The following is a 144,179-nucleotide window of genomic DNA, read 5'->3' on the forward strand; positions in this document are numbered from 1 at the left end:
GCTAACATCATGAGTATTAACTTATACTTTTCGCATAAAAATAACCTGGACACAACTTAAGCTAACAATAAAAAACTATTCAGAGGTAAACATTGAGGGAAGTAATACGTTTTACCATAAATAGTTTTAACACGCAAAACTGTTTTGTATTTTCTTTGTTCGTTATTTTTCCGTGTATACATACTGGGCCATGATCTTAATTCTTAAATTAAAAATTAATGTTAATAACTGTTTTTATTGTTTTTTTTTCAAATTTTTGTTAACTTTTTGCTATTCTTAGGCCCAGGTTCTATGAACAGTAAAACAGACGGCCAGTCATTGATAATTCAAAGAATGAAGATGATTAATCAACCTACAGTACCACAATAGTTATTTGTATTCCTTTTTAAAGCATCAAGCCTCCACTATGGTACTGAATAACCATTAATAGACATTGTATTTGCCAACAACTTCCATTTAGAACTCCAAAGAACTATAATTCGAATTTTTATAAATCCCTGAAATTTCAACCAGTTTTAAATTTTAATTCAAGTGGTGTACGTAATCTATAAATTCTACTTCAATATTTTGGAATATTTTTATCTGTTTCAATTATCTTAACACTTAGGCTTATAATTTATTTGGATATGGATGCAATTTATCAATAAAACTCAATTCCAATATTTTGTTCAGGGACCACGATCACTACACCTGAGCACATTTGCACCACCGAAATTCAATCAAACATATTTCACTAATAAATAACAACTTCTGCCCCCTTTTATTATTTAACCCCTAATTGTAAAATAAACTCTAAATTCTTTTAAATTTTTGGAATATTTCTTCTTAAGAAATCCTACATACTTTGTGTTAAGTGTACTTTTGTAGAAATTATTTACTAAGGAACAAGTATAGATAAATATTTCCATACAGAAAACACACAAGATTTATAGAACCAAGGGGACCAATACAAAACTCAATATTACTTTCACAAAGTTTACTAAAGTAATATAATTTATAGTACAATGCCAGTAATTATTTATTTTTTAGTTTACACACTATGCTACACAGGGAAAATTAATATTGAAATCTTATATGGCCTCAAAAACTAAAAAGTTATCAGTATTGGTTGGTGAATTTAAAAAAATAGTGATTAAATTACCAAACAGTTATATTTAAGGAGGCATTTAAGTGGAGGATTCCGAATTCGTTCCATTAGATTTATAATAGGAGGGGGGGAGCTTATTGTTGCTCAAATTAAAGCCTTTGGGGAGGAATCATGCGAATTTGGTAAACGAATTCAAGGAATAAAACTTAAAGTTTACCACAATAAGCTGTATGATTTTTTGTGAGTTTTTTCAGACGCGAATATATTTTTTACTTATCATTAGGACTATAATATGTTCTGTCAACCAAAAACAACATCTATTTTGTTCCTCGCACGTAGTTGTAGGGAAAACTGGATCGGAAACGCGTTAACATTACTTAAACCCAGTCCCTGTTTCATCTTAGGAGTGACGTCCCTTCTTTCTTACTAGGTCTCTTTCTACAATTTTTTTCTTGTAGAAGTCGCCTCGCGTAGGCTGCACTATCCTACAAGTTTTCATCTCGCTGTAACATGTGTTAAGCTAGGCTTGCCGGATTGAGAGCATTTCCTCAGATCGTCTTCCTTAGTTTTGGCATTATAGTTCTTCCATCTCTCGCATACGTGTGCTCAGCGTAGTTGGTTTTGTATGGCCAAGGCTTGCAATTCGGAGTGTGGTGTTGGCCCAAATTGTATAAGTATACGTTGAACGAAACGTGGCCCGTCAATATCTGGGTCAGGAAAAGGTTTGTTTCTAGATGGTTGATGTTCTGAATGTTGTGTTTGTGTGTGTGGGCGCGCGTTGTCGGTGAGACAAATGAAATCTCTCCAGTACCTAAACGTTTACGCTAATGTTCTGTATTCAGCAAATCAACTCTATTATTTGAGGTCCTTCCCTATATAATCGTGAATAGATTCAATAGATTTTGCATATTTACATCAATAATATTTTCAAATTATGTAGGATGCATTTAAATTAGATAAATGGTTTATCTTAAGGTATTGTATATTCTCAGGCTAATTACTCTGGAGTCCACCATATATAAATTTATTTGTAAGAACTCAACACCATACAAAGTGTTTATGTCAAAATTACTATGGGTTGAAACTTTTTAATCCACAGATGGTTACCATCATTATTCTCCAGAAATAAGATTTCCTTTCAAGCCGTACTTTGGGAGAGTCGATAACGGAGTTTTGATACTCAAGAATGTTGTCCTTGGATACATGGCTAAATTTAAGGTTGCATCAGGGAAAATGACTGAATGCAGCATCACAAAGGAGTTCACAATTTTTGTATCATACAAATCATCTCAGTTAAAATGCGTACCCGTAATAAAACTGATACATTGGTAAGTATATATTTTTATCTCTAGTATTTATTGTTTTATGTAAAAATGGTAGCTTTCTAATTCGCCAGTTTAATAGTTTAATGTATTTTATCTTCAATTCAACGTATTTAAATATTTCGTTATTATTTTACAGGCTATGATTGTGTTATAAACTAATATTATTGTAGTATATACTAAAAAGTACTTACTTTTCTATTTTCATCTATGTCATGTCTAATAAGTATATGTTTTTATATACAAACTCTTACCCTACTGTGGCACTTGTGGACATTTACAACCAAAGATATACGATAACTGCAAGGTAGGACTGCAATCAATTAAAAATCTCACCTTGGTTATCAATACAGTTTGAAAAAAAAAATGAAATGAAAAATGAGTTTATTAAAGAGGCGGAATTAGGGCTATTAAGCGCTCTCTATCACTCGACCTCAACAACAAAACAACGCACAATTTGATGTGTTTAAAAGGAATAACATAGCAAACAATGCAGTAATATGTACACAGCGATTCAACAGCTATCCAACTCTTATTCACAACTCTTTATTTTGTACCCCTTTTCAATGTTGGCAACATTACCTAGACTAACCCCATGAAATACCACACGGAATTTTTTGATGTTGGGTATTATTGAAATTGTTCAGAGGTTTTTAAATACGAATTTTTATAGATTAGATTATTTTCATCAATAAAGTAACTAGTAGTTTTAGAAATTTTCAAAACTCATCAAGTAAAATTTGAATCATGCAACAACAAAAATTTATATTAGCTATATCATGAGAAAAGCAGTCTATCTATTTCAGTATTCTCAAGTAACTGAAGATTTATTTTCCAAAATCCCGAGAGTTCTATTTTAAAGTCCAACCAACATTAAACAGTTGTTGATCTGTACCTCCATAATATAACCAATCAAGCGTATCCTATCAAAGTAAATATAAACTATGACACTAAAAACGAAGGCTATCAATTTAATAGTAATTTCTGAGAAAACAGTATGTCAGCTAAACATCGAATCTCTAACACAAAGGAGTAACTGGCCACCGATTAGATATTATCAGTAGTGTAGTTAGAAAACCTTTAGTCAGTTACCCTATAAATGGGCACAATCAAAATCATTCATAATATTGTAAAATATGAAAGGTATTAACAATTAAAATGCAAATGAAAAGGATAGGATAAATTAAAATATAAAAAGTGAAATTGCAGACCAACTAGATCTTCAAACAAAACATTCCAGATATCCTAATTTAAGATAAATCTCATATTTTCTATTTACTTAATCAAAAACTTAAATTTAATGGACCACCAGTTGTATATCCAAAACAAATCAGGTCAATGCTCTTTAAAGAAAGCCTTAAAATGAAAGTGAGGATACAAACAATAAAATCAAATATCATTATTAAATATAACAAATCAGCAGCTGGTGGTCCAAGGAGTTGACGTTTGGATTTGGAGTTAAATCAGTAAATTAACCCAAAGATTTAAATAAAATTATGCCTATTATTTCTATGTTTCATATAATAAAAAAGATTTTATTGTATCCTTGTAATAATTTCTTAATGGTTTATTATGTATTCAGTAGCTAAATAGTAGGGTATAAATTGATTTAAATAATAAAATTAGCTCTTTTTATTGAAAAATCAGAACGTAGTTTTTGACATATAAATAAAATATATCTCAGTCTCATTAGCGAGTTCGTCAATATGTTTACTAAACTTCATATTTTAGTCCAAATGTAGACGAATATGTTTCAAAATATTATTAAAAACAAGTTTTTGGCACTGAAATTGGTTGTTACCTTTTAAAAATTCGATTTTATAACAATACAATAACATTTCTCTGCGTATATTAAGATTGATTACAACTCTTGGACTTCTAAATACAATAGCCTTAGTTATTTTCCCCTTATTTATATATCATTATTAAAAAAGTATTTAAAAATTAAATTCTAATCTTCCTGCACACATCTATTGCATATCGACAACACTATAAGTCATATAAAGAATATTATCATCTGCATATTGCAAGATTGTGGCATTAAATTTCATACCAGTTAAATCATTTATATAGATGTTGAATAATGTACGGGATATCATGCTTCCCTGTATAATGCCACTATTTTGACTATAACTATCACTAGTGTACTGTCATATGACTACTTCTAGTTTTCTATCTTCAAAGTATTTTGAAAATAACCTTAACAATTTATTTCTTATTCCAATATCCTTCAAATTCTGTAACATCGTTTTATAATTAACTAGGTCAAAAGTGTTTGACAGGTTTGTTGCCACTACCATACAAAATATTTTCTCATTCAAACTTTATTTATATAATTTGTTAGAGTTTCCAGTAAATTAATTGTTGATTTCTTGCTAATAAATCCGAATTGAGCAAGATTAATCTTGCAACACATTTTTGAAGTTGCTCACAAATATATTGTTCTAATATTTTCAGCCCTAGATAGGTAATTTTAATTTTTTCTTTTATATTACCAGAGTCTAAATTTCTATGAACTAAGTGAACCAGCACATTCTTTGGGTAAGATATATTGTGTTTAACATCCTCAGGCTGAATTCTATTAGACCTGAAGAAGAGTTATTTCCATTAGCATCCCTTTACTTACTGCCTTTTTAAATCAAAATATCATTACATTTAAAAAATTTAAAACTCGTTTGTTTTCTATTAAATTATTCCCGGTTTTTATGTTTTCTGTTAGATCAAATGATTCCCCTACTATCTATTTACTAATATTTTTGATATGGTTTGTACTTATTTATCATATCAAATTGATATATATTATTTAAAATACTTTATTTATTTTTTTTAGACAGAAATTAATTGATTATTAGAATATAATTGCTGAAATAATCCAATATTTTGCTTTACCTCTCTGATCTTTAAAGTTAGTCTGTTTCTTGAACTTAGAAATGTTTCTTTTAGCCTAAAATTATATTTATCCCTTTTTAATTGCTTCCAAATGTAATTTTTTGCTCATTTCATCCCCTTAATGGTGATGGTATTTTCGATCGACAGGAGACTTTTTCGAAGTATTAAACCCTAAATTTCTACTGGGTCTTGAATGTCTGGTATAGGCCACCAATTATACCTCTGTATACCTAGGTTTACTTTGTTTGTATCTATAACCTCTTGACTAATTTTGACACTTGATGTAACATCTTTAATATTCTACTTCATTGCCGTACTTGTCCGAAAATGGTCAGCAATTTTCTTTTCTACCATAAAAGATGTATAAGTATCTTCCAAACTAGATTCATATAGCCTAATATTACGGTTCAAACATGTACATATATACCCATCTATTATTATACAATTCAACTCTAGTTGGCTCTTCTATTGATGGAACTAATCCATAAAACTGTATAAAATATTGAAATGTATGAAAAATCCGTAACCTTGTGTAATATAACAAAAATTTATGTATCCTACGATAAACAGAATTATTTCTCTTTTATCTTATCTATGTGTAAAAGATTTTATAGCTGAATAATAAAAGTTTTAATATTTTGAGATGAAAGCCTATAAATAGAGATTAAATTTAAGTGCTCGTTATTAAAGGAGAACTCGTAAGTTATAAATTGACAAGCATTAAAGCTCTAATTTAAATTAAAACTGAGGACTTTAAAATGTTTTCAATAATGGTTAAAAAAATAAGGCTTCCACCCCCTCTATTATTATTTCGGCACTTGTGTATAGTATTGAAGTTTTCCATGTTGTGTTCATTATTTATGTTTAATATTGATTTCAGTCAAAACAATAAAATCTAAGAATTTTAAAACTAAGCGTATGTTTGTCAAAAAGATATCCCAGTATTTCTTAATACTCCTAACATTTGTACCTACAATAACTAAATTCTTCTTTATCGAATTATAAACATTAAAAGAACTTAATACATCCAATACATCCTGCCACTAAGAAAAACTACGAAAATTTTCATCGAAATTCAACGCTAAATCTTCTAAATCTATTTTTAATTAATTAATTATTGCGGACTAAATTATATTAGGTGTGTTGGTGAGTTGAACGAATTCGACCTCAGCAAGACTTTTATTCATACCAATGTGTTTTTTTCCTAATGAATGACACTTATTTTCGTGTTTGGTTTTTTATGGTTTAACTGGTATTTTAACTCTTAAAAGCTACAAGTATAGTCATGATTGAAAAATAAATGCCTCGTAAAACAAAAAATTACACGAATAATGTTATGCTACTTCTAAATATTTAGACCAAAACTTAAAAATAAAAAGTGTTTCTATTAGGAGTAACGAGAGAAATATGGTCAGCCTATCTCTAGTGTGTTCCATCTTTAATGGGACGTAAAATTTATTATTTATTAAAAAAGCGCTTTTCGCATTCTACGAGGCTGAGTATCAATTACCATGTCCAATCATTTGACTGCTGAAAGGATCACTCAGTAATAAACTTGTGGAAATGTTTTTCCTACCGTATTGTAATAACATTTACGTAAAACTGCATGTAAACACTATTTTTAAACTGTTGAACAAACCCTGCAGTGTAAATAATGTTTAAGGCATATAAAGTTTTATAGTAAAAGTCTTCAGTGTATGAGATTACTAAAATGAAGCATTACACATTCTATATATTTAGTAATTTCTCAAACATTACTTGATTCAAGATTTTTTCACGATGAATGAATTGTTAACGATACAGGATTTGCCGGAAATATGCCTATTTGCCATCGTTTAGTAATACAAAATCACTAACCCTACATTTCGAGATCTGCAGTCTCTTCTTCTGGTGAACAACTAACCCAATGCATAATTACAGTCTGGGTTAAAATAATCAAAACATACCAGAGCGTTGAAACACGCATAAGTCAGGAATAACAACCACCATCTTGTGTGTTTAACTTCACTAACTCTATAAAACATGCACGTAGTATAACCAAAACACAACATTAATTATTAAAACTGAACTCAAAATACAGGTCACAAAATAGGCCTGCATTCGCTGACCAACCACCTACCAGAGGCCAACAGTAAATGGCAATCGTCGCGGCATAAACAAGATGCGGCAAAAAAGAGGGAACGGGAGTGGGCCTTTTTATTATTGGTTCATTCTAGATGAACTTCTTAAACCCATATTGTGACTTCGCACTGGTTTATTACAAATATCTAATCTGTTTGGTAAACTTTGTTTTCTTTTTAATTCATTTTTCTGATGGTTGAATGATTGATTGGTCTGCCAATTAAATATATGAAGCCCCTAATAATTTCCTTCTCCAAAAAGAAATTAAAGAGAAGAAATCAGGTTGCAGATCTAAAAAAGTAGTGTTTCTGATTTTTGTATTATTGAACAATACAAATGTCTGGAAAAATCCTGTTTCCTTCTAAAAGTGACATCCACCCCAATGATTGGGGCATTTTTAAATAAAAATAATAGCATTAAGTTCCCTGGGGTGTGTAAGTGGTAGAGGGAAAATAATTTAATATGGGTTTGTTTCAATCTATATAAGTAAATTATACATGCTGGTTTATTAAAAAATATCTGTTACAGTGGTCCATCCATAGACAATCCTGTAAAATACTATCGATCATCTAATATAGAGATCCAGAGCAGTGTAAGGTACATTTCGGATGGAAGGTACGTCTCTAAATCAGTTTACAAGTCGAGTTGTGCTAAGAGTGCTACGTATACGTGGAAGATGTGGAAAAGTAGGTAAATATCATACGAATTTAAATGTATATGACATACCTTGTTTCAATATATAATTATGTTCTACGTATAACGACATTCGTATTTTAGAATTTTAAAATTGAACCTACAACAGCATTTTCTCAGTAATATGTTATGATATAGTAAACGTTGAAACGTTTTATTTAATTAGAGTGCGATGTTCTTAGTGGTAATGTGTTACGATGGAATAAAAAAGGAAATTAAAATAATGTGAAGTATTGTTTGTAAGAACTATGAGTTATAATCATTAGGACTATTATTACTTCTAATAAATCTATAGTTAATTTTCTAAGCATAAATCCATATTTTGCTCTAATTATAATTTCGTTTTCCAATAAATATCGTCTTAGTTGTTCACACATTCTAGTAATTTTTTATTACCGAAATTGATCCAATCGCCTATTTAAATTTAATGCCTCCTTATTGCCATTTTTAAATTAGGTATGTAGTTTTCATTTCTTTGGAAAATTTTCTTGCTGTTCTAATTGTTAATTAAATTAACTATAACTCATATTAATTGAAACCAAATACACACCAATTCAATTTTTTATATCATATTTACCTACCTTTATATCGTTATTTTCAAAAGGCTTTTCTGAAATTTCTATCTTTACTTCAAATACAATTTCTGTTTAGTTTGTTAGGTTTGTTATTTAGAAATAATCTTCTACGCTTTCTAGAATAGAAGCCCCTTTTTCTTGTTAGTAAAATAATTAATTGTATCCCAAGATTTCTATGTGTATTTAATATTCTCTCTGAGTAATTTTGTAAAATATATTTCTTTGGCCTTTCTAGTACCTATACTAGTAAAATTATTTTTTGAACTTTTTAGTAAAAGGTGGAATTTGAGATTTAAAATTTTTGATATGTATTGCTAGCTTTTATAACAGGCTAAAGAAGGTTAGTATTTCCATAGTTGCAAACTGTAATAATTGTATGGTTTTGACAAGGAAATAAATCATTATCATTATCAGAGTTGCAAATATCGTAAATTGTATTAATCTCTGTATCATTGTCTCTATAAGTAGTGTTTATGATCTATTAGTACTTTTACTTCATTATTAAGTCATGGAATTTGTTTATTTTTTGTTATAGGCCTACGTTATTATAAATATCTTCAGGATCATGTAGATAGATGAGCCAGTTTGTCTCATTAATGTTTTTATTTACCTTTTTATTACTTAATACTCTTTATGTAATACCCATTGTGCTATTCTTTGGTATAGATGTATTATTAACTGTGTAATCTTTGCTTAATGGTGGGAATATCCCTGTCCAGTAATGATCAGGAAGTATATCTTCTACAATAAAAGAAGTAAAGTTATAATTAGTGGATCTTATATTATTGCAATCGAAACAAGATAGGACCAGATTATTATTATAAAACTCTAGCCTAGTTGAATTCTGTATTATACTAGCTGAACCGGCCACGCTTCGCTTTGGCTTGGTTGACGGTTGTGAGAACACGTTACTTAGTTTCACGGTCAAGTGAAGATCAAGAAAAGTTAAAACGTTTCATGTACGAACACGGCGTTTTGCAACGCACCAAAGTTTGCCCTCCGTAGAATTTGATATTTTACTGATAGGTACTATCGCGAGGGATGTTTTTCAAGAAAATCTATCAAAGAAACCCAATTTCGATCATAAAGTGTCTTCTTTCGGCTCTTTTCATTTACCTTCCATGTAACCAAATTCGATTACCTTATGTGCAAACTTTCACGGATTGTTACAATGAGGTTGTTTTCATAATAGCGTTTAATAGTATTTTCATTGCATTAGATAGTTTATTGATCATTGGTGCAATCTGAATTTAAAATTAGGCAATGACGTCTTCTATGCAACCTGCATTACACTACTGATCAAGCACTTTACAATAAACATTTTCTAAATTTTAAATGTAAACAAATGTTTCTGCCTCTTTGATGAACTTCAGCTGAAAGTATTAACAGCTGTTAAGTATCAGTTCGCTTTGTATTATGTGCCGTAGCGCAGTCTGTCGGATCCAATATAAAACACTCTAACATCAACAACGATTTATAATTAAAACATTTATTAAATAAACTATTTAAATCGGACCAAATTTACTCTAGTATGTATGCCTATATTACTTCCAGGAACGTGTAGAATCACTATACAAAATTTCTCGATGTTTCGTGCATTGGTTCCAGAGTTATAACGGAACATACAAACAAACATTCGCATTTATATATATATATATATATATATATATATATATATATATATATATATATATATATATATAGAGATGTATTTAGAATAAATTGATAATAGTTTATTTTTAGGTAATAGTAAGTAATTATTGAAAATATATTAATGTTTAGGCGAATAATTATCCTTACCTCTTTAGATCTATCTAGATCATTAGGTATTGTTATACTACGTGGTTTTGATAAGTTATTTTTTAACATAAATGTATTGCCAATGGGCCAGATATACTGATAGCCCTTTTGATCATTTACTTTTGTAGTAATTTTCATTAAATTTGGAAAAATATAGTTCAAGATGGTCAATAAATGGATCTTCAACATTTATAATATGGAAATGACTTTATAATGGCTTAGTGAATAATAGACACATGTTCACTAGTGATTAGTAAGGTCTTAGGTCTTATCTTACGAGCGGTATGTAATATATAGTTTCTAATGACCCGGGTTGAACACTAGACAATTATAAGTGCTGGAGATTTGGTAGAGGGTAGCCTATATGCAGTGATGTCTTCTTTTTCATAGCAGTTTTCATTGACTATAATAGGTCACTGATTTTTTTTGGCATATCTTTCTCTATTTGAGGGAGCTTTGTTACAATAAAGGTTCCACTCATTCCATATTATTTCTCACATTCTATTTCCAAATTCAGCACTTCCATCTCCTTATAAAATATTATCTTCCACCTCTTTGACCCTGTCTATGAAGCTTTATTGTCTCTTCCAGCTTTCCAACCATTGGTACTATGTTGTCGGCTCTCTTAGCTATCACATCTTCCTGTCTCTCAAACATTTGTCCTAAAACCCTTTTCAATGCCAGTTAGGTCAAATCATTTACTTCACTCTCTTCCTTACGTCTACACTTTGGATTCGGTATTTACCATATGAGCGTGTACAATTGATACATTCCAATTCTCTTTCTTCTTGGCCTTCCAGGTTACATTCTGTGCTCCAGTACAGTTGAAATGAGAATCGGACCCATATTTTCCTTAAGTAGCGTAATCCCAATCTTCATATATTTATAAATTGTATTTATAATTTATTTAATGGTTTTAGGAGAGTTGACCAAAATATGCTGTATTTGGATAAGTATGTCCATATACAATACTACGTGAGTTTATCAATCAAAAGAGCTTAGTGAAAACTAACCTCAAAGTTAGCATCATCAAATTACGATACGTTTCAACAATGCTACTAAAATTGTAATTTTGGGACGCGTACTGCGGCGTCTCTACATGTAAATTTCCTCTGCTGGTGATGCCCAATCCTTACTGAGACTTGTATTAGTTCATTATTATTATTATTAGCATTTGTTTGTTATTATTATTTGTATCTGTTTGTTATTTTATTTCAGCTCAGTTGAATCGCCTGGATTAAAGAAAATAAAATTAATCCCAAGTTCTATTGCTTATAATAAATACTACTGTATATTGAAGTAAAGATGTCAATGTAGCGTATATGTCAAGTAAAGATGTAGTTTAGCTTTTGATGGTTTGTGCAGGATTTTGAGATTGGTAATACTGAATTGATTGCTATTTTTTTTATTTATCATTTTCCATATGACCGCATAAGTGCGATATTTTGTATCATGCGTAAAAAGTGGACTCTGATATTAAACAATTTTTGTTTCCGTATTTATAGCCTTCATAAGGGGTTAAGAAAGGCTAGTATTTTCCATAAATATAAAAAGTTGAATTTTTAGGATATTAAGATGGAAATAGTCATTATTTCATATTATTAAATTTTGGGTGTTTAATTTTTTGAACAAAGTACTCCTTCAATATCCTGAGAGAAGACAATTGTGTCTATAAATACCATGTTCATGGGTACGAAATAACTTCATAAATATTTAATTTCCCAATGATTTATTTTAGTTTGTATAGTTGGTGTTTTAAAGGCTTTCATAAAATGAAAAAATAATTGATTTCAACTTAAGTTAATTTCTCAAGGAAAGGAAGAAGAATGTTTTGCTGAAAATTTCATAGACCTAAGTTTCCTTAAAATTAATAATTTAGCAAAAATATTCGATGTTTCTCATTATTGAGGATTTGAGGGTATTCTTTAAATACAAACAACGTCAAAAACACTGTATTTTTCATATATAAAGTGAGAAAAACATATTTAAGAGGAAGAAACGTATTTTAAATAACACAATTTCAAAATGAAAATGTCTTTCAGCAGCAGAAAAATTCCGCTTCAAAATTGCAAACACTTAATCATTCCGTCACTTAATCAGTGGTTGTTATTTAACAGTAAAATGGCTACCAAGAAATCAATTTACAATACGGCTAAAACATCTGAAGGTGTTTTAGGTGTTCTTTGCATCCTTGAGGAACGGGATTTAACTAAATACCAAGGCGCGTTTAAACTTATTCATTATAAAATAAACAAGAAAATGGGAAAATCAAGGGATGAAAGTAAATTTTCCATAAATTCTATTTCAGCACTCTGCAGCAATTTAAATTGATATTGGATGTTTACGTTGCACGTAGAACCGCTTAATTTTGCGTGTTATGAAATATAACGTACTACTACTTTATTGGTCAAACGGTACAGTAGATTGTGCAAAGGATATAAATGTAAATTAATATGGATTTTACACGGTGAAAGAAAGTTAACTAGGCACCTTGTAAAAGTCTAAGTCTCCCTTGCCAGAAACAATGATAATATCTTCTAAATGAGAACTTTGCTCAAGCAAAGTTATATCTAGAATCATGTTTATCCAACGTAGTCAGATTTCCAACGCTGCATTAAGCTGCAGGTGAAATGGATCTGAATTCAACATTGAATGAACGCTTCCCACCATACCTACGTTATGTGTAAACAAGTGTTCATATTGCCCCTGCAAAGAAAATTGTAAAGTGCGGTATGGAAAACTATGAATAATCATCTGAATTCTATGAATCATAATTTTAATATGACAGAGAAAATAATGAAAATACATCTTGTAACCATTATTATTTGGCAATGCTTTTAAATATTATAACCAATATTATATGTTATACCCGTCATTTCTCATTCGGTGATCCGTGCCAAAGAGTTCCCACTTCATGTCCTCGATCTCCAGGGAAATCGACGATAGTATTTTCTTCACCTGTGGTTTGTATAAAAATAATCAGAAATGACATTTTCTAGTAGTTCTAGTATGATAAACCCTCATAATGTGGTCTTAAAATAAAATGTACACTGGGGATGTTATGGGAGGAGGGATATTACTTATATCGCTTTTTTCCAAGAATGTGTAAATTTACTTAACATATCAGGGTGAAGGCAGTCGAGAATATTAGATAAAAATGGTTTAGTCTAGTCTGTGTTATTTTGTAAGCCATAGCCTACACGGTAACTTGAGGATATCTAACTTTGTAAAAAGTATATATGAAAATAGTTTTGAAGAGTTAGCCCTCTCATCAATTATTTGAATCTTCTTCTACATTAAATTGAAAAAATGATAATGTGTGTAAGTCTAATGTGGTTTTTCAAAAGACAATGTTATTAAATGTTACTTTATTATATTGCAGTCGGCAAAAGGCACTGTCTTTTACAAGAAGCATATTCAGATAAGAGTCAACCAATGTATGAATACACGGCAATGAAATCTTTACAATATAACGCATTTAATTTGGAATTTAACAGATATAAGATTATGCTTGAAGTCAAAAATGCTCAGATTGGAGAATCTTCAGAAAATTTTGCATATGTAAGTAAAGACATAGGTTAAAAATTTAATTCTTTGTATAATTTATAAACTTTCAATGGTGGCATAATTATTACGCAATTGTCTAGTGATGGAGTACTAGAGTACTAGCAGGACAATGTGTTTTCCTGTTGAATTGTATACACTACCTCCTTTAGGGTTTTGTTGGCACGATATTTATCTAACTGTAAAATACTAGGTGGTGCAGAATTTAGGAAAAATAAATATTGGAGTGCTACAATATATTATTTACTAAACTTCATTAATTTATTAGTTTAGTAATGTGCCTCTTGTTTACACACAAAGTATGAAAAGAACACGGTACACTGATCACTGACTATTAGTTGTCCCCGAATAAACGCACAAATATAGAATGTACGAAGTACAAACAAAACATTATTTTTAAATCACTATAATTTTGTTTAATTAGTCACATGAGCCACCTTAAAGGATATGTTCAGAAGTTATCCGCTATTGATACTGCGATGTAATAGTGGAGATGTCCTTCAACATCTCGTAAATAATTTTATATATGAATGCATACAATATTAGCTTAAAAATATAAAAATAGTAAGTCTTTTACGGAATTTTATGAGCTGCAAAATTACGCCTGCAAAATTCAATTTTTGTATAATCTTTGAATAGAAGAAGGTTTATAAAAAGAAAAGATAAATGATATTGAAGTGGCTACACTGTTTGAGGAGGTTAATTTTGTTTCCCTAATATAAAGCAATCACTTTTCCGTGCTTTTTCGTCCTCTTTAAAATCATCTTTAATTTGCCTTAGAGGTACCTGGCTCAGAACCTCTAACCCGTGATGTGTGTGTGTGTTTGTGTTTGAAACTGCTTTTTCGTAATTCTAACACATAACACTAGTTACTTAATTTATAAATGATTTATATCTGAATATGATAATCTAAAGTTGATAAAATTTAGATTCAAGAAATTTTGTATGAAAACCATTAGTAATTTAGAGCTAATTTTTTAATTTTCATTCTTTTAAGCGTATTTAAGAAATTATAATTAATATGAAGTTGAAAAACAGACCTAAACGTCAACAAGACAGGTAAGAAAGAAATGTTTTGTATTTTAAAACATAAAGAAATACAAAAAAACATACATTTACAAATATATTTGTTTTGCTCAGGTTTCCGCAACTTATTTCATTACGAGGATTACCTAAGTTACACCACATAAAACATTATTAATTCAGTTAAATCTTGAGATAGTTATAATATTTAAATAACATATAATCTTTAGATCTACTCAGAAATTTGTTACATCGTGCTCAAAAAATAATAAAAAAATGTTCAGTAAATGTGTTGAATCTAATCAGTTGGGGATCTGAACTAGCGCAATGTTTAATGCAAATTTGGGGAAAAAATACAAAAGCAATCCAACCAATATAATATGGTACTGCAAGTATAAAAGTTTGACAAAAAATGTGTTTAAATTTATTTCAGATTATTTTTACTGTATTTATAGAAATATATGTTGGCCCAAGGATACGAGTTGGTAGAAACATTCGTATTTTACACTATCGTAATTTTTCTAGGAAATAGCCATAGATATGCTATAGGTTAACCACTTGATAAGGCGTTAGTTTATTTATTTTGAGCTCTATTCTTACAATCCCAAAGTGTATATTCAAGTATCCAAGTGGTGGTTTTAAAATAACTGTAAAATTGTATTCAATAAAAGCGTAAATACTGGTAAAATTTATGGTAATAGTATTAGACTAAAACTTTCAAAATATTGGATGGTTAATATTAATACTGACATCCAAAAATAAAAATACTAAGTAGAAAAAAAGTTACTGAGAATGAAACTTACCTCTAATCATGGCGGCGAAGGCAAAAAAAAAATTTCGATGTCTCCATAGTGAAATTAACAAACAACTAAACACAAAATCGTCACAATGCGCATGTGCAAAAGAACGTTGCATTGTGAGGTTTAATAAGATACATTTGGGTAACATTTGATAGGCTATTTATATGATACTACACTAGTGTCGTAATGGGACTATCATAGTCTGCGTTTAATATATGAAATCTACTTATTTATATGTAGTATGGGTGTTACAAGGAACTAAACTAGTATCGTAATGGGACTATCATAGTCTGAGTTTAATATATGAAATCTACTTATTTATATGTAGTATGGGTGTTAGAAGGAAACTAAACTATTGTCTTAATGGGGCTATCATAGTCTGAGTTTAATATATGAAATCTACTTATTTATATGTTGTATGGGTGTTACAAGGAAACTAAACTAGTGTCTTAATAGGGCTATCATAGTCTGAGTTTAATATATGAAATCTACTTATTTATTTGTAGTATGGGTGTTACAAGGAAAATAAACTAGTGTCGTAATTGGGCTATCATAGTCTGAGTTTAATATATGAAATCTACTTATTTATATGTTGTATGTGTGTTACAAGGAAACTAAACTAGTGTCTTAATGGGGCTATCATAGTCTGCGTTTCATATATGAAATCTACTTATTTATATGTTGTATGTGTGTTACAAGGAAACTAAACTAGTGTCTTAATAGGGCGATCATAGTCTGAGTTTAATATATGAAATCTACTTATTTATTTGTAGTATGGGTGTTACAAGGAAAATAAACTAGTGTCGTAATTGGGCTATCATAGTCTGAGTTTAATATATGAAATCTACTTATTTATATGTTGTATGTGTGTTACAAGGAAACTAAACTAGTGTCTTAATGGGGCTATCATAGTCTGCGTTTCATATATGAAATCTACTTATTTATATGTAGTATGGGTGTTAGAAGCAAACTAAACTAGTGTCGTAATGGGGACTATCATAGTCTGCGTTTCATATATGAAATCTACTTATTTATATGTAGTATGGGTGTTAGAAGCAAACTAAACTAGTGTCGTAATGGGACTATCATAGTCTGAGTTTAATATATGAAATCTACTTATTTATATGTATATATTTATATTTATATCTACTTATATTATTTATATCGGTGTTACAAGGAAACTAAACTAGTGTCGTAATGGGACTATCATAGTCTGAGTTTAATATATAAAATCTACTTATTTATATGTATATATGTATATTTATATCTACTTATATTATTTATATCGGTGTTACAAGGAAACTAAACTAGTGTCGTAATGGGACTATCATAGTCTGAGTTTAATATATGAAATCTACTTATTTATATGGTGTATGGGTGTTACAAGGAAACTAAACTAGTGTCGTAAAGGGGACTATCATAGTTTGCGTTTAATATATGAAATCTACTTATTTATATGTTGTATGTGTGTTACAAGGAAACTAAACTAGTGTCGTAATGGGACTATCATAGTCTGCGTTTCATATATGAAATCTACTTATTTATATGTATTATGGGTGTTACAAGGAAATATATCTGATACGTGTCGTATACTTCGGTTGTTATGTGGGGCATCAAATCTATAAGAGAGTGCAGGTGGATATTTTTTTCAACATAGCCATTTTTAAACCACAATTACAACAAATTGTGCTGTTAACGAAGTCGGTATGCAATCAATATACAAACCTAACACTGCATCACTACGTTTGAGTTCTGTCTTGTTCAATGAAGAAATTATGACGCAAACATTATGGAATGATTGTGCTGAACGTTTTTGTTTTTAGAACAATAAATATTTCTGTTGAAAGTCAGTACGTGTTATTATTTACAATATGCAAACTTCCTGACTTTAAGGTTTAGCAGAAGAGAGTGAAGATGAGTAGTAATTGTTTTAATACGAGAAATAGTGAAGTGGTTCGAGCATACTTTTGTAATATCTATTGTAAAACTAACTTAAAGTTAACTATTATTAGTCGATATAATTTTGTGTTACATGATTTAAAAATACAGTGGGTAAATCAAACTTAAAACTATGTTTTTATTTATTTCTAGTTCCAGGAGAGTTACGAAATTTACTTTTATTTAAAAAAATGTTATTTTTTAAGTTAAACGTGTTATTCATACACTATGACCAAGATTTATAATTTTATTATAGTTACGGAAATTGTATGAAATTGATCGGATAGCGTCCAGCTGCAAATGGCTGTGCAGTGTCCAGCGGCGGATCCATTGTACCGATGATTAACGGATATTTAAATAACAAAAATTGGATTTTACAATAACCTAGTCGAGTGACAGCAAAGACATTAAGCAAATAACAACTCAGATGGACTTTCACAATGTTGAAATATAATTTCACTCTAAATTGAAAACAAAGTTTTTACACAGTTACTATATATCACGTACTACACTAAATTTAATTCTGATAAATAACCAAAACATTAATTTTGAAAGATAAAAAATAAAAACATATTAATTAAAACGTTTTGCAAACTTAAGAATAAAAAAAATTGTTTTAATACCAATAAAAAAAAACTTTTTCAATTAAGCACAAAATTAACCCTCACTTAAAAGTAAAAAATAAATCTTGGAAACCATAAGAAATTTAAAACTTTTCATATTGAAGCTATAATATTCTTCAAATATATCTTCAATGACTATATACAAATTTAATTTTAAAAATGTTTACTAAAACAAAATTTACACTTTAATATAAACTCTTATGTAAAGTCACTCTAATTGTAACATGCAAAGAACATTCAATAACGTCCGCATGTAATTTAAGGGTAACACTCTAAAAAAGATTTATTTTTACGTATATTTCCTTTAAAATTGAAAAGAAATTAAACAGAAAAAAGAGGATAGGACACGAGTTCCAATTGGCTATAAAAACTTCGGCTAGATCAAAGTGCACTAAAACGCTGATATTTAACGGTTGGTCAAATCTCACATAAAAAATTTAGAAAGGAGAAAGGAATAAGTAGGTTTAGGACACATCAAGTAGGTAAGGCAATGGGTTACATGTTTAAGAATTGTGTTTACAGTCATACAGAACAGCTGGAACCCTAAGTGAAAGAATTAACGTATAATGATATAGCCTGATAACATATGTATCAGACAAAAAATAAGATCACGAAGAACGTTTAAAATAACATTGGTTAACTAAACCCAAGGTCATCTAGGATTACTGCGATCTCTTATACCGCATCGCGCCTCGCGCCTGCTCGACACACAAGTGTAACAACAGATTTCATAAGTAGAATGGTAACGAATTCACGATAGCCGTGGAGAGGATATGTTTGAATCCAACGTGACTTATTTAAAATATATACCCGATAACACTCAACGGTTAAAATTTTAAAGCATTAACATATGAAATAAATTTAATAATATTTATTTAGTTTTGTTTGTATTTAATATTGCAAACTACTCCAAATATTGTACAATAAAAAATACAGTTGTTTGATTAAAAACAAAATAATGTAGAAAAGCCGCTAAACAATTACTAAATTAGAATTGATATTACAGATAAAAAACTATGAGTATTTAAACATTGTTAGTGATAACGAAAGTGACCTAGAAGAATAACCTCCGGCGTTAATACAAAGGGGTGAGTGTACAAACGCAGGTATAACATATATATCCTATCTAGACTTTAGACTATCTAGTTATAGTGTCACGGTTATATCATCCTAACAGCAATAACAGTAGCTTTGTCGTAACAGTTCCACTAGGAACCACCGACCTCTAGTCATGACGCTCCTGTTCGTTGAGAAGGTCCCATTGTCACGACAGCTCATATGGAACCTGTTACTTTCTATTTTTTCGATGTCGCAGTTCCGTAACCGTTCTATTTACGGAGGGTCGTTCGCCTCAATGCAGTTCTAATATCTTACCTCTAGCACGATATGCAACCTTCAACACCGTAAGTTTTCCGTGAAATTTGAACAGAAGCCTAATGAAGACCCCTCCTTACAAATTCCTAGTAGCCTACTTTCCTTTGGAATATCCTTTTCTCAGCAACCTACTGATTCTATTTTTAAGTCTGCACTCTACAATCCGTTTACTAGATATTTTATATTCTTAGTGTGAATACAGATTTAATAAAATTCATATGAATTAATCTAAAAATGTATATAATTTAAGAAACACATAGGAAAATTTATAATATAATAAAGATGGCTTACTTACTCATAAAAATGAAGACAGTTTAAAGCGTGTTTTCCATCATTTAGTTGGTTTATAGTCTGAGATTTTTTCATGAAGTGAGTCAATCCTCCAGGAGTAACAGTTGCTTTCACTGCCATTATTTGAAATGTTTCCTAAAGGGTAGCTTCCTGATACTTTAAACAATTTTTAATAATACAACTGTTTTAAAAAGAAGATACAAATAAAGATCAAAACAATAGAAAATTTAGGGCTTCTTGAATGCTATAACGAAGGAACACTCTCTATAAGTCTCACGATAAGGAAAATTGAATAACCGCGAAGGTGGAAAGTTTTCTCATCACTAAGATATTCTGTTGAAAAATAATGCAGATGCCATACTGATAGGAGTATGATGACGGTGAGTGCTAAGATGGGGATTAGGAAGAGCATGTTTTGTTTCTAAACCAATAGTGACAAATAAACTTTTTTCCGTAGTATTACACCAGTTTTACAGAAATAACTAAATTATTATTAAAAAATTATACTTTTACTTAATTTTAATTTACTTTTTTTACTTTTACTTAAAAAATTATAAAATTAATTTATGAACACTACTTTTAACATCCAGTATTAATAAACAAATTGCGTACAGTTTTTATTTATATTTTAATTTTTATTTATTATGATTATAACGTAAATATCTGTTCTATATTTCAGTGCTACATAGAAGTAGCAGATTTGCCCTTAGTTGCTGTTATAGATGGAAGCAACAAAAGAAAGATTTTCCGGCAACATGGTTTATATTTGAGTGCAAGAAGGTCATACGATCCAAATACGCCAGCCAATAAGCAATCACACTTATTAGTTACGTGGACATGTGTCAGTTCCAATGACCCAGAAGGAGTGAGTGAAGTCTGTAAGCCCAAACAACTCACACGTAAGAATTTTAACAGTCTAAAGTTCTGAATTGAAAAAAAATTAATTATAAATTTACGGTCATATCCAAGAACGAACATACATACATACATATAACTTAATTTAAATTGTATTTTAATTTTAAGTATATAAGGAATATTATAGCGACTGACAGTTCCAAAATATTATTCCGGTTAATCTGTACGAGTCTTAATTTTCGAGAAAGCGGCTTCCAGCTACTCTTTATTGTTTCGATTTAGATTGTCTTCTTTTAAAAGTTATTGTTAATTATTGGAATTTTCTTTAAAATGAAATAGCGAAAAGATTTGGAGAATAACAAAATTCATCAATTACCTAGGGTTCATCTTTTTTTATTCAAATGGCCTATAAAGGTAAACACCATGTTGTAACCTTCTTAAATAAAAAAATTTTCAGAATTCAGTGTCAATATACATATTCCAGGATATGTTATAATTTCAATTTCAATGTTATAATGTCGATGTTAATGTAAGACACAATGCTGTCTTGATTTTCAACGTTGATGCAGGACACAGTGCCACCTTCCCTTGTCAAAGTTGGTACAAGAGACAGTGTCAAATTCTCTTGTCAAATTTGATAAAAAACACACTGTTATCTTCTCATGTCGAAGTTAATGTAAGACACAATGCTATCTTTATTGTCAAATGCAGAACACTTCCCTTCCTTCCCTTGTCAAAGTTGGTAAAGAAAAAAAAACACTTCTTTATTGAGGCGAAATTAGGACCACATGGTCCTTTCTTACATTTAACCTCTTAAAAAATTAATCTTAATAATGCAAATTAAGGCTAATTAACTATAGCTTACACTTACAGTATTTCATTCACTCTTCCATTCACACAGTCATGATTCAAAGAGTAGCCCCGCCGCCCGCCACGATCATCCGGTCCAGGTATTTTCGTCTCAGCTCCGCCACAAACCGTTTTCGGCTCTCAATTTGTTTGACAGGATCTGGTAAGGAGTTCCATAATCTACATGCGGTAACGGTGAAGGATCGGTTATAGGTTTTGGTTCTGTGTATTGGAATTCTGAGACTTAGTGCACCAGACCGAGTTTCTCTTGCGCCACTCCCCGCCAAAAACTGAAAGTTGGTACAAGAGACAGTGTCAAATTCTCTTGTCAAATTTGATACAAAACACACTGTTATCTTCTCATGTCGAAGTTAATCTAAGACACACAATGCTATTTTGATTGCCAACGTTGATGCAGGACACAGTGTCACCTTCCCTTGTCAAAGTTGATGCAAGAGACAGTGTCAACTTCCCTTGTCAAATTTTATACAAAACACACTGTTATCTTCTCATGTCGAAGTTAATGTAAGACACACAATGCTATCTTGATTGCCAACGTTGATGCAGGACACAGTGTCACCTTCCCTTGTCAAAATTGATGCAAGAGACAGTGTCAACTTCCCTTGTCAAATTTGATACAAAACACACTGTTATCTTCCTCATGTCGAAGTTAATCTAAGACACACAATGCTATCTTGATTGCCATCGTTGATGCAGGACACAGTGTCACCTTCCCTTGTCAAAGTTGATGCAAGAGAAAGTGTCAACTTCCCTTGTCAAATTTGATACAAAATACACTCTTTTCTTCTCATGTCGAAGTTAATGTTAGACACATTGCTATCTTGATTGCCAACGTTGATGCAGGACACAGTGTCACCTTCCCTTGTCAAAGTTGGTGCAAGAGACAGTGTCAACTTCCTTGTCAAATTTTATACAAAACACACTGTTATCTTCTCATGTCGATGTTAATGTAAGACACAATGCTGTCTTGATTTTCAACGTTGATGCAGGACACAGTGCCACCTTCCCTTGTCAAAATAGGTGCAAGAGACAGTGTCAACTTCCCTTGTCAAATTTGATACAAAATACACTCTTATCTTCTCATGTCGAAGTTAATGTAAGACACAATGCTATCTTGATTTTCAACGGTGATGCAGGACGCAGTGTCATCTTGCCTTGGCATTGTTGGTCCAAAGCACAATGACGAAGAGATTATTTTACTGACAGCCAAATCAGATCTAACACTATTCGTTGTGTTAAAGATAGAGATGGTTATTAAATATGTGTGATTTTGAAAGCAAGGTTACTTGTATCGAGCAGTGTCAACAATCTGTTCCTTACATGATATTGTCAATGTGAAGTTTACTGTTACAAATTAATCTTATCGGCGTGAGTAAAGCTCAATTATATATTATGCGTTAAACTAATATAATATAAATGTATGTACATTTAAATCCATTATTAATAACACTATTTTGGTATGTTATGTTCTAATCGTTAATGCATATAATTTTTCATGTTTCAGCTTCAGCCATATATTATATACCTCCTCACATGTTGACGTATGACACCAAGTACAATTTCACTCTAAAGGTGTGGACAAATCTTTATGATGAATATAAATATAGTTCTATGACAGAACTATCGAAATTCACAAATGTAGAGATAGAAGTGTCTGGGGAAAATGAAATGGTGCCGTACGACATTGACATTATGTACGTTAAATGTAATGTGGAAATTGAACAGCATATAAAATTAATTTATATAACGTAGTTTACATTTGTCTATACAAGTTTTGAATATGTTATTATCTGGATTATAGTGTATGAAATAATTTTATTTTTTTAAGATATCAGGTTTTAATATTTTGGAATTCTTAATATAAATTTGGTAAGACCGTTCCACACTTTAAAATGTAGAAATATTGCACAGATTTACTTTTGACAGTGAGTAATTTTTATTCATTTACATGATTATTGACAAAATTATTATTGCCTCTGTTTTTGGAATTTAAATATACTTTCATAATTTGTTTAGTACTTTATATCTTTGAGTGACACGTGGCTGGGTGGGAGAAGTACCACTACAAAGGGTATATTATTCAAAATGTACTTACTTTGTATGATATTACACTATGATGGATTAGTACCTCTGGATTAGCAAAATCTGTTACGTGACTTGTACTCTGGAGTCCTCTTGCCTTGTATATTAAATTAATTATACTATTGAAAGAATTATTATTTTAGTACAAAAATATTTGCGTACAATTGTAGAATAGGGGATTTCGTCAAACCTTGTAGGACCAATTTTAGAATTATTTAGTTTTTGAATTAGTAAAAATCCAGGAAGTGAAATATGTTTTACTCCGTAATCTCGGTACCGATTTGTCTTTAACTTTAATATCACTTAAGTAATTCTATTATCATTCCTTATTTGATTCTTGTTGAAGTTTATCGTAGCTTATTAGTATTCAAGACAGCAAAGGCTGTCAGTTGATGATAACGTGTCTTTTAAATGAAAATCCATCAATTGAAGTTTCTGCTAAAGAATCATTTATGTATATGTTTAATTTTATTTAAAATATAAACTCTTCCAAATCAACTCTATTGACGTAATTAATAATTTTAGATGTGTTACAAACTGTGATGTAAAGGTGTTACCAAATACGATACTATTTTTGAAGGCGAAAGAAGAGAATAATTTATACGAGGACTTGGAATTCACGTGGACTTATTCTAAGAACAATGATGATGCTATGTCACTTGATCCCATAAAAGAACACAATTTACCTGATTTTATGTTAATAATCAAAGAAAATAGTTTAGACGAAGAGGTTGTGTACAATATATTGCTTGAAGGTAAGAAGAGAATGTTATTTTATTTTTATATTATTCGTAGATGTAAGAAGCACGCGATACTTTAACATGTTAATTATTTACTTAGTAATATATTTAATATTGCATCGTATTACCTTACGTTCATATCTCCATGTTTATTGAGTGAGACCTTCCGTCATCACATACTACAGACAAACACGTGCATCTTAACATACCTCTTCATAGGAAACTAATCTTCTGATCACGCACTTCCCACTTGCATTAAGTACCTTTGATCTTGAAGTATCAAAAATTTACAGACTAGTTAATCCCAGGTAAATTAAAATCGACGCGCATGATTCTTACCAAACATAAAAAATGTATTAGCATTTTCACACCTTCTAGGCTACCTCTAGACATATATTGTTATCAACCAATCATATAGATGAGTTAAATCATCCACCAGTAAGAGTTTTGGTTCTGGCAGCTTTTATCCATGGGATATTCCACTTTCCATTTTCCAAACGTTTAATTAAAAGAAGATAGGAAGTAAAATAAATGATTTTTTTGTTGCATTTCAAAAACGTGTTGATTATGTTATTGCAGAAACTGTCACAAATATGTAATAATTTATTATGATTTTAATATTATCTTATTTCTTGCAAGAACACATAACTGCATATTATGAACTTTACATAGTTATTTAAAGTTATAATAACGTTTTTAACCTACAAGGATAACCAAACTACTTTAATTTGCATTAGCAATAAAAGTACAAACCTTGTACCACAATGCATGGTCTTAGAATTACGTTCCTTGTAACTCAACACAGATTTCATGTGATACGAGTAACACATGGCACTAACTACTAATCACCAAATAAATAAATTTCACACTACATTTAAATTTATTAAAAACTAAAACTTCCTTATAGTTTGATAATTTATATTCTATAATATGGTTCTTTGAAATGTATCGGAAATAAATGCTCAGTTTGTCAAGACGGTAAAATTAAAAAACGAATAGTTAGAGTTATTTGTTGGCTGTTTTTAAACAGTCTTGTAGTCCTCATTTGATTCAAAATATAATTCTTCCCCTCCCAGCGTCGTTAATACTGTATTATAGGCTGCTAAATAACTTTTATAATGTTCGAAAATTGATAGAAAGAAATCAGATTTTCTCTAAAGCATCGCCTCCTAATAAACCAGGCATATTATTCTGTGGAAGAAGTTTTTATTAAGGCAAACTTAGCACTTTCGTTGTAAAATTATTTTGGTTTAGATTTATTGTTTTGTATTAGTTTCTATCTTGTTTAATATTTGAGTTAGGTTTAGTCGATTATATAAGCAGTAATTTTAACTTTATGAATTTTTGAAAATGTATTTGACAATTCATATGTTTAATAAGCTAAGCAGCATTTATAAACCTATGTGGTACTGAATAATTACAACAAATGAGATTTTGAGAGTACGCTGGAAAATGGCAAAAGATCAATCAAACAAGAACTCTTAAAAAGTGCGGGTTGTATCCGAAGGGGCTCCGCCGCGACGTGTGATTCAGGAGGTTAAATTTGATATAACAATCAGATTTAAACTATGTGAGCTAGAATTGTAATAATGCGATAGTTTAGTACTTAATAATACATCATTAAATAAATCAAATTGCTCATTATTTTCTTTATAAACAATTAGTAATATTTTATAAATATCTTGTTTGCAAAATCATCTAATTGACAATTCAAATCTTATACACGGTTTACTTTTCTCAAAATTTAACTAAACATCTTGCAATTAAAAACGTAACTATTAATATGTTAAAAATTGATATATAACTCAAAATAATATATTGTATTACATAGCTTATAAAGCAGTTGTGATTTGTATTTTTGTTATGTAAATCATTAAATCTTTAATATTATACCGTAGAAAATTGTATCTTCACTTCCAATTGTTCATTTGTGTTTGATAAGTACCTCTCATAGATTTGTAACACGTAACTTATTTTAGATATGAACTCTTATTTTATGATCTATCCGAGATTTACAAAATTTAAAAACTATGCTAGCTTCGGGATTATTAGTTAATTTATTACTGTAAATATTTGCATATAACATTCTCTAGGGGTTGGTTAGCTTATAAAAATATTTAAACTGGACCCAGTTTGAATTATATCAACATTGTTCGCATTATAAATAGGTATTAAAGGCAAAGTGGGGGTACTGACAGCAGGCTGCATTGTTGGTTGTTGAAGAGAAATATAGCCTATTTGTCTTCCCCTCTGGGGTGAGCTGCCCTGAATCTTACTATCTGCTTTCTCCGAAGCCTCGTCTTGTTTTAATGAGTCATTTAAACTATCTTCTAACACACGTTTTAAATCTACATTAGATAGCAATTTATAGTTAACTTTCCTCAGCACTCTATAGACTACACTTTAAAGCAGATAGCGTTTTACTATGTACTGCACTTATTTTTTGCTAGCTGTTTAAACATAAAAGGATCTTTAAGTAGTTACATTTTTCAAACAATGTGGTGGTCTATATACGGAAACTGTTATTATTTTAAGCACTGGAACCATGTTCTAATGAAATAACTTTTTCATTCAGGAATTTTACTTTCTCATTCAGGAATTTTACTTTCTCACTGTAAATAGGCTATCTGCAGTAGATAAAATACTTTATCTTAAACATTTTTAAAACATAGTCTTAGCAACTTTCGAAGTTGATTTACTGTGCAAATTTTACTTAGTATGACACCTCTAGTTATCAGTTCTATTACAAGTACTTCTTTTGATAAATACTCTAACGTAATAACAGGCATTGTGGCTTTTTCACTCACTTTCTCCCTGTCCTGTTACTTTAGAATTATTTATGGCAGAGTTGCGTAATTTTAATCACCGAATGGAAGAAAGACATGTGGTAGTTATATCTCAAGTAGTAGTAATACATATTAGAAATTGAAAATTTTAGATGATAATTTAATTATGATAAGAAATTACACGCACCACTTCTAGATATAATTTATTATTCTTTATTTTACTATTTACCTTGCTGCCAAAGTAGAATAAGAATCAATTCAAAAGTTATCAGAGGATGTGCCTAGTGGTTCCAATGTTCCTTAGAATATTGCCTACGAGACTTTAATCATTAATCATTCTAAAATTGGTTTCCCTTAAACGTTGATGTCGAATGACAAACTACGAAGTTTGTGGACTTGGCTATAAATTTACTTTAGACGTCGAAGCTCAGTAGTCCAAAATAAAATGAAATGAACTCAAATTCCAAGAACAGATGAGGTGAACTCAGAAACTTACCTAAACCTAATCGCGACGGAATTACCCATTTATCGAGATAACATATAATCACTTCAAAGTGGTCTCGTCAGAAGGATATCACAACAACTTATATCCATTCAAATATGGCAAATAAAAGGTTATCATAGGTAATTTTACTTTCATATTTAAATTAGCTGTAGAAAATATTTAAATCAGACGTCTCACATGACATTTTACTTACATACATTGCGAGCGAGGTCCTTCTCGGTAAGAAGGTTGTTGGCTACACAATTTAACAGAGAATGTGTAACTATGCGACTAATAATGTTATTATTCCATCAAGGATGTAGTTATAATAACAGTAGAAAAATAGTAATAATAAACATTAACGAGTATCAGGGTTGTGAATATACATATATAAGCCCCCATACACATATACATATGCATACATACATACATATATTATATATTTATTTTGTTTATATAATATAAATAAATAACTGTACAATATTTCATATAACGAACATTTTAATAAAGGAGATTCCATTACTAACGGTTAGAATATACATTTATGAAATATTTCTTTAAAACATAACATATAAAATAAATAAAATAATCAATAAAAAATAGGTACAAGTATTAAAAAAACGTACACAACTAGATCAAAATTTTGTACAGAAATCGGTCTTACAGCAATAGACTATATTTAAGATATACTTATAACTTTTATAAATTACTACATAATTATAAGTTATATATGACGATTGGAAATTTTTGAACCCTTACATAATGATTACAGTATCAGTTCTATTTTCCTTCACTTTTGGTATCACTATCTGCCCTCTCTCCTGATTTGCTTGAGAGTTCCAAGACTACAAAATGGTACATTGTATCTTTAAAATAGACATGATTTTTTTTTTCTCGTGTTCTTCATATTTTTACAGTGTTCTTTGAAAATTGAAGGAAAACTTTTTTTGATTAAGGATTTTACATAATTTAATTTAAAAGTGCAATTGTGAGCTACCACCTAATCCTTTGTATCCGCCCAGTGTATCTCTGCAGCATTGAGCTCAAAGGGGATGGAGGAAGTTTTAAATATCTTGGCCATGGTATTTATAAACGTCATCTATGAATTAATGAGTATTAGCTGGTTGGTATCTAACAGAAGAGATGGTATTGTAAGTTCTTCTCCCAGAAATACTAATTGCATACCAGCTTGAGTACTAATCGAATTGGGACACTTATTCGCTTGTTTATTTTGGTACAACGGGTTATTAATAGCCGGTTCAGAATTAGTTTTGTAATTCGGCACCAACATTTCTCTGGACCACTTATAATATTACATAATTTTCAATGTTTATTCCATTGTAATAGTCTCATGTTACCTCCTCGCGGTCAGTCAATCATAAATTAACCCCATTTCTCCCCCAGCCTGTAATAAGGCGCTCTCTTTTTGAAAATGGCAAAGCGACAACTATGAGAGAATCATCGGACCAAACCTTGCCCGACATATGAGAAGAGTTGATGTGGGACTCGTCCGTGTAAACACTAGGAATTCTGCCTGTAAGTTATGAGATATACAATTCTAAATTATAAAATTCTACAGTTTTATAATTATCTTTATTAGCACAGTTATCTTGGAAATATTTCACATGAGTGCCGAACAGGTCCAGTACCGAAATATACCCGGTATACTTTATCTGCCGCAGTTATTAAAAGTACCCTAACCAGATGATTTGATCCACGAAGAAGCTAGGTTTTACACTACTATTTTGTAGAATATGTTTTCGTCATAGTGGCTATCTTGGCACAGATAATTCTAAAAACTATATATTTAGAACAAGTATAACTTTCTAATTGAATTTGCACATCTGTGTTTCGTGTTTCAGTGAAGTTAAAAGGCCAATTTGCTACAACCTACTACTATAAATTTGAAACAGAGTCAATTGCAACAAACGTAACCTGTGGTATAACCCCAAGTGAAGGCATCAGAGGAGAAACGGAATTTGATATTGTGTGCTCTTATAACGCGGATTCAAACTTCATGTATGAATTTTATGATAAAAATTCTGAAGAAGCTGATCGAAAAACAATTTTTAATGGTGAGTACCAACAGAGTTTCAACACGGTGCGTAACCAGCGTAATTCTTCCTCGACAACATTAATCATCGACATGTCTGCAGTTTCATCCATATCATTGGTAGTAGGCGTTATTTTCTTCGATGACATGCATCATAGGCATATTAAACACTTGATTCCTACTAATGACAGTTGTGTGTCAGTCCAAAATTTTCAGTTACATCTAAATAGGGGCAACACATCTACATACAATGGACAAAAAATGCTAAACATGGAAGGTGTTAATTTTGAGGTTCAACAACTGAACCTTGTTAAAATTAATCATTGACAAAATTACAAATTAAGTGTTCTGGTAATAATTGCTTTCCCAACTCTCGACATATTTATTGTGTTTGTCACAGCAATAGATAAAAGTTACTACACGTTTGTAGTAAGTATCATTTAGCAAGTATTTAAAGGTAATTGTTATACTTACAGGATTTTGTAGAAAGCAGTCATGTACACAAATTTAATTATCTATGCATAGAATAGCTGCCAGTTAAATCACTTTATTTTTTATACTTACAATGCGCCAAGCAAAGGCTTACAAGTGAAAATCATGATAATTTTGATGAATCTAATACGTGGAATTGAACTCATAATTAGGTAGAAGAATCATTTTTCGTATCCTCTCGTGTTTGGTGGTAGTTCATTTTTATTATGTAGCGATTCTCATCAGTTTATTCTATCCTCGTTAGTTGGTAATGACAGTAATATAGAGATCTTGTTCACATTTATCTACCTGTCTCCTGACGCCCTTACATACACAAAAAACACAATAACTAACCACACTAACACACTAACTAACCACACTAACAGTTTGTTGGGTTGTAAACTATCTGAGGCACAACTAAAGATGGTCTTATTGGATAAAAATCTGTGATGAGCTGTATTTCTCTGTGCCAAAGATAGTGTTAATATTCACAAGTTCAAGTGCACCTATCAACTGGATTGCGTACGATGATAACTAAATTACAATTTTCTGTTGAAGCTTATCTTGGTGGAGATAAGCGGCACCGACATTCCCCTAGAATCTGGTGGAAAGTCTTCTTTTGTGAGTCTACATTAGTTAAATATTCACTCTAAATATCGTAATCCTCACTATGAACTCCCATGCTATACTGGTCTGCTCTCTTTCATTCGATCATTTATAATTTAGTGTAAAAGAAGTTTTGTAACGGAATACTTCATTTCGTTTCGAAAGATTCTCAAATGAGGCGAATGTATAAAACATTAAAAGCAACACGCTAGATGTAGTTTCTTTCAGGATGAAGTGTTCTCTCTAGTGGCATTTTTCACTGTTGTAAATTTGAAGGTAATTAAACCATAACATATTTTGTTTACTAAATTTTACTGTATTTGTTTAATATAACCGACACCAGACATTACAGTCACCAAAGTAAGATAATTTTAAGTGAATAAATTACATTGGTAAAATTTGGTCCAATATAAACCAAAAACGTTTTTTTAATTGCTTTCTTTAGATTTAATATCTTATTTTATACTTTATTATCTATTTGTGTACTCTGATTGTGTATATTGAAGTATAAAAAATCTTCTTATAAAAACCTTTTTTAGTCCTGAAAAAAAAAAATCGTGAAAGTTTCAGTAATTTCTATTACCTTAACTTCATTTCAAATTCATAGAATCTACGACTGTCCAAAGTTCTTGTAATTACCAAAAGTGAACGAAAGTTGAGCGGTTATTTACTTGTATTAAGCTACAAAATTTGCAATTGCTTTCGATATGGTGGATTTAAATATCACAAGAGTTAAAGAACATAAAACGTAATTACAATTACATACTTTAATATGTTTACGATAATTCGATTTGCTTTAAATATATATGTTACCATTTAATCAAGATAATTTGAAACACATTACTTATAAAACTACACAGAATATTTATACATGTTTGGACATTGCTATGTTCCTAAATACAATTGAATATAATTTAATAATATTTAGATATAATAATATCTAAATAATATTTAGGTGATATATTTCTTCTGGTTGAACAATTATAATTACATTTTACTTTCATATTATTCATTTTTATAGTGGCTTCGGACATAGAAGTGCAATATTAGACTGTCACATTTCCAGTCCTATACAACTAGCCAAGAGGCATGGAGCCTCACATGTTCCTCCCACACCGACATGCAACCAGCAAATTAGTGGATAGCTTACTTGAACGGGACATTCCAAGGCGAAGACGTGTCTCACTACTATCGCTGTAGGGAAAGAAGGAGACGTATATATAGGTTAAAAAAACAGGATTTTCCAGACATTTACCTTCGTTCGGTGATATAAAGTATCAGGATCTGAGATCTGATATCATCATCAGGTGGATAAATAACCAAACACATAACTAAAATATAGTTTAAAATAAACAAATCATACGAGAGTTTTGTGAAACACATAAGTCAGGAATAACAAAAACCATGTTTTTATTAAAATTCTAACGATTTAGTTAATTTTAAAGAACTTTCATCCAAATTATAATATGGTAACCATGTTAGAGATATATTATGTGAACAACACCGAAACACTAATTAATTGGCAATCCAACTATTAACAACATAAAACAGTTTTAGAATTATTCAATAATAAAAATAAAACTAGAATGTAATAGTAGTAACAGTAGTGTTAATATTATTACAAAATAAAAATATTGTAAAGCAATAAAAAAATAGCGATAACAGATAACAATGATCAGTTTAACAATAAATAAATTTAACAAATAATGAATAGAAGACGTGACCAACTCACATAAACATTGTGCAAACCTTCAAATATGTTCAACAATAAATCACAAAAAAACTATATAGCCATTGTTAAACGATCCCAACAACCCACTCGACTCAAGTTTTCAGATAAGACAGGGGTGGGGCAGCTGAATAGTCAATTGGCCTTGCCTGTGAAAAAACTTTCATTACTTGGGTTTCATAAGTTTTGTTACGGTGGAACTGTTAGGCACAAACCAATGCTCAATAGTAGTAAATAGGCTATTGATTTTATCTACATTATCCCAGTATTTCCCTGTTTGCAACTCTTAGTGGATTAGACCGTTCCTAGTTATGAAACTATCCGAGTATTGCCTTGTTTGCAACTCTTGGTGGATTAGACCGTTCCTAGTTATGAAACTATCCGAGTATTTCCCTGTTTGCAACTCTTGGTGGATTGTACTGATTATAGTACTAAAATAATAATAATATAATATCGGTAACAATAATAAAAGTACATACAAACGTCATAAATATTTAAATAATAAAAGGTAGGCCTACACTTCGTTCACTCACGCACACAGTCAAAACATGATCTCTCATTCACTCTCATCTTCATTCTCACCAGACAATCCTGCCACTGGCACACCAGAACCAGAGGATTGATCGAGTTAGTTTTGAATTTCGTCCCAGCGGCTCTCCATAAACTCGTCAACTGAGTAAAACAACCTCGACACCAAAATGTGTCTTAGTCGAGTTTAAAATTTTTTTGGTCATTCAATTGTTTGATCTCTTCAGGGGGCTTATTGATTAGCTTGACACCAACCTCAGACGGTAAAAGATCGAATGCTGCAGTTCTGTGTTGTTGAACGCGGAAGTTGTCCCTGCCTCTAGTCCCATACTGGTGAACGTCCCTGCCTTGAACCAAGTTACACTTAGAACGGCATTACAGGACAACCTCCAGGATATAGAGACAGGGCAAAGTCAGCAATCCAAGCTCCCTGAAGGTGTTTTTGCATGAATCTCTGAAGTTAAATTTTGAAATGATTCGGACAGCTTTCTTTTGACTTCTAAATACACGTTCGAATTTGTATTTAGAACAGCTGCCCCACAGTCTCAAACCGTATATCAGATGTGGATATACCAAGCCAAAGTAGGCCGTTCTTAGTATACCCAAAGAGCAGAATTTTGCAAGGTTCCGTAAGACATTAATGTCTGAGTAAACCTTTGAACATAATTATGCCGTCAATGTGATCGTCCCAAGTCAGCCCTCGATCTATGTGCATTCCGAGGAACTTGGTGGAATCAGTTTCTTCTATTAGAACGTCATCCGCCATCACGGTAGCAAAGTTTTCAGGTTCTTGTTGCCGAAGAAAAAAATTGACGACGCTTGATTTGGAACTATTAGCCCTCAGATTTAGTGTTGAAAAATACTGAATACATGAATTCAGTTCTAAAAGTGAGTTGATTTCTAATTCATGTTTTGTTTTTGCTCTGATGCAGAGAGTTGTATCGTCAGCATACTGAACCATCTTCCCTGTAACGATCGATGAGTTCAATCTGTTGACGTAAACAAGGAATAGGACATGTCCAAGGATAGATCCCTGTGGGACACCGTAAGTCATTTGAACCTTTCCTGACAGGGTATTCGCAATCTGCACATACTGGCTTCTATCCCTGAGGTAAGACGAGATCCATTCGTGCGGCAGACCTCAAAAACCACATGTCGTCAACTGGTACAACGGCGTTTCGTGATGTTCATAGTCGAATGCTTTAGAGAGGTCTAGAAATATGCTTAGCACATGTTCTCTTCTGTCCAGGCCATCGACAACTGTATCGATTAGGTGTGTGACCGCATCAATTGTGGATTTGTTTTTTCTGAAACCGAATTGTTCGGAACAGAGGATTTCAAAACGATCAAGGAAATTTTAAATCTGACAAGAAAAATCTTTTCAAGAAATTTGCTCATGACTGGGAGGATTGAAATTGGACAATAGTTGCTTGCAAAGTAAGGATCGTCTTTTTTAAAATGGGTGTGACTTTCGCAGATTTCAAAAGGGAGGGGAAAATGCCTTGTGCGAAAGAAAAGTTGATCAAATTTGTGAGTGGAGCCAAAATATGCTTAGAGCAACGAGCAGCCACACAGACATTGATGTCAAAAGTATTTTTTGTTTCAATCCCTGTATCACGCGGGCCATCCCTTCCTCACTCACAGGAGATAGTGCCATGGATGAGACCGGTCCCATCGATGACACTTCGCTGCAATTGAGGCCTTTGAATGATGGGTTAAGTGATACAACAGATGAAAAAATGAGTTGAATTCATTTGCCACTTTAGGGGGATCTGGAATAGTTTATGTTATATAATGTTTTCCGAGCTAGTGTCTCTTTTGATTTTGGATGACGGGTGTTCAATTTCTGGCTGAAAGTTACTGATAGTGATCTCCTGAGCGAAGTGGTTAGAGATGACCGCATTGAAAACAGTGACTGAGGCCTTTGGAATGTTTGTGATGACGTTGTCGATGGCTTTACTCGATGTGGCGGTCACTCGTGTTTACTGACTAGATCAATTTGAAAGAATTTAGGATGTCGCGTAGTCACTGGGTCAGGGAGTCGGTGTGGTCTAAAACATAAATGTTAAAGTCACCATTTATGATAAACTTGGACGACTTCAAACAGATGGAATTTAGAAGATTTTCAAAAAATATTTTGCTGCATCCGTTTGGAGAACGATATAAGCCAATAATTGTAATTTTGTCATCAGAATTCAGGTCGACTTTTATTCCATCCACTTCAAAATCTAAATCACAACTGTGAGTCAACTTGTGGGGAAGGAATTCAATATCAGATTTAACGAAAATCCCAGTATTTCCCTGTTTGCAACTCTCAGTGGATTAGATCGTTCCTAGTTATGCAACCCTCCGAGTATTTTTCTCTTAATAAATGTCAATAGTTTATAACATTCCTAGTACTAAAACTACGCGACTAATTTCCTGTTTGCAGCTAGCAGTGGATTACATGGTTCCCCGTACTAAAGCTACCGGAATATTCCCCTGCCTACAACTCTCTGTTGATTACACTGCTACTAGTAGAGCAGGTAACCGCGATTTCGCACACATATTTCAAAACCGAAGTCCTTATTCCTACTTTGTAAAAGCACTTATGGTGTAATATGACGGTAAACTGTCAAAGTTTTCAAACGAAGTAGGCACACATGAAAGTTATATCATTTTAGTAGTCATGCATAAAACGATCAGAGTTTAACCTGTATCATGTATTGTATACATGATACCTGTATTGTATCATGTCTGGCACGTGTACGAGTATTTCTGAATATATGTCATTTTAATCGCCAGAATTGAGTCTGTCTTCCTAAATCGGCCAATAAAATATACCTAGATCAAACACATAGATCTGGGAAATCCACTTCGGTTTCAAAAGCCTATATTTCTAGCTTTTGCTATATATTTTTGGTTTAAGATATTTCCAGTCCTAGTGCCAGTAAAATTTGCTTTGTTGCGTTGAAGAAAAAAAATATATATACCTAATTAGGACTTAACAACAGATATATGTGTCTACTTGCAGCCGTTTAAATACACTTATGGGGACACATTTGTTTGGTCGGTCGGTGCCTTATTGCAATGATTAAAAATTATACGCATATTTCAGAACTCTTCTTCGATCAGTGTATACTTCTACACATATGAATGACAGAGAAGCCTATTATGGTCATGGAGGAAGCCCTATCTACTTTAGGTATATGACAGAAATACGTATCAAGTTCATACAATATTTCCATATAATCGTGTATAGGTTTTGTTTTATAGAAGTATTGTTGTTTACGGACAGCAGTCTGCGAAAGAATGAATATTTAAGGTATGTTAGTATACATTTCACTGTTTTCCTTACGCCAGCTGTTAAATATCACAATAACAAGGAAGCTTAACTGCCTTAAATCAAAACATGCATAGATTTGTCGAATAAGGTGGGTTTTTAAACAGTGTGCATCACTAATGAACGAACTTCAATTATTTAAATTTTCAACAGCTGTTTAGTGTCAATAAAACTTTGATAACATAAGGTAAATACTAAAATTTTTCAAATTAAAAAATATCTTAGTTAATCTTTTTCTTGTTATAAACCTTCCCCAGATTTCATCGAATATTTTACAAAAGGAATTATCTGAATTAATAAGATTAGCGCTTAACAACACATTTAGCGATTGATTTTTATATAATAGACTAGTAAGTTGACCTGACAGACTAGCTATTAAAATGTGGCAGCTTATTTCACACCAAACGTTATTTGCACAACAATTGAATACAATTTATATGTTATAGTGGTAATTGTAATAGCTTGCTGTCAAATAATTACTGTGATGTTAAAACATACTATACATATAGTATAATAAATGGTCAACTAAAACCCTTTTTAAACATTCCCTTTTCATACACGTGTTTTGGTATTCAACCATCATGAATTATTAAACACGTGTATGAAAATAAAATTTGTTGAAAAAGGATTTTTTGACCATTTTTGGCGGTTTCTATACATATTTTACGAATAATATTAGCCTTACATGTTTAATATTAACAATATATCCAGTAAAGTAGGTTTCTGCTTTTAATATTCAGTACAAAGCTCCTTGTTATCTTTAAAATAGTTTAGGGTATTCCCATTCTAATATCAATACCGGTGAGCTTATCCGAGTGACCGTTGTACCTATCATCCACTTTGACGGCCTTCTCTCATTTTTGGACTCAATACGTTTTCAGGCTGTCTGTCTCTGTCCAGGAGCGACCCTTAGACGGCTCCTGAACATTCAGTGAATCGTCGGAGCCGTTCTGGAGATGTGGTCCTGCCTTTGTCTTGCACTTTTTTTCTTGCGGTAGTGGAAGTGTCGCCCCGGGTCTCTATGCCCTCTTTTCTCGTTTTCGTTGTATAATTGTACCGTAGGAGCCGTTCTGGAGGCATGGTTCTGTTGCGGTCGCTCAACTCTTTGTTATAGCGGTAGTGGAAGTGTCGCCCCGGGTCTCTATGCCCTCTTTTCTCGTTATCGTTGTATAATTGTACCGTAGGAGCCGTTCTGGAGGCATGGTTCTGTTGCGGTCGCTCAACTCTTTGTTATAGCGGTAGTGGAAGTGTCGCCCCGGGTCTCTATGCCCTCTTTTCTCGTTATCGTTGTATAATTGTACCGTAGGAGCCGTTCTGGAGATGATGGTTCTTTGCGGTCGCTCAACTCTTTGTTATAGCGGTAGTGGAAGTGTCGCCCCGGGTCTCTATGCCCTCTTTTCTCGTAATTCATTTTATAGTGTTTCGTTGCTACCGTCGGAGGTTACATGGTCCAATTGCAGTACCTTACCCTGACAGTATTAATCATCTAAACAGGTTTTATGGATCTTTCAGTTTCTTTCCGTATGGGACACATTTTCTTGTGAGGACTATCATGTTGATATTGGAATATTTTAGATATGTTATTACACATATTTTGAATCTTTTTTTTCAGGAAGAATGTTGGGGACTACGTATCAAGGAGAGTTACGTGAAGTCAAACTGACAAGAGAGAACGTCGTTGTGTATGTAATAAATATTCAGAATGGACTCTCACTGAGTAAACGTTTTTCCGTAAATGTAAGTACTTATTCTAGGAGATTGGAACGGATTTAAATTATGTGACATTTACTGTGTAAATAAAAAGGAAAAATGTAGCATAATCATAATTTCCAAATATGTAATATACAATGAATTTGATCTAAGGTACTAAACTTTATAAGCGCTCTACTACTAAGAGATAACAAACTCAATTTAGAAATACATAATGCAACGAAAATTAATCGTTATTAAGGATTGCTATTACAAAGTTATATTAAGAGAAATAACTAAAAAATATCCATATCTCCAATCAACCCGTTCAAAGACCTCTTTCTTAAATATTGTTCCCACTGATGTTGCCAATTATATATAATGGAGGCGCATGTACCTTTTATTTGCAAAGTTGATGTCTTGTAAAGTTCTTACTGCACTGTTTCCGCCCTCATCTTATGCTCTTACAGGAGTACGAGCATGTGGCCGGTATATGTAGCCACTTTATCAAACACAATGGATCAAAGAGGCAGTGCTTCTATAGCAGTCTTCTCTATTTCACTAGAAATCTGCTTGCCTAACAAGAACTTGGTGTTAATTTCCACGCAAATATATTCCAAGGTACTCTAAATCTCGGTTTAATTATGGTTTGCATGTAATGTTCTTTGATATGAACCTCAATTATATTTAAAATTATGATTTAGATCGCTAAAATCAGGTCCTGCTTGCCCAACCAGGTCAACACTGTCATCCTTCCTTGACTAGCAATAATGAGCCTTGCCAATAGCCCTCGCTATTATACCTGAATTAATAAAGGCTTTAAAATTTAAAGTATCTGATTGTATGAACAATTTTACAGGTTTGCTCCATTGATCAAGTACTAAACTATTCCTGCCTTGTTCCCATGTTGTGTTCCTGTCAACCGTTCTGTATGGCAGTCCCCTAATTCTTAGGTATCTAAAAAGCATTCTTAAAAAGTAATAGTAGATACAATGGTCGATAATATGTCAGGACTCCAGACTGTCACTTTTCACACTAAGGTCAACGTTGGAATTATAATAAACAGAGTGACGTGATGGCCTCCATGCTACACTACATCTGAGCCACATTTGCATTATCGCCCTAATTGTAAAAGTGCAATTTCGAAAACCTTAGTGATGGTCGAAAGTTTCTTTACATCCTTCTGTGAACTCTTCAAGCCTTAGCTTTAAAACTTTTTCGAGGGAGTTACCTGTCGCAAGTAGCAGATAAATGTGGATTGGAATTTAGAAGACCGTTCAGTAGTGGTTTACCAGCCTGTATCACTTCATTTACCTTACATACTGCGCCAAAGCATTAGTCTTTATGCTTACTTTCTACAAAGCTTATACTGCTACATTTCCACAAATAATACGAAACTCTGTGATTTATTTCAACTGTGATTGCGTCTTCGTTGTACTAATTAACAATTGCTACGTTTTATTGGCTTTATCACTTTACTTGTCCTTATCTGCTGCTTCCTTAAGATCTCGTTGCTCAAAATCTGAAATTGTTCATAGTAGAAAATGAGGGAAGAGATCTTGCAGTTTTAGTTACTTATATTCTAAATTAAAATTCATTGAATATTATTACAATTAAATTGTAATGATTGTTATTTTACATTCATAACCAGTAGTGATGTAACGGAAAATGTTTGTGTCACCAAATATGTTGTCTTTGACCGCAGTTAAAGTATTGTTGCTTTCAAGAGAGATTAATTAATACTGTGGTCAAGAGATTTTACAATAAAATCTTTAGTTTTAGAAGGGTAATTTATGAACACATTGTATAATGCAGTTGTAATATATTTACAATGGATTTAATGTTTCTAATTTCTTTCAGCTAACTGATTTCGAAATGTCAGATGCTGATTTGGAAGAAAGATATGTCGCTATAGAAGAAAAACTAATCACGGGCAATAAGTTAAGTAAGTATATTATAATATAATAATAATTGGCTAATACTACCATATATTTTAAACAATACATAATTTTTTATTTTAAAATTTAATAACACAGTTCCAGAAGTATATGATGTATGCAAGTAAAAGAATTTTAGACTTAAGCTTGGTCACGAGTTGTTTGTTAAGAAACTAAGTTTAAACAATAACAGCTAATTAATGGATATGGCGTACGAAATCTTCCCTCCATGTGAATATATGATATGATTTTAGAGTATAGATATACATAAAATGGAGTAGATTATACGACCTGATAGTAATCATGTAATAAAAAGTTTGGACTAAAAGACTCAATTTCTTATAACTCAACAGCAAAATAAAACGAATATTTAGTCAATATAAGTTGCTACAAAAAGTGTTCTGTGAATGAATATTCCAAAACTTTTATCCACCTATGGGAAGGCAAGAATTCATCCAATGGAGGCAAACATGAACATTGCAGTAGTCTACAGAAATAACTACATGTCATTTACATACTAACATGAAACTTTTATGATTTATATACACACATGGAACTCACAAAACATTATATTATAAACAGAACCTAAACTTCTCATTAACTAAATGTATTGTGGGATTTACGTTTTGTGATATTTTCACAGTGGTTCCTAGAAATGCCCTAATATTTATAAGGTTGCGCTCTGTTCTAGCTTGTTATCGCCTAATTAAACATATTTTACAACTATAACAAAAAATTAAAGCGTTGTTTTTATCGGTGACTACGATAAAGACATAGTTTAGTTAGTTTGGATAGGTTAAAAGCTTCATCAAGACATTTTATGCCTTTATTTTTGACAAATATTGGGTATATTCCTTAGTTCCTGGGATTATATTGCCGATAGCAATAATAACATCTAATGGATGATTCCCAACTCATGGTCCGCGGGCACAAGCTAGGCAGTCCAGGAAAGGTTTTACACAATTAGTGACCTAGCTGTAAGCGGTGTCGACGTGATATAGAAAGTTAATACATTTAATGAGCAGCACATGACAAAACATTGGAATATCTTGTATGTTCAAATTATTCTCGTTTTGTTCAATGAATTAGCAGAAGTGTTTAACTAAATTTAATAACTTAGATTTTCTGATATTTGTATTATTTGTACATCCAATTCTGGTTGGCATAAACTGTCACACTGCCTGTAGTTCCACTGATTTCCGCTCCTAGAACAGTCACTGATTTTATCTCCCTTTCAAGTTCATATCACCAATCAAGCGTACAGGTCAATACATAACATGTGGGCGCATGATTAGGTATTACCGCTTCATCAAATTTTCGTTTCTTGTTCCTCCTAAAACCTATAAAAAACAACACTACGCGTATTTTAGTACAATTTGTTTGAAAACGATTAAAATGTGTATAGTGATTTAATTAGTTTTTGAATATTATGTTATAATTTTTTAATGTAGAATATTATACCTATGTGTAAAATATATCCTACATTGGTATGTTACTGAAATTTAAAATAAAGTATCATACAAAATTAGTCCTATAATGTAATATTTAATTAAATATTACATTAAAAACATTCAAATAAAACGATAAACTCGTATATTTCTTAGTGTCAAGTTTTTGTGAACTAGATTTACAAGTTGATGCAACTTGAAACTTATGCGTGAAATGTACAATACAGTTAAAAGTTACAACACTCATAGGCAATTGATTAATAACAGAACTTGAAAGCTCAACATTAACAGAAAAACAAGTAAGAAGCAAAATCTATTACAGTGTGGATTACTCTCAAATACTCATTTAATATTTAATAACAGTTAAATATTTTACAAAACATTTACGTTTAATATGTAAGAACCTGAAACAAAATTCATTGTCCATGCATGACTTTTCGTGTAAGTACCGTATTATTTCTGGATTAATTTAACTGATTTTAACAACAACAAAAAACTAGTTCATATTTTGTGCACAGTAGTGTAAATAAGGAAAAAAAAATATTAAAAAACGTTTTTCCCTCTTCACTTTAAATGTGCAAGTCCTGAACGAGGTAGAGGGTTGACACACCAAGTCTTGCACACAAATCAAGTTTCATCTCAAATTCCTAAGTCACTGAAATCTGAGAAAACGAGTCCAAGATTCACTTGATAACGCTCCAGAGTAAGTCGGAGAAGAGTTGGCTAGGAGTTGTTGAATAACTAGATTAATGCTACTCATATCTTATCAAAGGAGGCAAAATTTGTGACAGCCAACGCCCTAAATTGTATTGCAGGCATACTCTGCAGAAGAAAATATTTTTACTTTTAACATTCAGTAAGAATACTTTAAAAATTAAGTAAATTCAGCTAACTGGAACGTTACAGTATCTTCACTGTGGAATATAACAGTTATAACTCAGGCAGTGTTTATTCTACGTACGAATACAAAGTAACAAATCATGGTTGCATCAAAATGTTTTAATGTAGAGCATCGATATTTTATTTGATTACTAACCGTGTAATATTCCAGATGATGTCACAACCCTGCCTTGAGACTAATGAAAGAGATTTTTTGGACTATTGGGCAATATTTTCAAGTTTACTGTTACACTTAAAATTAAGGTCTTAATTCTTTAAAGGCGTAAAATATCATAAGATAAAGCTATATATTATAAAATTAGTTTTAAAGTAACATATTTTAAAATCATAACTTGCATTGTAACCTATATTTGACAGGAATAAATTTGTTTTGATTCTAAATAAGTCATTTTATTAAGAAGCCCAAATCAGTATAAACTTAAAAATATATGTCTTTTATTACAGAGGTTCTACAGTACATATCTTCCATCGCAGACATAATACCTGACAAGCATAAGAGTGTGGCTTTAAACAAACTACTTGAATATATCATTCAGGTCAGTATAAACAGTGATATTTATTATGTTTTTATTATAGCGATATTTGTCTGTACTACGTTTAATGTCAAGAAAGATAAACACACGGGAAATACACTAACTCAATAGTTAGTTCGTTCATTACGCACTCTCAATTACAGGTTTCAGTTACGACACTTTCGGATGTGAAGATGTGCATCTCAACATTATCAAATGTATTAGTAACTCTTAATAGACCCACCCAGTTGGTATTGAGCCCACGTATGATGATGGACATTCTGGAGGTGATCAAGACACAAACAAACATGTTTCAGCGATTTGTATTTGATAGAGTTAATTCAAAGTGGATGCCTCCTCAAGAAATTAGACGGTTGACTTCGTAAGTACATAGATGTTTTTATTTAAGAATATGAATATGAATATTTAAAAATCACGTATAAAAATAGTATAATTATAGCCTTTAAACATTTTGGGAAGGATATAAAAATCTTATTTCATGTGCTATTATGAAAGACAACCGAAGTGTATTACGATACTTAATCGAAACTAAGCTTACGATCCCAGATATTTATTTAATATGATTTATAAGGATTTTATATATATATATATATGTATATATATAATTTAATTTCAATAAATATTGAATCACAAAAAGTACTTGCTCCGCCGGGACTCCAACCCGGATCTCTCACTTGCCGGGTGAATGTGCTACCCGGAACACACACACACACACACACACACACACACACACACACACACACACACACACACACACACACATATAATTACAATATAATTAGATTTTATTGTTTAGTTGCAATGTATTCCTGATTCAGTATCATGCATACTGTTACTACAGCAATATTTTCTATATCTTGAATAAAAGTATCAAACGGATCAGATACTACAAAATCAATGCGGAGTCACAATATGGTTTTAAGAAGTTCATCTAGTATGAACCATTAATAACAAAAGGACCCATTCCTGTCCCCCCTCCTTTTTATTTTCGCCATCTTGTTTTTGTCTGCCATGAGAATTGCCATTGGCTAGTGCCCCCTCGTCACTCATAGGTGGTTAGTAGACGAATTCAGACGTTTTGTGACTTGTATTTTGCTCAGTTTTAATGATTAGTGTTGTGTATAGTTTTTTATTAAGTGCATGTTTTTAGAGTTAGTGAAGTTGATAAACAACATGTTGGTTGTGACTCTTGACTTAGACGCGCCACAACGCTTTGGTATGGTTTGTTTATTTCAACCTAGTTTGTAATTATGTATTAGGTTAGTTATTTACCTGAAGAAGAGATCAGATTGCAGATCTCGAAACGTAGTGTTACTGATTTCTTGCTTCAATGAACGATGGAAAATGTCAGGAAAAAATCCTGTTTCCTTCACAATCATCCAAAAATGACCTTCAAACAAAGTAGTGTTACTGATTACTTGTTTCAGTGAACGACGGCAAATGTCCGGAAAAATCCTATATTCTTCACAATCCTTCCATCGTCAAAAATAAACTTTAAACAAAGAACACAGCAGTGTAAAAGTTTCCAAAATCTGGTTAATATGAATTGTATGACTGAGTATCAAGCATCCAAACATCCAGGCATTCACACGTCTAAATTACGAGACATCCAAACATCTACACAAACTATCTTATTTGAGATATTAATAGGATATACATACACGTCCGTATAAATAAACATGAACTAACCGTTATGTCTGTTTGTACAGAGTTATACTTACCTGTCTTCATGCTGTATTGATGTGCAAGGATCCAGCAACAGAGAATGTGCCACCAGATGACTTTCAACTGAAACTTCTAAACGAGGTTATATACTTTAGCTTTTGCATATTCTTCAAACTATTAATGAACGTATTTAAATTATTCATACCAAAATATTGAAACATTACGAAATACAAATATTGAAGTGCTCGACAGTTAATTTGCTTTTTTAAGCATCACTATGTCAAGTTATATTCTTTCATTTACTCTGCTCCACTTCCTAAGTCTATTAGTTGAGGAGTATCAAAGTTTCGTGATATAATGAACTTTTCTCAAGTAAAAATAAAGATTTTTCAATTCGATTATTCCAATTTTAATTAAGGGGTTTAGTTTATTTTGAAACGTAGGCATTATTATGCAGATACCATTCACAAATCAAAAGTACTTGTTCAGTTTTTTTTACCATTTTCTGGGACGGTAAGCTTTTAAATGTTAACCCATTGACCTGTATTTGTTTGTAGTGAACCTCTTTGAGCCATATTACCTATAGCTTGTAGTCCATGACGTCGTCTGTCTTCTGGTAGCTCACCTAGTCTGAAATACGACTCATTCAAATTTTAAAACATACAGTAGTTGAAACTGAGAGATTATGGCCACTGGATAGTCTCATCCTTTAACATAAATTGGGTTATAAAAGGAATTAACGTTGTTTCTATTAGTAAAATTCATGGTCCTTTCTAAACATCTGGCTCTTAATGCCATTGTCCTAGGAGCATTTAAAACAATCTTCCCAATGAGGTACATCAAATTGATTTACTTCATAAAAAATTAGCTAAACTCGGACCGCCGCCCGTGACGTCTATTCAGACCGTTACAGTAGCGTCACAGCTTCTGGAAATGTGCTACAGCTAAGAAATACACAACAATACGTTTATGTTGTACGCCTAATTTCTGTTGAAAACTGTGTATAACATTTCTTTAAAAACGTATTGTTTATAGTGATATATGCAACAATTTTAAAAAGTTATCCCGATTTCGTAATACTTTTAATATATTTTTCCTATGTATAATGACAATAAAAGAGCTATTGTAAAAGCTATTTACAAGACATATATATAACTTATATTTTTCTTGTATTAATTAAGTACTGCCACGCGTTATATCACAAGTTTTATAACCAATGCGTTTACGTAGCATAAACTTAGTTTTAGCTCTAAATACGCGGCATTTGTCAAAACATTGCAATAGTTTTGCAAATCTTTCGTGGCTGTACATAGCTTATAAACCAACATAAACAATTGAGTACAAAACAGTAGGAAATTCATTTACGTTTACTAATGCCAATGTCAACCTATTCTTCAAAATACAAAGTTTAAGGTCCAAATGTATAAATTTTAAACAACGTAATACTTTTATAATTCGTAATATTTTTTATATATTTTGTCAAAGCTTGATGAACTATATTTACGTAACTATTTGACGTTTCACAGCCATCTAAAATTTGTTCTTCTTTAAGAAAGAAAATTTAAACTGTTTTATAAAAATGTAATATATTTTCTAAACACTAATAACAGTTCCAAAGTTTTACGTTTGTATCACTTTGTACGCTTGTTGTCGCCCATAAGAAAAGAAAAATCTGACTTTTTATATCTGTTCCGACTCTAAGCAGGTAGTATCAAAAATTAACAATCACCTGACATTTTGGAAGGTAGTATGATTTTATTTTATGATTGACCATGTGTAAATTTCTAATATATATATATATATATATATATTAAAAATCGCAGCGGTACAAACCTTAAAATTAAATCCAATCCTATTTTTGCACATGCTCAAATGTTATGCTCTACTTAAAAAAATTCTATGAATGTTTTTCATTCAAAAGTATTAACCAAATTCAGAATACCCATCAATGTAAAATGAATTATTTAGTAATAGGTCAGTTAATTTAAGGTATGGATTGTTTTAGATGTAAATTATCATTTATAATTTTAATTGGTTTTTTTAACAACAAATTGGATTTATAAATTTATATTCCTTGTATTATGCTAAATTATTTACTCTTTGTATCTAATTGTAAATTTGATTAACATATGATGTTCCTTTTGTATATTAATATGTTTACCTATTTATATGTCTTGAAAATGTCTTATTTTTAGACGAAATATAGAGAAATATCGGAAATATAGAGAAACAAGACATTTTCAAGACATAAATAGGTAAACAAATTAACAAAAATTAATGTATATATATATATATATATATATATATATACATTAAATTTGTATAAGTGGCAATAGCCTTATTTAATTTCAATAAACACTGAATCGCAAAAAGTATTTTAATGTCTATATATATATATATATATATATATATATATATATATATATATATATATATATATTATATATATATATATATATATATATATATACTGTTTTGACTGTTATAGTAGTTAAGATAGTAAAAGATTGTATACAAAATAAGTAATCTTTATTAATATAATATGCAAATATTTTTACATCCTGATGATACAAATTTGAGTTTTTATTTCTATTTTCCAGTTGAGAAGAGTATCAAAGTTTTCAGACCAAATAATAGAATTCACCAAAAACGCAGTGACCTACGTACAATTTCCAGGACAGCCACCCTCAAAAGTGGCATCTAAAGGAGATAAAATGGTTATGTGGGCAATGGTACTATTTTTTTACTTAATCTATTTAGCGATAATATAAGATTAATGTTTATATTTGCAGCTTTGAATAACTTTTCTTTCCTCAGAATTTACATTTAGTTCCTGCTTTTTAGTTCCTTATAATCTTACTTATTCATTATTTATTATTATTATTATTTTATTCGATTTTTGGAGTTAGTTTACTTTTATTGTAAATTTATCCAGTTTTTTACACCAAACCAAGAATGATTATACTGTATTTAACAGAATTCTAAAACTGTGAGTTGTCATTTAACAAAAAGACTGTTTTAAAATGTTTCAAGTTGAAAGCCTTTCTAATATATTTTTAAATGAATTATATTGAACGATAGCGTGTTTTATAGCTATCGGATGACAGCCCTTCAAAGAATTGGAAAACATTCTTTATAAAGTGTCGCAATTAGGATTGACTACAAATCAGTGCTCAGTTTGAGGTCATTAAGTTTCCTTAGAGTACCTTTCCTTAGAGTTCCTTTTTGACGCAGCAAAAATAATAAATTTCTAGTTTAGTTCTTCTGTATTATTGGATAGTAATCAAAAATTTACCACAAGCATTATTAAACATATTAAAATTTTAGGTAACATTTGTAAACAAAAACAATCTATAACAATTGCAGTAAATGGTTTGTACTGGAAGTATTTTAAAATTTCGTTTTAAGGCCGCATTAGAAAAAATAATATGGGGAATGGGAGAGAATATTGAGATAGTCTTACATGAATGTTTTGGTATTCAAAATTTTAATGAGGCTTTGAAGAAGTTATATAAACATCTTATTTAACCAGAATAATAATGTTTTTGTCGGTCTTCTTACCAAATCTTTAAAAGTAAATTATATTTTCACTTATTTCTGTAATCGCCTTTTCATACAAAAGTTCAAAAATATACTCCATAAATTATCTTAACATATTTCCTCTCTTGACTAATTTTAAAGCCAAATTTGGATCAAAATTTTTATAAATTCCATATTTTCCAATTAAGTTATTTTTTATATATTATTTAAATGTAAATCCTCGAACGGTGCTAGCACTTTTAAGGTCTCCACTGACTAAGAACTTTTGGTTACAAATATTATTTAGAAACAAATTTGTATTGTAAAAATCTATTAACTATGTTCAAAATTTATTTGATTCCGGTTTCTCATATAACAATAAATTAAAATTTAACAATCAATTTTTTTCCAAATAGTCTCCACTGTTACAACAAGTGTTACAGTAATTTTGTATGGTTAGATTTGTATCCATTTATGTACTATATGTTTTCGTAAATGTAAAGAGAAATAGTCATCGCCCTACGTCTACGAAGGTATATATTTAACAAATGTTTATATTTATACAACTGAGATAAATATAAATGATTTCATTTTCTTTGACAATAATTTAGCATATTGTGTTTATGATTACAAAGACTATCATGGAAGACAAAATGGTGGTTCTATGAAGTACACTTTTGAATTTTTAAAAGGTAAAACACTGAATAGTATCAAGTTAATTAATTGTAATGAATATTATTAGAATTTCTAATACATTTATTAGGGTAATAATTTTGTTTCAATCACTTATATTAATAATATTCCTGGGCGATATGATGGTCCATTTGCCTCTTCTTCCTCAAACTGGTCGTCCAGTCTCCTTTTTAGTAATGCTGATGTTTCCTGAAGTTCATTGAGGGCTCTATCAGCTTCACGGGTTCTACAACGGTCAAGTGACTTCATCGCATATATAAAATTCCTGTTAGGGCTTAGTTCGATTTCTTGTACGAGTTTGCACTTGCCAATATGGTCACCATTGAACGTTATAGCAACCTCATACACCTCAAATTGTAGTGTGTTGAGCTGAGCGTCAACTAAAAGAGATTTCTTCAAGAGATTTTTTTAGAAGTTCTGGTTATGTTAGGCCTTTGAATACTGGCTGGAAGAATGCTATTACATTTTCAGGCACGTGAAAATGTTTATTGTGGTCATATGGTTTATTAAAGTTCGCGAGGGCTAAACACAAGATGCCGCAAAGCTTTTCGGCCGCTACCTTACCTTTCCCCAGTTGGCCCACATGCCATACACTAATCTAATATTTATATCGTAAAGATTAGTGGCTTTTCCTGAATGTAGGCCTAGTGAGGAGTCAACGTGTTCACTATTGTTCATAGTTGCTTTATTGTTATAATTTATACACTGTAAAGCTATTTTACAATATAATCCTTCAATACGTTTTATTACTTATTACTATTTTTCTAAAGCACACTTTGCTTACTGCAACGTTTTCTAAACTCGATTTTAACGTCTTCAAGTCAACCATATTGTACTCAAAATCATCATCATTTTGATCTACAACAATAAAGAACGGGTCACTTAGATTTTTGAAGACGATTTGGTAGACAAAGGATCACAGCCTTCAAGACTGACTTGAGACTGAGGTCTAAGATGTTCAAAAGTTTCTGAGCCGGTAGTAAGCCTAGGCTAAATTTCTAATTTTTCTCTTCCACTTGTAACACTTTTATACAAGAAGTTTCCAAGAATTTCCTCTTCATAGTAAGAAGTTTACTTTTAGATATCTTGAACCATTTGCTTTACCAAATACCCAATATATTTATAGAAGTATTAACATATTGTTTTAGAACAATATTATAGTAGTTGGATATTTACAATGTATGTACCATTTCAACTGCAAAATCCTTATCTATCATAATAAAATATTTTTTTTTCATATTCTTAGCCGACTGATCCTCTAAATGATTATAACGGAACACTCCACTTTACGGTTTTAATCATATATTAGAGTGTACAAATTCATTTTACTTTTAACACAATTTTCTTTCAAAGTTTCTTTCTTTGATTAAAAAATACAACATAAACTTACAAAGTATGTAATTTAGGCTACTGTTAACATTTACGAGAAAAGGCAATGTACAATACGTATTAAATTTGAACAATTCATTGTCCTAAATCACATATTATTGATTCACCTTACTTTGAAAACAATTTTCTTGCTTTATAATGTTCAATCCTTTGTTTCTTTATTAAATAATTCAAATATAAAACTATTTCTTCTTGAATTTTATGCCTAAACATTGAAGAGCATTTATTAAAGACCATTCCCGTTTCATCTACATGGAAGATTGCAATTATTACAAGCAGTAATACCAACATGCTAAAATGAAATTTATCAATTTTCTGAAATTGCCATTATTTATAATGTATTAGTAAAATATAAAATATATTTTCTATAATATATATATATTAGAAATGAGTTAATATAAAGAATTTTTTAATATCTTATCTTAAAAACTATTTCACACATAACAAGTACTTAAGTCTTTTGGCTTAATTCTTTCACAAACTTATTTCCTAATATTCGTAGAAAAATTAAAAATTAATTACAAAAATCTGAATTTTCCAAAACAAGTAAATTGTAATTAATATCTCAAATCACATTGTTTTAATCCACCCTAATCAAACCTTATATTTTAATTCTTAAATATCGCGAACGATTTTTAGTATTTTAAATTAAGTTTGGTGTATAGGATTAGTTAATATTTATGATTTTTTAAATCATCACTTTTGGTCCATCCCATGAAAAATTCTTGAAATAGATTTTATAGATAATGACAAGTCCTTACTACCATACCAATTTTGAGATTTTTTATGCTTCTATCAGTATCTTTAACATTTGTAAAAAGCAATAAAACATGTAAGAAACAGTTTAAAAAATCTTTCTGAAACTTTGTTGAATTTAATTACTATTATTCTTAGTTACACTATATGCTAAACATTTACCAAAAAAAAAAACCAACATAACAGGTTGTAAATCGTACAGCATTTAGAAACTACATGTTATTAGGTGTATCATTCTTTGAACCATAAATATTGTCCAACTTTTTTTAATTAGAAAGGAATTTATAATTTAAATTTTTAGGAATATAAAAAGATTTCCATATTTTCAGTAAACTTTCATAATATTATGATATATCTGATAACAAAATATTATAATAGGTTAATGATTGCAGGAAGATGAGGAATCTTATTCCATGAAAGAAATTTTGATGAGAAACACAGATATACCTGTAAACATTTCCAGTTCTCTGTTCCGAAGCTTACAAAAACACACCACACCAAGAACAAACATGAAACTTTTGGTAATTTTATACTATTTAGTGCTACTAACTCTAAGTTTTGTACAAACTTAAAAAACTTACATGTTGAAAACAGTCATGTTGTTATAGATGAGTGATTCATGTGAACATAGCCTTTCACCTGAGTGTGTACCTAACTACTATCTCTAAATTTATTTGTAATTATTCCAAGGGGTTCCAATCCGGTAAACTTAATTTTGACTAATTGAAATAAAATTTATATTTTGTCTCATTTAAATTATAGCAGTATGAATCAATTAACTTTAAATTTATGTTGACACAGTATGGTGCACGACATGGCATATTGTTGTGTACAATACTTTTAACTTATTATATGATACATCATACACTACGCTAAAATCATTGAAGGCAACATATAATATAGTTACAAGTGTTCAACTAACCGATGAACCGTTTTCATGTAAACAAAAAAAGGTAGGAAATACATGAAAATGAATTTAGAAAAATAAAGATATCAGGTTGCTAGAATGATTATACCAGCTACTCCGATAATTCACCAAACTCCACCACCACATGTAATGGGTGTTTATATTACCTAAACCTGCACAGCCTACTCAAACAGTATTGGTGGCCACGTTGTTAAAATTCTGTTTTTGAAATATAAATGATATTGGCTAATAAATCCTTATCAAATGAAGGAAGGAACACAAAATCTGAATTTTTGATACGTTCATTTGTTTTTATATAATTAGTTATAGTGAAAGAAACTCCACTATACATTTTTGTTGAGTTTTGGGTCCAGAATATTTAAAAATTTTGGAATATACATAAAGTATTATAATCTAGTTTTATGCCTGGCTTCGTGTCATTAAATTTTAATAGAGATGTTAAATACGTTTTAAATATAAATAGCATGGCTTATTACTCTACACTCCTAAAGCTATACGTGACAAAGTTAAAAAAAAGAAGTTTTTATAATGTTCTACTGGGTTGCTACATGACGTTGTTTATTGTTTGATTTACGTTTCAGGTTACACACCTTACGGATAATATATACTGGTGGAGAACTTCGGATATCAGATCAGATTTTGTATCTATTTCTCTTAAACAGCACTTTCAAAAGAAAACGTATACAGTAACAGAACTTACAACACCTCTCGACTTTCATGTCAAATTAATCAAAGACGTGGAGAATGTTACAGTTACCGGCATCACCACTCAGTTAGATCCCAACATGACAGAACTGGATCTGGAACTATCATTAAAAATCCATAGAATCGACTGTCCTTCTAGAAGTCTTATGATAATTAAGTTTATCTTTCCTCAAAGTAACTCTTCTTTGCGAGTGAGTATATTTAGTTATACATAATATTAAAATAGTATTCTGATATTCCCCACATTACTGAAGCTAAATAAATACAAGAATGGATCGGACCATTCAATTGATATGTAGAGAATAACGCGTATTGCGCGTTACTCTAATAAATAAAATAACTTTGTTACATACATTGTCCAAAATTTATTGAAAATTGATGTATATAGCTGAGTAATTGTTAGGAAAATTGGTATAAGTACATTATCTTTAGTTTATTATTGCATTAGCGTTGGCAATCCTACTCCAAGGCCATCGGCATCCCGCCCCCTCGTAGTGTAATGACCACCTCTTCAGTTCCGCCACCTCCTGACCTAGTGGTCACCTCCTCTTATCATCTCCTCGCGTAGTGGTCACCTCCTCTGTCTCGTCGCTTCTTACCTTCTCTGTTCCTAGTAACTAACTAACTCTTTGCCTAGTAATCGCCTCGCATGCTCCCTCGATCCTCGCCTAGTGGTTACCTGCTTTGGCTTCCCGCCTACTTGCCTAGTGGTCACCTCCTCTTACCCATCGCCTCCTCACCAAGTGGTCGTCTCCTCTATCCCACTGCCTCTTCGCGTAGTGATCACCTCCTCTGACGCATCTCCCCCTTATCTAGTGTTCACCTCCTCTGACTTATTGCCTTCTTGCCTGTTGGTTACCTCCTCTGACCAATCGCCTTCTCGCGTAGTAGTCACCTGCTCTGACCCATCGCCTCCTCGTCTAGAGGTCACTTCCTCTGACTAGACGGAAATTGTGGGGCCCCTTTGTCGAAATACATAATTTATCAAGTATCATGAGGCTATGATAAACATTTTGGCGGATATAAAAGGTAATTATTATGAAATATTTTTACAGATAAGTCTATATGTTTTAAAGAAATTATAAATTTGTTATTCTTTTTTTTATAACAATATTACAGGTTCTGAACTTGTTCACCCTTAGCCTACTAGGTTTTCTTTAAGGAAATATAAATAGGGACGCTTTCCAATATTTTAAGTTACAGAGGTTTTGCGCTGAATCCAGTAAAAAATTATAGCACAGTTTTATTAAAGAATAATAAAATATATAATGCTGAAAATATTTAAATATTATTTTGTAATAAATGCTTTTTACTAAGAAAGGTCTCCTTAAAACTAAACTGATTTATATTTAAGGATTTTGACATTTTTAACTGTACAATGAGACAGCCTAAAACCTGAATTTGCAATGTTACAAAATTAAATAAATTATGTCTAATAAATGAGTTCCGTACCTAAGACATTTAAAGATTATTTCAATTTATAAAATAATATTTGTTATAAGATCTGAAAAGTCACAAAAAGGTTTTACAATTGATAAAGTACAATCCCATATACCACGGTAAAAATGGTATTGAGGTTAACCAAAGTACATACTGATTTTAAAGAAAAAATTATTGATACTTGTCAGTTAACATTACTCCCACAAATGTTAACATTAGCTCTTTTTGAAAGCAATCTGTGTTACTTAACGATGCAAAATAGTATAAAACTAGGTAACCTAAATCAATTAAAGCCATCGAGTAAACCCCTTATCAAATACATTTTTAGCTACGGTACCTTTAAGTTTTCATAATATGAAAGTTAGGCTTAACTATGTATCTTTTGACGATTAAAAAAAGGGCAAATGACTTTAAATTCTTATGAGACTTATTTAAATTTTAATACTTATTTTATAATAGTGAGGGCTGTCACTATAAATTCTCCGAAACAGTACCACCCCCTCCCCTCCGGAATACGTTAAATACTAGTAATATTAAAAATGTAAAGCTTTAAGTCCGAGACCATTATTATTTATATTGTCATTTATTGCTCCACGAAAACGGCTGTAAAATAAGAAAAAATGTAATCTTTTGGAGACCGCCCGATAACACGAAAGATTTCAGCAAATGACGCTGTATTAAAGAAAATAACAGAGGCTCGGAAAAATGGCTATATCTTAAGAACTGCAACACACGTCCTCAACTTTTGACCTACAATTTATACATTATAAAATGGGCACATAACAAATTAGCCCTTTATTTAGCAGTTTCAAAGAAGCAAATACGCTGAACCTGAAAAAATAAAAGTAACCTTTTGTAAGAAAACTATCGGAAAATATTGAAAAATTGGAATAGATTGATAAAAGAGAAAGGAATGTTGAAAGAAAAATCATAAATGTTTTATAGTCACTATTATAGACTATTCATTCAAAGCGTCCTGTTTAATTCACTGAACAAAATTAGTTTTTCAGAATGTTGTTTAGTGAAGAAAACGTAAAATAACAGAAAAGAAAGCATAAAATGTTATTATTATGTTTATATATGCATATATTTTATGTATAAATGGCCCAACAGAATTAGTAGTTAATATAAATTAAAGAAGTTCGATCGTAAAACCTATTGATAGTGTAAAATTCGACTATGCCAATGGGATTGATTGTTGCCGATCGTTACCCTTTTAAGTAAACATTGAAAATTCCTCATTTATTATGTATAATATTTGGCATCTAAACGTGGGATGGGTGAGTTGAAAATAAATGAAATCATCACAATCGATCTTGAAGAAATGTACATCGTTTTAAATACTAACTTTATCGACCACTGTGCCACATTATAATCCAAGGCACATTATTCTAGAATGCAGGGTAGTCTTACCACAGTTATACAAAATCTTTACACATTTCCTTTATTAATATATTTTATTAAATTGTACTTATAAAAAAATGCCGTTATTATATATCTGGATGCATTCAGCTCTCTTAGTAGAGTATTTGACCTACAGCAGACTTGTTTTGTCTCCCTCGCTAGTCAAACAATAAGTGTTTGAGCTGTCTCCTTACTTGACTGTTTTATTACTTAAGTGAATTACCATAAAGGGATACTTTCTTGAAACCAATAATATAATAAATTCTCCTCAATGTGGGTTCCATCATAATACCTCCAAAATTCCGTCGTTTCTTTATTTGTTCGAAAATCAGTTACTGCAGTTCACTTTCTTCATATTTTATAAGAAATTTTGTTCCGCGCTGACATAATGGTTGTCTGAGTCTCGAACCGAAAGAGAGTTTTGGAGAATATTTTATTCATTTATTCAATAAAAGTTCACATAGTTTTTACATTCCTTAGCAGAACTAAAATAAACATGTGAATTGTCACAGTCAACACAACAAATAAAACTAAACACAAATCAAAAGTAAAAATTTTTACTTAACAAAATTATTTAAGGCATACAAGAAATATGAATTAAGTATTGAAGTACTCTTCAACAGAGTAATATGCCCGGTTTATTAGGTAGCATTTTAAGGAATTTTTAAATGTTTGAATTGAATATTCGTTGAATATTGTAAGGGTTAAATACATGATTTTTATAACTCTGTTCACTATTACATTTGTAAAAATTTAAAACTTCAAAAATGTACAGAGATAGGAGGGTAAAATGTTCTTATTTATGAAAAATGGTTTACATGAGTGTCGGGATCGGAGCTTGAACATAATTCTTGTAATTCGTTTGCAATTTGAACACATTTTTTAGTATAATGAATTTTCCTAAAATGCCACACCATATATCAGGTATGAGAAAACATATGCATAGTAGATAGACTTCATCGTATCACGGTTTGATACAGAGATAATTGTTCTCAAACAAAACAAGCTGTATTTAGTATTTTTATTACATTCTGTTAAGGTATCTGTCTACTACTACCCCGAGGAGTTTTGAAGAGTAAACAATCTTAATATCAGGCAATTTTACTTCTAGAATCTGATTTAAAAAAAGGCATAAAGAGAATTATTAATCTTTTTTTATTTTTTAGCATTGGCTCGTTAACGTTAAACCAATTACTTAATTTACATAGGGACGTTTGGAAGGCACTTTCAAGCTCAACCGAATTACCTCATTTTACTCTTAAAGTTGTGTCATCTGCAAATAATGTAACGGACGAACAGATTAGGCTGTGTGGAAGGTCATTAATGCAAGTTAAAAACAGCAAAGGACCCATTACGGACCCTTGGTGAATTCCACGTGTAATAGTTTTTCAAGTTAAAATGTGTGTTTCCATTGATTCATCCTTTTATGTGACTCTATGTTTCCTATCAGATAAATAAGTGCTTAGCCATTCGTATACCTTTCCACGTAAGCCATAATAATCAAGTTTTAGTAAGAGAAAATTATGTTCCACGCAATCGAATACTTTTGTCAGGTCACATAAAATTGAAGCTGTTTGATGCTTTTTATCAATGTAATTAAATGCCGTGTCCAATAAATTGTATACCGCAGTCACTGTGGAAGATTTTTCAATGAAGGCAAATCGAATTTTACACAAAAGTTTATATTTTCTAAATATTTCAAAATACGAATTGTCAATATTTTTTCAAAGGGTTTTGATAAAACAGGTAAAATCGATATTGGTATATAGTAGGACATGTCTCTCTTTTCTCCCCTTTTAAAGAGTGGTTTCAGTATAGAAAGTTTTAGTTCTTCCAAAAAACATCCCTGTTTGAAAAGATACATGTATTAAACCAGCCAACGGAGCGGAAGACAGACTGTTTAATGACAGAGGTTGGAATAATATCCCACCCAACCGAGTTTGTATTCTTAAAATCATATCGGACTAAAGACATTTTTAGATACATCTTTCCGTGTTTATCTAAAATTTTTTTCAGAGGATAAAATATTTAATTTAAGAATTTTTAATTTAACTAGGTTTAATGATGTTTCCCCGTTTAGTATCAAAGTTATATTTTCTTGCTGTTTACTGACCAGTTTGTCTGTTTTACGATGTACAAGCTCCCACACAGTCTTAGATTTTTCGTACTGTTGGTTACTTTTTTAAATATTTAAAATATTTCTTATAGTGAGCTGTAAGCTAGGAACGGTCGACCGCTGGGTATCAAATAAAAGCCTTTGGTGTTTTAGTGACACTTTAATACCTACAGTTATCCAAGGGGCTGTGAGAAGACTCACTAAAAGGTAATACAAGCAAATTTAATATTTAAAATTATTGAAAGAATCAAAATTTTCACAGCACAACTTTTTAATTTGAAGTTAAGTTGAGAAATAAATATTGTAGCATTTTCTTTGTTAAAAACTCTCTTTTACTTTTTTTACAATTTTACGTTTGCTTAATTCTTGGAACGTTACGTGAAAGAAATGACATTAATCTAGTAAAAATAGCTTCAGTCAAACTCATAGTTAGCTCAAAGGATGTAATTACATTCTGAAACTCGACAGAATCCTTATTGTCTGATACAATATATATATATATCAGCAAATCAGCAGCTTAAATAAAGTTTTTTTTTTAATGTAAGCATTTATTCAAGTTAAAAAAGAAATTCGTCTATTGAGCTACTAGGATTCCTGTAGAGATACGATTAATGCATTAATGCAATAGTATGATACACCATTTTTACTCACTTAAATTGTAGAGAACTCGTAACTGCGTTCTGCGTTCAGATTACATGATTTGTAAAAGAAATATTTATACATTGAAGTCCGTTTCTTATAAATATTATAGTGCCACCCATACTCTGTTATGGGAGTGAGTACGCAGATACTGGCTAGTAACCCACCAAAGTATTCAAAATAGCGGCACTGTCACTATCAGTCCATGTCTCCTGGAGACAACACATCCGGATGCTGTGGGAGGAATTGGATGAAGACCGTTAACTCAGGCATTTTATGACTAACATTTTCTTATATTATAGTTAACCACAGTCAAACATGTCAACTGTTTTTTTTCTATTATATCCAGGGCTGAGTCGTCGTCGTTCCGAGCCGCACAATCCTTCAGCTCCTGTCGCAGAGAAAGATTGTTTATTTGTGTTCTAAACCACTGCTATAACTTTGAGTTGGGCTGGATGAAGGTGAGTGATTCGAAAGTATGATTTCACTGACAGGTAGTGGAGATGAATGAGACAGGACTGAAATGGGCGGGAGGTGTACGGTAGTAGGTAGACTCGGTGGGAAATGGCGAGACAGGCGTTGATGCGACAGGAGCTAGGGATCGTACTTGGCAAGCGGCAATACACTGAGCCTGTCACACAATTTTGATTTACTAAACCTTTTCAGGTGCAAGCCGTCATCGGCGTAGTGCCGCCTGCTCAAATCCTCATTTATGTCAATTATCATTGGCATTTTTAAGTTACATTTTATGTCACTATTTACACTAATTATGTGGTAATTGAGATTAGATTTATCATAGCGATACGGAAGTGTGGAGACAACTACAGTAGATTTTATAAATCCTTACAGCTATTTTTAAGGTTCCATCAAGTTCGGTTTTCCCCCATCACCAATATCGTTCGTACCGCAATAACAACAATATCGTTCTCTGTGAAGCCTTCAGTCATGCCTTCAACATCGTGCACCACATGTGATAAGGGGGCCCCTGGCATGACCAGAGCTGTGTCATACCCTTGGTCTAGCCTACATGACGGCATGTCACACGTCAGAATTACTTTTCCCTTCTTTATAGTTTTCACCTCACTTGTGATTCTTGTTTGGATAAAGTAAGGGAAATCTTTTATTCCTTTAGAGTTTAGAGTTAGAGAGTTTTTGGTCTTCTCTCGTTTTATTGTAATTTTTTGACGCGTATGGAGGTTTTATCGTCCCCTGAGATTCCACATGACGAGACAGAGGTGAAAAACACTTCATTAGGGCTCAAGTCAGATGAAACTGCATAAATATTTTGGGTTGGAATTGCAAAAACCGTTTTAACATTACGTACAGAGTAAATTTTTACGGAAGTATGAAAGTTTTCGTTTCTAGAATTTCCATCTAATTCCTGTTTGGTGTTCTTGGGTATTTTTGTTATGTCGTTTTGAAGTTTCAGGGAGTTTGATCTTTTTGTAGTGCGTCGCTCCTTCCTTCCTCCCTGACCCTGAGAGCACATTTAAACATTTCCTCGTATTAATTTTTCACTCGTGATAATTGAGATATCAGATGATTTATCTCTTTCTAATGTTCTTGAAGGTTCACTGTAATAATTCTGATTGTATTCAAGGCTTCGTTTAGCTTCTCAAGGCATTCAGAAGTAAAGGGTACAATGTCATCGATAGCACTATTGTCAAGTATACTGACAACCTCTTTAAATGCTTGAGTATAAATTAATGTAAGACTATGTAAGACTGTAAGGCTTTACAGAGTCATTAAGATTGTTATTATTGAATCTAGACACACTATCTCTAATACACATTTACGACTGTTGAAAGAAGTTACTAACACAATACATTTAAATGCTTGGAAAACATTTTACACTAACACAAATCAAGAAAAACTTGTCAACAATAAAGGACCTATTCAAAATTCAATTTATACTCTCATCTCAATTTTTTAGAAAATTAAAATGTAATTCTGTTTAAATATTTTATACTGGCTAGTCATATTTCCAAACCCTTTACCATATGTTATTATGATATCTATTATTTAGAAAAATGTAAATATTATTTGTTCATTTTTGAAGAGCCTGATGGTGGAATCATTGATTCCGATAAGCCTTGCGCTGTAAAAAAGTTATATTGGAAAATGTTGTATTCATTTACTAGTAATAATAATTCAAGTAGAAAGGTGTTCAAACATCTGCATAAAACCTTGTAGGTTTGTTTCCTTTGATAAAACCGTTGTATATAAAATTTGTGATATTTATGAGGCCATTCCCTTTGGATTTTCTTTCGCAAATCTGTACTTAATACTATTAAGAATATATACTATCAAAGTAATTAACCATACATTTTCACATTATTCTTGGTATATTTTAAGAAAACTGGTAGAAAGCAAATTGGTCTTGAATTGCAAGTTGATCATATCTTACAATATTTGTAATAATATTCTACTAACCGTAAATTACTTACTTAAGACACAACAGACGCTAATGAATAGGCTATTTTTACTAAGATCAGGTTAATATGATAAAAACCTAGTGACGTTTTAATTTTTAATTTATTTATTACCAAAATTACATCATTCCTGGATGTTGGTGAATGGTGAATTAATAAGGTCTGATCTCTTTATGTACAATAAAGGATTGTACCTTGTAAAAGTATTGATGCTAACTCTTCTGCTATAAGTTCTGTTTCAGAAATAATGTTACTATATTACTATATTCTTTCCTCTCCTTTTTAAACACTCTTCTCACTTATCTCACTAATTATGTGTCACTGAAAAGAGAAATTACCTTGATAAATTTAAATTCTTCTTGATGTTTATGCGATCAATTTCATTACATAGTTGTTTTGTAAACCCATTGTAATGTTTTCTAAAAGCTATATCATATAATCTTAGTTTTTAAATTTTGCACATATTTCCTTATGTTCAGTTTAAAAAAGTATGATTTTTATTAATGGACTTATTTGAAGACCTTTTCTTAACTTAAGTGTTAGTATTTGACCTTTTTTGCAGCTGTTCTCAATTTCAGACAAACTTTTAAGGAATTCATTGAAACAATCGCTTAACGCTTTATATAACAACAATTCCAGCAATCTTTCATTACCAAAATTATAATATATTGCTACTAGCTCGCTTAGATAATGTTCTGCAATTCTATTACTAAACGAATTATAAATATTGTTATATGTACAATAACTATTGTATTTTGCCGTAAATTTAGCACAAAAGCACTTAATTGATCAAAAACAATGTTTTCATAAAATCTTTCTAAGCAAGAAATATTGAAATAGTGGTTTTTAAAAGTTATTTCAATAATAGTATTTGAGTTAAGTTTATTTCATTAATATTTACATTTTAGATACATAACATAAATCCCCACTTGATCTTTACCAATTATTGTTACATAAGTAGAAAACAATTGATAAAATAAATAAATAAAATATAAAAGAGTCTGGTTGATTACTCTACTTGGACTGACTGGTTACAGTAAAAACGACATTCATGTGATATTATAAGGTCAACCGCTCGTAAAGAAACCGGCGCAGAAGCAAATTTCTGAACAGTACCGCGCAGGAGGGGCTCCCACCGGCGGGGAGGTGTGAGACTAGCACCTTCTTGTATCTGTTTATTAGTTGTGTGGATCGTGTCTCGCTCTCACAGTTTGTTTACACTGCAGCCACATTACCTGTTCTATAACTATATTATATTTTTTGTGTAGGCATATACAAGTGTGCATTCTAAGATTAATGTAGCTATAGATGTTTCCAGGAAGCTTGCATTTTGTATTGAGGTTAGCCGTGCAGTGGCAGTGGCCATTAGAGACGTGTCGTTCAATTCGAACGGGTCAGTCAAGTGAACAAGTGATCCGTATTAGAGTGTTTCAAAAGACCCGTTCATCTAGAACGTTTAGTTCACTTTTTCCTGCCAACTGAATACATTTGATATTTTTTTCAAACCAGATATATTATTTTTTATGATCGTTAAAACTTAAAATTTTATTATTAGGTTCTTTTAAAACCATTATCCATGAAAAATAGCTTAACATCATATGGAACTAACTAAAACTATAGGTTTATGCATTACGTTACACTAGGTCCTCAAAATTGTTCAGTCGTTATTTTCGTTCACTGCTAACCAACTAAGAATTATAAACCCGTGATCATATAACTCAACGAGGAGAGTAGGGAGTCTCCCCTTTTATAGGGAATAACCTTACTTATGCTAAATCAAAGACATAGCAATCTACCAAATCCATTGATTATAAGTATTAACATTTAAAATATTTAGTAATGTATCTGGTAACTTACAACGACACGTTTTAAATATGTTTTAATAGATATATTTGCATTACTAGATTCCTGAAACAATACAGTTATTGTTATATATCTTTCCTTTCACTGTACGATATGCTGTTTCTTCCTCTATTCGAACATTTTTTTACTAGCAGATCCTTTCGTTCATTCGTTCAATTTGTTCGGTCAACACGATGACCGGTATAACACGCTCTAGCGGGAAGGCTCAGTAACTCTGTACTGAGCAGTTCAACTGAACGAATCGCAGCAGTGAAAGAGACCGACTGAGCCGTATCAATCACATGATCTAATAGAGCGAATGCCGAGCAGTGGAGGGGATACCGGGAGAGGGCGGTATCACAGCGTCGGAGGGGTATTTTCCCCACCATGCGCGAACTCAAATCACCCAGGGTCCTTTTGTAAGCGGTTTACCTATAACTAGACTCTGAACTAGATTAATCAGATTTGTGATATGTTTTCGTAAACTAGCTTGATATAAATATGTCACACGTTATTGTTCATTGGTTATTCGTAATAGAGCTTTTAAACACTATACTGATATTGAACCTTTATAATCCTAATCCGTTTAGTCTGTCTGTGTGTTGATGTTTATAATGTCATGCATGATATTATAAAATAAAAGGATCATAAACAAAAATAATTGTTTTGTAATTTTTATTGTATAAGATACTCACCAAACATGTATACTTCAAAACATTATAATATTTCATAGTTCCTATATGATCATGATACTTTAAATTTATAACAAAAATTACTCAAACTAATCTAAAATATCTATTCTACTGAATATGTGCTTTTATTATATCCACACTATTAACCACTGATTGCAGGTTTACGCTTTGGCAAATTTCAGGCCAGATTATGAGATGGTGACGACTGAATATGTTAACATAACCGAGAATTCTCCTGTGTACCCATTTATGTACAACAAAGAAAAACAACCAAGCTTTTTATTCGTTGGAATTCTTCCTGGAGTAGATGTAAGTCAATAATAATCATTTCGGACACACACGCACTATATATCATATATATTTGTATAAATGACAATAGCCGAATTTAATTTCAGTAAACATTGAGTAAGAACAAGTACTTGCTCCGCGGGACTCGAAACCGGATCTCTTACTTGCCGGGTGAATGTGCTACCATCACACTGCAGAGTCCTTACCTTTACATTGATTAAATTTGTATCACATTTAAAAGACATCTAAAAGACATCATAAAGGGAGTAATGTTTCACATCTTTTTTCAAATTTACAAATTAATATAGTCTTATTAATGAAACATGGTTTAAAATTTGAAAAAAGAATCCTAGAGAAAATGTTTATATTTAAATGGATTCGATTGTACATCTATTCAATAATCTACGAAAACTCAGGAACACATATATGTTGTACCTAGATGAAAGTAATGAGATGTGGTTTAGAGAAATATTATGAGAATTTTAGAATTTAAAATACGATATCTACACTTTGCTATTTTTATATTATTATGTAACCTATTACATTGTGATTCGATACACTTTTGTTTGATAACATTTTAAAAACTACTTTGAATTCGGATGATTAATTTACGGAGCACATAGCTTTAAAATTAAACGTATCTTAATAAGTTGTAAATATACTTTATTTCTGTAACAAGAATAGTACCTCAGCTAACGAATTCATAAATAACTTAAAATGCTGTTGTTAACATTAAAATACACACCTTACAGATTCCAATAAATCAGAGCGTTCCTTATTCCTTTGAAATGAGTTCTGTTCTGTGTCAATATTGGGATAAAGGTCAATGGAGTTCACGTGGGTGTAATGTAAGTATCGCAATAACGTTTACGTCTACTAAATAAGTTCAATTATTTCACTGTAGCTTCCACGTTGTTTGATTTGGAATATAATAAACTCAACTTGCAAAATTATACCAGAAAAAATACAATATACTTAATTTATTTTCTAAATAAATACGTATAATGGTAAAGACTTCTTTCCGTATACAAGTACATGATTCACAAGCTAATACGGCAGCACATTTTGAAATTTCACTCACTCTGGTCCTCAAAGCTACTTGAAAATATGTTTATGGTATAATTTTTTTGGATGCTGTACAAGAAGAATTTTGGAGATCTTATGTGCACAAGTAATGTCACTCGTGTTTAGCAAGTCTTTCTCCATCCTCTCAACCGCTTTAACATACATAAATATTAGGAAAATTCAGCTTTTGAAGATAAAACTGTAATGTTATTTTGTAAAATTGAAAAGCATTGTTCTATCAATACTACTCTTCAATTTTTTTCTTTTGGTCTCGTGATGTAACCGTTTTTGTTTAGTTTTTCAACCCATTACACTGATGAAAAAATAAATAATTCATTATACTATGTAGATATCATAGAGACAATTAGTAGCTCCACTTTTCAGTGTCTATATTTTGTAGAACACCTATTCAAATTATTTTAATATAAATCATAATGGAGTACTGACAGGAAAATTTAAACGTAATGTATTGGTGTTTAAAACTAGAATAGGCTTCACAGTTTTGAGATTTAGGACTTCTAGCGAAAGTGCTAGGACCCAATGTATTTAGGAAATATTTAATGAACAGCAAAAATGGCATCTTAAAGAACAAAAATGCCAGTAAGAAGAAACTTACTAAATTTCTCCTACGACAGATCCTGCAATGACCAATCTTGAAGTTTTACAAAAAGCCTACCTAATCTTAAGCAATTAGAGCAGCATTATTACAGCTGCCAAATATGGCAATGCAAAATTCCGTTGCTAGAGTTACCTCACTATAAAACTGTTTCAGTGAACAAAGTTGGGAAAGAAATAACAAGAAATGGAAAAGAACTGTATCAGAAAGATTGTTATTGAATCCAGTTTCATAAGGTTAAGTATAATTTATGGGATTAGAAATGTTACACCCAACACTGGTAAACTGTAGAACATAAATGAATGATAGCTATGCTACCTACTTTTATCAATAAAAATTTTAAAGCTTACAGTTGGACTATCAAATCTACTATGTTTAATGTAATTATAACTGGTTCCGAAACAATTGAAAAGCTGAGCTTATACTTGAATTTCTATCAGTGTTCAAATTGGAAATTTTTAATGCTTTTATTTTGCTTGCATATTTTGTACACTAAAACGGTAAGATTATGCATACTATTAAAGGGTGGTTAAAAAAAAATCTCCAATATATTTAGAAACGGCTAGTACGGTTTCGTTTATCTGTTGGCAAAAATGTTTGACCTTATTTATATTTCCGGGAATATACCGATTATTGGCACGGCTGGTATTTCTCTCGTTCTTGCATTCTGTGTCTAACCACGGAGACGTCTTTCCAGGATAGAGTCATTTCTCGGAATTCCGACGATCCATGTACACCAAGGTCGTGTGCTTTTCATCTTTGGAGTTATCTGAAGTCATTGGGATATGCCAATAAACCCCGAAATATCATAGAGTTGGAGTAAATTCGACGGAACATCGGCCAAATATATATGGAAAATTGTCGTGCAGTCATAGTGAGTTTCATGAACAGAGTTGTTGCCTACTAGCGCAGTAGAGGCTACATACATGACATCATTTATCATACGAAAGATTATATGAACATAATAATGTATTTATTTTTAGTTTTTTTATTAAAACATACTTTTAACTTTATTTATCAAAACCGGCACTCTGATTTAATCGCCCTTTACTTTTACTCGAAATTAATTCCTTTATCAATAGCCAATTGTTTTCTTGTTTATAAATACCATTATCTTGTTAATTTTGTAGATAATTAGTAACATTATTAGCTCCGGTACATGAATACTATCATTTTCACGTACAGGTAAATCCCAGTACCAAGGACAAGGATGTTCACTGTCAGTGCAAACATTTATCGATGTTTGCGGCTGCCTTTCTCGTACCACCCCAGGAAATAGATCCTTTTACAGATGCCAAGTTGTTCCTTACAGTTATTGACAATCCGATGGTTGCCGCTTTTATTGCCAGTATTCTGTTACTGTACCTCATCTTAATCTTTTTCCTATGGCGACTGGATAGAAAAGATAAGAAACAGGTAAGATTTGATGGTAACCAGATCTAATAGTTTTATAACTAGTTAGATGTAATCACTTGGAAGAAATTCATAAAGTGTGACAATAACACTATTTAGTAAAGAAGGAGGTATTATTAGTTCTATTCATGACATGAGTCTTGTTCTTGATTTCTTTAAAAACTTCTTAAATTGCAGATTGAATTACTACTTCAACACTAATGTTTACATTATAGATTATTCTTGATAATTGATTTAGTTATTCTATAATTAATGTTTTTCAATACCGAAATATGCATATTTTGTATGATGTCTCAGATATGGGTAGTCGTAAAGGTTTGGGACATATTTAGTTTAATTTTTCAGATCATTGTACATAAAATCCTTACAATACGAGAAATTTAACGACAAGCTTTAGTCCATAATAATACCAGTTACTCTTTATATCCGTCCTTTCCCACAAAATCGGACGGAATCTTTCGTAATCCGTAGTTCACTAACAAAGCGTTTCCGGACATACGTTTGTAAGAAAGTTTTTAAATATTTTGATGAGAGGAAACCACCTGAGAAGTTTGTTGATGTGTTCGTGGGACACTCTGTATATATTTACACGTATAATTGAATTTATTAGTTTTTAAGAATTACATTTTCTTATAAAAACATATACATGCAGAAAGATGGGAAACTAAGCATCAGAGACCCACGTTCATAAGTGAAATATGTTTGTCTTGACCAAAGCAAGAACGTGGTATACATAGAATTTTTTTAAATAAACAACATAGTACCATTTTAAAACTTTTATTTTCTTACACATGTTTTGGCAACCAAGCCATCATCACAGTATTATTATAACTTCACACTAACACTAAACAAATAAAATAATAACACACATGGTAAATATAATATCTAGTAAATCTTTGTTGATAAAGTTCACGTTTAGGAATACTTTCTTAATGTAGACATGTACTCGAATGTTGTATTTTTCGTCTTTACATGCATTTTATTTAACGTATTATTACATAAAATTAAAAATCTTGTATATATATATATATATATATATATATATATATATATATATATATATATTGAAGTGCATTAATTCAAGAAATTTACATTTCTGAGCCCCCGCTAATTGTCAGCGGGAACCTATATACTGTAAGTATATTTTACTACAGTTAAGATACATAATTACATTCAATTATCTTTCAAGTCCTTAATGTAGTATTTTATATTTAACTGTGGTGAACATTAGTCTATATATATATATATATATATATATATATATATATATATATATATATACATATATTATTTATAGACTTATTGAAGGATAACAATGAGCAAACAACCCCTTACATCTAAGGGTGTAAATTAAACTGAATCTATTCCAAACGGTTTGAGATATCAATGTAAAATCTTCACTATACGTCTTAAATGACCTTTTTTGGATATTTTGAGAGTCAAAAATATTACACCCTCCATTTCAAAGGTGGCTAGAGGGGAGTAACATTAAATTTTCAAATTGTAACCCTTCTGATAAATCAATGACAAGACCAATACGTAGCATCCTTTGCATCTGTGTATATTTATATATTTGCTATTGTGTCACAAAAATCATCGGTCCTTTCTGAAATTAAAATTGTACTATTTTTTTTTAAATTTTGTTTGATTCTAAATATTTTTCTTCAATTTGTGAACAAAAAATTTTTAATGGTCTTTTCTATTCTACGGAGTAAGTTTATCGGTCTACAGTTTTCATTAGAATCTTAGGTTATTTCCTATAAATAGGTCTAATGTCTGATACCTTGGTACAGCATGGAAACACGCATGTCTTTAGCGATAGGTCTATTGCTTTAGTCAGCACATATTGCTAGATATTAATTTCAGATCTCTGTACCTCAACACATCAATACCATATGCCTTGTTTTACTTAGAATGTTAATTGAAATCGTTATATAATTATTTTTGACTTAGGTTTATAAAAACTAATATCCATTTCACCATATTTAAATCCTTCTTGTCACAATATGATATTTTAGGTTACTACTTACTCCTACAACAAAGTGTTTAGAAATCTTTTGTTACAATGTCTGTTGTTGACGTTCTCATGTTGTATATCTACATTTTTGCTTTTAAACCTATCCAATAGTTCATTTACCTAATTCCATGTATTCTTTATGTTATTTATTTTATTAATGAATTAGGTCCTCTAGTAATTACGTTTACTAATATTAATCTCTCTGTTAGCCCTATTCCTAAATGTTGTATAATTTTCTCTGTGATGTGCATTACATGAGTTCACCTTCCATACCCTTAATAGTCTATCTCTTTCAGTAATCATATTCTTATATTGGCGAGTCATCCATTCTTCCTTGAGTGTGTTCCTTATTCCAAGTCTACATTGATGCTCACAAGTTGTAAACTCACATAATGGTGTGATATTTTTGTTTTATTAATGCCCCGAATAATTTTATCACATTTGGTGGCTCTGGAATCATTACATTAAAATTAGAACTTAAAATACGGTTGGTATGTTTGTATAGACTACCACACTCAAGTAAAGGTTTCAGTGTCTAATAATGTATCAAAGAGCTTAGTCATGTTATCGCTAAGAATATTTATAATTGTAATTTGTTATTATTAGGAGATTCTAATATTAATGCGGCAGACAATACGGACTGAATACACACAAATTATGGCATCCAAACTGCCAGATAACTAGTTATACTCAGGAAGAAGTAAGAGGAGATATACTAACTCAGTCTTATATTGATTATATATATCGTTCTTTCAAACCTTTCATATATATATATATATATATATATATATATATATATATATATATATATATATATATATATATATATATATATACACATACATATAAACGTTAAGGGTTGTGTTTGAACCTTTGCCAAAGCATATTTGAAGGCCTTTAAGGAATTTTTGGTATCGTAGATGTGGAATATCATTCCTGAAGAATCCCCTTAAAAAAAATTACAATTTTAACCTATTTATAATATGCAAAAATACTATTCAGGGTAATAAAGAAAAATAGTCTTTACAAACAACAATTAAAAAAGTGCAAAGACTCAATTACGAAGGTTTCAGGCTTTATTTGCTATGAACCAAATAGGAATTGCTGCAATATGTTTTAAAAATCTAAAATAATAATTAATAGGGTAGAGTAGTTCATATTGTGGTCCGATAACAGGTTATATAATACAAATATTTATTTATTGTCTAATACAAGATTTTACGTACTTAGGAGGGTTATATTTATCTTTTATACTACCTTTTATTTATTTATTCCTTTGCAACAATATCATTTCATATGAGTGACCCTCGTAATTGTTTAGTTGATCTACTAAAAAGGAAAATTGTCCGCGACTTATGTTAAAGAAGTGTCAAATAATTTGTATTAATCTGTACTTTTCCAGCGAACTGTAGTTGTGCTTGAAGACAATTTTCCTGGCAGTCACTATCCATACCTTATCGCAGTGTACACCAGTTCTCGACTTAACTCAGGAACCACAGCTCATGTAGGATTTAGAATAAATGGATCTTTAGCAATGAGTCGGGTAAGAAACATTTTTTTTTACATAAGTTACCATTTTTACTAACAGAAAATCCAAAACTACCCGATTATTTTTCTGTATTTGTTTCCTTAATGCAACAATATTTTTAAATCTTATTTGAATAAATTCACTGCAATATAAGAATTTATATTTAATTTTTTCGTATAGTTTAAAATAAATGATACACGTTGTTCTTACTATGGTAAATGATTTTAGTCTATGTTCTTCTTTGCTTCAAGGTACACATCTTTTCAGCCAGAGATCGTGAAGTTTTAAAAAGAAATACTGATGATTGGTTTCTGATATATTGTGATCAATATTTGGGTACAATGGAGAGTATTATCATCTGGCACGATAACTATGGGTCTAGTCCTGAGTGGTAATGACAATATTATGTTACTTATTTTATTACTATATTATAAAGCATAATAATTGTATCTGGCTGTAATAATGTCACGAGCCTTTCATTACACGATTAGTTTCATCTAAATTCAGTTAAAGCCTTGATAGCTTCAATTACATAAGCACAACGAAATCATTTAAAATATTATTATGCTAAAAAGCTATTATTTGATTCAGGAACCTCCACAATTCCATGTCAAATCCACGGATTTATAATTTATTTAAAGAATTTTTTCTTAATTTTAAGATTGATTAGACTTTATGTCCCATAATTACCGCAATAATAGTATAAAGACTTCCACAGTATGGTTTAAAACGCTACGAAAACCAAAGAACACTCTTCATCCACCTATATTCCTTATAGAATGCATTTATTCAATGTCAATAAAGAGAAAATCTGCTCTGCAGAGATGGCCAACTACAATGCAATAAAATACAAAACTTAAGACTGTACATGATAATGCCTCAGATATAAGTGGGCCAATGCTTTACTAAGTTTTAAGAATGCTACTTTTAATTTCCTATATTACTTTGTATCGCCATAACATACGAGGTGTCTGCCCACAGAGGTGTATGCGACACGTGAATTGAAATGAGAATGAATTTGAACTATTAAGGTCAAATAAATACCTTACAATGACAAAACTCCACTAAGATCCTGGTAATATCGTAAATGGAAAGTTTATTAAGTATAATGATTAGATGTTCGTATATTTACATGTTGGGTGTTTGAATGTTTGATACGCAAGTACACAAAATTTAGAGGACATATTTAGAAAACATTTGCCTAGGATACTTCTTCGATAACAGAATAATACGTACACAGATGATTATTACGCATTGCTAATTACTATTAAATACTTATTCCAGAATTCTGTATTTACATGGGAAAATGTTATTTGTTGTAGTGAGCTGCAAATAGTAATGACAACAGACTTGAATTTAAACCATTTAGTTTGCTTGAGATACTCAACATTAATTTCCTTCCTTATTGTAAAACATAATTATATTAGCTAAAGAAACAAACATGGGGGGACCAGGGAATAGTGATATTATTGTAGCTATTCTATGAAATATATGGAATGACGGGAGAAAATTAATAATATACAGGGTGATTCATAAAAGGTGTGCAATATTTCAGGACTTGATACAGGTCATCAAAACAAGGAAAAAACTCCATTGTACATGGGTCTGGAAATGTACCGTTTACTGTCTGTCTGTCTGTTTGTGTTTTTTGGGGAAAAAAAATTACTACTCAAAAACCACTTAAAATACAGAATTCAAACTTAACAGTTATGTTAACCTAGTGTTGGTCCTTTTCAGTGAAAAAAATAAAACAAATATCTCATTGCATTTCAAAATGGCGGCCGTTCAAAATTTTCAAATTGTATTAGCTTTGAAACGGTTACTTTGACAACAAATTCACCAGGATAACTTTTTTTAGCGTATTTTATTACCAATTCAAACATTTTTGTTTCAAAAAGATTGAATAACAAATAACAGAGTTACAGCACCAAACGTAAAAACAGGTTAAATCCATGCATGCAAGTACATACAACAATGTAGTGGATTTTTACGAATAAACTTTTTAAGGTTCATTATTAAAATAGTGAACAATATTATAACCTGAAATTTAATATTTATTTTCTAAATTTGTTTTAAGATAAATTTAAAAAAAGTTCTTAACCAATTGTGAATCCTGGTTTTTTACATCTTTAAAAAATTGTAATAGGGCTACGTTATGGTTGGATGGTTGGGTATAGGGAATTTTCTTACATGGAAATTGTGTAAAACAGCGTAATTAATTCAATGTGTTTAAAAAATTTTATTGAACATGATATTTTTTATTAAGAAATCAATGATTACATTACTGTAAAACTTTCATAATCGTTGCTCAAAGTGGCGTCCTTGTAACTCGTTGCAGATTCTGAATCGTCGTAAGCACGATTCTCTCACCCCTTCAAAAGGATTACTGTCTTGAATAAGCAGCCTCAACAACTCTAGCTACTAGATCCATTTCATTCTGTATGGGAGTGGTATACACTAATTGCTTCATGTGTCCCCACAAGTAAAAATCAATGGGTGTGAGGTCAGGTGACCGTGGAGGCCAAGGGACGGGACCTCCACGTCCAATCCAACGATCTCCATACACTTCATTCAAATGTTGTCTAGCAATCAGGGAAAAGTGGGCCGGTGCTCCATCGTGTTGGAACCACATTCTTTGTCTAGTTTCAATAGGAACATGTTCCAAACAGCTCAGGTAAGATTTCCCTCAAAAAAACTTCATAAGTAGGTCCGTTCAGTCTGTTTGGCAGAATATGTGGCCCAATCAAATATCCGTCTACTATTCCAGCCCAGATATTGACAGAAAATTTGTGCTGAAACTTACGTTGCACAATTTCATGAGGGTTCTCTTCAGCCCGTAAATGGCTGTTTCGGCTATTAAATATGCCATCTCGAGTAAATGACGCTTCGTCAGTAAAGAGAACATACCTTAAAAAATCGGGTTTATCAACTAATTTGTGAAGGAACCAACGAGAGCAGTCTACCCTGAGAGGAAAATCTGCAGGTTCTAAGGCTTGTACTTTCTGATGTCTGTAAGGGCACAAACCTTCTTCATTTAACACTTTCCACACAGAACTTTTGCATACATCCAAATTATGAGCAATAGCGCGAACGCTGGTGGAGGGGTTTTCTTCTACGAATAATAAAACCTCTTCTTCAAAATCAACAGTCCGTACGGATTTTACCCGTTCTACAACATTATTTTTCAAATGTCCAGTTTCCCTAAGACGAATATGAACGGCACTGAAGACGCTATGAACTGGGTGCAGCCTATCTGGAAAGCGCTCTCTGTACAATCTGCTAGCTAATCTGGCATTGCCTGCAGTAAGTCCGTACACAAAGTGAATATCAGCATACTCTTCAAAAGTAAAACGGTTCATATCGTACAAATGACTGTTAAGTTAGAATTCTGTATCTTAAGTGGTTTTTGAGTAGTAATTTTCCCCCCAAAAACACAAACAGACAGACAGACAGTAAACGGTACGTTTACGGACCCATGTGCAATGGAGTTTTTTCCTTGTTTTGATGACCTGTATCAAGTCCTGAAATATTGCACACCTTTTATGAATCACCCTGTATAGTTTTTACCTATAAAAACTGTTTCACTCTTTGAATTCTGGGATTAAAAACGGTTTTTAAATTTATATACCAGTAATATGACATGTATATGAAACCATATCATTCTGCAGTATTAACATTTCATACATTTACCATCAGGTTTTTAGCAGGTGAATACGTGCAAAGCCACACTTAACTATTAGTACTTGTTTAATTATTTAATTATTCTTACTTATGTATTTTTATTGAATTCACACACACACACACACACACACACACACACACACACACACACACACACACACACACACACACACACACACACACACACGCACACGCACACGCACACGCACACACACACATATTCTCTTCAAAATTTATTCAAACATTGTTGATGTTAGAAATCGGTTTAATCAACATTAATTGTCATTATACAATCTTAACAGTATGTTATACAATGCCCTTTTTAATGTTTATCTGAATCCACTGTAAAAAATGTAAAACTCTTGATTGATGTATTTGTTTTATTTTAGGCATTGTTTTAAAGTATATTATATTATTGTAATATCCTCCAAAATTAGTTTACATCAGAAGGTAATTTTTATAAATACTGTCAGTGTTGTTTTGTTAGTATTTTGTTGCAGGTTTTGTGACAGAATACACGTTTTTGATCTAAAAGGAAACGTAGAAGCAATATTTATCGTCGAACAATGGTTGTCTTTCAGCTTAAAAGATTATCCAGAAGCATATGTCAGAGTAGCTTCTGAAGATGAAGTCCTGGATGTAAAATTGTTATTTGTCGATAATCTTTTCCTTGGTTTGAGAGAAATTCACGTTTTGTTTAGTGTTTTTTTGAGGTAATTCTTATTTTGTTCAGCAACGACTATAATAACACTAAATTACTTAATTTATTTCATTAATGCTATACTGTACAGAAATGAAAAAGTTTTAGATTAATTTTATGAGGCGTAAACCAAAAATGTTGATATAAAAAGAGCATGTGTACATTGTTTGCTTAAGAAAAATATTGTGTAAAGACGACGTATATTTATCGGGTTTCAATATATATTATATGTATAACGATAATTTTGCATAAATTAATTTCAATTATTAAAGAATTAATTTTTAAGAACATATTATTTGATCCCCTCTAATATATCTGAGTGTATAGTGTCTTCTTCCAAACTCGGATAAGCTTTAGATCGTTTAGATAATGTATAATTTCTGTACATGGTTCTTAATTCATTCTCTACCTTACACCCCACGACATAGGCTGAGAAATTATCATAAATAACATTTGTATGTAGTAATATCGACACGGAGTATTATTTTATGTTAAAGAGACTGTAAGGATAAGTTTCACAAATTTAAAATATGTATTTATCTTATACATTAGAACATTAAAATAAAATGAGTTTTATTTCAGACATCCTAGAAGTGAAATAGGCCGAATTCAAAGGATTAGTGTCCTCCTTGCGTTTTTAATTGGGGCAATGTTATGGAGTATTATGTTCTACATTCCAGAAAATGAGAGTAAGTATAGAAAGAGGGAAGGGTATTTTTTGGTGAGTAAAATTAGTAATATCATCCTCAGTTTTATAGCTGGAGTTGAGTTCTAACATCCAGAATAAACATTGTGCAAAAAAGTAAGCAAGGCTTAAAAAAAACTCAAAATGAAACTAAAACTGGTTGTAACAATTTACATGATATAAGCATTTACATAAGCATAAGACATTCTTAAGGTGATAATTTCGGCTCACATACAACAATAACACGTTTAAACATACGATTTTACATTCGTACAACTCGTTTATTCACCAAATATTTTCGCTTTCAACACCATTTTTAGTTTTCTTACAAGAGTCTCCCAATTATTAGCTAAAAATGCATCGAAATTATAAAATGCCTTTTAAATAAAAAAAAAAAAAAAACGCTTCAGGTGAATTTTTAACGCCTTGGGTTTTGGAAAGTTCTGTATAGAATCAAGCAATCTGATGATAAAGTGGACAACTAGCTGCAAGCAGGTGTTCATAAACTGCCTTTCTGTTAGACAGTTTTCTCTATCCCTGGTTTCATACCCGTAAATGTCTCGGCCTCTTTTCAGTATATATTTCTATATACAGAATAATATTGTTTCCCCCATGTAAATACTTGAGATACAGTTGAACGTTTTTTATCCCGGCACACTGTGAGAGGATACACCTCCAAGGAGACCTACTAATAGACCAAGCCCATCAAATACATGGGAGTCATCCTCAACAGGACTCTCACGACTGGGTTTGGCGCTAAAGGGAGGATCCGCCTCGGAATGGCCGCCCTTCAAGGGCTGTCGGCACTGCTGAGACCTCACTCCGGACTGCCTGCTAACACAGCTGCTGCTCTACAACACGATGTTCTCCCTATCGTGACATACGCTGCTCCTGTCTGGTATCCACACACCTCCAAGACGACCAGGTAGGCACCGAGAGCTTTCCAGAGCAGGACGCTCCGCCAACTGCCGAACACGGTCGTCCTACGGTCTGCAGGGATACCAACCCTGCATGAATACACTAGAGACCAGGCGGGAGCCATGAATGCAGCAGCAGCTGAGTCACTGTGGGATCATATCCGTGAGTGGACGAAAAGAGAAGCCGCCCATCCGTGGAAAATCCCTCAACTGAAGGTCATTCTGGATGACCCGCCCTAGATCACTCAAGGACAACAAAAACCAGGTGATATGTCACTGCACAACACCACCGACCAGACTACTGAGACGAACTTCAAAAACATTACCACTACAAGACCATCAACTCTCCATAAATTTAGAAGGGTATAAAAGTGAAAAAAAGATATGGAGACTGTGCTTCATCCGTTTCAGGATTTATATAACTTGTCCGATCATTGAAGCCCATGTTTTAGTATTTATTAGAACATTTTAAATTGCCCTACTCAACCATTTGCTTAATTATAATTTGTGTTCATTAATATCCAATATCGTAATATTATGTACGTTTAAATAATTTTCATACCTACAAATATAAAAATCATTGTAGTTTATATACACTACTAAATTATATACACCATCCCATTAGGTAATAAGTAACAGTGCCATTACTTTGAATATAGACAACATTGTCAAATTGCACTTAAACACTGGTGCACACACCACCAGTGGTGGTGGTGGTGGTGGTGGCCAGTGGTTAACACTGGTTGTTAATTACTGGTGTTTATAAACATACACATTATTTTAAATATATTCCAATATTTGTATATTTTATTCATGTTATTTCTGTAGCGCTGGCACTAATTCAATTTTTTCAGATACACAATTGGATGATTACCAATACCAATTTGGAACAAGAGAATGTTTTATCAGCATTCAAAGTCTTATTATAAGCGGAATCATTGTCTTTATCATTATGTTTTCTTTTAGGTGAGTTTACATTATAAAGTTAACACTAAATCTTAAAATACTTCTTGAACTTCAAATATCTAAATTTTTTGCTGTTGAGAACTATAAAGGTCAATCAGAAAAAAACTCAGATGTAGCATTTCGCTTACTTGAAAACTAAAAAAACCTGTATTAAAAATTACATTCCTTTTCGTTATTATAGGGAACACGTCACATTAAGACAATACTTATGATAACGTGAACATAACTTTATCCTGTCAAAGTGATAAAATACAGTTCATAGATTTATTGAAATTATAATAGATTTACGTGTATAGAACGTGTAGATAGTCCTGCATTTCAGTATTTGACTTAGCTAGCTAGTAAAAAATAATGAAAATGTGAATTTTAACGAATTTTAAAATAATTCATTATTTTGAATTGGCGTATATTTTGGTTAAAAAGAGTAAACTTGGGCCTGTTGGGAGGAGCTGGGTCACTCGTGGCATTAAAATATCGATTGCACGAAAGCGAGAGTTTCACCAGCAGTCAAAATGTTCAAATGACTCGAATTTCATTGCCTATGTGAAGGAGTACATTAAGATTGTATAGAAATATGTTAATGCAGAACAGATCTTGCATACGAGCTTTATTTCTGAAATAATGTAATAAGGAGAAGATAGTTTGGAATGCAATCATGATTGAGCTGAAACAAGAGCCAACCAAACGGGCCATTACTCTGGAGGACTCACGACAGTCCATAACTTACTCTTACGCTGTTTCATATAGTTTGAACAAATATTTCAGTAATGTTTGCATCAAATTAAATGTATACCAAAACGCGCAAAAAGCTTTGAAAGTATTTAATAACATGAAAAACCAATATATCCTAATAAACTTTGAACCCATTCTTGTAGACGATGTAATGAACATTGTATCAGAAATAAGTCTTTTCAGGCAGCTGGCTGGGACGGTACTTCTGATTTGTCTTCTAAAAGAATGTGCCTCAATTACTCCACTCCTATCTCACTGAGTAAATATGTCCCTTCAAACTGGAGTTCTTCTCGACAAAATAAACATTTCCTTCTATCACTCAAATTTGCAAAAGTAGCGTGCAAAGCTATAGACCTGTATCCATTCTTCCTGCACTCCCTAGGGTTTTTAAAAAGCCGTTATAAATCTCTTAACTGATTTTTTAGAAAGTAAACTCTCCTTCACGACTTTCAATTTGGATTCATTCAACTTGGAAACATACATTCCCTCTTATACATATTTCTCAGTGAGGGCGCCATTGCTGTGGATGAACCACAGAGTGCCGCCTGAGTATTCTGTGACCTATTTAAAGCTTTCGATTGTGTAAACCATTCTCTTGTGAAAAACAAACTGTCTTTCTATGGTGCGCAGGGTAAAGTAAAAGAATTGACCTCCTCTTATCTAGAAAATCGCCAGCAAAAGGTCGTCATTGGAGATCAACTCATCTCTTCAAAATCCCTCAATACAGGGGCCATATTAGGGCCACTTTTATTTCTTATCTATTTCAAAAATCTTCCTAAATGTACTGTACTCTTATTTCAGACGCTGATGATACCAAAATTATTATTAGGAGTTCAAATAGGATGCAACTACTTCATTACCCTCCATCAGAAAAAAACAAAACAAAAAAAAAACAAAAGCGTGGTTGAGTAATAATGGCTTGCTTCTAAATACAGAAATGTCAATCGCAATAAATTTTCATTCCAACTATCAAGGAAATGCTAGGGCGGATGATTCCTACCTTCAGCACCACTCCGATAGGAAAGTTTCTGGGCCTCCAGATCGAGGGCAGTGTTACCTGGGAAGCTCAGGTGAGAAGACTTTCAAAAATCTTAAAACCCACTATGCTATTCTCACATTATCAAAAATTGATGGTTTATCACTCTCATCTTCTCTAATGTATAATGTTTTGGAGATCTTGCCATCACAATTATACCATTTTTTGAATGTGAAAACATTCGTGTAATTGCTAATGCCTCAAATAGATCATCATTCAAACCCTTTTTCCAAAACAAAATTAAGCATTCTTCCACTTTCCACTTCCTTATATATATATATATATATATATATATATGCTTATATATATATATATATATATATATATATATATATCACTATCATTTGTAAAACAGAATCCTCTCAGTTTCCCCAAAAACTTTTATACTTAACCATCGTACACTACAAGGTATAAAAATAGTACAATCCTTCCGCTCCGTAACACATCTTCTTACGAAAAATCACCTGGCTATATTGGACAAAAAACTCCCAATAGACCTTAAAAATGAACCATCAATAACGGCAATCTCCATACCGAATTTCTTTGATGACGCTGGTGAGGCTCTTAACTTTTCGGTGTATCATATGTCATACGTGAAGTTTATAAAAGTCTGGAAAATATTTATAATTTGTGGGTTTATTGTTAAGTTAGTTATTATTGTTAAGTTTATCTGAATTTCATATATATTATTTAATACCACAGTGTTCTATTATTTCGTTTGTATATTTATTCAGTATCACTAATAATAATAAAATTTCTATACTAGCACTTAAATGATATATATTGACAAACACTACTTGCATGAATTATATAGTTTACAACAGTTTACAATATCACCTGTTACTATAGCACTGCTATAATATGTGACGTCTTGTGACGAATAAAGATTTGAATTGAATTGCACAGTCATACTGTTTGAGATTTTTTGACATGTTTCGTTTAAGGCAAAATCATCCAAAGCGTAAAAAATTTAATTAATTCGAACTAGAAATGCCCATAAACGCGCAATGCTTCATTAAAATTAATTCGTAAATTCGCTTAACATATAATCCTATAATAACAGTATGTACCTATAAATAATGCCTATTTCGGTATCAATTTGGCGTTGAGCTCCATAATTTATTACACCATAATTGTGGTAACTTATGGCCTAGAATAGTTCGATTGTTACTAAACAGATTATTTTGCAGATAATCATAATAACTGTTTCACTCTATAACTTCACGTCTCCAAAACAACGCACTTTAAAGTAGAAGTAAAATGGATCAAGAGATTTTTATATCTCTTGTCTCATAAGTGGTTTGAATGTAATTTAAGAAGAATATTGTAATGGTATCAATTTTTATCGGAAGGAAATTTCAAGCGGAACCACGTATAATTGCTATATATAAAAATATATGTCCTGTATTATTAATCAATCCCCAGTAAAAACTGTAAAAGATAAAGAAATGAAATGTATTTAGATTTATCTTGTGTCCTAAAGCCGCACTAAGGAAGCATTTTTCTCTCCTTTCTCAGGGCCCCAACCCATTGACTAATACCGTTTTTGAAAAATACCGTAAGAATTGCATTAGTGCAAACTAATCAATGAAACCGAGTTATATTGCTCAATAAATGATTACTCATACTTAACGGTATCGAGGTATCGATGATTCTCGATATCATACCTGTTTTCATTCGTTATGATAACATTTTTTAAATTATTGTAGAAAAAAGCGAGCGCAGCGAACCTTTGGCTAAAGCAAATAGAATTATAAGCATCATCAGATACAAGGTGCAATGTTTTAGGAATGAGACACCATGGAGAGAGCAGCGAGAGCAGTGAGTCTGTTTTGCATTAATGAGGGATAAGAGACTGATTAGGTTTATAAAAGTTAATACAATTTCTAGACTGAACAACTAGTTTTCTAGACTAAAAGTAATAGTTTAATATGAATAAAAATGTCTGTAATTACAGTTAGCAACTTTGGTGATTCTGAAAAAATTCATAATCTCATCTAACAAAATAATAGTCAAGAATAAAACGAGAATAGTATGTAGGAAGAACAAAAACACAGGCAGAAGTGTTTGTCCATTTGGATTTAAATTAATTCGTGAATTTTATAGATGCAACAGTTTGAATTTTTTGCAATGATGAAAAACTACTTGGTTTGTTTTGAAATCCAGCATAAATGCTTAATTAATAAATTACACAATTATGCATACTTCTGTTCTAAATTATCATAGAATTCCTTCATATATTACATCAGCGTGTTTTCACTAAAAATGCTGGCAGAATCAAACTTCATGATTCTTCCTCCTGGCTTTCTATATATGAAAATATAATGAAGTGTTTAACGCTATTCAGTAATAACTATGGAGTTTAACACGGAAATTTAAATATAAAAATATTCCAATAGCCATTACTTATCTCATGATAAGAGATACGCTTATGAATTCCCTATTATTAAGCAGAAAAGTGAAAGCGTGGATAAAAGGATATATGCAGTAACTTTAAAAAGCATTTGAATACATGTTTTTTGGGGCACGCCGTGCTATTTTTCGCATCGAATAGCGTAAGCATTTAGTACAAAAATCATAACACAGGAACATTTTAGGGGTGTTGTAATTTTGCATGTTATGGTTTTTACGATGTTATAATTTTTCGTGAAACGCTATTGTTAATAATTTCATCACTGCGGCCTTTTAAAAGTCTTAAATGTAAAGTTCATAAATACCGACGAGAAGGAGAAAACTCACCAAAAAGTTACCATGCGATACATAAATTTTAATAGTTTATTTTGTTTTGAACAGATCATAAATAACGATCCATACAATAGATTTACAAAGACTGGGCACAGTAAATGTAACTCATGAACAAATTTTTGTATTAATAATTTTTGGATTCATTGGAGTGATGAATATTCTCGTAAGTAAAAGTAAAATGTAGCCTAATGATAAAAAAATACAAGGAATAATATAATTTATTTAGATATCTCTGTCTTATAATTTATTATTTTACTACAGACACAGAGACAATTCAGACTCAAAGTTGCTCCGTTTGCCTGATAAAATTGATCTTACTGTACTAAATTCTAATATTAGTATTAAATGGAATAAATTCCATTATAAATGGTCAAATATAACATTTTTTAACCGGCAAATAACTAATACTACTAAATTCTTTTGTTTAATTAATATGTAAATCATAGACAAATAAATTTAGAAAAAATATCCCAGTTTAACGGTCTTATGTTTGTGAATAATATCATGTTTGTGCATAAAACATATTTTAGAATTTTAAGGTAAATATAAATATATTAAATTTAAATTATTCTGTAACCAAATGTTAGGGACGTACATTGAAATAGTTCACGAGTACGTAACTATGTGTAGAACTATGTCGTGACCTATTTCAATGTACGCACTAACATTTGGTCTCAGAATCTATATTATTTTTGTGTGTTTGTCCTTTATGGAATCATAAACTATTTGACCGATCATTACGAAAATTTGTATGTATATGTATTTTTCTACGAAGAAGGTTTCTATACTATGTCTATTGATGTAACTCGTCTCCAGGTGGCGATGCCAAAGATAATAGTTTTCAAAGCGCATGCACATTATAAACTCCAATTACGAGAAAGTTACGAATATTTAATAGCCAAACACAATTGAAGGCGCTAAGTTAAGATGTATATTTGTCTTGAAGATAAATTTCTGGTTGAACTTAAAGCTTGAGTGTTAGACCTCGTTATAATAAAACACGTGTACGTGTACAATGGCTATAAAGATATACAGATTTCTTGATTGTGGCAACAAAGCAAACTGTACATCGGCGTTGTAAATATAATTTACTTGAGCCAGAAGTGCACATACACGGGTAACGCTTAGGAAAAGCGTGCGAAGCCGCGGGAAAGAGCTAGTACTTTGTATTTAATATATTTATATTTGCCTCAAAATTCTAAAATATTTTTTTTATACACAAACATGTTTTTCTTATACTATGTAGAATAATAAAATAAATAAATTGCATGATGTATTATTATCATAACTTATTCACGTATAATTTCAGGAGAAGCTATACTATCATATATGACATTAGATACAAGCCCTCACTGTACGTTAGGAGTTATACCGGTTTTTATTATGATATTAAAGTAAAAAAATCGACACTCTTGTCTGTTCAGACATGTAAAGAGGAGGGTACAACTGAAGAAAAACACAGTAAGTATGTTAAATATGTATATAGTATCCTATATCACTATTAATAAATTGAACGGTTTCTTTAGTTGTGAATATACTTCAAACAAAACCAGTCTCAAACTATTTAACTAATTAAAAAAGTTGAATACAAACACTATTTACGTTGTCCTTCAGACTAATGCCCTTACCTAAGACAATTTAAATGAAAGTAAATTGTATTCTACAATGTAGGGGTACGTCACATTGTGTCGGATTCATTTCAATTGAGTCCTAAAAATTTCAAGTATATATATACACAACGGATAGATAAGCAGGCAAAGGACTTTCCAGCGGCATACGAAAGGAAATTGTGTCAGCCTACTAAATGACAACCTTCAAAGACACTCAGCCAAATTCCATGCATGGAAAAGCACCATCTTATAATTCATTATCTATGTAGAAATGAAGTATTAAGTTTTTTGAACTTTAAAGTCGAGACATCTTACGGATATTAAGGTGTTATCAGTGACTATGTCACCATATGTTAAAATGTCATACGATTATATTTAGTTTGTTTACAAAATAATCTTATTCTACAATTTTTTCATCGTCATGATAGTTACCTCTAAGAACAATTTAAAAATGTTCACTAATGCTCAGTCAATTTAAATGGTATGAAATGTACCACCGTTTATCTTATTGTCACTTTATAGTAATGAATTCGTGCATAATTCAAGCTTGTGGTAGTGAATTCGTAAAAATTGAGAACAAAATTCTAAAAAGGTTCTTAGTTTGCTCAACTCTTACGACTCTACCCTGTGTTCTAACGCTCTCATAGCTTTCACTTAAGTCAGAATCCCTACTAAATAACATTCCACGTACTGTAGGTGCAAGGCTGATCATTTACTACTGCAAGGCCACAGGATATATTTCCGGGAGGCTAGTAAGTATTTTCAAACTTATTAAAATAACGTATATCAAACTTATTAAAGTGCCCCTATCGTATATAGTTCTTGCTTTCAAATGGTTTGATGCTGGACCATTCCAATGGCTGTTACGTAATTTCGGAGGAAATGGAAGGGAGGAACTTGGGCGTAACTAGGGGACAGACTTGGTCACTTTTTCGTTATTTTTTCATATATAAGGTTATTTATGTATTCTTATAGGTTTAGTCTCTTTCTACTAAGAAGATTGTGTAAAAAAGTGTAAAGGAAAAATTAATTTAATAGTAAATACACGAACTTTGATTCAATCTTTGAATATTTTGGTATAGTTCTGAATTACTACTTACGATAACGTGTAAGTAATAAGAACGGACTTTTGATTCAGAATTTTTTATTTAATTTTTGAAATATATTGAGCTGTATATTGGATTGGGGTTTTAAATATATTGAGATGGAGAGCATATTTATTTGTAGTACACTGTTTGTTTTGAGAAATCTTAAAAACATTATTTATCCGTTATCCTTATTATCCTTAAATTTTAGATAAAAATGTGATTTTGTAAGATTTATAGAACATGAAGTTCTTTAAACGGAAATTTTCAATTTGTATAGCAACAGTGAGAGTTTGATTGATTTTTTATTAGTTTTTAACAAATATTTTTTAAACTGTGACTTTAAATATTAATTTAAACAAACTCCCCAATAATATAAAGTTTTGATTTTTGTGAGGCCTTTCGTACTCAATGAGAACATCTTCGGACCCACGCAACTGAATAAAAGTAATAATAACAATAGTAACATAAAAAATGTTGTACTAAATAAATAAAACATATGTCATTAAAAATACAAAGAGACAATATTCTATGACAGCACAGTATGTTATATTATGTATATATAAAAAAATAAAGTGATATTTAGTTAAATCAAATAAAGTAACGGTGAATTTTGAAAAGGCCAAAGTTCGTTGTTTACCAGATTATTTTGGTTCTTTTTTATAAAAATTGTTTCATATGCATCAAGGAATTTTTTTATTTTGTATTTTTAATGACATGATGTTTTTATTAAGTACAAAATTGTTTATGTTACTATTGTTATTATTACTTGTATTCAGTTGTGTGGGTCCGAACTTGTTCTCACTGAGTACGAAAGGCCTCACAAAAATAAAAACTTGATATTATTAGAGAGTTTGTTTATATTAATATATAATGTCCAATAAGAAAAGAGCTTCAAGAATGTATTTGACTTTAAAGTTTAAAAATGTAAGAATTATCTATCTAAATCTGTATTTCTTAGATTGTAAGAGGTAATAATTCTTAATATTCAACTAAAAATTCAGCTTTATGAACTAAGTAAAATATAATATACATCTAGTCGGTACTTGACTTAAGTTAGCGAAGCCTTAAACTTAGGGTCTGGCAATATTTCTCCTGTCCATCAGCTTGATATCTCGAGAATGGAAATTTAAAGTAAGAATTTTCATGGAGATTTCTTTATTAAAGGCTAGTTCAATGATGGTCCATGGAATTTGGTTATGTGTCAGCGAAACCTAAATGTTTGCGAGATATATTGATAACGAACTGAAATGTGTATTTTGAATGACTAGGAGAATTCGACTCCTGTTTGTCTGTCTCGAGCAGATTATTTCCAGAACGAGATGAATTATGGGCTTTTGGCATTTTGCAAGTATCTACTTTTCTAAATAACCAATATCGGGTTAGATTAAGGTTCTTGTTTCTCTATGGAATTTTGCTGTGTTAACTATCAATGTCATCTGTATGGAAATGGTGGGACAATAATTTAAAGATTAACTCGGTTTATGCCGAATGCTGTCGTATTGAAGTAATAACAACATTTGAGATAAAGCTAGACAGTGTAATCTTTTGAATTGCTTATGCTTTATGAAGACGATAAATATCAAAAGAGTAGTTGGTGTATTTTCAATACTTTTTTTAAGCCCAAAACTAATCATACCCAAATGCATGCTAGAGCTATCTCTATAATAACGAGATATAATTATAGATTTTGTTTATTGTTAAACGCTGCTTTAAGGCTAATATAATAATAACAAGATAGCAATAAAGCAAAATGTGGTACGACGTACCCATGCCTTGTATAAAACTATGTATAGAATACCATTTATTTTCATTTAAAAGATGAAGACAAGTGGTGAGCAGGATTAGACGTAAGCACAAAGTACATAGTCCTCCATCTTGTTTAAGTGTTTTTAATTAGTTTCAAGTGTATTTGTTTTATTCTTGCTGTAGGAACTGCTTAAAATGTGTTATATTTGTTTATATAATAATAACTTATAACTATATGCATAAACTATCTTGAGTGATATGGATATGATGAGCTGTGGATACATATCTTGAAAAGTACGTTCCCTAATTATTAAATAGTAATGTTTTAATTTTTACATTTAAAAATATTATGAGACACTAAATTCTCTAATAGTTTCAGACTTCAACTTCATTAAAAAGTGTTATGTTTTCTATAAATATAATACATATATTTGTAATATGTTTTACATTTCATAATATATTACAATAATTACTGACTTCTTAATGTTAAAGTAATAAATATTTATATAGTCAGTATAGTTTTTACTACAGTCTTGTATTTCAGATACAGCTACCTCATTTTCATGTAATTATATTACAAAAATAAAATTATTTAGTTATGATGACTGAAATTAGAAATAAATATTCTGGGATAAAATATTGCTGAACATGTTGTAACCACAGAATTTATAATTGTTCCATATCTTGTTCCATATGTGTTTGTATCGTTTGATATTGTTACATTTAAAATATCTTATAAAAGTTAACTTATTGATTTTGACGTTTCTTGAGCAAAATTTGTATTTATTATGTTTTACGTAAATTATTTTTAAGTGAGTATAAGGAAAGGGCTAATGTAATTGAATAGAGATTAGAATTATAATAAACAGACAGACTAAATTTTTTCGGGATTAAACTACACTACGGCTTTGTTAGATAGAAAAGATTTAATATATTATTTTTAACCTTTTTTTTAAATACCCTCACGACGAAACTAGTAGTGTGCTGGAAAATGAATTAATATAAATAGTTCTGAAATTCAATTTAGAATCCCATGAATTTCAAAAACTGCTATTAAAATATGCAGTAAGTTAATCAATTTTACGTTTGATTCAATAAAAAATAAGTTAGTAGTTTTTAAATGTATTAAAACCAGTATTTTATCATACAATTCGATCTCTTTGCAACAATATTTTTGCGTTGGAAGTTTTTTAGTGTGGTAAAATAAACATAACTACTAATTGCACAGTAGGAATTGACAAATTGGAGGTTAAGGAACCTAAACTTAAAAATTCCATAACAAAGGAAAGTCTGCAGAAACAGGGATAGATCCAGACGATGGGATATTTTGGACTACATTTTTACGTTAATAATAATATGAGGAAACTGATCGAACAGTTAAAAACACGTCATTGTAAAACAATAATAGATTAGCGTTTCGTTATCTCACTTATTGTTTGAAATTTTATGTTATTGTGGTTTGAATTTCCCTTATAATCTCTACTAATACATTTTTTATTAACATCAACGTTTGTTAGTTCAGATCAGATGTTTATGTAATGGTTTTTTACGTTTCAGTAAAGTATTATACTACTTGAAAGCATATAGAAAACAAACATGCGTGACGTGAAACGAAAGTTTTTTTCTAAAAATGTAGTAAAACATACATACGTAGTCAGCCAAAACAAGTAGTCACTTCAAACAAGGAGCGAAAAACCTCTCACTAGCATGGCTGGATAGCCACTGAGCGGAAAAACGCACTGAAATCAAAATGGCCGCAATAGCCTCTAGCGGCTACAGAGCGAACATGCGTGATGGGTGACGGTCAGTGACACGAAACGAAACTTTTTCCCCCTTTCAAAACGTACATAGATATCCCGCTTAAGAAATACATCACTTCAAAAATAGACACTTCATTACCGTGTTGTTTGATACTTGTACGTGTATGATAAAAATGTATTTATTCTTATTGCTATGTGTATACACAATATATTTGTCGCAGCATATTATCTGCCTACTGTATATTAAGACATATGTTGTTGCAGCATATTATCTGCCTACTGTAGATTAAGACATATGTTGTTGCAGCATATTATCTGTCACTGTAGGTTAAGACATATGTTTCTGCAGCATATTACCTGTCTACTGAAGATTAAGACACATATATTTGTTGCAGCATATTATCTGTCTACTGTAGATTAAGACACATGTTTGTTGCAGCATATTATCTCTCCACTGTAGATCAAGTAACTTGACAGGAAAAGTTGTATTTTACAATCAATTAGTATTTTACCATTGCATTACTAATACGTAAATTATATTATTCCAGATAAATCTGTGTACCGTAACTTTATTCGGTTGGTTGTAGAAACCACGAGAACACCACCTTTGTCACCGATTCAGTTACCCCCATTCTACATAGTCATTAAGAAGAGGAAAATATGGTTTACATTGGCATGGTAACATAACACAATACTCTATTTGTAAGCATTGGAATAGGGAGCATTGATATACGATAATCTATAACCTATTCGGAAATCATCTTTTATATTCATGATTAGCTTCACGACTATTTCCATTGTCAAAACCATAGCAGAAAACAATTTCTGAGCACTCTTCATTTGAAAATATAAATGTAATGTAGTCGTTAAAAATATGAATAAAGTAGAAATATACAACAATACACACACACTGCACAGATCAAAGATGTTAAAAGAGTTACTGCAACAGCTGAATTGTTGGAAAGCTGTACAATAATAATTTGTATTTAGGTATTGTTGCAGCAGTGTTGCCAACTCTAAATTTTCCATGAACTAAAAGCATTTCAAATGACGGTGTACTTAAAAAATCTTGCTTTTCAACATACAATGTTTTGTAACTGTTTACCTTTTAAATATTACCTGTTTGTTTACTCTTAGTCTATTTTACATTATTCTTTTCGGAATAAATTCTCTAAAAGTTTTGGTTAAAAATGTTGCATGTATTTTACCCATTAAATTAAGTTAATGTACTTCAAATCTCAATAAGCTTGTTTGTTTTGGATATAGCAAGACCGAATTTTGTATATTTTATCTGATATCTCAGAAATGGGTGGTGTAATAGGTCTGGGACGTATTTTATTTCGTTTTTCACCTCATCTTTACATAAAATCCAATAACTTTAACAAGTATCTTCCATCCTTTCCTAGAAAATTAGGCGAAATCGTTCGTTTGCCGTAGTTCACTAACAAACCGATTTGAATCTTTTCATTATTTTGATGAAAGGTTTGTCGGGTTACCCGTCGGACACAATGTTTAGAAACGAAAATATTAGTATTGAAATTTGCATTAACAACGAGTATAAAACATTAAGGCCTCACTCTAATGTACGCTGTAGTGCTAAATTTCAACTGTACATTTAGAACAAAGTAAATTATAGTTATTAAACTGGAACAGGATATAGTTAAGATGATTTATTTTTTAATTATCTAACTGTATTTTTATTCAAACTGGTGTCTTATATATATCATTCTAGCAGGCATTTGAATGCCGCCCATATTTAAAGGTAGGTTGGACCAAAATTGAAAAAATGCACTACAACTAATGCATAAAGAAAAAGAGAGCCTTCCTAAAATGTATTATTTTCTTGTAAGAAGATTACCTGCTATCAATATAAGTAATTTAGATCTTCATATGGTGTCACAACTACTTTGCGAAATCTTGACCTCTGTAATAAAGTGTCAATACAAATGAATTATTTCTACCAATAAATAAGAGATAATACGTAATAACCGTTATCACTGTAACAATATGACCTTTTATACAGTTTGAAATTGTAATTTTACCTTTCCAAGTTATGTACTATGCATTCTCCTGTTTCTGTACTTGATTGAGTCAGGATACCTTGCTATTTTACCCGAATTTCCTGTCTGACTGACCTTCTGAATTTGTATAATAACATATTAAGACATCAATAGTATATGAAACAATGTTTCCCTACTGTTGCATCTACTTCCTTGAGAATAATATGAATTTATTCTACATACGTTTATGTTATATTTTAACCAAAGTTGTAACCATATGAAAATGTAATATAATTTAGTAGGCCTACAAAACTGAAACCATACCAACACACACACATACATATATAAGATTTATTTCTATAAGGCAAGTTCCATTGTGGGCCAGTATGTAGTAAAATATCTTGAGATCGAATTGAATTATGAACTTGAAATTTTGCAAGTGTCTTCATTTTTATATAATCAATATTTATATATAAATAATTATATTTATTTTATGTAATCAAAAAGGGGATCAGCTTCTCCTAAAAAAAAAACAAAAAAAATTGATTACGGTTCATGGCGATCTATAGGATTTGATTGAGCGATAGAGTAGCTTAATTGTCCCGAAACAAATCTGGAGCACAATGGGTAAAAGTGATGTGAACATTTTGAGCCCTAAAATGTCTGCAGATGGTTTCCGATGCTGTTTTATTTTGTATAACTGCACGTACTTTTCTCTAGAATCTTTGCAACACAAGGTCTTGTTTGAAGCGTAGATACTATGGACAAGTGGTGGATGAAAAAATAAGTCGGTCCGAAGTTGGAACTAAAAAAATACCTGGAGAAACGTATTAATAGAGAAAAACAAATTCTCTATTCGAAGAAGCCTAAATTGGGATAAATTGATGAGTTAATAGAACAGATGGAAGATAAAACAAAAAAGGGATGGAAAAACAAAATAAAGATTTTTCCTCATATGCTTAGATAGGCTCGGGTCCCATGTGTTCTAAATGAGAATATACAGGGTGTCAATTAAGTCTGGAACCTCTTTTTTAATTTTTGAACCACAATAGAAAGAAATACCAAAGTTCACATGTGCTTACTGGTGATAGTAACGCACACATCTGCCCAATTACAGACCGGATAATCCCTTTGGGGGACGGTACACAAGGAGTCAGACAACATTCTTAAATAGCAGCATAGGTCAAGTTTGGTATCAAATTAAAGGTCTTACTTAGCAGAGTACAATGCCGCAAACAGGACTTCAAAAGGTAGATTCATTCAGTAGTTATGGCTATTTGAATTTTAAAACAATTGAACAATGTAAATTATTAAGTATTACAAGTAAACACCAATTTTTAAGTACCTGTGATCAAAGTAAGTGTTCAAAATGTTCCCCTCCCATCATCTGACAATGTAGTAATCGAAGCCAGGAATCAATAATTATTACCAATAACACAACTACTGTTAGAATGTGAAAGTGGCAGATAGAGTCATACACAGCATCCACAGAAACTTAACGTTTGGGCAGGTATTACAGGAGATCAAATTATGGGCCCATTATTTATCAATGGTAATTTAAATGGTGACTCGTATCTAGCAATGCTCCAAAATGAGATAATTCCTGCACTAAAAGTTGCTCTTGGTCGACAATTTCAAAGAATTTATTTCCAAGAAGATGGCGCGCCACCACACTTTGCTCTCCTTGTTAGAGAATACTTGGATAGAATATTCCTTTGCAGATGGATTGGAAGACATGGTGCAGTAGAGTGGCCTGCTCGTTCCCCTGATTTATCTCCGCTGGATTTTTTCCTTTGGGGATACCTCAAAGATAAAGTTTATCGTACTAAGCCTCGATATTTGGCGCACCTAAGAAATCTCATAGTCCAAGAATCTCAAGATATTCCTCGTGACTACCTTCAAAATGCAGTGGATGGCTTTTACAACCGCCTAGGACCTTGCCAGACGATGGGAGGGGAACATTTTGAACACTTACTTTGATCACAGGTACTTAAAAATTGGTGTTTACTTGTAATACTTAATAATTTACATTGTTCAATTGTTTTAAAATTCAAATAGCTATAACTACTGAATGAATCCACCTTTTGAAGTCCGGTTTGTGACATTGTACTCTGCTAAGTAAGGCCTTTAATTTGATACCAAACTTGACCTATGCTGCTATTTAAGAATTTTGTCTGACTCCTTGTGGACCGTCCCCCAAAGGGATTATCGGGTCGGTAATTGGGCAGATTTATGCGTTACTATCACCAGTAAGCGCGTGTGAACTTTGGTATTTTTTTATATTGTGGTTTAAAAATTAAAAAAGAGGTTCCAGACTTAATTGACACCCTGTATATTCCAAGTGTGTATGAGATCCATATAAATCTCAGAAATACGAATAAGTCAAAGAAATGGTAACAACTTGTCAAAGTTATGTGCATAATGTGAGGTGACCAGGTATTCCAGTATTATAAACAATGTCCAGTTGTTCCAAGAATGCTCATTGTTATGGGTTTTGCAAATGTTTTATATAATTTTAAGGAAATGTCCTAATAAAAACGAATTTTTATTATTCAACAGTCATCCTTAACTTTTTGTTATTTCAAAGTTATTGTGTTTAAAATTGTACATATTGTTTATGAAGATTTACAGGACTACTTGTTCATAACTGTTTCAGGACATTGTGTATTGCTGTAATTTTTGTATCTGCTTATTTTGTGATGCTTTATGGATTGAAACTTGGACCAGTAAAAAGTGAAAAATGGCTCTCGACAGTATTAGCCTCTTTAGGGGCAGACGCGTTTGTTTCAAGCCCAACCAAGATAATATTCTTCGCAATTATCCTCACACTAGTTTTCCAGGTAAATGTCAACCAGATGAAAAACTAATATTGTACAGATAGTTATGATCTATGTTTAAACATTTTTAGAAGATAAGGAGAAGAAACATCCAGGCCCCCTGACTGGATCGAACTTGAGTTTTTTAGAAGTAACCACGACCTTACGTACTAGTAACAATATTTTTCATACAACCACGAGAGCAGCTATATTTTACATCACATAAATATAGATTTTGATCTATATTTATTTGTGTGGCACTATTTTTCATCAAATATTAATTTTCTTCATTCAACAATGCTTTTAAACAATGGACGGAAAAGAATAGATCTGTGTATGAAAATTCGTAGCCTTCATAGCAAACAATTTGTATCTTACTCGAAACCCAATTCTTCAACTAGTTTGTACACAGTTACTACTGATTCATGAATATCTCCGGGAAGTTATGTTATTTTGTTAAGGTAGGGATTTAGGTTGCTTGTATACAGTACCATGGACTGGGTGGAAACATATTCTTGCCCTCATGGAGAGGATTCCCAATTTCTAGGGATCGACTTTAATCGAGGAGATATTTCCATTTGTCATCGTTGGCAACACTACGGTAGCCGCGCTATTACCCCAATAAAATAAAACAGAGTATTTCTAGAACTATGAGAGCGTGATGGTTGGCCGCGGTAAAGGATAATATACTTCCTACTGAGGATCTGTCATCAAACTTCCGTCTCGGAAGATCTGCCTCAATGAACATTTTACAGCTCATAATTAAGTGATCTGTGCACGGGCACTTTGTGGAAGCGGGGAAGCTTGCATATACCTGTTGTAAAGATAGGTATATTTACCAGGAAATCATCAAAATCCAAGGGGATTCAGGTGTGGAGTGACGCGGTGGTGGAGGTCGGATCTCGGAACCCCAGTAGCAGACAGTGGTGGAAGGATCAGTTTTGGAGGCGAGGGAAACTTTTAGTCATATGGTAAATAACTATTTGTAATTGATTGTAGGGTGAACTGTTTAGTAAATGTATACCTTCATTTTCTAGTAAAAATATATTTTTTTAAGAAAATATATTTTATTTATATTCTTCAGAAAAATATAAATGATTCAATTTCATTTTCAAAACATTTTATAGAAATTTACATTTTAAACCATTTTTATTATAACACATCTTAGTGAATATGAATGTTGAGTTTAGCTCCAGTATACCTTGCTTTTGGTGCAGTTGCTCCTGTATTCTAGAACAATATTCATGTAACGAGATACTAAAATTGTCTGCGACATCTTATTAAATTAAACTATAAATGTCTTATTTAGTTACTAGCAGTTAATTTAAAATGATTTTTTGGGAACAAATTAATTGTCATTATCAGTTTTATATTTATAATACATTGACACATTATCAAAATCTTTCTCATGTAAAGTATAAGAATCCAGTTGCACCGTTGATGGGAAGAATGAAAATATTATTACAATTATGTTAATTTATTTTTACTACTAATGTTTTTTAATATTTTTTTACAATGCCACTCGTATTAACTGAAAACAAGAGATTTTCTGTCATCAATATCACTACCATTTAAGACATTTACATTTTTACATCTAATAAAATAATGAAATGAGTTTTCCAATAGTTGTCGTGTACATATAAACCAAAAAAATATTGTACTTTAGAACAAAATTCTAAATTTAAATAAATTTCGGATAAGATAATCTTGTATGTAAAGTTAAATAAAATAAGTAATTAATGGTTAAATTATTGAAAGGTTCTGCACTATTGAATTTTGTATTAATTAATTGGTTTCTATTTATAGTCTTCACATTGTTTTATTTTGTTTAGAGGATGTATGAAGTAAATACCCATGCAGTCACCTACAAGGAAGCTATGCGTGTGGTCCTTGAAAATAACGAAGAGAGTCTAGCCAAAGTATTAGCAATAAGAAAACATCCAATGTACTCTCCACTTACTCAAGCAAAGAGACATGTACGTACTAGTGTTAATATAAGTAACGGTTTACGATGATATAATGTAATATAAGTAACGGTTTACGATGATATAATGTAATATAAGTAACGGTTTACGATGATATAATGTAATAAGTGAAAACCACTGTGTATTCTGAACATTTCCTTATTTCTAATTCTAATGTCAATTTCGTACTCAATAAACATTGCTCTTATTTTTAAATCTAAAATTATTATGTTACAATGAGAATTATATTTTATCTATACGAGTGTCACAATTTAAATTTTGATAATTGAGATAATTTCGTCAAAACTTAATCTATACCCGGCTGCTATACTCGTGTGGGTCCGCTTAAAAAAAGGATAGATAAAAATCAAGATATTGATGCTATTGCAAACTATGTGATAATTTACAAGACTCTAAAGCTGTTTATGTTGTGTGAATTAAATAAATATAACTTAATAAGTCTTAAAGTACCTAGGTTAAATCAAGGAATACAATTTTCATAGAAACATTGACATCATTGAACCAAAAGTATTTTAAATATATTTTGTAGTGTCATAAGACGTATATTTTTGAGATTGTCATGTTTAAATTGCAATTTGTTATGTAATGTAAAGTACAAAATATAAATATACAATTATTTACTATTAGATGGTAGAATAGCAAAGGAATAGGAACTTGTATAATGTTGATGTTGAAAGAAAACATGTCTGAAAACGTTAAAATTCAAGGTAATTTTCACGCAATAAAGGAAACTTATTCCCTTACAATAAGACTTTATAAACATGAAAAATACGAAAGGAAATTTAATAGGAAAATTCAGTGGCTCAAACGTTGCCTTAATTCTTACAGACAACTCACACTCACAATTTTTGAATTAATCTCCAATATGTTTCAAAATCAACAGGTTTTGATAAGATTAGTGTTGAGTTGTTTAAAATTCATTATAGGATGAAATCGCTCCAATACTGGTTTATTTAATCAACATTGGTTTTAGCACGGGCATTTCCCTGAAATGTTGAAGTTAAGTTCAGTTGTTCCAATTTTAAAGAAAAATAATTCTTTTCAATTGGACAATATAAGACCCATTAGTTTGCTTTCTGTTTTCTCTAAGCTCTTTGAAAAAATAATGGTCAAAAGACTGCTAAAATATTTAGACAATTTGAATTTTTTTAGTAAACGACAATTTGGTTTCGTAAAAGGAAAATCTACAGAAGACGCTTTAACTTACATAACAGAAAACATTTATAGCAGTTTGAATTCCAGATTAAAATGTACAGGACTTTTTTATAGATTTCAAGAAAGCATTTGATTTGGTTGACCACGAAAATTCTATTAAACAAGTTAGAATATGCAGGAATTAGAGGTATTGCTTGGAGTTGGTTTAGGACTCTCATTACAAATAGAAAACAACAAGTAAAGATTCAAAATACCTTCAGCTCAACTAGAACGGTTGAATCTGGGGTTCCGCAGGGATCGGTGATATCTGCTGTCTTATTTTTTAATATTTATAAATGATTTGTTAACATTGAATTTTAACGGGAAAATTACAGCTTTTGCGGATGATATAGCCATTTTTTTACTCACATGAGAATGAATTAAACTATTAGCGAACAAATAAATAGTGACCTATTATTATTACGTAAATGGTGCCTCATAAACAAAATGCAAGTTAATGTAAACAAATCTAAATTTTTTAAATTTCAGTTTTCAAAATTTTGAATTGCCAGTTCCTGTAAAATTCCATTCTGCATCTTGCAACATGATTCTTTGTAATTGCCAACCATTAGAAAAAGTAAACACTTTCAAATATTTAGGAATTACATTGGATAAAAAAATTTACTTTTGAAGAACATATTTCCATTCTACATAAGAAAATTAACATCTACTATTAGAAAGTTTTATTTTTTAAGAAATTTTTGTAGCATTGAATTGTTAAGATCTCTTTATTTTGCACTAATTATTAATTCCAGATTACAGTATGGCATATTGTGTTGGGGTGGAAACTTATAACTTTTTAATAAACAGATTAAGAACAACACAAAACTATTTCTTAAGGATAATTTTAAAGAAGGCAAAGAGAGAAAGCTCTTTTCCTCTTTATAGCCAATTAAAGATTTTGCCTATTCAGCATCTATTCATTTTTAAAGTATTAAGATTGTTTTTTGTCAGAAGTGGTAACTTAGGTACCAATAATTTATATATACGCAACAAGATTCGCACATAACAGAAATTACAGACTACCAAAAGTGAACAAAACCATTTTTAAACATTCAATTACTTATTTAGGTCCGAAATATTTTTAATTTTCTTCCACTTGATATAAAAAATGCAGCTAATTTAAATAACTTTTTGTAAAAAAATCAATTACTTGGCTTTCAATGCAACAAGACATAGGTTATCTTAACGTTAATGTAATATGAAATAATTTGCTGTTTTGTTTTTTTCTTATTTGTTTTTTCTTTTTTGCTTCTCCTGTTTGTTTTATAATACACGTCTAAAGGAATTATTGTTTGTAAAGTTTAAGTTTATTTTGTATACTTCCATAAAATTTAATTTTAAGATATGTAAACACTGCAGAGGTGGCGATTGTTTTTTTTTTTAAGTACATGCTAGACTCATTTTATTTTATATGTTTCTAAAATATTTTTCTTTCAAAACTGGTCACATAACTTGATACAGTGGCCAGTTAATATTCCAAACAATGTATATGTATTTTTATATTTGTTGTTACTAATTGGAAATAAATTCATTTATTCATTTATTCATATAGCTTTGGAGATAATCTCCAATATATAGCGTACCTTAAACTAAAAGGTTAAGGGGCAAAAGTAATGTATTGGTTGTGCGTGGATGTGATAATGTGGTGCGAATAAATATCTTGGCTAGTGGGACGATATTGTCTGTCGACTGTTGATATAAGTAAGGATGATTCGTCATATACCTGATGAAGTCAGGTTATGAAGGTTATACCTAGAAGCAATGAAGAAAGTATAGAAATCGATGGCCTTGGGGATGATTCTATCAAAGTGGCATTCTTTTGGAAGGGGCAATGTGTACCGAATAGACGAAACACATGGGGTTGGATATAAATGAGGTCGTAGTAATAGATACTCGATTCGCAAAGCTTACTTTAAGTTTAATTGTGACTCACACGCGCGGCGTCAGCATCTTGGCTCTACATTGCAGCTGTAATCGAATAAAAGTTAATATTAGTAGACTAGAAAAAAAATGAATACTGGAAGTACTAGAAGTCGTAATGATACTTAAAAAGCACTTTAACTGGCCTAAAACCAAATAACGATGTTTATTACCAATAACGAGTTGTATTAGCCATTTATCGAGACAACTTATAATCATGACAACGTGGTCTCAGCAGAAGGAAATCACAATAGGTATTATCCGTATTAATCTTAAAATAAAACACTATCAAAAGTAAGTTTCTTTACTATTTATGTTTTTACTTGATATTACATTCAAATTAGATGTCTTGCACGAAAGAGCTAATTTATGATAAAAAGTATAAATTTTACTTACGGACAAGGCGCGCGAGGTTTTGCTTGGCAGCAAGATGTTCCGCTACAATGTTCGGGAGAGAAAAAAAATATTAAGCGTGCCAATTAGGTTATTAATTCGCAAAGCATTTAGTTTCAAGAACATTAAACTTACACTTACCCGTAACGAGTAACAGGGTTGTGAAAATATGTATTATATCAAATGAAACGATAGTAGAAATAGGATAAGGTTGAATATCTATAAAGGTAGATGTTAAACTGTGTTGAAATCTACATGAGACAATAACCCTGATGGAGTTCAACAAGTTTGAGTTGTTTTAAAATCAACCCCTTAAGTGAAAAATGAGTTTCAGCATTTAAGTGTAAGTTTAAATTAACATGATTATAATGAATGTCTGAAATTATAATGTATAAGTAGATATAAATAAGTATAAGAGTAGGTCGTTATCAGACAAATATGAAAACAATTCTGTCCGATACACACACCGCACTAGGGATACATTACAATTGTTTTCTTTTAGAGTAAAATTTTGTTGTGTTTTAACTATAAACTAAATATAAATTATTTTTGTAAACTTTAAAATTGATATTTCAATATAATTTAGATTATAACTGTATTTCAAATGGCTGCTATTTTAAAATTTTATATCCCAATTTAAATAGACTTTTTATTTACATGTACTATTTATATAGAGTTGAGAAAACCTTGTTACAGTTGAGTGTTTTGTTTGAAAAATATTATATTGTAAATAAAAACATGTATATAAAGAGATACAATGAAAAGAGTTAGGCCATTCATTGTGTTTCATTTTAACTTTCGTTTGGTCTATTGAACAATATCCTGAAGATGTAGCTCGTAAACATGATACTATTTTAAACATAATGTATGAAATAATTAAGCAATTGTTTAATTGAATGTTAAAATTTGTTTTCTGTATAGGAAATGTTCCGAAAGAAAGAGTTGATGAAAGATTGGTTTGCTCTTATAGATTTTGTCATAACCACGTTCTTCGTCATTGTTGTTTGTACTATCATCTCTAAACTGTGGAGTTCCCTTTATCGTACAAACAATCAACTGCATACGGTAATGACAAGCTCTCACCACATAAACTTGGGAGGTGTTAACTTCTATTCTATTTCCAACATTACTCAGTAAGTATTTCTGTATTAGTCATATTTTAATGTTTAAATTAACAAATATTATCCGTATTTCTTTTCTTTAAACGTTCTACAGTTTTATAGATCGGAATATTCTAGGATGACCTAAGCTTGTGGTGTGACTTCACAGTTTTCATAAGATTTGAGATGCCAAGGAATATTCCAGAATAAACTATTTTTGTGTGGATACGACAATTCTCTAGGAGGCTAATGGGATCCTGTACTGACTTTAGTAATCCACAGGTGCTAATATTGCCATAGCAACCAATACTTTATCCATTTACATAAGGAATGGAAAAAATAGAATTAACAGACTGTTTTTATATAATGGAGATTAAAGCACATACCTAATGCTTTGTATGAAATAGAATTAAATGTAAACTTTTGTATGAATATTTTGCTATCTAACACAAGTATGGGAATAATAATAAATGCTTCTTTTGCACTTTCTGGTCAAGTAGGGTGCAGTAAGGATACAAAATCCATTAATTTATATTTAAATAGTGGAATTACAAGGAAATAATATTGTATTGATTTATTTTTGATGGTTTTATTTTAAAATATAAAACGAACACGAATTTATATTTAAAAATTTATAAACATGAAGAAAATAACAATAAAACTATGTAGTATAAATAATTGGCAAAACTGTAATTTCCTAAGTATGTATTTGTAAATGTTTTTTGTTCAGAATGGAAATGTATTTGGAGCACACATTCATGTATGCAGCATACAACACAAGATGGTATAATGACGTCAAGTTTGTGAAGAAGAATGAAGAGATCAACACGAAACAGGGTATTGTTCCACATTCTGCCAACAATTTTCTTACAATAGGTATATCCTTGGCGCATTTATTATAGTTGTCCCAACCAATTGTTTTGGGCAGCAAAAGTTAAAATACTATTAATTAAATGTAGGGAATACAGCTGGTCAGCAGGAGAGTCACGAATGTATACTCACATATTCCGAGATTTGCGAATTAATTTCGTGAGTTTAGGACATTCGATCGGTTTGTTTACTAGGTAGAATGGCTATTGGAAAGGATTGGACTCCCTCAAATACTATAGTAGGCCAAATACTATATTTTTGAATTACTTGCCTTATTTTTAGAATCATAATCATTTTATCGTATTTTAAGTGCTACCTTTAGGTTGTAACACGCAGTGAAAATTAATTAAAAACTAATAGTGGCAATGAATAAATTGTATGAACTTGTGCATTCAAGTATAATGCTAATGAAAAATGGTGACTTGTATTATTCTCTATTATATTTTAAACTCAATTACATGAAAGTTCGTAACAGTTTTAAATTAACTTGATAAACAATTTATAAGAATAGTTAAAAATATTCTGCTAAACAATTATTAATAATATAAAGAGTGCTAACGTCGTTTCGATGTCAAGAGGTCATGGTCAGGCAATAATATAGAATATACTAGAAGCACTGTCAAAATTTGAAATATTAAGCGTAATAAATTTTAAAATCGCTAGACATAAACGACAACTACAATGTCAGGAGGCAACGGAATAACTTCACCCGCTTTTAAAACAGCAACAGAAAGGTGTGATCCAAACCTTCCTGACTACAAGTATTTTCTATTCATAAATGATTTTGTTAATGTGTTGTAATGTATGTTCTAATTAGTATTGTAATTTAGTATAGAGTTTGTATTCAATTTAAAGTTCCTGGTAAAATATTTAAAATCTGTTTTTTAATTAGAATTATATAAGGTTATTAAGCTAACACATACAACAACTTCAACAAAGTTTCATTATTCCATTACTAATATTTTTTATTTACATTTTAATAACTTAAAAAAATAAATTTGATTATTTACTAATTCACATTAAAAGATAAATATCTGATTATAATGCTTCAAGGAGAAAAGATGCACAGCTATTTTAAATAATGTATATACATTCCAATTACATACATGAACTTAAAGTTACTTACAGTTTTAGAGTTTTATAGTTTATGAGTGATAAATATGCAAAAGCTGTAACAAGGAACATTCATTAAATTAAAAAAAAAATAACAAACGCACTTATCTTAGACAACAAAAACAAATTAATTCTTTATTAAACCATGCTGAATTATATATCTCAATATTTCCAACAGATATAAATTCTAAAAACATTAAATTCAAAATGGGACCGCAATGATTAAAATCTTATAACGACTTGGATTGTTGATATTAATATTCCAGAGTATTAATATTTAAATCATCAATAATGCATCCAAGACGATATAAAATATTTTTTCATTAGTAAAGATTCTAGTGAATATTAAGTACAATGTATTACTAAATTTAAATACTATTAAATGTTACTATGTATTACTATTAAATATTATCTGGTTTGTCTAAAATAAAAATCACAGTTCTAAATAAAAACAATAGATTTATTTTTAACTGGCAAAATAATAAGTTCAACGTTTCAGAATTTTTATCACTCTATTTTCCACAAAGAATTGACAAACATTTTTGTAAATTTAAAAATTCCTTTGGCAAGAAATAAAAATATTAATCAAATATGTCAAACTAAAAATCAGAGCTCTCTTCTAAAATAAAATAATAAAGTTTTAAAATAAGAATGAAATACCACTTGCAAATAATAAAAATAAAAATGTTCACTTCTAAGTTCACTCAAAATTCAAAATAAAAATTTCAACTTCTCTTTACACTATTTGAACCTTAACTTTCAAGTCTCTGCAATTCAGATTAAAAGTCTCTCTCTAACAATTATTAAAGTTCAATTAATTTTCAATTAATAATTCACAATAAAACAGTTACAGTTAAATATTAATAAATTACTACCTTTTCAAATCTCAATTAAAGTTATTAACAAAGTTCAATTTTAATTCACTTCTCTTGCAAGCATGAACCAAATTTAACTTGTATGATTCTATTATGCTCTATTGTTCTTCGAGAATAAGTTATTCAGATTGCTCTGTAGTTTCTATGAATTTAATTTTTTCCTATAAAAAAGACAACAAAATTAATTTAAAATCAGATCAGGATGACTATTTCAATAAAACGTACAATAAAGTGTTGCTTACCTCAAAATCACTCGCGGAAAAAAATTTAAGAAAAACGGCGCACTGCAATTAACTTTACTCACGAAAATAACCAAAAGAAGGGCGAAAATTATGAGCGGGCGCTTAAATACTTCCCTTTCCAATCACCTTTGCAGGACATCCGTGGAGCTCTCTCATTGGTCCAGCTGTATCAAACCAGGAGAACAATACTCACAATAAGACAAGTTCTAATCAATTCAAGGCAGTCAACCTGCCTTCCTAACAATTTAAAACTACCAGTGCTAACTTGCCAAAGGAATACATGTTCGATTTTACCCTGACATTTCACAATCTAATCTAAAATTAAGTCCCAATATTTCGATCCCAAAATTTTGATTTAATTTAAGTTTTAATAAAAAAAATAAATCAATGTAGCTTTAAAAACGCTACAAATCTACAACTAAACAAAAACCTAATTTAAATAAATCAAGTTGTACTTTCTAGATTATTGAGAGTTCTGTTAAGCCTAGGTTATATATAGGAGAGTATATAAGGGTATTTAACCATTTTTTCTTAGTATGAAATATTTTAAACGGACCTTTAGTTAAATAAATAATACTTAGTAATTACCATCCCGTATCATACAGTAAGTAATCTTAGACACTTGAGTTAGCAATGCTCTGCGACAATTTAAACTAATCATATGGTATAATTTTCCCGCTGCGATGTTCACTATCTACATACATTAATCACTTTAGAATAACTTGACAAATAAGAAAAGTTAGGCTTTGATTGTGGTGCACTAGGTGACAAAGAGCGCGGAAATTGTGCTGGATCCTAATCCCCTGCACTTGTGTGTGGTGTCTGTTTGTGTGTGGGTGTGAATCTTCCTGATCGCAATCATTATTTGCTAATACAACAGAAAAAGAGAACGAACGTTGCTACATTAGATACCTGTATACAGAGTGTTAATTAAATCCGGTGGCGGCTTTATATAATCATAACCATTACAAACAGATCTAGAACACTTTCGGTTCATTTATGTATCCTAAATATGCTGGAAATTATGTTTGCTTAATGAGTAATTTTAATAACCCACCTTATCACAAAAAGTTCACCGTTCAGTATTTGTGAGGATTCTTAAGGCATGAAAATATTAAGAAGACACGATGTTGAAATTTAGCGTTTTATAACCAGCTGTTTTAGTGATGGGCATGAACGTTTTTAAATCAGGTGAGTAACATTAAGAATCCCTTATGCGGAAATGATTTTTAATCTGGCCTTTTAAGAATAAATAAATAAACCTAACATGTATTTTACTGATAAAACTTTAATTTGTCTTAAAATTTGTTCTGTCACCAATTGCACTTGCTCTTTACAGATTATATGAAAACAATATAAAATATGATACTGCGAACGTTTTGAAATTTCAACGAGCCGAAATTTTGATTAGGGTCAATTTTTTTATAATAAAAATAAAAGCATTTAACTTAATATACTATTCGACCTATTTTCAGATTACACCTTTTCCTCAGACCCCTTGCGGGCCGTGCCCCTGGGAGCCCTTATACTGTACTGAATACGTGTTAAAACAGTTTTTATGTGCACTTACAACATTAAAAGTTGTTTAGCTCTATTTGCATTCGGTAAATAATATCAAGCCGTCCGGGCATTTTGTTGAAACCCTGCACTGTTTGATAACGCTGAATCACCATTACTTTATATGCTTGTCGGATGGTTTTAAGTGTGCATTTTCACTCTTGCCAAAATTAGCGTGGTTGAGAAGTTTGCGTTTTTCTAAGAGATGTAGTTATTGATTTCAAGAAAAACAGGTTGTGAAATGAAAATTGGCTTTCAGTTCACGACTATTTTCCTTTTTTCTAACTTGTGTACCCTGTGACTAACCTTCACTGACAGGGACGTGGAAACCATTATGTCTAGGCAGATAGTGTTCCTTGCATGGCAGAGAAACAGGCATGTCAGTACGGTAGGACGTACTCCTGGGTGGAGGAGTTAGCCTCCATCAACAGTCTGTGGTGGTTGATAAAAAGTCTAATTTAGGCCTTAGTACCACCATTTTAAATTGAAAATGATTTTTCTTATTATTATCTTCTATAATGTTTTTTATTTATAGGAAACACATGATAAATAATATCAGGTAGCTTTAACAGAGCTATGAAAAGAAACAAAGCACGGAAAATATATCTCAAAATATTTACCTAAAATTGTACAGTATGACAAGTATGGACAGTATCTTAGTATGGTTTAATTTTATGATTACAGATTTGAAGACCGGGGCGTACTGGCTATCAGACTTTACTGGGATAGTGTTAGGACTGCCCTTGTTGAGGCAGCTGCGCGTATACACAAGTAAGATCAAAACATACAACGCGTACAATGTTAATAAGAGAAAGATACGTAAATAATCTTATACTCAACTGAAATATATTCTTATAGTATTCTAAAAAGACGAATAATGACATCGCCAATAGGTCTGTAAAGTGTACGAGGGTCTCCGTAACACCAGAATTACAAAGAAACAAGTTTTATAAGAATCTGAATCAGTCTTCTGAGTCAGAATATTCATATTTCAATCAAGGTTGCGCGTACAATTTCAAGTTTGTAGCTCATTTCATTAGATTACATGTGCTAATGTCTCAAATTTAAAAATTGCATTGATTCAGTTTAAAATGTGATAGGATGTCAGGGCATTTGCGATCGTAGACGTAAAAAATTTATAACACTAAATGTTATACATTTTGTAACATATAAGATGGAAAATGTCAAAAATCCCTTTATTAATGCAAACTTTCCTTCGTCATTAACAAACTTTAAACAAAGAAGTTGTCAGTTTGTTTGCCATTTTATTTTATCGTTGCCATTGTGGTTACTCATAAGACCAATGACAAAATGTTTACTAACGCTCAGCCTGATACCAAGGAGTGGCACACACCATCATCGATATCAATGTTGCCTTCACAGAAAGGTTCTTGCAAAAATTCTATTTTCCAGTTCATTCTCAAGGTACCCTATGACCTGACAGACATTATAGATATTTTTAGACTCTTGTTAGATTGGTGTGCTAATATTCTGACAGTAAACTTTTAGATATCTTATACGGTAGTTGCAAAAGTTTACGTAAAACGTAGTATTGTGTCTTCGGTTCTTGTGTACTTACTTGCATATTAATTTCTCCCTATCTGAATATTTAGAACCAATATTTTCTGTATTTTAAATACTACATCACAGCTGAAATCACCCTCTGTATTCCCTGATCAACCTGTGTGAAGGCTTGTCAGTAATTAATTAATATGCAGCTTAGACCAGTTAGCTTCAATATTTATATAATTCTCTGAGCTATGTGATATCGATGACTGTTCAGTTTACTAAGTTTTCTTGCTCTATACATTACTTTAAGAGATCGCCCTTTATGAGCACCATTTTATTATCAGATGTAGTGTCTGCTCTTATTAATTTCATCCTTCAAGAAATCTCTTGAAGACCTTTAAGGGAAGATTGACAAAACTATTGGTTATATAAAATTTGACTTATTTTTAACACTTACATAAACCATACGCAAGCCTTAATGCAATGAATTTTAAAGCGTGAAACCAGTTAACCATTGTTTGTATATTTTATGATGAACTCATTGAAATACATAGCAAAATCCCTGCAGTTTTACATTCCTTAATATAAAAGCATAAATTATATGTACATGACATTTATTTTTAAGTCTTTAATACCTTAATCTTGGTTTTTAATACTGAAATTTTCGAATTTGAAAATTTTTATGTACAACCATTTATATATATATATAAATAAATATATATATATATATATATATATATATATATATATATATATATATATATATAAATGAATGTTTGTGTGTTTGTCCTTTATAGACTCAGAAAATATTTGACCGATCATTATGAACATTCGTGTGTATATGTATTTTTCCACGTAGAAGGTTTATATGCTTTGCCCATTGATGTATCTCACCACCAGGAGGCGCTGCAAAATATATGTTATCAAAGCGCCTTCACATTGTAAACTAAAATTACGAGATAGTTGTGTATAATAACCACACACTATGTGAAGGCGATAAGTTTTTATGGATATTTGTCTTTCAAATGAATTTCAGTTTGGCCTTATAGCTTGAATGTTAGACCACTTTATTATTAAGTACATGTACGTGTACAATGGCTATAAACATACACCTTTGGCAGATTTTCTTGATAGTGTCAACAAAGTAAACTCTACATCGGCGTTGACAATATAATTCACTTGAACCAGAAGTGCTCATATACGAGCAAAGCTTACAAAAAGCGTGCGAAGCCGCGGGGAACAGCTAGTTTTTCATAAATAGCAGAGTCTAAATATTTAACCACTATAAAATCTGCTGCGAATCTACATTTTAAGCGGTATCCTCTGAATAATTTTAAATGTGTTTTTCTTCTCTCAAAATGTAGGTATGATTGTAAAGGTTAATAAGATCAGTGGTCTTTAACTATTAATTATTAACATTAAAATTTAAAGAATTTAAAATCAGTTTACAATGTAAAAATGGTGTTATAACATTTTCTTATTTTTTTTTTATAAATAGTGATTTTCATTAAAAAATTACATGCAGACCTATTAACTCGACAATATGACTTTAATTTATTACATTTAAACTCATAATACAATATTTAATACTTTACTTTTTGTGAGGCCTTTCGATAGCAAGGCTATCTTCATCAGACACACCACAAAAGTGTTAAATATTGGTTTTATGTGTTAAAATGTAATAAGTTAACTGTAACCAATATAAGCTTAATCTTCAAAATATGACTTTGGATATATTATAACACGAATATTATTTATTTAGTAGCCTATTTTCGCTTACTCATTTATCGTTACGTAAATGTTCTTTCCCTCTGATACAATATAGTACCATGTGGGAACCAAGTCAACCAAAAGGCCAACTGCACACCTAAACTCAGTAATTCACATAAAGATACCGACGTTTATGGAGTGGGTTGGAAGTCTGCCCTGTATTCTGACGTAATGAAAAACAACTATCCTTGGAAGTATATAAAAAAAGATTCAACACTCACATTTACACTTTTCAGATTATATGGTAAGTACAAGTCAATTTATTAATTGAATAAAGCGATAAAAAGGTTTGCTTAAAAAACACACAATTATACGTTAAGATGGACTGTGTGACATTTAACCTCTCAGCTCAACCTTTTTGTTACACCTGTATTAATATATATATATATATATATATATATATATATATATATATATATATATATATATATATATATATATATATATATATATATATATATATATATTTGCTATTTCAGAATTTACCCACAATCATTACAAAAAAGTTACAAATTTTGCGTATAGTAAAGTTTGTGTCATGAAAATTCGTCGAGTAAAAAAGAAACTTATTGTACACGTAAAAGAGTTATTTACATGCTTTACTGTAAATAAATTTAAAAAAAATTTACCGTAATGATAAAATTCAAGAAAAAAAAATGTTTTTTTTACAAATCTGTAGAAACTAAATGTACTTTCATTTAATTAGAAATTATATTTTGCTTTGCAGATATGTCTGTTCTATCTCATTTCAATTTGTGACGGTTTTAGCTTTGTATTGTTTATTTAATATTTAAGTTTGATTGTACCTAATATTTTGAAGGTAAAACATCTTCTTAGAAAATTTGTGCTAATTTGTTTTTATATTTTAGTACCTGTTCGCTATCTGTTTTTGGAGGAACGCTAAAGAAGTATATAGGTCCATGGTGTTGGAAATTTTTCAGTTTTGTAAATTTTTAGGTAAAAACGAACTAGTATTGTGAGCATCATCATAATTTGTAACGGTTGGTGGTTGTATTCCTAGAACAACGGCTAGGATGTTATTTCCTATATAGTTATAAACGAATAAGCAACGGGTTTCGTTATATATGATGGCTTCCAATAGACGCAGAATATCTTGGTTAGTTTTAGAATGTGCAAAAATACGTTAGACAACCGCTTGGTTAAGGTCGAGGAATTACCTGCATGTTATGAGGTCTTTCAAAACTTCCTTCCGCGTCTTCCGTAGGCTGAGCTACGCCGCTCAAATGGTGTTAGATGTAGACTTTGACTTTGAATAGAAGTAGACGATGTGATTGGCAAAGATGGATTTTGTGAGGGTGAAGATATTGCATCGAGTTGGCGCATGCAAAAATCTTTCTAAAGGCGGCGTTGTTGCGTGAACGGCAGAGCTAGCTCATTTGGCATCGCGGCGTGGCGTTTTTTCCACAAAGGTTTACTAATATCTAATTACTTATAGGGGTATATGAGAAATTCGGAGGAATGCCCAATTTTACGTCTAGTCACCAACCCAGTAAAAAAGAAGAGGATGAGGTAGTAAGAAACATAAGTGGCAGTTCTTAATAATGTTAAAAAGCTCTTTCTTGTAATTTTTACAATTTTAAATTTTCCACTTACTACTACATTGACTCAAAGAATTTGTGAGGTTAAATATTGAATAAGGAAAACAAATTAAATATTGAATTTGTCTACTAAAAACAGTTATCGTAGATACAAAATTAAATATACCTTTTAATAATTATTAGAAGGTTAAATTAGATTTACTAAAACTACGAATTTGATATGGATGAGGACTGATTATAACAATTATAAAATAATTGAATACAAACAAAATCTACTTGCAGTACATTATATTAACAAGTGAAAACTGTTTAAAAGTTGTTTATGTTGTTATACTAATATTGTGAATTTTATAATAATATTTATAAAAAAGATGAGATATGGATAATTTAAGACATTTTACACAGTCCTTGATCTCTTTATTTATCACGTAAAACTGTATTGCCTTAAACTATTTTACCATTGAATGAGGTTGTGTAAATTTATGGTTATAATATAGTATTTTAAATAAACATAAAAAAATCATCGTATTATATTTGAGACTTGAACCCAAATTATAGAGTTCTAATTCATAGTGAATTAAGAGCATTATTCCTTGAGCCAATAGAAATATAAGCTTCAAGTTTAAGTGCTGTATAATATACTATTAAAAGTAATCGCACAGCTGGGCGGGCATTGTGGCACATTGTGTTATACTTGCATGCTAATATCTTAGCCCCTAGATTGAGATAAATAGTATTTAAATAATTAAAAAACCCTTTCTAAGCAAAAATGAATACCGTTCTATTAAAAGGAATAAAAAATATATCAGCACTAGGTGTTTAAAAACCAATTTAATAAAAAAAAACATATAGCACAAAGACGTACAAATACACAGCATACAGAGTCAATAACGCGAGTGTATGGGATGAAACGTCTCGATTGCCCTAGCGCTTACATAAGTCAAACGGGCATAGTTTCAGAGGAAGTTACAGTGAAAATAGCTATACCGAATGGAAGCGAATCGAAGGTTTACTTTTGCGCAACACCTAGTAAAGTTTTACCACACAATGAATATTATTACAGTTAAGTAAAGGTGTTACATTTTTGCACAAAGAGTAGTAAATTTGATAGATACGCTGGAGGAATTTCAAACATAATTGCAAGTTACACAATCTTAAAATGTATAATACAAGGAAAGAAAGACTGAATAGATCAAATGAGCCTTAAACAGCTGATAACTAGGATTACAATTACAATAGGATTAGTGATAAATTAACTGAATCTCGTAGTTTCAGTCTCGTGTCGGTCAAGAACCAAGCCAAAGGCTACCGATTGTTTTAAAAAATGTTTGAATTCAGTGACTTAATTACACATAGTTATGTATATATGTTTTTCATATGGGGGGTTTCTTCTTTTTTCATTGAAATTATAACAAAGCCCAGTGCTAATACAGTAAAAAGATGTTGTACAAGTTATACGATAAAGTGTAATGATAATGAAACTCTTCAGCGCAATACATTATTAAATTGCTTACTATAGGAATGTAATAATCAATAAATATATTTAGTGTTTAATGTTGAATCAACTTTGTAACGCAAATTTCTGCAAAATTATAAGTAAAACCTTTAAAACAACTTACATTCTAAACGAGAACAATATTTTTTTCAATAACAGAAAACACTAATATAAAATATATAGAACACATGCACATATGATTGTTGTGTGTGTTTATCAGACGCAAGAATCGAACCTTGACAGCTGTTCTATCAAAATGAATAACTTTAATCTAAACGAATTTTAAACAGCCACTTTTATGAGCATTATATACATGCATGAAATGAACTTTATATACACGCATAGTCTAATTTATTTATAAATTTTAAATTAATGTCCAATTTATATAAATATAATACAATCAACAAGTTTATGCAATAATAAATTAAGAGCATAATTAATGATTTTATTATTTATTAATCTGTTTTTATATCACCTTAATACTCTCTACCGTTATTAGTAAATATCATAAACAAGTATACAAACAAACATCCTAATAACTGTATAACATGTTACATATGTATTATTCAATGTCATCATCATACATAAAAATCACTCATTTTAAGCTCCAGACACCAGTCTTGGAAAAATATTGTTAAATACAGAAGTATGGATTTTTTAAGAATATTGAACTTCCAGATAATGCCTTGCAGGCTACCGTGTATTCGGCTATTCTGAAATTTTACATAGGCTAGTTCTCTGAAAAAGCCACAGACACGTAACTTGTAGGATATGAAAATATTATTCTACTAAAAACAGAATAATAATGCGTGTTATACAGTACTAATAATTATTTCAGGTAAATCTGGCAGGTTACATGAGCGTGGAGGGTATGCTGTTACATTGGGGCCTACGAGACATGAAGCAGACATTACTCTGGTAGAACTAAGAAGAAACAATTGGCAGGACAAGTTAACACGAGTCGTAATTTTAGAGATTACTGTCTACAACATTAATCTGGACATCTTGAGTCAAGTCACTCTCATTGTGGAGTACAAGATTACTGGCAATATTCTCCTAAAGGGACAGGTGAGATTAATAAATAAAAACTGCACGGTTTGTTATACTAGTCTGCGTGTTGTATGTTGGAGTGACTATGAACAACAATAAACTGGACCTCTTGAGTCAAGTCACTCTCATTGTGGAGTACAAGATTACTGGCAATATTCTCCTAAAGGGACAGGTGAGATATATAAATAAAAACTGCACGGTTTGTTATACTAGTCTGCGTAATCTATGTAAGAGTGACTATGAACAACGTTAATCTTGACTTCTTCTTTAGTCAGGCTACTCTTGTAGTGAAGAGAAAAGAATGATTGCCGGAAAAACTTTCCTACATTGAGAACAGAAACTTTAGAGATTCTGATCTCACTCGATTAGGTTTATTAGGTTAGGTTAGGTACATTTGGGATGGGTTAATTGGTTTATGTTAGGTACCTTTGACTTAGCCTTTAGGTCAGGTGGGGTTAGGTTTTGTTAAGTAAAGGTAGGTTAGGTGATTATTGTAATATACTATGATAATGAAGTAAATTATTCTAACATGCGTATTTTAGATTAGGAATATGGTATAAAACCATTTGCGACCATTAACTACGAAGGGTAAGAGAGTTTTAACTGAAACTTGCGATTTTGTAATATAGTCTATTTGGAAAGTTCGTCCTGCGTTCTTATGATGTTAGTTCTAAATATTAAGGGGGAGCGGAAGAGGATCAATTTATTACAAATTTAAAAATAGTTAAAGACTGTAATACTTTAATTTTAATTAATCAAAAAAGTCCAAAGGCATAGGGCCTACCTCCCTAAGACTTATACAATACATGTACAATATTAGATTTTTATGCTATACAGGGTGTATAAGACTCTTTTCCCCCCTTTATTACAACGCTTAAACTAGTTAAACTTTGTTTCAACATATGCCTCAATTTTATACTACCAGGATTTTAGGTAAATTATTTTTTAATAAGCTATCTAAAATGGTTGCAGTTGGGGTTTTGGGTATTTTAATATGCCGCGGTGGGTTTTGAAGCACCTTATTAGAAAGATATTTCGCTTAGTTGTATTTATAAATATTTTTCATAACTTATTAAAGTATCTTATCTGTAAAATTACAGGAGTATATTTGTCCATTGTTAAAAGCCACACGGTATCAACGTAAGTTTTGAGTAAAATACGAGTCAAATTAGCCACATCTGTTTGGGTTTTAACAGCAATATGAAATGATTAAGCCAAATATCAGTTTGATAAGAGTTCATTGCCATATCTTGATATTTTCTTAATATTATGTACTAAGATTGTTTTGACGCAATCAGACCACCTATTTAATGTTTAAAATAAGTTTAAATTAAATAGTATTCAATTAAAAAGATTATAATGTATTTGCAATGTTACTTTGTCTCTTTCGGCTTAAAAACTTACAGAGGAATAGTTGATTATATATTGAGTTTTTATTTGCCTCTTTGCTACTAACTTAAAATTGCAAAGGAAACAGGATTTTTTCCGGACGTTTGCCATCGTTCAGTGATACAAAAAATCAGTAACACTACTTTCTAGATCTACAATCTGATCTCTTTCTCAAGTAAATAACTAACCTAACAAATAACTAGGTTAAAGTCAACAAATCATACTAGAGCGTTGTGACACAAGTAAGTGACCACCATGTTGTGTGTCAAATTCACTAGTTATTAAACATTCACTTAATAATGTATTTATATACACATTACCAAGCCATAACATATATAAACCGCCGTATATGTTACGGCTGGTTATATATATACATATGTATATGCGTGTATATATGCGTATATATATATATATATATATATATATATGTGTGTGTGTGTGTGTGTTTGTGTGTGTATATGTATAAACACCATTATACATGATAAATCTTTATTATTCTAACTAGTTTAGACTTAAAACTGTTGACGGTTCCTCAAATTTATTTCGTAAAAATATATTTACTGTATTATACTGAGTCAATAAAGCAATGATTAATGAGGCATTACATTTATTCTGTGCCTAACTAAGTCGTGTAAACATACGAAAAAAAGAATTCGCTTGAAAGCTACAAATAGCAAACGATTTCATTATTGGCCATATTTTAGTTTGATATAATAATAAAAAAAAAACATTAATATTATCTATTTTTATGTTGCCATTATTGCTTTCATTACACTTACTATTTTTATTTTATTTCCTTTTTTCTAGGTCATCTCTGTGGAGCACTACGTAATTTCCAATGTTTGGAAAATTATATATATTTGTTTACTTGTATATTATCTTTACCGTTGTCTTTCGCATATAAATCGAGAAGGTCTATTGCAATATCTCTCGAGTGTAAAAAATGTACTTCGTTTACTTATAGTATTACTAGGTTTCATAAGTATTGCTGTGTACTCTATCTTTTACTATACACTAAAAAGTTATATTTTATCTTTTGAAAAACAAGGCATGAATAGTTATTTTGAATTTGATACATTTATGTTATATTACGTACAATTACAGATATGGCTGTCAGTCCTATTGTGTATAGCTATTATACGTTTACTTATGTTACTGCGTTTTGGTAGACCAATAATAACTTATTATTACACAATAATATTTTCATTCAAATTGATACGTTGGCTAGTACCTGTTCTGATGTCATACGTGATAACTTTTTACTTTTTAGCTTTCTATTTAAATCTATATACAATGTTAGATTTATATAAAATAATACAAAAATATCACCGGGTTGTATTTAAGCCTACAGAGATTGCATTTCATGGAAAACTGTTTATACTTTTTAAGATTGTTTCGTTAGGTATATTTATGTCAATTTTCATTACAATATTTATATATGATATTAAATTTGTTCGTAGGCATAAACTGAAACATTCAGATGATTTCAATTTCATAAATTTCCTTTTATCTCAATTAAAGAAATTATTAAAAAGAAAAAAAAAAACAGAATTCGATTTTAATAGGTCTTTCACATTACACACAGAAATTTAAATAAGGACAAATCATAAAATGTATGAGTAACAATCAATTAAACATTTATGTATTTTATAATATCTTAATTAAAAATTATCTTAATATTTAGATACCTTATAAAATTAATCAATTATATGTTTAAATTATGAGTTCATTAATTTGTTTGAATATGTTAAACGTTGTTACTGTTATAAGCCAGTTCAGTGTCTATGAGTGTGTTTTACTTTCATAATGTACATGCTTTATTCTGCTTGTTACAAAAGTGTTAAAAAATAAATGGTTTATTGTTAATTGAACATAGTTTTATATAAACTATATGTGTAAATACATTTCTTAGCGCTCTCTGGCCATTTGTGCTATAACTCTTGCTATAAAGTTTCTAGAGACTTGGTATAAATGTTCATCTTAGTACAAGAATCATTATATTATGGTTAGAGCAACAACCACAACACCAATATAAAATGTAAGAATGTTTCCTGTTTTTGGTGTTCTTTGAAATGTTGACCTCAAATTCAATAATGTTTTTCAGATGTCCAGAATGAACACATTAAGGAAATATTAAGTCTCTAGAACATGTATAATACAAGTTATTACATAGGCGGTCAAAAAGACAGACGATGTAGGTTTTAATATTGTTATACCAAGTAAAATAATTGTTAAAATTAAGTCAATTTTTACTTGAAAAAGAATTATAGCTAAATATATTTTCTGTGCATTAATAAAGTAATTACGTATAATATGCAGACTATCTCATGTATTAGTTTAGCTTAGAATCAACAAAAAATATCATATATAAGAATACTTATAATATACTCGTATATAATAAACGAGATAACGTAGCTCTGGTGGCAAGGGTTGAGTTTAGCTTCCAGTTCACCTTCCTCTAAGTGCAGCGTATAGAAATTGATGCTTTCACAGACTTGACTACTAGAGTCTGAAGTCATTTTTATCTGAAGAAATTTAAAAGTCAGCTAGAAATAATCTCAAAACAAAACAATTCACATCGTTTTGACATGAGAGACGACTGGACTACAAAATATAAAAATATAGTTTAATCTAGGTGAATAGGTATTCCAATTGTCCCTTTAGATGCTCAGTAGAGTGCACAACGATAATTCTGACACGATCTCTAAGGTCGATTGAGCAACCGGGTTTTCTTAACATGACATGGCTATTGTGGGAAGAGATGATTCAATTTGAATGTTCAGCTTACGTCCAGTTTACCTTTCTCTTTGTGCTACGTCTGGAATATGATGCTGTCCCAAACTTAACCCAAGTTTATCTGAAGAGATCCAACGAAAGTATGTGTCATTTAATAATGTAATTCCCTATACAATATATCGCACAGACGGGAAGACAGTCGGATAATTTGCTCTTACCATTAGACTATAAGAGACACAAATTTACCAAGTTTCAAGTCACTAGGACATTTTTACTAACAGTTACATGAGATTATGACTGGAGCAACAACCGTAACACCAATGTAACATGTTAGAACGTTTCCTGTTACTTTGACGTTTTGTCATCAAATCCAATAACATTCTTCGTTTCTAAGACGAAACCATGTACGAAATTTCGAAATTTATAACCTTTTTTATTAAGAGTTACCACATAGGTGGTCAAACAGACAGATGACAGTATGGCCTTAAAATAGCTATACCTGGTCAAATAATTGTTAAAATCAACTCAATGTTTTTTCGAGTAAATATGTAGCCGAATATTTTTGCTGTAGATTTATAATGTAGTTACTTATAATTTACAAACTATTTCATATATCCATTCAGCTTGAAATCAACAGAAGTCATTAATAGAATATACTAGTTGTTATAATATACTAATATTTAACAAGCTATTGTACTAAGGGTTGATTCAATTTGAATGTTGAGTTTAGCTCCAGTTCACCTTCCTTTTAGTGCAGCGTCTGGAAACTGGTGCTGTTTCAGACTTGAATTCTGGAATCTTGAGTCATGTTCGTCTGAAGAGGTTCAAAATAGTCACTGAGATAGAATGAACACTTTACAACGTATCGACATCAGAGACACGTACACTACTAAATAAAAAAAATTATAGTGTAACCTAAATGAATAGGTGTTCTCATTGTCCCGTCAGGTGTACAGTTGAGTGCACTACGATCTATAAGCTCAGTGGATTAACTCAGATTTCTACGTATAACGTAGCTATGGGGGGAAGAGTTAATTCAGTTAGAATGTCGAATTTAGCTCCAGTATATCTTTCTATTTGCGCCCCGTCTGAAAACTGATGTCACAGACTTGACTTGTGTTTGTCTGATGAGATCCAAAAGAAGTATGAGTCAGCTTCACCAGACTCTGCACAAAGAAGATAGTGAACTAGATTTAAAGTTAACATTCACTACACAAGATATCGCACAGACCTGTAGACAGTCAGACAGTTTGCTGTTTTACCTTTTGACCTCAAATCCAATAGTCTACTTCCTTGGAGCAAGAGACACGGATGCACCGTGTTTCAGGTCCCTAGTACCTTTTTATAAAAAGTTATCGCATAGACAAACATACATCCCTTGACCTATTGACTAAAATAGGGTCATGCCTTGTATCAAAAGAAATCCGTATACCAAATTTCAAGTCTCAGGGACCTTCTATCCAGATTTGCAGCACAGGTGGACAGACTGAGATATGGACGAACAAAAATGCGATTTTAAGAAGGCCCTCTTTAATAACAGAATTACTTCATTCCTCGGCATAAATAAATAAATATATATATTTCGAATAAAAATATTTATATATAAAATAAATATATAAATATTATATATAAAAAAAATAAAAATAATAAAAATAATTGAATCGGAAAAAGTAAGCGCTCTGTGGTGTAATGGTAGTACATTCACCCGGCAAGTGAGAGATCCGGGTTCGACTCCCGGCGGAGCAAGTACTTTTTGTGATTCAATATTTATTGAAATTATATATATATATATATATATATATATATATATATATATATATATATATGTAATTGTGTGTGTAATTATTAACTCTAAAATTAGTTAAGCTCAAGAAACCAAATCTGGCACGTAAGGTTGAATTGGTATAAGGAACAATTAAGAAGCTTACAGTGAATATCGCAGTGGCAACATCAAATATGCATTCAAATCTTTCTGCATTAGAGTTGAAGAAATTTTGGGATAACCGATTCGAAACGAAAGTAAACATCACTGCTTATGATTTGGATAAGCATAATTTGACATTGTGTTCTAACCTCACAAAAGAGTGGCGAGATACTCTCGATAAAACGACTGTGAGCTCTAACCCATCCCCTGGTTGTGGACCAACTTACCATAATTTTGAAATATAATGAATCAAGATATTCATGAAGAGGTGTATGAGGTCTAGTTTGTGGTGTGTGGCCGCCTCTGTGATCAGTGTATAAGATGTAGTCGGCCGACCATTAACCGAGGATGGAGACTGGGTTTAACCAGCCCGTTTGGTCGGTGTACGGGTTTGTAATAGAACGCACTTGTATTGAGAGAGCGAGTCGTGCCTGCTCACCGGCGGCTGTGACTGGACGGGTATTTGTGAGTTTAGTAATTATTTTGGTGAATCATATTGTTTTTCATTAAACTCAAATAAATTATGTCAGGTTAAATGGAGGATTTTGTGGTGGTAAGGAACGGAGTATACGGGCAGCATGCGTCGGGTGTCGAGTGTAGTTTGTATGTTTTAACTAATGGGGGGGTTCTAATTATGGTTAAATATTAGTTAGGGATATTGATAAAAGTTGGCTAGAGGAGTTTCCGAAAATAAACACCGATCCGGGCCTCTGGGGGAATATTGATTTTTGTTGGGATCACGACGTAGTGTTTCACCACCGTCGAAAAATAGCTTTCACAAATAGTTAGATAAATATACCTTCGTCACAAAATACAACTCCTTCAAAATAGCTCAATGCAGAGACTCGACATTACAAGACCATAATAATTAATTATTTATGTAAACATATTAAACTAATGTAGTAAAATTATGTTATAATACAAACGTACTGTTATATTTTGTACAATTTATTCAAATATAGGTAAAAAACCATAGGTAAACGCCGATGCAGGCCTCAGGGAGAATAATTTCTGGTGGAATCACCATGTAATGTTTCACCATAATCGGAAAATAGGTTTCACAACCAATGAAACCTATGGCAACGGTAGTGACTACCATTGTGAGGATGGTCGACAAATCTACCGTCGTCACATTAATGGTACTTCATTAGTGATAGGCTTTTTAGGATTAAATATTGGCAAAATGTTATTCTTAATTTTCATTTCTACTCTAGCCAGCATTATTCCGAATAATCTAATGAGTCATACAGCAGTATTCACATTTATCATTTGCGTTCATCTTCATTAAACATGTATTCTATAGCGTTATAAATCCGTCCTACTGTCTTCTAGAGATTAGGGGAAAGATGAAACAAAATGTAACCCGTCTGTTATCAATGTTTTAATTCCTTATCTTATCACTTTCACCAGTATTGTAAATTCATTCCTAATCTTGTTTTGTAAGACCAGTGTCCACATGAATTACTTCTACCTCCAATAAACTATTTTTCTGCTGAATTTAGTCAAGTGTAGGCTGCCATGGAGTTCACTACTCGAGAATACGCTGATATGGACTTTATTTACTGGTTTTGTGATGGAAATGCGCGTGATGCCCAGAGTATCAAGCTCGCTACCCTGATCGCCGACTTCCCAGTCATTCTGTGTTCTCAAGACTCCATCAACGTCTTGTGGAGGGAGGTACAGTTCACAAAAGACCTAACGAAGTAGGACACATTGTTCATGAGTAGGATTAGATGAAGTAGTTCTAAATTCAGTTCGGAATGATCCAGAAGTTAGTAGTATACAACTTGCTAGAGACGTAGGTGTATCACTATGAAAGGTTTTGGACATTTTGCATAAGAATAAGTTCCATCCATACCATTTTACGCCTGTTCAAGGTCTGAAAGCAACTGATTATGCTCATAGAGTACAGATCTGTCGTTGGTTGCTAAACAGAGACATAGAGCAGCATATTTGTTTTTCTAAAAATCCTTTGGACTGATGAGTCATTGTTTACAAGAGCAGGAATTTTCAATTGTCATAATATGCACCACTGGGATCAACAAAACCCACACTGGACAAGGGAACAAATCCTTTCAAACGCGTTTTAGTATTAATGTTTGGTGTGGAGTCTTAGGCGACCAATTGATTGGGCATCACATATTTGATGGAAATGTATATGGAACAAAATACTTAGATTTTTTGCAACACGACCTACCTAACCTTTTAGACGGTTTGAACAATGTTGAATGAGACGAGCTTTTATTCCAGCAGGATGGAGCCCCTCCACATTTTAATGCAACAGTACGCCAATGGCTGACTGAAAACTATCCTGAGTGGATTGGACGTGGGGGAACTGTCGCATGGCCTGCACGATCTCCCGACCTTACACCTATGGACTTTTTTGTGTGGGTTTTTTTAAGCAGTATGTTTATTCCACCCCAGTAAACTCAGAAGAAGAATTACGACACAGAATCGGTCTGGCTTCTCAAAGGCTTCGGGAAAAACTGTCTTTTAAAATGACCGTAGGAGCAATGAGAAAGCGAGCAAGAGCTTGTGTGAGAAAAGAAGGTCGCCATTTTGAGAATGAAGTGCAATCATTTTACTTTTAATGTTTTGTGTTCATGAGGTATTCTAATTTTCATTTACCTTATTGATAATTGATTAAAGTTCCATTATTAAATATCTTTACTAATGCTCAAAAAATTATGTTTATTATACCGTCCTATGACTACTCAGTGTTAACTTTTAACCTATACTGATTTTTTTATGGCAAAAAACATAAATAGTTAGTCATATGGCATATCATTTTAAAGCCTATTAAATGGCAAAGTTTTTAATATCACTTGACACATTCTTGTGTACAGAGTGTGGTAAAAAGATGGGGTTCAATGATATTTCAGTTTTTCTGAAAATTAGCAAGTTTGCCATTTGAATCGACCTGAAGCTTAATTTTCTTTTCTTACCGTTTGACCCGATAACATTTTCAAATTTAAAATTTAACGGAGAATCTAAAAATGATGTAGTTTGCTCACATATGTCTATACGTCACTGAGAAATATTTACAGATTTACGTACAAAAAACATGGACTTTTTAGAAAAATTGAAAATAAATAATTTCAGACCTAATTTTTTGAGTTAGACTTTTTAGACTTTTAACCGCCATTGTATCACATTTAAATTGCATTATAACCCAAAAAATTTTGTCTCACCAAGAGCCACTCACCCTGTATATATACATAGAGCTGAGTCAGAAAGTAATATTCATTTTGACATACGCAACGTTCAAATATATGGCGAGTCACCAACAGTACCTGTCGTCGTGCTTATAGAGGCCAATAATGATTTCAGTGGTGACTAATTTAATTTTATAAAAGAGAAATACTAATCACAAATGGCTTATTTGGTGAGTGATCTCCAGTTACTCGCCGATATTTTGTTAGCTGACTTTGGTGAGCAGGATCTGGTTGATACCATCATAACTGGTCTCAATATGGCTACGGGTTTCCCACCGCCTACGATATTTGACGTTCTATACGCACTCTCCCCTCGAATATATATTACTAGGTCTATGGAGATGCAATTTCATCGGAAATATACTATATACAATGGAGTGAACGGTGGTACATCCACAAGATATTCTAACCGGCAGATTCCGGTTTTTCACAATTGGATTATGGCACAAAATAATAATCGATTTTAGAACTAAACAACCCAATGAATACCAGGGACAGCCCAGTGATATTAAATTACATATATATGTGATACTGGTTCACCATTATATTATGCACAAAATCTAAGAAGAGATGAACGGGTCCACCTTTAAAAACCGTCTTGTAGTGGGCCAAAAGTTTAGAAATAATCAGGGCATCAACCATAAACGTGAAAATTTTTAGGATTATCGTCAACGTTCATTCATCAATTCTTGTTTCCGATCGAGCAACCATTGGTCGTCTAACCAGAATTATAAACATTTCTCGTCTAGCAATTTTCAATCAAAGGGAGATCATTAAGAAGCGTAAATGACCCTTAATTTTTGTCCAGCCCCTCCTAGATTTAATTAAAATCCGTTTGAAGGTGTAAGGCCCTTAACGAAGTTAAAATGGTTCCGTCAGTTCCGAAATCAAATATTTGTTTTATAAATATGTCTTCTGGTAAACTTTACACAGAGAGCACTTCTTCATACTAGATCCTTTTTCTCACTAATATCACGAGAAAAAGTGTTGAAACTGTTAAGAGTATACAAAAAATCGTCAAATCAATGTTTTCGGTTCAACAAACGGCTCTAGTGGCAAACGCTGATATCCGTAAAATTTCCAGCAGGGTAGAGTTGCATATTAAGGTTAAAACTTATAATGGAATACACCTATCCTAATCAATGAGAAATTACCAGTGGATATTACAATGGGTTCGGACTTTTTGTCCAAAACTAGAGCAATAGTTACTATGTCTATTCAAACGCTGTCTTTCCTATAGGGGACACTGCAGTATCTGTTATTATCTTCCGTTATAGAGAAAAGCTATCATTAACCAGTGAAACTAGGTAAGTGGGTAAGAATCTAAACCCAAATCAAACGCAGCATGCTTTGGATCTCATTGCCGAGTACCCCAACACCATAACTAAACGGTTAGCCCGTACGAACCTTCTGAAATATACCATTTGATTGAACTTACAGAAGATCATCAGTACTCGTCCATACCAGTATGCTCTACCAAAATTGGAGCATATGAGAGAGCACATAGACTATCTTCTTTCCAAGTGTTTCATTTGTCCATCAACAGTGCCAAATGTGCCAACAGTGCCTTTTTTAGTGCCAAAAAAGGATGGAAAGAGTAGACTTGTTGTGAACTATCGTGGTATTAACAGCATATTTGATCTTGAGGCGACTCCTATGCGAGCGATAGAATCTGCTTTTCAGCATCTTGGCCAATGCCGTTGCTACTAATAACTAGAACTAAATCAGGCGTATTTACAAAATTCCACTCAAAAAGATTATATGAGGTTTGTATTTCCATGGGAACAATATTAGATTAATTTCTTGCCTTTTGGACTGGCATCGGGGAGTATAGTTTTGACCAATTTGATCGACACAATTTTTGGCGATATTAAATTTAGATATGTATACAATTTTGCATGATTTTTATACTCCCCTCCTAAGCAAAAGTGCCGTATCTACAAAATTTCACTTTTTTGAGATTTATATTGATTTCCATGTTTTGGACCACGAGGAATTCATTGGACTAAATAAAAATGCTGTATCTGCAGTCGTTTCAGGCGTTTATTTAATATTCCATTGCAGTATCTACCTTCAAAGGCCTTCTAAAAACTAAGCAAGAGTGCCGTAAGTACACAATGCTAAGGAAGAATGCAGTATCTACGGCGTAGATGCTGCACTCTTGCTTAGTAATACAGTAGATACGGCAGTTATGTTTAGCATGGTTCACTCAGCTGTTTCAGATACTGTTTACTCTGACCAGTTTGTTGCACATAATTTAGTCTAGCAATTAAAAAATTCTCTGAAAAAGATCAAACCGATGATGTCCTTGTGTTCTCTGCAGATCTGCAAAAAATAATAATGCTTCCCCGAATTGATATGTTTAAAACAGTATTATTTACGCCAAGGTTTATCATGAAACGTTTGCACCGGTTGGAAAAACATCAAGCCTCAAACCTCACGCAAATTTGTGGCATGAGGCAATATCTGGACGCAAAGAAGATATAGTTATTGTATTCTATGCTTTCTTCAAGCAAAACCGGGATGCTATAAAAATGTTGTCATCTGGCTAGACAATTGCTCTAGCCAGAATAAAAACTGGTGCTTGCTGACCTTTTTGGTGTATGTTGTGAAATCATCAGAAATAGGCGTGAATAACGTACGTTTGATTTACTTTGAACCAGGGCACACATTATGAGTGCCGACAGCTTCCACCATCAAGTGGAACTGTCACAAAAAAAAAACAAAAAAAACACCTACGATTTTGAAGATTTTGTGTCCGCTGTCTCCACAGCCAAACTCTGGAAAAGTGGAAGTTTAAAAATGTAGTGGGGTGACTTTTATGAGTGGCTCGACTGTTCATCGCAGCCTAAGTTACAAAAAACTAAAGACAGAGTGTATTTGAAGGACATTGTTGAAATAAAAGCATCACGTGGAGCCTTAGTTCAATAGTACAAAACTGATTACTATAAAGAGAGTGATTACAAGAAATTGGACTTTTTGAAAAAGAAAAAATCAACAAAATTCCCTTTCCGAAGCGCAGAAAAATGAACCAGTCTGGTTTCTAAAAGAAAAAAGGGACAACTTACTTAAAAACCTAAGGCAGGTGTTGCGCAGAGAATCGGAAAGCTTTTTTGGTGAACTTGCCAACATGAGTGAATAAGTAGGCCTAATCAATTGGTTATTTTGTTTTGTTCGATTTCATATTTCAGCACACGATGAATATACAAATGTAATGTGTTTATACACATTTATTTTTTGTAATGTTCCATTTAAAAAATAATTGTTGTAAGACTCTGTTGTAACCAATAAGGACTTAGATTCACAGTAAATATCGTGTTGTTTATTGATAGATAGGCCTAACGGACAAATTATTAGCCTACTTAATGTTAGTCTTAGACCTACGATACATGTTTCGATGTAAATGTTAAATCTACAAAAAAGGAAATTTTATTATAAATTGACTTTGCATTAATAAATCTTGTGTTCTGGAGCAAAATGAGAACCTAATTATTAGAACCTACTAATATTTATGAAATTAATTTTGTCTGTTAAGATTCTTTTCAAGGTTTTTACTTGTTAAAGGCCATGGAAGTTTTGAAATAAATGTTATTCTTCTCCAAAAAATGAAAAGTATATTAAAATAAACCTGCTAAGGGGAGTTTACAATTATAAACATCAAACCTGAACAGCAGATACTGCACTCTTCCTTAGCAGAGAGGTAGACAATTGCAGCCATATGGATGTGACTATAGCTAAAGTGCAGTAAGTGATTTTTTTACCATTAAAAATCAAATTTCATAACTATTTAACACATTTTAAATGAATTTTAGTGTCATTTTAGGTCTAAAAAGTATAATACAATCATTCTTTAGGATTTACATTGAAAAGGGCACTTTAAAAAAACTTTAAGGGGACCCGGCCCCGAACGGTTTTCTCCATATAACTCAATAGTAACATAAGGAACATTTTCTCAGTCATCTTTAAAGTTACATTGTTATAATTTTTTACCATAGTTTCTATGCTTACTTACACACCTTTTAACATGGGCTTTTTTATTAATTTCAATTTGAAGTGGAATTATAAATTTCTTTGTATATTTCCATTTTTTTACATTTAAGCTATAACAACTAAAAATATATTGGTCTCATATTGAAAATTCCCTGTGTCTAAATGTGTATTGGGACCTAATAAACAAGTTCTGAAAGTTTCATAAGGATATCTCAAGTAGATCCTGAGAAAATGTTCCATATATGTAAAAAAATTGCAAGTTTCGGTTAAATCGGAAAAAACTATAATAAAACTTACATTTGTGATGTTAAGACTTACTTCTAAAAACATTCCAGCTTCATATTGCTGCTTATCTTTTCATACTGGTCTTCTAATTTCTTAGTCTGCAACCTCTTTATCCTCCTAGCTTTCCTTTCATAGTCGGTTATAGCTTTATCAGCCGCATAAACTCTCGCCGCATCCAAGGCCTTCATCGTTGAGATCATATGACAAACCAAGTCTTATCTTCATACAGTCCAAAACTTGACACTTTGTTACTAGTCCTAGGTTGAATGAGGCTATGGCATCATAAACCCCAAGTTCCAATGTGTCAATACCTACAAAACTTTTTTTTGGAATACGGCTCCAGATCACGTTGTTTAGGCTCTCGTTTACGTTACTGCGTATTTCCGTGAGTACACTTTTTTAACAAATTCTCATCTGAGAGATCTCTAAAAAATTGGTTTAATTTCTGTCATAATTGCAGATGGTAAGCTATTTGTATGATCATATTTTTCATTTGTAATGAGGGATCTATTATATTTGCACCAGGTTGTCTCTTCTTTTGGGACATAGCCCATGCTGAGGCGTCTCATTAGTTGATTAGTTTTTGGAAAAAAAAATTGCCCATATGGCTTTCTTCATCTCTGTGACAGATGATACATTCTTTCTAATGGCCTGGCAATAATAGGATTGTAACACATCAATAACTGAGTCTGTTAGTCTATTTTTACCACCAATTGGTTTTCCGTCTGATAATTTTTGTTTGCCCAGTTTACTTTTCAGTTTTCGCAGTCTGGACCTATCCGCTTTTGAATGTGGCCTACACATTCAAGTTTGGTAATCTCTATACCATTGTATGGGTCTAATCTAACCACTGAACCAAAAGCTGCACTATCTCCATCGCCAAGAAATTTAGTGTATTGTATATTGTATTTTTCTTTGGAGCGGCCAAAAAGAGTTTGTACTCCTGCGACTTCCATTCCCCCACTGCTTCCACTGTAGTTAGCCTTACAGTTGACGTTGTGGCTGTTTTTATCTAAGCACAAGCAATGTTTTGACAAAATCGCAAACGTCTAACACCTTACCCGTGTCAACAGAAGTGCAAGTGACAACGCCATTGAGTGACTGATGACCTCTCTTCTGCACGTTCCATCAAATGCTGCGGTCAAATCGCGATTTTCATTTTCCAATTCTTGCACTGTTTTCCTGTACAGCTTCTGCTACGGCTAACTTCATGCTTTTTTCAGCTATTTCTTTCACTGCAGTTTTTAGTATTTTTATAGTTTTACTATTTTTTACTGAAGGATTGGGGTAAGTTCATGACCCCACATAGCATACGCGCAGATGCAGGCCCTTTACCAATAGAGCGTAGGCCATAGGCTAACCTCAAGTTTATTTCAAATGCCTGCTCTTGTTCCCCAGCAAAATCAACAGTACACTTATTTGAATTATAAAAAAAAGCTTCGTACTTACATCTGTTATACATAAGTGACATTTTAGAAGCGAGGCCAAATTGTTCTACCAACTTTCCGTATACTCATAGATCCTTGAGTACAATGTTTACATAATGTATTTTCCAATAATGCTGAAGATAGCAATGATAGATCTACTACTTCATTTCCATAATCAGAACTGTCTTCAAATATAGTAAAATCAGAGTCTGACAGTTTCTTTTTTGATGCACTAATCTTAGGACTAGGCCTAGAACTACAACTTGGGGTTTCACTTATTTTTGCTTTTTACCATTCTGAACATCATTACTGTCACTAGCTGAATCAACTGCCTTTCGTTTACCAAACAGGCCCTCTCTTTTTTAAATACTTTATTAGAAAACCTCGGCATTTTTCAATACAAACACTATTTACTAATCACAATTTCACTTCACAAAACTCAAGCAAACATAACCAACAACACTAAACAGTAACATAAACAAAAACACAAGTCACAATAAAATGCATTTAGCAGAATGCAGCATCTGTAAAAGCTGCCACAGCCATTACAGTAATAAGCTTCAGATCACAATAGGTGTACTATAACAAAGACAATAAGTTTACAATAACAAACTTCAAGCAGTAGCCTGCGAGTCAAAGGAAAATATACTAAAAGTTGCTTGTCGAGAATTTTAATAAAAATTGTCATAAATAAACTAATAGAGGTATCATATAACATGTATATATTTTTGAAATCAGAATTAACTGAAGATTAATAAAATAATAATTATTTAAAAAAAAAAACCGATTTTTTGATATTTTTTTTGGGACACTGTCCCCTTAAGGCCCAATATCTCTGAGGATTTTGCAGATACTGCAGTCTTGCTTAGCAGGGCAGTATATGCACTGCTTATAAAATTCTGAAGAACATATAGAGCATCTGAAGGAGGTACTAACATTACTTCAAGAGGAAGGTCTTACGGTCATCCCAGAAAAAAATCACTGTTGTCTCAAACCGCATTCAATTTTTGTGTCACACTTCCAGCAACCAGACAATTTCCATCCACTCTAATCTGGCAAAACCAATAGAATAGGGATTTTCGATAGAAAAAATTAAACATATGTCGCGATTTTGGGGCATGTGCACCTTTTATGCTCTTTTCATTAAATCCTTTGCTGAGATTTCACAACATTTGAATGAGTTAAAGCTAAAGAGAGTGACGTTTGTCTGGTGTCCCTAGACTACAACAGGTATTTGATAGCCTTGACTAATGTTTAGTATACAGACCAGTGTTTAAAACCCCTGATTTCTCTGAGCCGTTCATCTTACTTACATCATGGTCTTGTCTCAAGAGCACAATAGGTATCTCCTCCCAGTAGCATTTGCATCTAGAACCCTAAATAGACACGAGATAATCTACACTACTTTACAATTGGAATGTCTTACCGTAGTGTTTTCCTTCATTGAGTTTCAGCAATATCTTGAGCCCCGCGAGTTTTAGTTGCACACAGACTGTTCATCACTATTATGCCTGCTAAACCACCCATATCAGCAAAGAGGTAGGATTACAAGATATAGGTATCTTAGATGAATTCTTTCAAATTCATTGTTCAGCATTACATGTGGGATATAACCAACGTTCATGAGGACACAGGGATAACTAGTAGCTGCTCCTCATAGAGAGTTTGGTGCCGGATGATAAAACGCACTATGACCTTATTCTTCATACCCGAAGCATTTAAAGATACTGCACAACATCAAAAAGCTAATCTTTTTATTAATCCTGCATTTAAATAGAAAGATTTTGAGCATCGCTCAGCGAAAATAACACTGTCTTGAAACTCTAAATTAATTTTAATCTTAAAACATCCAATTCATTTAGATAAGGAATGAAATTATTTTATTGGTTTAAGTGGTTTTATTCTAATAATTAATTATTATTGTAAAAAATACTAGTGAAATATTCCTACTCCTAAATCCAATTTTTTTTGTAGAGTAAAGGATTTAGTGAAAAAACATAACAAAATATGAGGGTTTTATTAAAGGATATTACACTTTTGATCAATTAAACCTTATCTTAAAAAATTATCCGAAAACATTCAAAATGTCAAATAAATCTTTTAAATTTGATGAAAACAAATTTGAAATACAATTATCCTTTAGCAAAATTCAAATAAAATCACCTGTTAGAATAATTATTTTATCGTCAGTTATAATTATTGATTAACACAAAGAAATTTCTTTAAGATTTATGGAAAAGTGAGGACTTTAAAACAGATCTTTTGGAACCAAAATAATAAAGAAACCCCTTCAAAATTCAATAGTTTAAATGAAAAATAAAATATATATATATATATATATATATAGAAACCTATAAAATCCAAATACCACTGACTGATCCACTCACTCACTCACTCACTCATCGCTCTATCTCAACAACGACAAGACCCAGAATCCTAAAATTTGGCATGGTGGTCGTACTTATGATGTAGATGTGCAATAAGGCTGGGTTTTCAAAAATTCGTCTTTTAAGTGGTTTAAACGTGGATAGTTTGCAAACGAATTTTTGGAGTCAATTTAGCCACTTTGAGCACTCCCAAAGTACTTTTATAGTTATTTCTCGAGTTTGGAACTGTAAAACCTACTAAAATAAACAGTATACTACAGTAAAAGTTAAAGAAATACTTAGGAAAGGCAATATTAGTGTTGTAAAACATCGCTAAAAGTAGCCAAATAAACTAGTTGCATAATATTAGTGTGGCTATTTTTTACCATGCAACTTTAAAATCTACTAGAATAAATAGGAATCCATGGGAAATTTTAGAACATACGTTAATAAGAATGCTATTTATGTTGACGTAGATCACTGAATGCTGCCAAATAAAACGTTAGTTGAATACGCTCTATTTGAATGTTGTACTTTTTGCCGTCTGAAAGTAAGCTCATCAGGGTTCTTGGATTTTAATTATGTTGTAAAAATCGATAAGTGTGGCAAAATAAACATGTTCGCCCGATACGCTCTGTTAAAATACGCTACTTTATACCCTCTGAAAATAAATTTGTCTGGGCTCATTGCATTATGAAATTGACATCTCTATTGGAATAAATTAGATTCATTCGATAATATATAAAGTACTAAGAAATAAGTCATAGTTATGACTATTTGCTTAAAGAACCGTCCAATAACAATGCTCTCTTTCACGACCTTTACACAGTTTACTATTGAAATTTACCTTTCTATAATCTATAAATACTATAAATGCTTAATAAACCTGGTTTTCATAAAGGTGCCAAATTAAATGGCAAGAAAGTCTCATTTTAACAGAGTTGACCAAATCAAAGGTGACTTTTGAACACAACCAGTGGTCTGACAGGGTGGGGGGTGGGGTGGAGGTACGACAGGATGGCTCAGTTTAGAACTCATTCATGGAAGAGCCTCTCCGTGTTGCTCGACTCTGTCATCTAGCGATAACGTCGGTACTGTACCTCCCAGGGCCGGGGAGAGCTAGCTAGTAAGGGCTAGACCACTCAGCCGGTTTAACTTCACCCCGCCGCTTGGCCCTGTGACGTCACGTGGTTGCCAGCCGCGCCTGTTCCGTAGTATGACAAAGCAATCCTCGGCAGCGCGCATCGACCCTTTTACGGCCCTTACATATTATTCCACAAAACCCTATGCTATATATTAACTCCAATGTTGTGGACAAGGATAAAAAAAAACTACGCAAAATACATTAGTTATATAAAATGTGTATTATCGGTATGTAAAACATAAATGCATTGTCATAATGCTATTAATATAATGGACAGCGTATTTTCTTACTTGTTGGACTTTGTCCATTTTGTAGCTTTTTTCGTTTGTTTCCTCTTACTGTTGCTGTGCTGCCTGTTTACCTCTCTAACTCTAATAAATGTCCTGATTCTTGAATAAACGTGAACAGCTTCCTTACACACATTAGGGAATTGTGCACTCAGTCTCTCTTTTAAAACTTTAACCACTCCGAATTCAGTACTAAACTTAAACAGGGGACCATGCAACTCTATAAATACCTTTTCAAATTCTTTAACAAAAGAAAGCCACTCTTCACTAGGTTCTGTAAGGGAGCCGTGAGATAGAGTTCTAATCCATGAGGGCTGCCCCTCCTCAGGAAACAGAGACGTTTTCCACCCAATTTTTCTAAGACTAGGGTCTATATTGCGCACTCGGAAAGCGACGTAGCCATGCTATGTACTTTACTGCCTCTTCCTCAGCCCACGTAGTTTCACTTTCATCGTTGAGGTCGTCTGAAATAAAAACAAAATATTGAAAAAGAGTATTGACTTGTTGGGGATGTAAGATCTATATAAAACGTATTTATAATCTAATTTTGATAAATTTGTAGTCTATTAATTTTTTAAAACACCATTTATGTAGTAGACCCTAAAAAAATACGCCTTTGGAAAAGATTGAAGATCATTTTTTTTTTTTATCCTAAATCAATGAAAAATGCATACGATTATAACGTTAAACCATTCAACCCGATAAAAATTCATGTATTATTCTTTTATCATTAAACACCTTGGCTATAGTATATAAGTTTTTCAAAATTATTATGGGTGTACGAGTATTGGTTTTTGAAGTTAAATCGAGTCGAGTTTTGAAAAATACCCGTATGTTTCGAGCTGAGTTTTTTTTAAGATTAAAATATACTAGTCATCTTGTTTCTACATAATCGTCATGACAAAAATCATTGTAATACAAATAAAAGTTTCAATTTTAAGGAACAGTAATTAAAAAAGGAAGAAAACTTTCTACACTTTTAAAACACAACACTTCTTGACATTTATATTTTTTAAGCCTAACTTGTCTTTAGACTTATCTGGTTTTTAAATTAAAATGAAAACACAGCCCTTCTATACCTGTCTCATTTCATGATTATAATAATATATATTATTATTATTATATTATTTATATTATAATAAATAATTATTATTATTATATATTTTATTCATGATTATGTATATTTCCTTTGAGTTACTCACACAAGTACATTTCCACTCATGTAATTGTCGACAAAAAATTATTGAAGTTTGTTATTTATTTACTAGTGTACTATTTTATTTATTTATACTATGTTAGAAGTATATTTTATGAAGATTACCTGACAATGTATTGTTCTCCTGCAACATGTCAACGTCTGAACTTGACTCCATGGATCCTATTTCTTCTGTTGTAAATGCCATTTGCAACAAGTCCGATGTTAGGTAAGCTGGAATTTCAGGACATTTCTCCTCAGACGATACTATGTTAGTCTTCCTTGATGGAATAGGCATTTTGTTTGAAATCATCAGTGTTCTTAGGCGTGATATTACATCTGAAGGTGCTAGGATGATCGTGGAAACGCCCCAACCCACGAAGCTGACCAAACAAACTTTCAAGAGCGTCTTGAGTGAGACGGGTAGTAAGTATGTATTTAATTCCATACTGCGCTTGGAGCTGCGTAAACATGTCCCTCAAAGATGTAATCGACACTAAAATGCCTTTCTGAAAGGGAAGCAATTTAGGTTTGCCTTTAACTCTCATTCTTTTCACTACATACTCAACTGATTAGGTATAAGATTCTGCTCCTCTGCGTGTTTCAGTCACAGCGGGTGCGCTGAATCTAACTGTGGGCTGCTTGAATTCATTATGTCATAAAAATCATCCATTAGCTCAAAAAAATTTGCAGCTTGGTGGTTTTTTGTCAATAAGGCGATTGCTTTAGCTGTCGTTCTTGAAAACACTGCTTTTGCAGGTCCAACTTTCTGTCTATCATTGCCTTTCAAAGAAAGATAAGCTGGATTCAATCTATGGCACAACTTAATATCGCCACTGTCCTTCTCTAGCACTTCCCTTAAAATGGAGGAATCTAATTCAGTGCCATTTCCCAAAACTATGCGCTGTCTAGAAAATGGTTTCGGAGCAGTTTGAAATAATGTGGCATGTCAGCAAAAACAAAAACCTGCCTCTGCGAGTCGTTTGGATTGGCAAAAGAAGTTTTTTCAACAGAAAATATTCAAGGAAGTCCACAAAGAAAGAAAATTGCTCCCTCCCATAATCCGACACAATGGATGTCACCAACAATCAGATGACTCTACAGCTTCTATTATTGTCATCAGCAACGATTTGTCCATTATAGTGTCAAACTCGAAGTAGACAGGTTGTTTCCAGTTAGATATTAGCCCTCTCACGATTAATACCTGTACTTTAGACGAAGGACCGAGTATTCTGTCCCATCCCTGAGTCATAAACCACGCTACTATCAATGTGCATTTCGTCAAAATTAATAACACATAATCTGTCAAAATCTGATAGCTCCCTCAAACCTTTTTTTAAGTAGGCAAAGTACATTCCGCAGAATACCTGGGTAGCAAGTAAACTTAGCGCACCATCTTTTAAGGGTTGAAGCTGATGGGAGAGGGAATGTCAATTTTTCCCTCCAAAAATCGTAGGATTTTGGAGACAGAGCCCTTATTATTACACAAACGAGATATATCATCGCTTGTCCATCGCACTTGCTTTTTCACCCTGTATACTTTTTATTTGCATAGGAGTCACATTTTTCTCAGCCCACTTAGTTAGAGCTTCTTGTTTTTTTACAATTTTTCTTCAAAAACACATAGTTCTCACTTTGTAAAGATTTTATTGTGCTCTTTAGCTTTTTATTGCTACAAGATAGTCTTAAATTTCTCCTAGCTAAAATATTTTACTTTACGCCTTGTTGTTTTCAGGTGCGATTTTAAGATTACTACTTCAGTTTGTAGTTTTTCAGTTATTTTCGTTTTACTTTCACAGTTTTTGCAATTGATCATGTCGGGTGTTCCATCGCGATTCATCTCTGTACCAGTGCCACATTCTCCGGGATCTTGTCCAGGCCTAGCTTGCTTTTTCCCTTGGACTTAATTGTTTCAACCTTTCTAACGCTGATGCTCTAACTGATCTGGCTTTGTTCCTGTCTGCTCTAAATTCAGAGTTTTTGAGAAACTACATGTGCATTATTTGGCAGCTTTTGGGAAGAGAACCGCAGATTTTCTTAGTATTTTTTTTAACGGAAGACCCAAAAGCCTATTTTTCATGTCATCCTCATAATCATGGGGCAAGAAATGCTCACTACAAATACGAGCATTTTTTGAGTTAATTTCGTCTTTTCTGTAACATTTGGCGATCCATTGTTTTAAAATGTCACTGTCATTTGTAAAACGATGGTAGAGAACACCTACCTCACAGTCCTTCGTATTTCGGTGTCTGTTATTACACCCAGCAAACAGCACAACTCATGTTTAATATAGATAATAAATAATAATACTAACTTATAGTCCTAAATCACATTTCATTTATACGAGCGATAGTTCCGCAGGAAAAACGTGAAAATCATAAACGCACTGTATAATCCGGCACATGTTACTTGACTTAAAACACTTGTCACCACAGCTAACTCTCGAAACTGAACTGCTTAGCGCAACGATTGCAAAGAAACATGTGGTGAAGCGTGGGAGGGTGGCAACCAGTTACGTCACGCGGCCATCGACCCCTCCACTCCCTGGCGCGTCGGTATCTGCCAAACATCAAAAGAGTGAACGAGCCCTTTCTAGCTCTCCCCGGCCCTGGTACCCCCGCCCACCACGCCGCGGGCGCCTCGCCGCACCGGTCAGGCTACTTGCAGTAACTACTGATAACAGCTCGACAGTGTGCTGCAGTCCTGGGTCCTTGGTCAGCTATGTGAAGCTGGCGGCACCCATTAACCAAAAATACACCCAAAACTAGTGGAATCGTTTGTTTAGCGTTTGTTTAGGTTTGTTTAGCTATTTTCAGCGTTTGTTTGGCATTAATGTGCGAAATATGCAAAAATCAGTGGTGCCGCTAGCTTCACACCAGCGGCACCCCATTAACGAAAATACGCCAAAAACTAATGGAATCGTTTTGTTTGACGTTTGTTTAGGTTTGTTTAGCTATTTTCAGCGTTTGTTTGGCATTAGTGTGCGAAATATGCAAAAAAACAGTGGGTGCCGCTAGCTTCACTCCAGCGGCCACCCATTAACGAAAATACGCTAAAAAACTAATGGAATCGTTTGTTTGACGATTGTTTAGGTTTGTTTAGCTATTTTCAGCGTTTGTTTGGCATTAGTGTGCGAAATATGCAAAAAACATGGGGTGCCGCTAGCTTCACTCCAGCGGCACCCATTAACGAAAATACGCCAAAAACTAATGGAATCGTTCGTTTAGCACCAGCGGCGCCACTAACGAAAGTTGTTTTATAATGTAAATGTAGTTTAAATCTTAGATACAGTGTTAATATATTTTGTATATTCATATACAAATATATATAATATATAAATATATATAGTCAATGAAAAAATTAAAATGCAAAGTTTTTCAGTCGTAAATATCAGAATGATATTCATCAGAATGTAAAGTGCATGACAGGGTTACCCGGAAGGACTAAGTATTTTGACAACACATGAAAGGCGACAGATTACACGCTTGTTTTCCAAGAAAGGGTAATGGGTCAATGCAACATCCCTACCACCCTTAATATTAATGAAAGGGTTAAGCAACATTAAATATAGTTAAAGAACTGATTAATTATACCGACTTGAATATCGATATTTAAAATTAAAATATATTTATATATTAAAATAACCAGAGTAATCATGAAAACAATTTTTTTAATATATTCAGCATTTTTACAAACTCGCATAATTTTACCCCAGTTGTGTAATATAACCATCACAAATTCAAGGCTTAAGCCAAGTATCATATAGTTCGCAAGTTTTAGTGATGTTAGTGATATAATATGAAAACTTTATCGATACTTAATTTAAAGTACTTGGACATTTCCTAGCACACGGAAATAGAGAACGCGTGACGTTGACCTTATTTCAATTGTAGGTTGTCAGCCCAGTTCATTAAGGGGAATTACTGAATCTTTTTTAATGACTAAAAAATTAATTTTTCGTTTATGCTGAATCTGTGAAACAATTCAGAGCCGTCCCTTGCCGTTGCCGAACCGCAAATTGGGTCAAAACACACGAGTTTTCCTACAAAAATCTTTAAAAATTAGTTTTGCATTAAGAAAGTAATCCACACTACGGATAAAATATAAAGTACATTTTGTACACTTCGTCCGATAAAAACATAAACATTTAAAAAGAAATTTAAATATTTTAACACATAACATATTTTGTATTAACTCTATTTTCTGGACATTACAGAGAGTTGTTTGACTTTTCAATTATTTAAAAGACTGTCTGTTGATTGGATGCGTTTTTGTCTGCAGAATGTCTGCAGACTGTTTCCAAACATCACCGGATACAAAAAGATACAGTCTGCATACATGTACCCGCATACAAATCTGCCAGTGTTGACTATGCTTAAGACATGAAAACGTGTCTTACAGTTACCGTACCCATATACTCGTAAATTGAATAACGAACTTTCTACCATTTGGTAGTAATCTTCTGTGCCGAGCGGTTTGAATGTGTTTGGTCACTGGTCGCTATTTTCTCTGTTTTCAAAACCCTTCAAACAAGGAATGGCGTTTTTTTTACATGTCCGGTCCCTTGCATGTGTCATCACAAAGAACTTTTATGATGGGCAATATAGGCCTATATAAGATAGACCTTGGGAATATTAGGTCTGTGCGAACGTGATCCGAACAATACGTCGTATGGTCCGCCGATATGGGGTTTATGGCATACCCTTGTAAATGGGCTCAGCGTAAGAGCTACCTGGCGTAACAAAGGGTTCCTGTTAGGCAAAGAAAGGGGAAGGAACCTATATGTATACTCATTTCCCACTCTAGAACCCACATTTCAAACGCCTACACCACGAGAAGGTCCGAACATCTTTTGCTGTTGGCTCTGGAGCGAACTAGTAGCGTCGATCAGTCTCAAAGGTAAGTGAATCTATTTATTGACGTGACAACGTCTTAAATTAGGTTGCGGCTCGGAGTCACTCATGAAAAAGTGTAACGCCCGGTAACGTTTCGATGCCCGTCCAGTGGGTCCGCCGCACGGGATAAAGCAGATAACTATGTTTATTCGTGAAATGTGGAGTGCTTAGATTCGTCATTTACAACAACTACAACAATAAAGGTAAAATAATTGTACACTGATATTTCATTATCGTAAACTATGATTGATTGATTAATTGTTTAGATTGACACAAAAAGTTGAGAAACTGAGTTTATAGGTTATGTCATACTATTGACAAATGTTGATAGTGTTAAGTAAATTATTAGTTTTAAATCACTCTGCAATCAATCGTAATTCAGTCGATTGAGAAGAAACAGCGCGTATTGCTAGTCAAACAATTAAAATAACAAATTATAACCTCTAACCTGTCATAACAGTACGACCAAACAAACGAACTAAACCGACCAATCACCACGCGCGGAGTTAGAATTTAACTGTGTGTTTAGCAAGAATTTCAAATTCCAATTTTAGTAAATGTTTTTATTCAACTTTACCATTTACAATAACAAATTTTAATTAATTTCAAATTATGTACAATGTTTTAGTAAACAAAATATATTTCTATAGTTAAAATTTGTGCAATTCTTATTTTCATTCAATTCCTTGTTCCTATTGTGCAATTTAATAATATTCATATCAATAAATATTCTACCGAGAAAAAGGACGTTGTCACGTAAAATCTTCGCCCGTAAAACCGACTTTACAGGCAACCATATTTTTTTTTATAATAGGATGTGTTTTGAAGTTTCAAATGAAATGTTTGTACTCTTGTAATATACGAGTACTAATATCGTAGTAATCTTAATGTGCCCTGTTCATGTCACTTGAGAATTGAATATATAGCGTCTAAAAATCAAACCATTTTAAATTACCAAGCTTTAACTTTTAAATCAAGCATAAACTTTTTAACTCTTTTCAACGCAATTGTGTATTTTAACGCAGTTAACAATTTGCCATTGTATTTTGAAAATGTTTATGTAATTAATAAAAGTATATCTAGTTAACAAATTACAAAACGAAGTCCTACATAAAAATTAAATAACAATAAGATATGCACGTTCCATCACATAATGTTATTATACTCAGTTATAAGTATTAGCAAACTAGCTGTTACCCGCGGCTTCGCACGCAATTTTTACAACCGAAGTCCTTATAAAAAGCAATTATGATGTAAAATGATGGGAGTCCTACAAACATTTTAAAACGTAAGTAGGCATACATCAGGTATATATTATTTAGGTTCGTGGGAAACAGTATCAGAGTTTAAAATTAATTATTATATCATGTTTGGCACATGTAGGAGCATTTCTGGTTCTAATTAATTATATACTCGTACATAACGTCACAGCTGAATCTGCCTTGTAATCCCGATCAGGAAAACACAAATCTCGGGTCACACAGGTCTCGGAAATTTACTTTGGTCAAAAAAGCTAATATTTCCAGTCCTTGTCATATATTTCAGGTCTAAGATATTGCCAGTACCATAGTAGAGTTTGCCTTGTTTGTTCTGACGAAGAAAAAATATATATACTTACATAGGACCGAGATGCCTACTTCGGTAAAAAAAAAGTGCCTGATGATATTGATGAAGACAATGAAAGACAGGAATTTAAAGAAGGAAACGATTTTACGTCATCCCGATTTTGGATCAGATAATGATGGACCACTTGTAAAACAAAAAAAAACCTTTCAAGTACTGATTTTCATCCTCCGAATTGGGAAAAACTCAAACCTATTAAAACTAAGTACAAGCGTTAAAGAGCGAGGGTGCCTCAGAGAAATGACTGTGTTACCACCCTACAAATGGGAATCGACTCTTATGGACCTCATGTGGGATCAACACAAGCTGCCATGTCCTTACAGTTTCTCAAAGAGCCGTGTTTCGATAGATCCTTCAACAAGAGAACAGTATATTAAAATTGAAGCCTGTTGCAATGATTGTGGTGCCGAAGCTACAGGGACAGTTTTTAATGAACCTTTACAAGGTGAAGCCGTTTCACTGCAGTGGAGAATGTGAAGACACAAGAAATATACCTCACAAGAAGAAAAGATGGCTTACAGGTGATCAAAGAAAGGAAGTTTCGACAAAAATCTTGCATGGCTCTGCACATGTGTTTCGCTGTGAACTGGCAAATAAAATCATGGACAAAAAAGATTTAGAAATCGCCTAATTTATTTAACGAAAGTGTGTTGAGAAAGGCAAAACAAGAAGAAAACGATTTAAGCTATAACATAGTGCACGGGTCAGATCCGGTAGTGTGCCTCGGGCTAACGAAACATTCGTATCCACATTGTGGTTATATTCATGATATTGGGTTAGACAAATTTTTCGTTCATTATCACACAGAAACTCAGATGGAAATTTACAAAAGTTTCAGCAGGCATAGTTATACTTCAGTCTCTATAGATGCGACAGGTTCTTTGGTGCAAAAAATTTTAAGACATGATGGACCCATCACACCACACCATATTTTTTTGTATGAGGTTGTCTTAAACACGCCGTCCCAACAAATACCAATTCTGCAAAATGCTTTCCCGAAAAACAGGATGCAAACAGTATAGTTTACTGGCTGAATGAATGGCTTCGGTCAGGTGCACCGATCCCCAATGAAGTCAGTATTGATGACTCGAAAGCATTAAAAATCAGCTCTCAGTCGTTGTTTTGGACAATCAAATAACATCAATGATTATGTTCAAAAATGTTTCGATGCTCTCTGTGGAACCACACGTCAAACCTACCTACATGCTACATAAGGCTTGATTTAGCTCACTTTTTGAAAGCAGCTATAGATTGGAACGTGTGGAAAGACAAACTAACTAAAAGGTTGAAAGAATTATACATACATTGCTTTAGGATTATTGATTGTGACTGCAACTTTAAGCGAATTCAGAACTGTTCTGTACCATATTACTCATCTTATCTCTCCCAGAAGAAGAAGTGTCATATTGTGGGGGTAATTCTTACAGAAGAATCCTTCGAGTATATAAAAAATAAAATTAAAGGGACTAAAAAATTAGATAAATGTTTACAAGACATCATGGCAGGCAGCAAGGATGAAGTAAAGTGCCCAATTAATGATTCAATAAAGCTAGATGATGACTCGAAAGAACTTAATGATAACTCCAAGATTTCTCAGTGGGTTTTTGTCCATTCTAGACGATGTTCAACAAAAGGTTCAGAAAAAAAGTGGCAAAAAACTAACCCATATTTTTCTACCAGATTTTGCTTTCAAGGTAAATAGAATTAAGCAAAACTTTTCCTTTGTGGACCTCTGTGATGAAAGATCACTTTAACTCAAAAGAATCTTACTTCCTCGACATCAAACGTTGAAAGTAATTTAATAATTTAAAAAATAGAATATTAAAAGGGATGTCCCGCTCCTCTGCAATTTTCACAAAATGATTGACAAACATTTAAATTATATTTATGGTTTTCTGCAAAATTGTACAAGCAACAAAAGCTAACAATTCAATGAACGAAATCAATATAAAATCTAATCCAGCAAACTCAACGAACAGCTCAATTTTTCACAACAATACAAAACACCCAGATAAAATTACACAAACAATTGAAAAAAGAGAGCTAGCTGTTACAGAAACAATAGAAAAAAAAGAAACTGGTAGTGAACAAGAAATAGAAGAAGAAACAAAAGAAATGTTTGCAAACCAACGATTTAAATTATTTAGAAAATTGGCGAAACAAAAAGTATTGAAGATACTAAGAAAAATTAAAAAGTCCAAATATACTCAATCAAATGAAGAATTTGAAACAGCTTTGAGCGGGCAAAACTTGACAGTACCAAAGCAGCAACTTAATTAGAAACGGAAGTTTAAAACCTTTTCTTTACATAGACCAGAAGAAAGTTAGGGTAAAAAATACTTGTTCATTTGACTCTATCGTTAGCTGTGTGGCAAATGCATACATACAGGTAGACTCATACCGACAGTTTGTGAAATTCTTCAGAAAATTTATTGATGAAAACAGCAAAAATGTTTAGCTGAAACTGGTGCAAGTAAAGAAACCTACAGATTACGAGCAAAGGCGTTAATCTCAATATTCGAGCCAGAAAACAAGACTGCCTAAAATAAACAGATGCCATCAAAGAAAGATTATTTATTCATGTGAATATGACAGTTGGTTCAAATTTAGCAACTATTTTGAAAAAGCTACTACCTGACTTACCAAGTGCAGAGATAGTATCAAAATTTCAAAGTCCATCTTGCGAAGGAAATTCTACTTAGGCGTATGTGTGTGTGGGTGGATGTTAACTGTCATGTAATCATTAAATGAAGGGATGAAAAGTATACACAAGGCCATATGGGAACCAAAACAGATAGCACTGTAAGTTAGTGAACAAATTCAAGAGGTTGCTAAAGAAATCTCAGGCCCATGTAAATTTCTTTGTGGACATCAAGTAACGAACACGTTTCTAGGGAAGCAACCATGTTTTCATAGATACTGACTTCTTGGGCCAGAATATTCCTACACTTGAAGAAGGGTATGACAATAAGCGGCACGCTTTGAGAGATATGCCATTACAACTAAAGTTTGCTGGGAAGCTGTATTATCTTTTTGGGATTGTCGAATACCGTCCAGGACATTACGTGGCATACGTCCGTAAAAGGTCTTCAGGATCTTGGAATGTTCACGATGATCTCGCAAACCAAGTAAGAATTTGTATCTAGTTATATCTTAATTATGTTGACTTTAATATTAGACCCTCATTTACCAGACCTTCCACCTTAAACCATTTTGACAATAGTGTTCTATCAATAAATTTCACTCTATACTACTACAAAAAACAGATGCTGTCAGATTTCATTCATTTAAAAGTTCATTGTCATATTACGTCTACAAATGAATTGTAAATACCTATGATCCATGCTGTCTCTATAGAAAGTATTTTATTGATTAAAATAATTATAAAATTCCAAACAAGCTACTATTCTGAATCACTTTTTGGGCCAAGTCCTGGAGCAAACCGTAATTCCACAATTCCTTATGAACAATTCCATAAAAGGAAACAAATCAACCCTTATGACTAATTAATATTTTGAAGTTTTACATTTTATTCACTTTATTGCACATTTAGTTATTATTTAGTAATAATATTTACGTGTTTTGTAAGAACTAACACGTATGTGGCTTTACAGGTAGCCAAAAACATCCGGGACACGCAAGAAGTGCTACCTCATCTTCTGTTTTATATAGCCATAGGAATAAATTACACAAACTGCAAAGGATGGATATTTTTTAATTACCTGAACAATAAATTAAGCATTTCCTAATTTATACTACAAATTGTTTGCTGTGCAATAATTAAGTTACGAAATAATTTTAAATATATTTGTAACTGTATGTTTTGCCATTTTGTCTATAAATGTAATATATTAATATCTATATTTTATTAAGGTAACAATCTTTTATGACTTATTTCTTTAGTTTTAATTCTTTATATTGAAAGCGTATACATTAGTATGGATTATGTTTGTTTGTTTTCTTTTATGTTTATTTTTTTAAGATTATAAACATTGGACCCCTGCATATTTACAAATTTATTTTGAAAAACATTCATTATTTTTAATGTTAATGCCAAATGTTTAACAATATTTTATTAATTTATAGCTTACTTTTTATATTTTAAGAAACAGTTTTTACGTTATATATCGATAAGGTAAAAAATGTTATCTTTTTTACTATATTAGATTTGTTTCTTAAAATTGGTAGCATGTATCATAATAATGCAGTAAAATTTTCAAAAAAATAATTAAAATTAAACAATAAAGCGGTAATTTTGAACACTTTTTCATCATTATTGTCCTTTTACTAAAATTGGATATTAAAACAAGTATGATTGATAACATAATATAGTGGGATCATATTCCTACAATTATATGTTTAAACTGTATATCATCAAATTCCATTAATGTATGGATTCATTTGTATAATTTATTATACGTAGTACAGTACGATACGATTCATTAATTTGTCCCTTAGTTGTATTCTTTATAATGAAAATCATACTGTGTTTTAGTAATATTATTGAAATATTCATTAAAATTTTGTGTTGGATGCAAAAACTCATGGTACTTTATATTATATTATATTATATTTGTATTATATTATATATATATAATATAATAACGTAATATAAATATATATATATTATATTATATATATATATATAATACAATATAATATAATATATATATATATATATATATATTTCAAATCTTACAGTGTATAGTAAATGTTAATAATATTCAATAAAATTATGTTGGATTAAAAAAACGTAAAATTATTATTCCTTATATCTAAGGTAATGGCGTTAAAGTTATTGTTGTCAACCAACACTATACACAAACGAAATGCGAGGCTAAACAAAAGGTGACGGATTAGTTTTTTTACAGATTTTTTAGAATAGGTACCGCAAGTAATGTTGGAGACCACGTAACTGTAACTGGTGCGAAGCTACGCGGCAACTACACAATTTCGGAAAATTATTGTCCAACAAAAGCTAAAAAATATCTAAACAAGCCTGAACAAACTCTAAACAAAACGATAACACTAGTTTTTGGGCGTAATAGGCGTATTTCGTTAATGGATGCCACTAGCGATCAAGCAGAGCCTACTTTGTATGTTGCATATTTCGCGCCATATAGGGCGGCACGGTCTGACACGGCGACGGCAGCCAAGGAACATATATCCATTAGTTTTTTTTGAATATTTCACACATTAATGCCAAACAAACGCTGCAAATAGCTAAACAAACCTAAACAAACGTCAAACAAACGATTCCACTAGTTTTTTGGCGTATTTTCTTTAATGGGTGCCGCTGGTGTGAAGCTAGCGGCACCCACTGTTTTTTTTGCATATTTCGCACATTAATGCCAAACAAACGCTGAAAATAGCTAAACAAACGTCAAACAAACGATTCCACTAGTTTTTGGCGTATTTTCGTTAATGGGTGCCGCTGGGTGTGAAGCTAGCGGCACCCACTGTTTTTTGCATATTTCGCACATTAATGCCAAAAAAACGCTGAAAATAGCTAAAACAAACCTAAACAAACGTCCAAACAAACGATTCCACTAGTTTTTGGCGTATTTTCTTTAATGGTGCCGCTGGTGTGAAGCTAGCGGCACCCACTTTGTTTTTTGCATATTTCGCACATTAATGCCAAACAAACGCTAAAAATTGCTAAACAAACCTAAACAAACGGTAAACAAACGATTCCACTAGTTTTGGGTATATTTTGGTTAATGGGTGCCGCCAGCTTCACATAGCTTCCTTGGTCAGTTGAGTCCAGCCTCGTGGTTCAGTCCTGTCGCTGCTCTACTCAGTTCTATACTCTCTGCTGACTATTATTTCTCTGGTTCAGTTTGGAACAATTTTTTCTTCGCATATTATTTGGGGTTGTTGGTTTTATTTCAACATCCGTTGATTAGAGTTTTCCTAACACAGTCGTATTTTAATTTGTTTTAAGAATATCATTTGGTTTCGTTATAGATAATTTAGTTTTTTGTCTTCCTACCTATTTTTATACTATCCCTACTTTTGAGTTTCTTTCCTATTTTTTTGTTAGGCTTTTCTTATTTTGTTTAATTCAGGTTTTCCTTCCTTTAAGTTTCCCCTTCTCTATAACTTTTCATTTTTTCAAAGAGAACTACTTTGTTTTTCATTTCGCATTTAATCTATTTTCCACGCTTTCTATTTTTTAACTGTCGAATCGGACTTTTCTGTTGGAACACATTGAAGTAGACGGGGTGATGGTACCTCGTATTGTGCCTGTGGGTACTGATGGGGCTTGCTTCTTTTATTCACTGTCATACCACATGTACGGCAACG

The 144,179-nt window shown here is 31.8% G+C and overlaps 2 protein-coding genes across 2 annotated transcripts; both read left to right on the forward strand.

Moving 5' to 3' along the window:
* Positions 1-13,873: 13,873 nt before the first annotated feature.
* On the forward strand, positions 13,874-51,823 carry LOC124361232. The gene is made up of 12 exons (XM_046815276.1): positions 13,874-14,048; positions 20,780-20,999; positions 23,330-23,519; positions 24,433-24,662; positions 29,780-29,992; positions 38,239-38,363; positions 40,176-40,260; positions 43,045-43,136; positions 43,277-43,494; positions 44,843-44,939; positions 47,399-47,530; positions 51,764-51,823. The coding sequence occupies exons 1-12, from the start codon at positions 13,923-13,925 to the stop codon at positions 51,821-51,823; spliced, it is 1,788 nt and encodes a 595-aa protein (XP_046671232.1). The 5' UTR covers positions 13,874-13,922.
* An 848-nt stretch (positions 51,824-52,671) lies between these two features.
* LOC124360346 (polycystic kidney disease and receptor for egg jelly-related protein-like) lies at positions 52,672-115,094 on the forward strand. The gene is made up of 19 exons (XM_046813896.1): positions 52,672-52,979; positions 63,513-63,662; positions 64,394-64,489; positions 66,508-66,738; positions 70,155-70,295; positions 70,532-70,671; positions 74,462-74,674; positions 75,244-75,350; positions 77,118-77,229; positions 83,052-83,203; positions 88,495-88,624; positions 92,603-92,786; positions 94,595-94,738; positions 99,179-99,390; positions 100,088-100,194; positions 104,699-104,785; positions 107,349-107,537; positions 111,186-111,415; positions 113,594-115,094. The coding sequence occupies exons 1-19, from the start codon at positions 52,869-52,871 to the stop codon at positions 114,377-114,379; spliced, it is 3,522 nt and encodes a 1,173-aa protein (XP_046669852.1). The 5' UTR covers positions 52,672-52,868; the 3' UTR covers positions 114,380-115,094.
* Positions 115,095-144,179: the final 29,085 nt, after the last annotated feature.

This window comes from Homalodisca vitripennis, chromosome 4, assembly GCF_021130785.1.
Source record: "Homalodisca vitripennis isolate AUS2020 chromosome 4, UT_GWSS_2.1, whole genome shotgun sequence".
NCBI lineage: Eukaryota > Metazoa > Arthropoda > Insecta > Hemiptera > Cicadellidae > Homalodisca > Homalodisca vitripennis.

Bases quoted from the DNA above. Each gene is read 5' to 3' on its own strand.
- LOC124361232 (XM_046815276.1), top strand. From the start codon at position 13,923: ATGTATGAATACACGGCAATGAAATCTTTACAATATAACGCATTTAAT. The intron at 14,049-20,779 runs GTAAGTAAAGAC...TCTATATTTCAG, and splicing joins CTTCAGAAAATTTTGCATAT to TGCTACATAGAAGTAGCAGA. The intron at 38,364-40,175 runs GTAAGTACTTAT...AATTTCTTTCAG, and splicing joins GTAAACGTTTTTCCGTAAAT to CTAACTGATTTCGAAATGTC.
- LOC124360346 (XM_046813896.1), top strand. From the start codon at position 52,869: ATGACAGAACTGGATCTGGAACTATCATTAAAAATCCATAGAATCGAC. The intron at 64,490-66,507 runs GTAAGTATCGCA...TTTCACGTACAG, and splicing joins GGAGTTCACGTGGGTGTAAT to GTAAATCCCAGTACCAAGGA. The intron at 74,675-75,243 runs GTAATTCTTATT...GTTTTATTTCAG, and splicing joins TTGTTTAGTGTTTTTTTGAG to ACATCCTAGAAGTGAAATAG.